This window comes from Sebastes umbrosus, chromosome 2 (genome assembly GCF_015220745.1).
Source record: "Sebastes umbrosus isolate fSebUmb1 chromosome 2, fSebUmb1.pri, whole genome shotgun sequence".
Classification (NCBI taxonomy): domain Eukaryota; kingdom Metazoa; phylum Chordata; class Actinopteri; order Perciformes; family Sebastidae; genus Sebastes; species Sebastes umbrosus.
Window position 1 is genome coordinate 22,373,083 of NC_051270.1, and position 130,925 is coordinate 22,504,007.

The following is a 130,925-nucleotide window of genomic DNA, read 5'->3' on the forward strand; positions in this document are numbered from 1 at the left end:
TGCTGACAGCCTTTCAGAATAGTCTCTTATACAAGCAGTATGTAGCTATTCACTGTCGGCACCACAAATCAGTTTGCTTCACATCAAAAGATTTCCTCCTTATCAGTGAATATTGATGATTTGTGCCTAACCTGTCGAGAAAACTTCAACTTCTGAAAATAGTTGTAAGTTAAGCAAAGCTAATGACACACACAGCTCTTGTTTAGCAGGAAGAGTATCCACATCTGGTCCTCAGCCGTCAATTTAACATAAGTTGAAGCCAGATCTGAGGCAGTGCGATGAAGTGCTCCCTAAGAACCTGCGTGAAGTGGCCACTTATAAACTCCCACTTAAGTCTGTTGCTAGAAATCCCTGTGGCTGCTCTGCTGCCCAAGTCACACAGTCCTTCAAGTTTATTCTTCAAGTTTGACTCGTATTCCTTTGGGAACTGAAGGTCGGAGGCGGCGGGGTGAGCATCCCCTCTGCTTTCCTTCTCTTCTGTCCCCTCCACCTCCTCTCCTCCTCCTCCTCCTGTCTCCTTACTTCACCCATGGGACGCAGGGAAGGTGAAAGAGGGTCACACAACTCTAACGCATGACCAGCTCTATGTCTATTGGCAAAGGCTGAAGGTGCGCTCATATCAAAATCTATACTCAGCCTAAACTCAACTTCTCTGAGCAGACAGGTATCTGCTGAATGATGAATGAAAGCAATAATTCTGTTGGAATTGGCCAAAATGAATCCCTTATCAAGAGAGGATTTTGTTTTGATGTTTTGGTTTATTTAATAACTCCTCACTACAGATATGTGCTTGCTTCTTTCAAAATGCAATATTGTGTAAAAATATGATTGTAGCGCTGAACTTAATTGCTTTTTTATGTAATTTTTATTGACTTTCATTACACTTAAACTAAAATGTATTACTGTATTCTGGAAAAAGACAGCTGGAAGTTAAGAAGTTCACAGTGGTGTCTTTATAACCTATAACATTAATCATGTTAAACTGATAATATTCATACAACTCCCATCCCAACCCTGCAGATTCCCCCAGATTCATCTCCTCAGATTCTGTCTGTATCTTATTAAAGGCCTAATGGATTGTGATTGATGACAAAATTCGCTGTGATTAAAAAGAGCTGTGACGGAGGTGGTTATGTTGCTGAGTGGAGAAATGTCACCATGATGCCTTTAATGGGTTATTTTCAAATCGCCTCTGTGATTTACAGGATTGCAAATAATTTAATATGCCAGGCCAGTAACATTGTTGTAATAAGCCATCTAAAACAATTTATTGGATGTTCTCTCACAATAATTCATGAGGGTCATGCATGTTTTATGAACAATCAATCAAACTCAAACACCAGCAGGCTGGATAATGAGGAACTATTGAGGGGAATGAGGCCTATTCAAGCTCAGAGATGGAGTAGGACAAACACCATTCTCTGAGGACTACCTTGACATTGTTATTGGCAGAGTTACTGTGAAGATGTGTGTTTGACTCCATCTGTCCCGTATGTGTATGTGTTACTGACAGAGAGTGTATTTGCATGAGTCCATTTCTTTGGCGGCATCTAGCGGTGTGGTTGCAGATTGCAACCAACTGAGTACCCCTCCTCCCTCTCCAAGACTGCGGTATAACGTGAGCCGCCAAGTGCAAAACCGTGGTAACGTTGTTCCCCTCGCTCAGAGGTCATCCTTACCATAACACTACTTTAGGAGCAACAGAAGTCAGACTGCAGCTGGTGGTACCATGTTTGTGCACTCGACTCACCTTACCGCAGTTTCACAAGTGTGTCGGAGAACTACGGTGGCCTTCAGGTAACGTAAAAACATGAAAGGCTCTCTCTAGAGCCAGTGTTTGTTTTTGTCCGTTCTGTGTTACTGTAGAAACATGGTGGAGCCATACTTGCTAACCTCGAGACCTCAAAAATAGGGAGGATTTCAAAAACCAAAGCAAGGGGTCTGGGGGTCCTCATGATTTTGTTATGAATATTATATTCCATTTCTGCTAATAGATCCATCTGGTTCCTTTAAAAACATGCAGTATATGCTGACATTTATGACATTTGTCCACTGTTGCATCCAAGACAGCTTTATTTATCCAGCTGGTAGGTCACAGTTCAATTCATCATGGATTACTTAACGGTAGAAGACTTAGACTAAGCAGCTCTGAATCTGTACTAAAGCAGTAAGTGATGCTTCGAGCTAATTGCTACCATCAGCATGCTAACTTGCAGATGTTTAGCAGGTGTAATTTTACCAGGTTTACCAGATTAGTTTAGCCTGTTAGCATGCTAAAATTCCTTATTTGTACAAAGTACTGATGGGAATGTCATTAGTTTTGTCATTCATGCATCAAGTGATGCATGAATTACAAACTTGACCTGATGGTGGCGCTTGATGAGAAGTCAGAGGATCACCAAAGTTGTTACTATTCATCCTGACGGGAATGTGAATGTGTGTACCAAATTTCACCCAATAGTTCTCAAGACATTTCACACAAAACCACAAAAGTCAACCTTGTAGTGGTGCTATAGAAAAATCGGGGATCACAAAAGTCAGTCAGTCATTCATCCTCTGAGCACCATGAATGTCTGTACTGAATTTAATGGCAATCCATCCAATATTTGTTGGGACATTTCACTAAAAATCCAAAATGTCAACTTCATGGTGGCAATAGAAGAAAAGTCTGGGGACCACCAAAGTCATTAGGCTTCATCCTCCAGGGACCATGAATGTCTGTTCAAAATGTAGTTGTTTTTCAATCATACAGTGCCTCCAAATTTCATTCACAGGATGTAGAGCTGCAACGATTAATCGATTGGTTGTCGACTATTAAATTAATCACCAACTATTCTGATAACCAAAGTCTCTGATTCCAGCCTCTTGACGTGTACTTTGACTTTTTTAGTTTGGCCCATGACCCATCCGCTAACATGGTTGAGGTGGGCTTTATGACCTATAGGCCTACTGGAGCCAGCCACCAGGGGGCGATAAAAATATTTTGGCTTCACTTTTTCTGTCATGTCGTCTATCTTTGTATACAGTCTAGGCCTCTATGACAGTAAACTGAATATCTTTAAGTTGTGGACAAAACAAGACCTTTGAGGACGTCATCTTGGGCTTTGGGAAACACTGATCGCCATTTTTCACCATTTTCGGACATTTTATAGACCAAACAACTAATCAATTAATCAAGAAAATAATCGACAATGAAAATAATCGCCCTAACAGGATGTTGGACTGATATCATACTCTGATGTACGTTATCTCATATTGTTTTACATGAATAATTATATGTAAAGACCAGGATTTGTATTTTTTTTCATCTAAACCAAGTACTTTTCCAGTCCTGTCATGTGTGTGAGTAATCCAACAAGACATGACTTATTTTTTACTGAATAGTATCTAAAAACGGTGGCAAATTCAACTGTAACAGAGTGAACTCTATTTCTGTTACCCGCCACCATTACTTCCTAGTCTTGTACTTAATATGGGACATGGAGCACTAATCTTCCCCAGGGACATGCAGTCACTTGCTCTATTACCTGCCCATTATTGGGCAAGCTTCCAGATGTATGTGACCATGCTGTAGGTAGAGCTAATCCTGTAATGACACAGACGGTCAATTGATTGCAGTCTGATCTCTATCCAAGGCTTTCCCCCAAAGGTGGAACTGGTGGCTTGTGAGAAGAGAATTTAACCTTCTCTCGGTGAATTGATTGAGAGAGGGGAAAGCAGAGCAGGAAATACTGTAAGTCCTTCCTCGCTGCGGAGCGGATAAGCGGCGGGAGACAATTACTGACTTGACATTTTGTCGCAGGCGTTGCACTGTTGTGCCGTCATTTCGTTTAGAGAACATGGAGCGAGGCAGAGATGTTCCAGGAAACACACTCGCTGTCACAGAACGATCGGACAGATCCTTTATGATTTCTGTGTTTTACATTCATTTTCAGTTCTGTGTGGCAACGCACATGATGCAAGATGGTGCAATGCTCTGCTTTGAAAGTAATAAACTTTATTCCACATCTTTAAAACCAAACCAATAGATTTCTTTGTTAATGTGAATCAATTCCCCAATGTTTCCCAGTGTTGTACAGTAAATGTGTTTCAGATGCTGTTAGATGGTCCGACAAGCACTTCTTTTGAAGCATACCGACGCCCTTCGAGTGATGGAGAACATGTTCAACATAGAGGAACAAGCTTTTTAACCCAAACATCATGAGTCGGATTCCCCAAACATCCTGGGATCTCTAGACTCAAAGACGTTTTCCTCCTCTCTACTTAGAAGTGCACACAAATCGAGGCCATCTGTACACTGTGAAGAAACATTTGTGTTATGTAATTCGTGTTATGACACGAAATGTATACACCTACAACTATGCCTTAAATAGGTGTGACCTTTAAGTATGGGGAAATGTGTTTTTATGCAAAGTCTTTCACACCACTTTAAAGGAAACTAATTCCACTGAATCATCTGAGAACAAGGCGACATTTCAATATTTTTTTTTAACCAAACACCCTTGCATATAAGATTTAAACTAATAAATGTATGTAAATATTTAGTCAATGCATCTCTAACTACAACCAGCTCCAACCTCATTTTTCCAAATGTTTTATCAGCCAATAGATGTTCCTCGAGCGGTGTGCTGTGATTAATAATGGCTCGGCGAAGGGTTACCTCAGGAATAACAGATAAGGGGATGTTGGTTTATTCCAATGTAAACGGTGAGGGTTCAATTAACACTGAACCGAGTGTCCCTATGTTGCTATGCTGCAATGAACATGATTGACGGATGGGTGTGCAGGAGAAAGGTTAGAGGGGCTTTGGAGGTAGCGGTGGAATTATGGGACGGGTGGGGGCGGCGAGTACAGATCACGCTCGAGATCACGCCATGCTATCCATACCAATAGGCTCATGCACAGATACCTCCGTACAAATCTTCAGTTCAGTGAATTCGGTGCACACATGGATGCATATGCACACAAAATCAACACAAGGAGGGGAATGTGTTGCTTTTTCCCCCCGCTTCCTTCCTGCACATAAAGAACGCATTTACACATACATTGAAATAGACATGCATGGGCACACATGCGTAGTTTAAAGGAGCCCAGTGTGTGCCAGGTTACACAGCAGCTGGACATGGTCATTATCATCTGAGAACTGTGACTCACGCTGACATTGTCTGGATGGTCAGCTATGATGGGGTGGCATCCTGCGACAAGCTCCAGGTGACTCGCGAAGAGAATGGTAGGGGACGTTAGTTTACGGGGAAAACGAAGACGAGAAAAAGACGAGGCACGGACAGAGCGAAAACAGGACGGTGTGAAGATTTATACAAAGGCATTTTTTTTACAAAGGGTGAGGAAAACAGATGCAAGAGTTACAAAAGGAAGAAAGGCAAGAAGAACAAGGAGTAACGGGAAGGATTTGATAATATGAGAAAAAAGCAGAAAAAAAGAGAAACCATGGCAGAGGAACAGAGAGAGGAAAAGAGACTAGGAGAGAAGAGAAAAGGGTAGAGGAACCTATTTTTCATTTGAACAAAAAGCCCGGCGTCAGGATGAGCAGAATAGTGAGCAGCAGTCTTGTCATCATGTCCCTTTTTCTTCCCAGAACAACCTGTTTGATGTGAACAGAGTAATATGGTGAACAGCGGGGGGTATCCACAGCATCAAAGAGAATTTAAACCACACACTGGCCCATTACAGTATGCTTATGTGTGTGTCTCTGTGCCTGCATAACAGCGACTGACTGCATCTGTGTCAGTATAGCACGTGGCACATAATGAAGTTTGATTGTATCCCTTCGCCGCGTTGTGACAATTATCAACCAGCAGGGGTTCTTAGCATGATGTGTCTTAACTACCGATCGCAACCAGTCCCCTGTCTTTTGTTCCAACATGTAGAGTGTAACAGTGGAAGTAACCATGACGAACTGCTTTTGATGATCCATGGCAGAGACGAGGTACCAGGGACGGCATTAGTTTTCTGCAGGGCTCCGTCGTGGCTACTGCGTTCATGCATCAGCAAACACGCTCCACTCTCTGGCGGAGGGAGGAGGTGTTGAACAGCGCGAGAAGACAAAGCGGAAGAAAGTCACTTCGAACCAGAGTGCATTGATGGATGGTCCACTCGGTTTGGCTCAGAGCTTACATGAATAAACATATAAAGGGCTGGTGTTTGCTGCAACTCCAAATGCAGAAACTCCAAATGAATAGAAAGTGCTTGAAGAATTGTTATCTGATTATGGCTAAAGATTGAAGGGGGTTTTAATTATAGCTGGATTGTTAATATGATATTTAAAGGGTACAGTTGTGAACCATGGATTTTCTTTCCCAACTGAAAACAAATTGAACGCCACAAGTGACTACAGCTTGTTCCCTTTCTCAAAGCCTCGTTTTTATTGTCAGCCTCATGCGTTGCACCTTATACAAGATAGAGTAGGTGTATCTATACATGTATGTAATCCCCCGATCAATACTTTTAATCGACATTGCTGCAGAACCTTCTCCGACCTTTTTCCAGCGTCTTGCAGCTCGGCTCAGTGAATTATGGACATTAATTTTCATTCATAATTATGAGAAATAGATTTTCTGGTTTAGCTTTTCTCCGTCTCCCCCAGGCAAGGCCCACACTGAAGCCCAATCTTGTTCCAGTATTGGCCGACAGTTCAAGACTGCCGTTGTACTGAACAGCTTGCGAGGATTAGTATTTGAATGTGAGGCATTGCTGAAAAATGAACAAGTATGCACGGTCATACTTCTGGATGAATAAACATTAGTGAAATCTTCTGAGACACCATATCACACATGGCTTTCCAAGTTGTTCTGTTTCCCAAAAACAAGTGCAAACTATTGCAAACTTTTTTTTCTGAATTTATCTTATTAGAATGAGGTGAAAGATGCTGAAATGATCCGTAGAGCCGAGGGGAACTGCAGTCTTGGGTGATAATTCTCAGCGGGTTCTTCACTACAAGCGACCCCTTTCATATACAAGAAGTCATGCGATCCATATTTAATAGAAAAATATTGATTATTAGAGATGTCCCGAGCCGATATTAAAGATCTGCCTTAGGGCCGATACAGGCACATTTGAATGGATTGGCTAAAATGAATCCAGTGAAAATCCCATCTTTCTTTATTGTACTCTACTGTGGTTTGTCCACATCAGCCTGCTAGTGTTGCAGCGCTGCTCTCCTTTACGAAAGAAAGACTCTACAGTGCAGCATTTCGCTCGCACGCCAGCGAAAATTTGAGTCCGTGAATGTAAAGGTATTCAACATAGTCTCACAGGAAGGCGTATAAATAGCATAACATTACACGGACATTCCGCGTCAGGAGGACATATTTTAGGCTTTTCGCGTGTCATTTGTACGCCACTACGCAACAAAACTACAGTAAGGTCCGCAGTTAGGTTTAGGCAACAAAAAACATCATGGTTTGGCTCAAAGTACATAAACTAAGTAAAATATGTACAGAAACAACGTAACATAAGTATGGAAAACACATCACAAATAACGTAACTTACAAAATAAAACACCTGGTCTCTTGGTTAAAGATCCGTTTTTTGTTGGATCCATCCACCTCCCTATCTGCCCACAATAAGCGGTCTTTCTTTTTTCATACTACGTCACTAACCGTACCATTACCGTTACCGTAGTATTTATACATAGATGTGTTTACATTGCAGTTAGTACAGGATACATGGTGCACAAATGACACTCTGAAATCAAGATAGCCGTTCTTATTGAACGCTAAATGCCTAGCGCATTATCGCGGCATTCATACGCCTTTTCAGGCGAATGGGCTGAGGTATTTGTGCGCACCAGCGTAAGTAACTGAGTTCTGACACGCGAATCGGCAAAATAACATAACACAAACTCTCTCTTTCTCATTGGCAAAGAGCAACGTACAAAACATTCAACTAGCAGCTCCAACTGCAAGTGGACTTTGTGTTTTTTTGTAATCCCAACAACTCCAACAAAGTTATGTGTGTTCTCTCCAGCTGATCGCGTTTCAGGAGCCGTATTGCACAGGTTTATTCAGGATAATGTCTCCACAGATATAGATCATATGGGTTGGTTGGACTCATTGCAGGTGTGTGTTGACAGAGAAATATTTGATAATTAATGCATGAATTATCTTCATTATGACCTCATTAGCACACCTGATTATGTTTAATATATCATGGTGATTATAGCAGGACATGTTGTTTTGCTTATCACGGCGGTGGGAGAGCGGAGTTTGGAGACAGGCAGCCGGGGAGACGGAGGACGTGGCTCTGCAGGGTTTACATCACAAGCCAGCAGGTTAACAGTGTGCAGTCTCTCAGCTGAGGGCAGCAGATACTTATTTGTGGTTAGTCTCTCTGAATATGAATCCATTGGCTTCAGTTAAATTACAAAATAACACATTTTCTCTTACCCCGTGCAGATAGTTTTGGTTTATTTGTCCAGGTTTTGTCTTTAAAATATCTGCATCCACCCCAATACTACTGAAGTGTCCCTGTTACTCTGGACAATCCACAGATCACACTGTCACGTTCTCATAGGGACTATTTGTTTGGTAAAAAGTTGCTCCAATTAAAACTGTTCACAGTAAGATAGTGAGGTCTGTGGATTATCCAGAGTAACAAGACTTCATTGCTGAAAACACATGTTGCTCTTGAGTTGTTGTTTTTTTTATGTAATTTTTTTTGTTGCTTAAACGACTGATACTGTTGTTTTTCCTTAGGAGGAATGTCTCTTTGTAACTTTACCATTTATGCATCCTGAAGGAAAAATAAAACTCGGTCAAAACCTGAACCGTATTTGGTAAGTCTATGAATTTGCGGCTAAATTGTTATACAAATAGTCAGTGGTCATGTCTATAATGTTATATCCAGCGGTAGTGGCCGTTCAAGTGGTGACGTACCATACCGTGGAATGCATCCGATTGGTCCTTGGTTTTCTGCTTGCCGTTTCAAACAGGAAAAAACATAGCGGCCTGCTCATAAACTTTCTGTTATTCCATCTAAACAATCCACCAAAAAATCTACTTCTGAAAACATTTTAAGTGAGAAATAAGCTATGCCACTGCTGAATTTTGTTTCATTTTAGAACTAGATCGCCTAGTTTGACAGCTTGGACCAAGTTTCGTGAGCCGGACACATTGCGCTGGACAGGCTCATTTGCATAAAGAACTCTTCCCCTCCTTTTCATTTTGAAAGAGCAACACTCGGCCGACCAATCATGTAACCCCACCACTCACTCAGTGACAGACTTTTGCATTTTTCAGGGCTGGCCCTCTGCGGTCCAGCCAAAAGAGGAAAAGGTAATCACAGAGTGATCGTCCTAAAATGTTATCCTTTGACAGGTAAACTCTCCACATCAGATCTGAAGAATAATCCATTTAACACTGCGCAGTGCTAATGCAATATTATACAGTGTTCACTCTGAAAGGCACAGCCCCACCCCTTAACTACATATTGATCTTATCTGTGCAATTTAGCGCTGCCTCTCTTCCCTCCAGCTCCCCTCCCTGGAGGAAAAAGCAATACAGCCTCATCATACACACAGACACCACAACAACATGTACATGTACACACACTGTGGGTGTGATAGAGGGAAGTGTGTGTGTGTGTGTGTGTGTGTGTGTGCGTGTGTGTGTGTGTGTGCGTGTGTGTGTGCAGGTGGGGGGGGGTCACACTCGAATACATGACTAATAGACTGTCGACATAGATAAATGACTTTTTAAGTAACAGAAAATTGCTCTGTATTCCATTCACTGAACAGTAGTTTCCTCTCTTCTCTCTATCTGTCTTCCGTCTTTCCTTCCCTTGTCCTCCGCTCATTCGTCCTCCATTTCTCTGCTCACCATATCTCCAACCTCACGCCCTCTTCATCTCTGAACTTTTGCACCACTGAGTCCTTTCTCCCTCGCCAGTTCTCTTATTCCCGCCCTACTGTACATCTCTTCGGGGGGGCTTTTCCACCCGAGTTTCCAAAGCAACAAGTAGCAACGGTTTGAGAGACTTCTTTTTTCTTCTTCTTCTTTTCATATGTGAAGGAGGACACAGAAAAAAGATCTGGGACTGCACAATGGTGGAATTATGCAAATTAATCCACCCAGTGACAATGGATTAGAGCGTGCTCTCTCACAGCTGACAGAAGGGGTTTAGAACGAGCTCTGAGAGTCACTTTAAATGATTCTTGTCTCACAAATCAGACTCACATTCACGCTAAGATTTCTGTGTCCACCTATTGCCTTTCTCCAGGCCGGTTGTTTGAATAGCTGCTGTATCTGTGCTCCGTGTAAACAGACCTGACATCTCAATACTTTGTAATAGATGCAACAGTTAAAAGAAAGCAGACAGAGTCTTTGCGCTGAATAACAAGACGTTATTATTGTCATCTTGACACCTCTGCGACAGAGAAATCTTCATATGCATGTTTACATGTGTGAAGGTGTGACAGATTACATTCTGATGAGTGGTGTAGTATCTTGCCTGCGACAGTGCTGTTGAAGTGATGAGAAAGGATGCTCCGCGGACACTGTTCTTGCTGGTATAATAGAGTTTATTACAAACAAGCAACAAATGTCATAACGAACGTCTAGAGCGTCCGGAGGTCTCAAGTCAAATCTGAAAGTCCTCCACTTCGGGGCTCTCGCACCTCCTTATAACGGGGTCATGTCATGCAGCATCTGCTCTGAGGATATGACCCGGTATGGCTCCTTTGTCCTAAATGTTTATCTTTCAGCCCCTGGACATATCCTGTGACCCTAGGTCTCCACGTATGCTTCTTACACATCTGTTTACAATTAGGGGCCCCACTATCCGGTGCAAGACCTGAAAATATACCACAGTGGATTCAACCGGTTTCTCACACATACCTGTGCACTCCTCCACACGTTACTACGATTATATATAAATATCTCATTTACAGCTTATATGTATGGCACCTAGATACTAATGATCCATATTTCTCTAACAACATGTACTGAAACTGCATTTTACCATGTGAAATCAGATTATCCTTTCCTTTCTTCCATACAAATAGATATAATTGCCTTCCTGATATCCTTTTTTAAAAGCTAATGCTAAAATGTTACTCTTTGTTGTGAACACTACAGGCTCTGCAGAGGCCATAACAATGCCAGCACTTAGTCTTTTATTTCAAAGTGTGTGTTTGTCAGCAACACACCGCAGGCCCAAGCTGCTCAATTTCAATCAGGTTACTAATCACACATGGATATTGTTGCCTATGTTTTACTACGATGTGGGCAAATACAGAAAAAAAATAACAGGTTGTTGTGTTGTTTCTGTGTATACATTGATTTCGCATTTACACTTTTACCCGTCCAAAGCATCTCTCACCTCTGGAGGTGGTTTGAGATCTTTACACAAAGGCTTTATGTACTGAAGTTCTTTATAGATTTAAACAAGACTAAGAAACTACAGCCGTGCTGGCAGCTCTGTGAGGTGGTCACAGCGGTGCTTTGAACTAAATGCAAACATAAGCATGCTAACGTGAGCCAACCCAATATCACGCAAAAGCATGTAATAGACCCACCTGTCCACCAAATGCTAGCGTGTCAGTGTCACGTTTTGCCTCACAGAGGCATGAATATTAAAAATGTGTATGAAGATAATCACTAGGAACTAACTAGTCGATTATTTAACTAGTACATTTTTTATAATTTAATGACTATTCGAAAAATCGAAAATCATGACCCATTCCTATTTGAGATAAGTGCGTAAATTAAGTAAAATACGTACAAAAACAATGTAACATAAGTACGGAAAACACCTGAACGTCACTACAAAACACGTGACAAACGTCACTAATGTAAAACACTGGTTTCTCTCCTTCCGCCCGCCATAAGCGGTCTTTCTACCTTTTTATTCTACGTCACTACTTCTGAGCGTGGCATATTCACACAGATGCATTTACATTGCAGTCAGTACAGACTACATGGCATACAAATGACACACCTAAAGCAAGAAAATGCTTTTACACACGCCTTTTCGTGGAACCGGGCTGCACTATCACAAAGGCAACATGCTGATGATTAGCAGGTACAATGATCACCATTTTACTTTAGCGTGTAATTGCTCATATTTGCTAATTAGCACCAAACACAAAATACAGCTGAGGCTGATGAGAAGAGAACGTCATTCATTTTGCAGATATTTGGTCATAAACCAAACTATTGGAGAAATTAACCTTTGGAACGGATGATGGTGCTACAGGAAAAGTTAAGGGATATTCAGAGTTAGTAGTTTATCCTGAGGAACATGAATGTCTGCACCAAATTTCAAGGAAATCCATTTGACAGTTGGTGGGACATTTCACTCAAAACCACAAATGTCAGGTGCCTGGGTTAGCTCAGTTGGTAGAGCGGGCGTCCATGTATTAAGGCTTGGTCCTGACCGCGGCGGCCCGGGTTCGAATCCGGCCTGTGGCCCTTTCCGCATCCACTTTCTCTCTCCCCCCTTTCAAGACTCTATCCACTGTCCTGTCATAAAAATGGAAAATGCCCCCAAAAAAATAACTTTAAAAAAAAAAAAAAAAAAAAAAAAAAAAACCCACAAATGTCAACGCCATGGTGGCGCTAGATGAAAAGTCAGGGGATCACCAAAGTCATTAAGATTCATCCTCAGGGGAACATGAATGTCTGTACAGAATTTCATGGCAGTGCATCCAGTAGTTGTTCATAGATCCCTACCACTAGCATGGCAAAATAAAAAAAAGCTCCAGAGATGCATGATAACGACCAGAGCAAAAAGGTACAATACAATACACAAAACACTCCTGTGTTGCTAAGTTAAACACCATCAAACAAAAGCATTCAGGCAAAAGTGAAATAGCCTGAATGTTGACTTTTGTTCCTCTGTGCTGTGGATGCACTCAAAAAGATCAATTTTCCCAACGTAACAGAGTTTTTGTGTTTGATCTTGCTAACTTGTTGGATAAACAAATGTGCATCATTTAATCTCAAGTGTCATGCACATGTCCATACTCTCCGGCTGCATTGTGTACAGTCAATGCGAGCGTGCACGTTCACTTTTTGTTGTGTATTTGTTTGTCCTAATGGCTGATACATTATTATGTTTTTACAGCAACTCTCTCACTGATGTGCCGGAGTGATCAGTGTGTGCTCGGGTATCTCGAAGCAACCTAACAGCAGGTTCTGGTGTCATGATGCAGTGCATGCTGCGTGCCTTGAGGTGTATATGTTCATGAAATATAAAACATAATGTGTGTGTTTGTTTGTGTGTGAGAGGAGGAGGTAGAGCGGTAGATAAGAGGAAGCTATAGGAGGAAGGGAGAGACTCAACACTTGTGCTTTGCACTGCATCTGGCTATACAGACCCCCCCTTTGCTCCAGTGAAGGTCTGATAGGCATCAGATTTCATAACAGCCTAATAACACCCTCCAAGGGGTCTCAACCTATTCTATCTCTGCAAGAGCTGCCATCATCTTTACCTCCCCGTCAACATCCATCAACCCTTCAACTGACTGATATTGACAATAAAACAGGAGGCAGGATCAGCGGGTTGGCGTGAATATGTGCACACATGCGTGTAAGGTTGCGTGTTGGTGAAAAAGGTCCAAGAGTGGGCACTCTATCTAGCACCACCTCCCAGAGAAGAGCTCGCTGTGCACCTGGTAGCTCTACTCTCACACATGGCGGGATAAAGACAGATTCCTTGGAAGCGTGGAGAGGAATACAAAGAGGCAGCCGCACAGAAAGAAAAATGTATAATGATCCCCGTTGTCACAGCCATGACTTTTGGACAGCTCTGGTTACTCGCAGCGTGCTGCAGAGGAGATGGAGAATTGTAAGCCTTGTCATGCATCATAAATGTAATACCATATGGGAATGTAGCTCTCACGCGCAGGAGAGAATAGGAAATTTGTGCGTCCCATAAAGAAGAATGTATTGCCTTTTACGAGGCAGCAAAGGACATATTGTGTGGCAGGCCTCATAAACATACCCATGTTTCTCTTATGAGTTTTTCGGAAGATTTGAGGGAAGGCTGTACAGAATGAGAGAGGAGGATTACGGGGCAGATAAGCATAGACACCACTCACATTGAGATGGCTTGAGAAAGGACAGGATGAGGAGGAGAAGAAGTCTAAATGGAAATAGATGAGAATGAGATGATGTGATCTGGGATCTGAATGTGAATGGAAAAAGGAGGTTGAAGGTGCAGGCAAAAATAATCATGTATAGGATGTTTGTGCTGATAGATACAAGATGAGCATGCATACCATTTCGCTCACCCCTGCCCCAGAAGGGCTCTTCGGTGGCAATCTCATCGCTGCCTTTTTTTTCCCCTCCTAATATTTGCAGCCGAGGTATCAAACAAAAAGTGGATCTTGTGAGCATGGAGGAGTTTTCATCTCGCTGTCTCTGGTGGGATTGTTAAAGCAGACAGTGTCTATAGATCTTTGGGGGGTCACAGCATTCAGAAACCTCCATTTGTTGGTGCCATCATCCCCTTGGTAACAATAAAGGACAATCGGTGTGTGTGAATCAGCTTGTGGCAAGGATCTGGACCCCTGCGCCTCGGGGTGAGGACCCTATCATCATCTTTGCTTGCTGCACAGCTCTGCCGAGGGAGCAGCAAAGCTTAAGACATCATGCCCAGATTTGGCAGTGCTTACTTTCAGTATCTCTGGCTTTTTCTCTGTCCTCTCCCTGTGACTTAGCAGCATCTGCAGTGAGGCTGATCAATAGATCACACCAACAAGAGGTCTTGAGGCCAATTAGGCCAGGCAAGCTGGTGTCAGGCCGCGTGTCAATACTGAGGCTTGTCCACCCTCAGGAACAATGGATAAGGAATAAAAACAGATAGATATTACCGTGTGTGTGTGTGTGTGTGTGTGTGTGTGTGTGTGTGTGTGTGTGTGTGGGTGTGAGTGTGGGTGTGAGTGCGTGTGCCTGGGTGTGTGTGTGTGCTCTGCAGTTACTGATTTACATTAAATGATCAGCAGCCCATCCAAGAGAAGTTTTAGCACATCTTAAGCTCTTGACCGCTCCCCGTTTTCAGTAAATGCCTCCTTCACTGTCGGGTCTGCTCCTACATACCAAATAGAGCAGAGGAGTTTGGTGAAGGGCGGCTGATCAAATGTCATTGTCCTGCTTTCATGCACAATACTTTAGCGCCCTCTGTTGGCGTGTTCAATCACAACATAATTTACAAAAAAAAAAAGAAAAATCACATAATTTGACTTCACAGTTGATGCAAATGATCCTAGTGGTCACATTTTCAACCAGCTCCTGACAGAAAACAATTGCCATCCCCTGAACCTAACATATTACAATATTAGTTTAATTTCCCCTCGCCTCTGGCAAAAAAAAAAGAAAAATCACTCCGGGTCTACCCAATTCTGAAATACAATTTATCTGTGTCGGATACCTATCTTGGTTTAATCACGGAGGTGAATTCATTAAGTTAACTGCAAGGTTTATGTGGTGAAAGGGCGAGGTGTGGTGAGGGTTCATAGAAGGAGAGATACAATCCAATTAATCCAGTATTGGTTTGCAAAAGACTTCTGGCCAAGCAATAACTGAGAACCTCTCACACACACACATATGCACATATACCCTCACTCTCTCTCTCTCTGACAATCAAGTTAATTAAAGTAGTTGAACAATCAGGTACCCGGAGTAAAGGCAGAATTAGTCACCCTCAGGCTTAGCACTTTAAATCTTAATCAGACGTACACTAATTAAACTTCATTTCATCAATATAGCCGAAAAATGGAGTATTTTGCTCTCTGATGGTTGTGTGTGAGGTTGTATACAGTGCCTGTGCTGCATGTATGTTTTAGTTTAGTTGTGTCATGCATATACAAGTGCCCAGCCCATGTTGACTCATAAGACACCGAAGATACTGTTGCAGCGGTGAAACATTTGTCCGACAAGAACATAACATTTTACTAGGGCTGTCAAAGTTAGTGCGATAATAACATGTTAACGCAAATTTGTTTTAACGCCACTAATTTCTTTAACGCATTAACGCAACTTGCGATTTTTAGGTTGTAGCAGGCTCAGTTTTAAAGCAAGAGTGAAGATACTGAATACCTGAGGAATCCATTGGTACCAACCATGTCAGACTAGTTTGTCACAAAGGAGGTTAAATAACGCTCCAAACTTATGCTAGATTTTGACAAGGAAAAACTGTCATGGCCATTTTCAAAGGGGTCCCTTGACCTCTGACCTCAAGATATGTGAATGAAAATGGGTTCTCTGGGTACCCACGAGGGTACTCCCCTTTACAGATATGTCCACTTTATGATAATCACATGCAGTTTGAGGCAAGTCATAGTCAAGTCAGCACACTGACACACTGACAGCTGTTGTTGGGCTTGAGTTTGCCATGTTATGCAGTACCTGCGAGGGTTTCTGGACAATATTTGTCATTGTTTTGTGTTGTCAATTGATTTCCAATAATAAATATATACAAACATTTGCATAAAACAAGTATATTTGCACACTCCGATGTTGATAAAAGTATCAAATACTTGACAAATCTGTACCCTTTAAGATACATTTTGAACAGATAAAAAAAAAAGATTAATTTGCAGTTAATCCCAAATAACTATGGACCATCATGAGATTAATCACGATTAATTATTGTAATTGATTGAGAGCCCCACATTTTACATAGCCTATTTCTGTGTGAATTAAATACTTGACAAATGAAAAGTACTGTGTATTTTCTCATTTAATTAATAACTTGCAAAATGAACATCACAGTTTCAAGTGAAATTATAGAGAAAAAAATGAATAAATATTTCCAGCTGTACACCGACTATGTTAACATGCATGCACAAATATACAGAGTAATCAGATTGAGACAATAGTTTGATTTAACTGAGTTCGATTTTCTGGGAAATTTGAGTAAGTATGTGCTTGTAATGATCAATTTAGACAACGTAATTGTGTATCACGATATCTCGATATATTATTTCATCACGATATGATTCCATTGAAAGATGATAAATTATCATATTGAATTATCGCCCAGACCTACATGTAACATTACAGTGCAAATACAGAATTTTGTCTTCTATGCCAAGCTCAAGGAATAAAATCTGTCACAAAAAAGGTTACCTTCCTAAAACAAATTAATCTCACCTACATCTATCCCACATCTATTTTAAAAAGTCGTTAAGATTAAACCTGCCTGCCTCTATAGCTAATAATTATGTTTCTGTATGTAACTGTGCACACAGAGCTCTGTGTTAGTATAAATCTACTGTATGTTTACACCAGTATACGCTTTTATAGATGGATTTTTATATGCAATTTGAGCCACAAGTCGTCATCTATCAACAAACGACAGGCTTAATGCAACATCTTTTCATTTCAACCGTGAAAAATGACCTGAATACATTATTTAAATGTAACACTGGGAATGTATGTATTAAAAAAATCCACCTTGACATGATTAACTTCAAAGTTTATTTGTAGTAGCTCTTGAAGGAGTTATGTTGAGGTACACTGCGACACCAGATGGTAAAAGTAGGCTAATGCAAAAAAAATAAAAAGTACATATGCCATGGGAAATTAGGCTTCTAGCTTGTTTGTCAAAGCTTGACTAACCAGTTATGTCACAACAAATCCTGCTCTGGGCAAAAACGGCTTTTGGTGCTGCTGCTTTGGCATCTTAACTGCTATGCATGTCAGTTCAGGCAGGGAAGAGCAATCCAGCCATTCCCAACCTGAGGGCCTCCAAACTAGGAATCCAGCTCATGCATCATGCAGACCCAAGGCTGCAGCATGAAAATCACTCATTTGTTCCATTTTTCCATGGACTGAAAAAAAGTTGGACAGTGAATGCCAGAAGCTATCGCAGGATTGGGGATTTTTCTACCCCTAAATGCTTTCAGGAACTACCCACTTCACTCCGATTCTATGAATAGAGAGGAGATTGGGAGCAGCAGGAGTGGTATGGTGTAACAGATTGGGAAAGGAGAATGAAAGAAATGTAACAGCTCCATCTCTCAGGCAAAAATTGTATCTTGCTTGTGACCTCACTTCCTGGAAAGTGTTCATCCTACAGACATTGCCTGCAGTTACCAGGTGCCTTTTTTTTCCCCTCTCTTATCAGTGTTGTAATGTTTTACAGCGTTGAAGATATCGGGGGTGTAAGGTTCACCAAACCTTAGCTGCAGGGTCCTTCCTCTTTTTTGGATACGTTAAAAGTAGTGATGAGTCGCACAAAAGATCAGCACTGACATTTGGATCTCAACCAGGTAAGCTCGTTTCATCAGTGTAACACACCAGACATTATCTTATGGGCACTTAGAGCGTAATTACAGTTTTATGGTTTACGATAATGTCGTATTCTTTTGTGCAAACTGTTCAAAGGTTGTACCATCAAAGTCAAACTTTATCAAAAGGAAAAGTCTGTCTGTAACTCTGTTTCTGTGTTGCTCTGTCAGACTCATTAGGCGTGTGCAGGCAGGAACATAAAGAGAAATATGTTGCCGGCAGGGAAAGGGACGAGGTAATGCAAGGCAATCATTGACACAGCAAAACCGTTGACATTTCCGTGTACATAAAAACAGAACAGCCTGCACTCTGGGAGGGTGCATACCCATGCATGAATGTCAGGATATCATCTTAAAACAAGTCACTTAAATGCCCGTCAATCAAAACTCAGAAGAAGAAGAAAAAAAGCAGTGAGTAGTGAATTTCTATTTTTTGCCATGTAAGCACTCTCAAGGTCGTTCATTCCACACGTGGTGCTGCTTTGCATTTAGCTGTAGAGGTGTTCAGTACATGAGCAAACAAACCAAATCTTCAAGTTAAACTAGTCAATCAACACTCTGAGTGTCCAAATCGGTGGGTTTTCGCATTTGAGCTCCCGTCGGTGGTGGCTGAGAACACCATTGTCTGCTCAGGCGTGATATACAGCAAGGAGGGACCTGTAGGCAACACAGAAAGCACACACACACACACAAACACACCTCCACTGCCTGCGCTAACTTCCCTGCTGTTTCTCATTCTTCGCAGGTCAAAGGGGTTTTCAGTGAAAGCTGCATGTCCCACCACGCAGTCATCATGTCTAAGCCAACAAAAGGTGAGTTATCCGCAGGTGGCTCGGCTTTCTTCCCTACTGCTCAGAAGGGCTCCATTTTCACTTTCAGTTTCACTTTTCTTGATGAATATTATCATGAACTGAGCGTCTGGATCAGGGACCTGCACACAGCGTCTCCAGCCTCTGTTCTCTGTTCCTTTGCTCTAAATTAATTAGAAATATTATCATCAGGTAATGTTGTCAATTTTCTAAAGTGAGAGGCCTACATAGTTTAAAGTTTAATGTAACCTCCATTATGGCCTTTATACACCATGTACTGTATGATAGAATATTCAATAAGAAGTGTGAAGGCTGTGAACATTTTCTACAAGCGTCTACAAGCGCCGTCATTTCAGTTTAGTTCAACTTTATTGAGCTGAAATAAGAAAAACCTGTTTGCTGTTAGTAATAATTAGTCCTTTGAGCGCTTCTACAGGAGATCCAGTTTTTTAAATGTGAGCAATTCTTTGATTAGGTGTGTCAAATAACCCTTCAACTTAAGGATAATTGGAAATGTTTGTGCTCAAAGAAGACTGTTGAAGTATCAGCTAAGTGTATTTGAATACAAAATGAAATGAAAATCTCCTTTCAGATGATATCTATGCGTATGCGCTCTCCAAGACCCTGACAAAAGTTTCATCACCTGCAACTGTAGGACTCTACTCGTCATGTGAGAATCGACTTAACATGATCCTAGGACAAATGGAAGGTATGGACACGCTGTCCCCCAGCATATCGTCTCTTTTGTCTGCTGGATGACTCTTGCTTTATTCAACCACTTAAAGCCCAGTGATCACTCCACAATGTTCCCTGTAAACCAGTGATTCTCAAAGTGGGGTCCGTGGCACTCTGCCAGGGGGTCCAGAAAATAATTTGCTTTAAATTATAAAATTGCCCTTAATAAATGCATATCTACAGATGGGGACCATTTGCACCAATAAAACAAGCCTGTGTCCATTACTCCTACTCACGTTAGCTTTGTGCCAATAGAAACTCTGATATGATTGTGACACATCACGTCAATCTGTCATGAATTACTTCACTCACTCTGATGCAAATATTCCAATCAACAGAAACTGCACATGCTACTAAAAAAGCTACAGCAGCACAATATTATTATATAACATAGTGAACATAATGTTTAATTCTTGCACTGACGTATCCACTGCAGTCAGAAAATCACTGAGCTCCTTCTTGGCATATGAATGAGCTGTGCTCCACCTCAGAGCTTGCTCACGCTTAATGATTTCTTCTCAACTGACTGACTGAGAAGTGGACGTTGTATTTCTGCTCCGCAGGCCTCTAGGGCATCTCTGTGTCCTTAAGTACACATACCATAATTCTCTGAAACACTGTGCACAGCATTCAGAAAGTATTACAACCCCTTCACTTTTTTTCACATTTTGTTATGTTGCAGCTTTATGCTAAAATCATTTCATTTATGAAATCACAAGTTGAGCATAAGGCTGCAACAAAACACAAAGTGAAGGGGTCTGAATACTTCCTGAATGCTCTGTATATGCCAGCTCAATCAAAGCACACAACTTATATATTTACCCTAACACATTTGTGTGATATTGGATGCGTAGCAAATAATGTAAAAACATTACAAATGGTTGCCTTAAAAAGACAGTGTGCCCCTTTCAGAGGGTGAACATAGTGTGTCAACACAATCCCCCTCAGTATCGACTGTAACTGAGCAAATCTTACAGCATTAAAAATTAAAATTAACACCAATGTCTGCAAATTTATAATCATATTCTCACCTCTCGAGTGACGGATGAACAGGTGCCGCCTTGAACTTTAAAGGTAAGAAGCACATTATTTAACAAGAAACACACGCACAAGAAAAATCACATAATACGAGACATCAGAATTCCACAAATGAGTAGTGACCTTGCACACAGGAAGTATGTTAAGAAAATACAGGTTTCCATTTTATAGAGAAGTGACATTGAACAGCCTGAATGGAGGATGTGCGGCTGAGGGCTCCAGCAGAAAAGATAAGTTTAAGGTTGTTGGTCTTTGTGTTACCCAGAAGGTTCTGTAGGGTTGTCGTGATGATTTTTTTTTTTTTTTTTTTTTTAACCTTAGCAGACAGTATTGCACAAGTTCAACCAGGCGTTCACATATAAATGTCCATACTATAATAAAGCTTTGAAATGTTACAATGTTATTCACCGGCTCTCCATTTGAATATTTATTGTGCTTCTTGCCTTGACTTGGACAATTGAAAAAGCACAACCTTTGCATATGAAATAAGTACCTATTACTGCAGAAAAGTCAGGCTGGAATAGGTTTTAGGTTTAGTACCAAGGCCTTTTATCAGAGTGTGTGAGAGCCAAATAAGTAAAAATCACCAACTTATTGCTAATATTAACATAACATTATAAAAAAAACTATGTATTATCCTCTTTATGTCCGAGCCAATTACCCAACATATTTTACCCGTCTTGATGTCACTCTGCCTTGATTTATAGGTTTATCCTACATGTAGCCTACCCCAACCGGCTAAATAATTTATCTTAAATGTAAATATTGCCATTGTTTTGTGTCTCTCCAGTAAACATGAAGCAGGAAGCTGCGAGGATTGAGCAGAAATACGAAGGAAGACACAGGCCTCGCTCAGATACACCTTCATTTAGTTGCTTCCTGGCGCTCGTTGGCCGGATGCTCTTCTACAGTCCCATTTGGACCGAGGACAACCAGCAGCACCACAACATCCGGTTCATTCATGTACATTTCAGTGCCTGGCACTTTGCAGGCAGCGACCTGCTTTGGGCCGGCATTGCCATGCGGCTGTTTCAGGCCATGCAGATCAAATTTGGGAAATTACAGATTGCACTCTACCGTGTGGCTCAATATGATGAAGAGGAAGAACTGAAGAAGAAGGTTTGTGAATTAACTTTTCTCAGTTATAAGCAACGAGTCTGCAGCCATGCTGGCAGCTCTGTGTGGCTGTACTCAGGTGCAGCTGTGCTTTGAGCTAAATCCATGTTAACACGCTCACAATGACAATGTTTACATGCTGGTGTTGGTTCTGGTGACAGTGAAGTCTGTTGTGTTTCTCCAAAGTGAAATCACTCGTCATTCATTGTAGCCTACTGGAATGGCAGCTCAAGTCTCAGTGGCGCAAACCAGAAAAGATATAATAAGAAGATATGCAGGGATGGAAAGAGTAGGCTAACTATAATATTTTACTCTCAATTAAAAGTACTGTTAAAAATTACAAATGGTTGCCTTAAAAGCCCCTTTCAGAGGGTGCATATACTACTGTGTCAAAACAATCCCCCTCGGTATCAACAAGCAAATCTTACAGCATCAAACTACAATTAACACCAATGTCTGCAAAATTATAATCATATTGTCACCTCACCAGTGATGGATGAACAGGTGCCACCTTGAACTTTAAAGATAAGAAGCACATTTTTCAACAAGAAACAAGAAAAATCACATCATAAGAGACATCAGAATTCCTCAAATGAGTAGTGACCTTGCACGGGAAATATGTGACATATGCGCAAACCAGAAAAGATATACTGTAATTAGAAGATATGCAGGATTGGAAAGAGTAGGCTACTATAATATTTTACTCAAGTTAAGTAAAATTACTTGTGTACAAATGTAATTAGATGAAAGTAAAAAGGAGGTCAGTTAAAATGTAGCCTACATATTTAAAAGGGAGGGGGGGTTAGAGGAAGGGTTAAGAAAACAATTTAGCCTATATGATGATGATATTATATGATAGACCTATTAAATTAAAGAAGAATTTTAGGTTACAAAAAGTGTGTTAACATGTCAGCATACACACATCTAACTTTAACCACACCACAAGAGCCCCTCTGTCCAAACCTACAAGCATATTATTCCTTTAAAGAGCACTTTGCAGCCTGTGCAACATCTGAAACATCATCATACACAACCGGAAAAGAGGAACATAAACATGACCAACAATAAATAAATAAATAGAGCTACCACTGGGGCAGGTGAAACAAGGAATATAAAGCAACATAGCTTGACTTTCTTTCAGATTCAACAACAAAATAAAACATCACCACGGAAGACAACACAGACGTATAAACAATAAAAAATAAAAACATACAGCAGCTGCAGCCACAAACACATATTAAAGCAGAGATAGTGCTGCACAGTTTACACACATCTCTGGAGAAAGAGTGAGCTGTTGTTGTACTCACCGGTCTGAAGGCTCAGTCTGAAGATAATCTGCTCCAGGTTCAACTTCTCTGCTCCTTCATTCTCAAAGCCTAATATATCCAGTCAACTCAGCTTCTCTGTCCCACTAGAACCAGTCCTAGTCTCTCTGTCCCACTAAAACCAGTCTCTCTGTCCCACTAAGCCCCTCAAAGTTGTCAAACATTTGGAGCTAAATGAGGCTCTGCAGTCACTGTGATGGAGATTTAGCCTGTAGCTGAAACAGCAGAAAGGCCTCAGACACCTCACTGGAGGTAAAAGTTCCTCTGTGGATGCAGAAGTCACCATGGAGAGCATCTTAGCATTTAGCATAGCCACACCCAGCATGCAATTTTTTTTTTTTTCAATAAACTTTATTTTAAATTTGCAAACAATACAAACAACAATTAAATCAACAGATAGGTAACCAATACATATAAAGGAAATAAAGGGATAAATAAAAACAAACAAACATAAAAAAGTAACAAAAAACGTAAACATGCCTGTGGTTAAAATAAATAAATAATAGGAACTTAAGTAAAAACATTAAAATGGGAGCAACTAACTCAGAGCCTTTCTGTTTTTTGCAGAAGATATTGTCTTAATATATAGTTCCATTTCTTTCTTAAAAACATTAAAGGGAGGTTTAACTCTCGCAAATTTGCATTTATGAATGTAAAACTTTGCGACAATGATAATGAGATTGATTAAAAATATTCTATCTCATATACTGCGTTGAACCTTAAAACATTTTCCAGTAGCAGTTCAAAGTCACGGACAATATTTTCCAAGATAAATCTACAAATATCGTGCCACAGTTTACGGGTGTGTGTGTACATTTACAGAACAGATGGACAATAGTTTCAGTATGGGAATCACACAAGGCACAGCTGCAGTGACGTCTAACCTGCTCCTCGTTTGTTCTGTTTTGTTTTGTTTCTATGAAAAAATTCAGAGAGTGGAGGTCAGTCTTAACCATTGGAGCTCCAAAAAGGTTTGCTGTTTCCCTCTGTGGTTCCTTGTCCTGTCCATTCTTATGGTACCAATTATCATCCTGGTATCCATGTTGGCTTTCGGACTTCCCGACCCTGAGGAGATATCAGGCGGGGCGGTGAATGGAACAACCAGCCAGGTGGGTGTGCTGGAGGGCCTGGTCATTGCTTCCATAGGAGTCCCTGCAGCCAGCGCACTGAGGTTTGCCTTCATGATGGGTAAGAACCTCCTCTTCAACCCGGATCTGAACATCAAGAGGGGGATGGATAATGAGCGGGTCAGCAGCCAGCTGGGCTTCATGAACGAAGTAAGGAAGGAAATGTGGTTTCTGTCTGAGTTCATCCAGTTCATGGAGGTGTTTGAGAGGAGGAGGATACGAGTGGTGCTGAAGATCACCAATCTGGACCGCTGCTCCCCCAAGAAGATCGTTGCAGTTCTGGAGGCCATCAACATTCTGCTTTCAAATGAGGAAAGTCCGTATATTTCCATCCTGGCCGTCAACCCAGATGTACTTGTGCAGAAAGTGAACTTTGCAGACGGCTGCTTCAGCAAAGAAGACCGAGCGTATGCGCTGTTGAACCGCATCGTGACTCTGGCCTTCACTGTCCCACCACTGTGTGATGATTCAAAGCACAGTTTATTTGACAGCCTCACTGGCAATCCAAAACAGACCTCTTCCTCAGATTTATTTTCTGTGGAGATTGCATTTGAAACGGAAGAGTCCTGTCCACTGGTGGATAAACCTAAAGCAGCACTGGATGTGAAGGAGGAGGAAGTAGAGACGTTGGTGAGGAGCATCCTGACCAGCGATGAAAGGAATCTAAACACGTACATGTTTGATGATGCCATGTCTATGAGGAGGGCGATCAACTCCGTTCGAGTGACTGTCATAATCATGAAGGCATTGAAGAGAGAGCTTCCTCGACCAGAATACGTGGCAGCGTGGGTGGTCCTGGCCAATCAGTGGCCTTGCCGCCTCAGCTGGATCATCCAGTGTGTGGAAGACGCTGAGCAGAGAGCAGATATTGATCGTAACTGTGTGGACAACACTGATGATTCCCCAGATGATTCAAGGAACTTGTGGCAAGTCTTCAGCGGGTCCAGGGCAGAGCTGTATGTGATGAGTGGACAGATTGAAGACCTCCTCGAGCAGGATGGAGATCCTGAGATGTTCGAAAGATTTCTCAAGGTAGATTTCCAATTCACCGTAAAGGACTTGAAGATATTTGAAGAGTCGACGGTGAACCTGGATCATTCAATCAGGAAGGAGCTGGCTCACATCAGAGGGACATCCAGGCTGAAGGATTCTGGTTGGATGAGGAATCTAGCTCCTCTGCCAATCACAACGATCATCAAGATGGACACAGAGGGTGTCTGTGAAGAGGTACGTAACTTCCTCAAAGTTGCGATCTTTAAGATTTCAATCCTGGTTGATTTGGAAACACTTGAGCAGCTACGTTATCAAAAGTACAACAGAGGAACAACTGGTGCATCTGTTAAGTGCAGCCAAACAAATTCATGTTGTTCAGCCAATAATTGGCCTTTATCCATCATGCCTTGAGCAACAACGATCTGATTTCCACATGGCACAAGGAGTTGGAGGTGCAGGCAGTCGCCAACAGCTCACGATGGCTGCTCCTTCTTGTTAGAGTTTGAGTTTATTTGCGTTCATGCTCACAGTTAACTGAATAGAAGCAGAATAGAAGCTGTCAGTGTGCTGACTTGACTATGACTTGCCCCAAACTGCATGTGATTATCATAAAGTGGGCATGTCTGTAAAGGGGAGAGTCGTGGGTACCCATAGAACCCATTTTCATTCACATATCTTGAGGTCAGAGGTCAAAAGACCCCTTTTTAAATGTCCATGCCTGTTTTCATCGCCAAAATTTAGCGTAAGTTTGGAGCGTTATTTAGCCTCCTTCGGGACAAGCTAGTACGACCAATGGATTCCTTAGGTTTTCAAGTTTCACATGATGCCAGTATCGTCACTCTAGCTTTAAAACGGAGCCCACTACAACCTAAAAATTGCAAGAAGCCTTGAAGAAATGAGTGGCGTTAAAACGAATTTGCGTTAACGCATTATTATCGCATTCACTGACAGCCCTACTTAATACCATGCAGAGTCAGGTGAGTAAGCAGTCAACAGCGAGGCTGTTAGCAATGAGATAAAATAACAAAAAGTAACACTGAATCATTTCCTGTGAATCCTGTGTGCATATGTTAGGTAATTTTAATCAAGCACGTGAATGGCGCATCCTGCCACTAACAATGAAAATGACTATATAGAGAGGTATATACTGAATGTAAATACAGTGAATAGCATTTTTAGAAAATTAAGACCATAAATAAATTAGTATCCCCAAAATAAGGTTTAATTTCATGTAAATTTTGAGGAATGTAACTTTAATGTCCCTTTGTTACAAAGCAGTATTATCTCAGTAAATCCTATTACTCCTCTGTGTTTATAATGCTTATCTTCTTTTTCCTAGTTGGAGAGGCTGGACTACCCCAGCAAGTATATCGATATTGTGAGAGACAATGACCTCAGCGGTTCGGCACTGGTCTTTGGTGATACAGATGACCTTAAAAATATCCTAGATATGACCTTTGGTGAATGGGCAAATTTCAGACTGCACTTCCTGGGTTTCCCATCACGTCTCCGACCACCATACAAGAACATGGCACTGACGCCTTCTCATCCCCAGAACCAGCTGTCGGGGTTCCCCTTCCATGTTGCCCATCGGTACTGGTCTAATCCCAATCTAGTTAACATTAAGTAAGTGTGATATCCCCAAAATGATGATCCGCATGTTGAATATTCATAATAATTACAGTAACAATGCAAAAACTTGCAGAGTTTGGGAGTTTATTTAAGCGTGAAGTAATTACATTCACTTTGTTAACCATAGGAGCTTGTAATAAACTCTTGATTCTGCTTAGAAAAATGTGTAATCTCCTCTTAACTATGTCAAATAATTATCACATACATGTTTGCTTACTTAAGATGGACAAGCAGTGATAGCTGTATGTTACCTAGATGTCCAATCATGTATACATCAACCTTAGTTGACGTGATTGTACACTTTCAGGGATCACTTATTCCTATAGTAGGTGTTTTTCACGGCATATGTTTCGAACTGTCACAGTATAGGAAAAGCACATTTATGATGGCTGCGTGTCATTTAGCTGCTGGTATTGTGTAGGTTGGCTCACTGTCACACGGTAACGGCTTATCACTGTGACACTTTCATAAAATGGAGCCATTGCTTATGTCACAAATGACGCCTGTACTTTTCCTGCTATGACAAGTCAGAGTGTGAAAAAGACCTGTTATGAGTTACTGTTGTTTTTTCTGTCAATGTATTATAGAAGGTGGCGAATAGAAAAGGAAGATAAAAAGCTGTGAAATGTTACCTAAACAAAACACACAAACTAAACTATTGTTCAAACGTTGCCTTTAAAGTCATTTTCAGAACTATTAAAATATAGAATTATGCTCAAGAGGCTCTACTTTCAGTCTTTCACTCTTCCTTTGCCACTCTAACGTGCAAAAGTGTGACATGCACATGAAGATTTGTATCTTACTGTAAATTGAGGGGTGTTTAAGCAACGATTCAGGCTTTAATTCACTGGGATGGTTATCAGGAGGCTTCCTCATGCACACATTTGCAACTTGATTGTAGGCTTTGTTGTTGTTGATGTTTTGGATTTATTTTCTGTTGTTTGTATTGTAACTTGTAAATTCTGTAAAAAGTGAATGATTATAATGAGGTGTGTGATGTGTCTGTCACACATCATGACTGCATGCTTCACAAACTTAACTCTTAACAAGCTGTGGAAATCCCTACACATTGCATCTATTTCAGGGCCATAACAGGCATTAGCAGGGTATATTTGGTATTTTATTGATTGAAATTCACTATGATGTGTTTGGGAATACTTTATTGATCCAGAAGAAGAACATATTGTACTTATTAATATGTGCTGCAGTAAACTGTACAACTCATATGCATATGCAAAAGTGTCCCATAATAAAAATGCTCATCCAAGCAAATATATTTTTCTGTTGATGTGTAGCACTTTGCATTTTTTTTCTTCTTCTAAATACATTTGTCAGTTTACAAACAGCCCAAGCAATATGCTGACTCATTAATGATATTTTTACATCAAAGCGTTCTCATGTTAAATAATCAGCTGAAGGTTCATTTCATCTGGATTCCTTTGAACTATTTCCCTCAGAAAGTTGCAAACATTCATTTGGCTAAAAATACGAGGCTAACAATCCCAAGGCATTTACAGTACAAGCAGCAACATTTCACTACCACACATACTGAAAGCATACAGTACTATACAGTCAGCATACAGGTTACTTTAAAAGATGATTCTGTATTCTTTCTAATCATGATAGCACCACCTGATATATTTTCTCCCAACTCACTGTGGATGTGGACAAATCAACAGTCATGGAAAAATTCTTTGGATAAAATATTTACCTATTGAGCCGGTTCATCACCATTTGATATTAACCATATCCAGTGGATTCATCAACACTTAATGGTTTGTATATGAGCCTTGCTCCCAGTAATGGCTCATTTCTAAGTTTTTCTTGAAACATGTTATCTATTTTTTCATGTTATCAAGAGGAGACATCATTACAATATCCTAAAGACCACAGCGGTTGCATTGTAATTATTCCTACTGAGGTATAAAAGCTGTAAGGTGAACAGGCTGGTAAATTCTGCTTTCAGTCTATACTCTGTCTAATTAAGATGCATATATATAATAAGGCATAACTTACGACTTACTGCATGTAAGTCACATTTTAACCATTATTTGCATTTTAAGACACATAGTTCATATATTCAAGGCACATGTGTAATTCCATATAACGTCAAACAACAATCTATTCAAATTCAAGACAATTTTAGACATAGCAGTTGTCAATCATGCTCATGGTAAAGTTATAATAGACTGGGACACCACGTCTTTTCTACGAGAGAAAAACTAATTTGGACAATTTAGGAATGTTTAAAAAAAAATTACATTTGCATATAAAAGAATATTAAAAAAAAAGACAAACAGGCACCTTTATGACAACACCACACTGATATATATTTATATTTTTAAATGGATCCCAGATTTAAATTACTAATATTTGTAGTACTGTTATAACGCCAGGTCCTCATGTTGTTATGGAGCAGCTCTCCTGGATATTTTACCATCACAGACATAGCAGGAACTCTTCCAGGTTGTTTGGCCGGAAGCAGCTCACTTGTGTCCCAACGACTCCGCCAGCTTCTTGAGCCTTTTCTTGAGCTCCAGAGGAAACTTCTCGTAACACTTTTTACAAACAGGCTTCATGTCAAACTCAACAAACTTGTTCCTGCAAGGAAGGAAAGAAAGACCACGTCAATACTAAATATAATGACTTGTCTCTAGCTCACATTAACCTTTCAGATTTCCCTCCCAACTGCATCATTTCTTATCTAAATACTATCATCGCTGCAGGTTAACATTTATTTGAAATTATATTAGCATTAGGAACAGACTTTTAGGAGTAACACCCATCTTCTGATCTGGAGTCTTGGAAACCATTGAATTTATCATGCAGCTTTGTCTTTAAGTGCAAGCTCAAGTGCTACTAAAACAATTACTTGTCTCATTCAAAAGAACAAAAATAAAGCTTGAGGGAAGCTTATGTTTATCATAAGTAGATCGACAAACAGTTTAATCATTGAAGTCAATTTTAATAACAAAAATACGGCGGCACACTGCAACATAAAAAAACACATGCAAATAGCCAAAACACAGGCAAATGGAGAAAACCTCTTCACCAGACAAAATATGCACAGAATTCGGTTCCAGATTGTTGATTGAACAAAACCAGACATTTAAAGACGTCACCATGGACTCTAGGAAATGTGATTTTTTTTCTATTTTATGACATTTTATAAAGCATCAACTAATCCATTAATTGAACAGAGTAATCGATAACAAAAATAATTGTTAGCCTACTCATAGGCATCAATTGAGACAAACTTATGTTTGATATAAATGTATACTAAGGTTTTGCACAAACACCATTAAAGGGGACCTATTACGCTTTTGTGCTTTTTCCCTTTCCTTTATGTGTTATATAGTATTTTGTGCGTGTAAAAGGTCTGCAAAGTTACAAAGCCCAAAGTCCACGCCAAAGGGAGTTACTCTCCTCCACAGAAACACTGCTCCTGAACTACCTGAAACACCTTGAATGAAGTCCTGTCTTTTCTTCCACAACTTGGGGATGTCACCAAGTACCACATTTGCATAACGGCTAGTTTAGGACACCCTCAAACAAAGCTAGTTAGAGCGGAGCTGGGGCAGAGTCCAATTTGGTTCGGTTGACCAATCACAACTGTACGCCAGCTGACAAATCAGAGCAGACTGGGCCTTCTTTTGGGAGCTCAAACAGAGGGTGAAAAGAGATGCTGCAGCACAGCCGGTAAGAGAAAAGTAAAGCCTTTTTTGAACATTAAAGCATGTAAACATGTTCTAGTAGAAACCTAAAATACAAGTATGCACCTGACAATAAGCATAATAGGTCCTCTTTAACATAAAACAATTGCAAGGTGTTGGTTTTACTTAAATGACAAATAATGACATCATGCCATACCGTCAAACAAGGAAGACCACAGAAAAAGAGGAAGGCAGAGAGATCACCAACCAACAGATGGAGTGGTGAGTTGTAAAGAATAACTCTATGGACAGACGGCAGGTTTTTTCTTGCGGTCTTTGGCATCCCGCTCACGCCGAGCCAGGCGACGTTTCAGCTCCTCGGGCATGCGCTCATAGCAGTGCTTGCACACCGGCTTCAGGTCAATTTCAACAAACTTATCTCTGAGTAACCATAGAAGTGACGTGAAGCATGTAAGAGGTGAAATTGGAGGAAAGGGGCAAAAAGGGCCAAAGAGGGAAGAGTAGTGTAGCAGGAGAGTGAAATACAAAGACAAGAGTTAAGACTGACACCAAAGTAGGGGTTCAGTAGGAGTGTTATAGAAAATTGAGAGCAAAACAACAATCAGCTGGTAGTATTTTACAGGATTAGTTGGCAAAAAGAAACTATTATGAACATCATCACTTACTTGAGAGTGAGTTTTGTGTTGCAGGTGGAGCATGAGAAGCAACCGACACACCAGGCCTTGTTGAGAGCAGACACCACTGAGGGAGTCACGGGAGAAAAAAAGGAAATAATGAACATTCAATTGTTCTGTGACATTTTATGCAAATTACTTAAAACACTGTACTGAATATGAGCTTTATTATATCGATACTCACCATCACCTTCAATCACACGGTTGCAGTGGTAGCACACATCGCCGAAGAGCTTGATAATAGAGAAATACGGAGATTGGGTTTTTGTACAGCAAGCATTTCTAATATTATGACGTCTATCATGTCCTCCAAAGCCTTTATTTGACTTGGCTCTTTTGTTCCTTACCTGGTTATAATGAGTCTCACAGTAAGCCAACCCCTTCCTCTCATAATGCCGATGACCGAGGAAAGGCTTCTCACACTTGGCACACACGAAATGCTGTAAACAAAAACAAATGTTGCTGAGGGAGAGGGGGGAAAACTCCTAACGAAGGCATGTGAAACTGACTAGAGAAGCAGGTGCCAACACAATATGAATATTACATGAATGTTTATTTAGTTGGAAATGTTTTTAAAAGTTATAGACTTGACCTATGGAGAAATACTACTGTTGTAATCCTTTAGCCCACCAGTGTAGTGTGGTGTCCCAGAGTGTTTTTAAAATAGTTCTACTTCTCTGGTGCCTGCCAGATAGAAGTTCCTGAAGTGGGTAGATACTAAATTAATTTCAGCTAATGACTTGTCTTTACCATTAAATTGACTGCTATACACTGTTGATAGTCTTTTTGAACAGTATAAAACTCAGTAGCCTCCAGACAGATGAACACACAACTTGATCTGCTGCGCTCTGCCTCAGGAGAAATAATCTTTTTAAAAGTGCTCACATTTCTCCTACTGCCTCAAATTAGCTCATTAACAGTGTTTTGGTACTAAAGTGGTTTATTTAATTAATTACATTTCCCTGTGCATAAGTACTGGTAACGAAAAGTGAAATTCATTAAAGAGTTTTATTCTGCTTCTATGTGAAGGCACTACATATATTATCAACACCATCAAGGTGGCAACTCAATGGAGAGATAATGACCGAATCACTTTGCACTTACACTTGCCTGTCCGTACTTCTTTCCAAATGAATACCAAATCATGAACACGGTAAACATGAGTCCTAAAGTAACTCCTGAAGGCCTAGCTTTCTTATGGTGGAGCAAACTCCTAAAGTATACTGGCCTCAAAACAACAAACAGCAACATATTAGGCTTGCCGCGGTAGTTGGTGTTAAATGGTGTTCAGGCATGATTACATTACTTGCCCACCGACCCCACCATCGTTTCGCTTCTTTTGTAGAAATAAAATCCATTTAGTTAATTTTTGCGTATCAGAATTGTGTTATCAATACAAAGTCAGACGACGGACGCTACAAACTGAAAGTGAAAGTGTCTGCTCCGTCTCCGCACAGAGTAGCAGAAGTCAGATTTCTTGTCGATCGACAAGACGATGGTGGAGGATTTTGTGTCAAAGCGAAACCAAAAGCACCTACATGGCAATATTTCGGATTTAAACCCAATGCTATAAGGGAACCATAACGTTAATGAGGTAATCGGCGCGTGGAGGACAGAGCGGTCACAGTCGGTGTGCACAGCGCAGCGGCGCCAAGTAGAAACCTGCGACCCCGTAGCAAAAGCGCGACTGGCAAGACCAGACACACAGCTATCCAACGTTAAAGATCAAAGTAAGCGCTCCACATATATTGACGTCATCTTTTCTTGTAAAATGTCCGGTGTAATCGGTAACACTGGTGTTGTCACAAATGTATTAACCAGTGGAGAAATCTCCTCACCGTCACATCCCTACATGCTACACATTACTTTGAAAAGACATGAATGTAACATTGTATCTAGTGTATTACATTCCTGTTGACAAACCTCCACATGCCACTGCTTGCCCATGGCATTGACAACACGCCCCTCAATGGGTCTCCTACAGGCACCACAGATTGGTACACCCATCTTATCGTGGCAGGGCAAACAGTAGAGCTCTCCCTTCAGCTCCCTGGCTTCAGCTGTCAATTCCTTCCTGTTGACAGAGAAACATTCAAACACATTAAAGATAACTTTTCTTACATATACTCTGAAGAGTGTGCCGTTTTCTGTGTTAAACAGTGGGGTGGAGTGGTAACACTGACCCACAGTTGTTGCAGTTGAAGTGGTCTGGATGATAGGGGTCATTCTTAAAGATCAGCGGCTGCTCTTCAATGATGGAATGGCACTTCTGGCAGATATATTTGCCCAGGCCACGAGCTTTCTCGCGGTTATGGCACGGCCGACACAGGTGCCTGAGGTTAATGGAGGAGAACACAATTTAGGGTTGTCAAGAAAGTATAATATAATGTTTTGACATACTCTGTCACAGCTGCTCAAAATTCCATTATTTGTTAGAACGCAAAAGTAAGAGAGTCAGTAGCTTGACGTGTGTGTAACCACCTGTTTTACAGGCTGTCACGGTGTTATATTAAGACTGTAATAAGATGGGATACTCACCTGCCGGCATTTTTGACAAACCCCACGTCTGCAAGCACAGCCTGGCAAATGTCACAGCAGAAGCAGTCAGGGTGCCAACTATTGTTCATGGCCTTAATGACACGACCAATGATGAACTCCCCTGAGGGAAACCCACAAGTGAGGGATCAGTTTGAGGCACGTTTGACTTTTCCAATATTTATTTGGGACTGGAAGCTATTATTTGATTTGATTTATTTGACATATCAAAAGACAGACAGACAGATAGACAGATAATACCCAAATACATATTCATATATCATAGATCCTAATGAGCACTCCATTATGGAGTCCTGGTGTTACTACAGTGCACTACAGTGCTTCCTATAGTGTTCTCAAAGTGACACTTTAATGTTAAATGCATTTTCATTGTCCATTTAATTTAATTAGAGCGTGTCTGTTTCTCCCTGGACACACAAGCGGTATTTACATTAAGCTTACGTAGCACTAAATTGCATCTTGGGTGATCTAAACACAAGTGGGAAGTTCTAAATAAAAGTATGAATAGACTTAAAGAGCAGTGAGGACACACTGGGATCTCTCAAACAACATATGGAGGTCAGAGATGCTAATGTAATTGATATTCTGGAGGTTGTACCGGGCTTAGTTTTAAAGCTAGAGTGAAGATACTGGCATCATATGAAACTAGAAAACCTAAGGAAGCCATTGGTACTAACCAGAAGAAGGGTGTTAAATAACACTCCAAACTTGCGCTAAATTTTGGCGAGGCAAAACTGTCATGACACTTTTCAAAGACCTCCCACCTCAAGATATGTGAATGTAAATGGGTTCTATGGGTACCCACGAGTCTCGCCTTTACAGACATGCCCACTTTATAATAATCACATGCAGTTTGGGGCAAGTCAAGTCAGCACACTGACACACTGACAGCTGTTGTTGCCTGTTGGGCTGCAGTTTGCCATGTTATGATTATGAACAATATTTGTCATTGTTTTGTGTTGTTAATTGATTTCCAATCCAGTATTAAATACTTGACAACTCTCCCTTTAAGGTACATTTTGAACAGATAAAAAAATGGACAATTCCTTTGCGATTAATTGCAATTAATCACGGACAATCACGCGATTCATCTATATTAAATATTTTAATTGATTAACAGCCCTAATCTGAATACAAGATACTATATTCTTTACATAAAGTGGTCGCTAGTTTTTCTAGGGTCCACACAATCCCACAATACTAGATCTGGACCGGCCTTAAATGAATGAGGGTCTATAACACTCACCACACTGATGACAGCAAGGGGCAAAGAGCATCTGGAAGTCATGTTCACAATATTTTCTTCCTTCAAACTGTGTAGAGAAGAAGATTGAGATTCCTTCACTCAAGAGAAACATTCAAAACATTCTCCATATAAAAAGAGTACCTGGTGTTGATTTGTGAAATGATTTACAGTGATTATTCGAGTGCACTACCTCATAGAAGAGTCCCTCGGGAAACTGCTGGAAACACTGGGCACACACAAAGCAGTGCTCGTGGTACAGCTCTCCATTACTGTTGACAATCTTCTCAGTCGGAGCAAAACCACTCTTGCATCGCTCACATGCCGCACTGGCCAGGGCATTAGCAATGCTGTTGACAAGTAAATACACATCAGTCAGTACAGTCGTCCCCCAAGAGTCCCTGTGAAATGTTAGGCTGACAAATAGGCTAACTGGGAAGTTGGACCAATGTTTATCATTACTCACATTACACCTACATTAACTGCTGTGTTTGTTTCAGCAGCTGTCACCATGGAGAGTGGATAATAATATGTGAATCAGTTGGGGAACTCACTAACACTGTTACTCACTGCACAGACATCTCCTAATTTGGTAAAGGAGTAGAGTCACTGAAACCTAGCTGAGAGATGATGTGCAGCTTTTCCTCCACGCACACACACAATTACTATATTGACTAATAATAACCAGACCAATATATATACCACACCTTACTGTCAGTGGTTCAGTAAAGGCCAATACTGACTGAAGCTGAATGATGATGTTAAAATTAAGTTGCAAACTAAAACAACAGTAGCTAACCTAAACCAAACTTTATTTAGTCAAGTCAAGTCAAGTCAAATTTATCTCTATAGCACATTTAAAACAACATGAGCTGACCAAAGTGCTTTACAGACATAGGCAGAATAAAAACAGGTCAACAGAGCAGACAACACAATCACCCACATCCACAGACAAATAAGACATCCATGAGTAAAAGACTGTTATAATGAGCATTATAAAAGGCCAATTAGTAATCACAATTTAAGTACATTCAAAAGCCAAAGAAAAGAGGTGGGTCTTGAGCTGTGCTTTGAAAGACTCCTTTAGATTTAATGTTAGTTTATCATTTTGCAACAGTTATGACAACATACCATACATTAACCTAGTTGCTGTCTTCTAAGTAACTTCAAATCAACCATGGTCATATACCTGAATGCTCATCATAACCTTTATGATGAGTTCAGGGGCTGTGAGTGCTAATAATAATTCACATTAATGTTATGTTGAGAACAAGGCCTATAGAAGGAGGCTTGGTCATGGGTCTTTGCAGAGGTATGACGCATGCGCAGTGTAACTCAAGCTGCGGGCAGATTCTACTGCGCATGCGCAATGCCCCTAATGGTGTGACACGTTGATGACGTTTTGTCCTAACTTTCTTTCCATAAGCCTTGGTTGAGAATTAGCTAAAAGCTAACTGCTAACTAGCATGCTAATATTAGCCCCAATGTGGGGAAGAAACCACAGTCTATGGGAAGAACACTATATAATGTTATTTAACTACAATCAACAGTGAACCAGCCTTTAAACCCTGGACCTACATATGAATTGATAATGTAATGTTTACTGGTGCATCTCTTCTAGTGTAGCAGTTAGCTAACTTTGGCTAGGTGGGGAAGCTAATATGACGTAGCTGAAGTTAGCGGTTGTCTAGTAACCGTTAACTAGCAACCGCCAGCTAGTTAAACAGCTTACCTGCCCGTCATTTCAGCCACCGCCAGCATCCCCCTCTTTGTAGAAACGCAGCTAACAGACTGGTATTGGTGTAGTAAGTCCTGTCAGTGAGTTGCCAAAGTTGTCAGGGGGGAAGCAGACTCGTCTTAGCCCCGTGTGGTCCCCTCCTCCCTCCCAGCAGAGCAGAGGCTCCAGGACACCCACTCTGGGAGTGTCTGTGGAGGTTTAACATCATCAGCTGTCTACACTGGGTGAGTAGCAACAGCCTCATCACACTGGAGTACAAGAAGATATGTCAAATGCATAGATAGTGCATACATTTAACTTTTTAACTTTCATACCAATAAAGCCACTTGTATAAATTAAGATAAGATAAGATGAACCTTTATTAATCCCTGGAGGGAAATTCAGGTGTCAAAGCAGCAACATCAGCAAACAGTGAAACACAGGAGAGGTAAAGGTATACAACAATTATAAAAACAATAATAGAGATGGAAAGGATACAGAGTGAATGGGTGAACATATTGTGTACAGTCTGTCAATAAATAAATGTAGTATGTACATAATGTGCAGTCTATAAAGTGGTATATAAGATGTATAGTGTAAAGTAAGTGTTAAGTGTGCCAGTGGTTAGAGTCCAAGATGGTTGCAGATAGTGCAGCATGTTTAAAGGTTGGTTGTGGAGCCTGATGGCTACCAGCATGAAGGACTGACCCAGGCGCTTTGTGTTGTGTGTTGTTAAATACCAATATCCCAGTCAAATGTCTATGGAGAACGAAGAGAGTCATGTAAATAAAATAAAACATTTATTCAATTAATAACTTATTGTACAATCAAAAATAGCTATTAATAAATTTGTGTACAAATTGATTTATTAGAGGTCCCATATTATAAAAAAGTGAGATTTTCATGTTTTTTTTATTATAAAGCAGGCTTAAGTTCTATATAAATACTGTGAAAGTATCGAAACTCTCAATCCACAGGGAAATACACACAGCCCGTATTCAGAAACTCTGCATTTGAAACAAGCTGTCACAAAATACAAGTCTGAACGAACCTGAAAATGAGCATTATATGGGACCTTTAATCTATGAATAAATGGACTACATTACAAAGTGATTCATTATTTGACATTTTAATGGGCAATAAAAAGAAGAATTATAAAAAAGTCAATTTGTAAACAAATTTATTATATGGCTATTTTTATTGTACAATTAGTCAATCAATTAAATGCTTTTATAACGATTTACGTGACTTTTATGGTCATCATTGTGTGTGTTAAATTGATTAATAGATGTCTTTATGTTACTTTAGAGGCCTCTGATGGGGGTTTGCTGAGGTCACCAAACTCCATGCACTTAAAACAATCAAAAAGTTATAACTTGTCAAAGTAAAAGTTGTAAAAACACCCACGGCCCTGAGAAGCTTAATTTAATGAATCACCTGGCTTACTGCGTCAAATAGATGGAACTAACATTGATATATCAAGCACAGCGAGATGTCAGTCGAGCATGGACTGCTCAGTATATGCCATCACAGTCAAGAGGTTTAATTTTTCAAAACAAGTAAAAACACTCCTGTGTGTGTGGGTGTGTAGGCGATATAAATGAAAACGTGTTACTGCTCAGTATACAGTACAAAAGAGCTGCAAGCCTCTTTTCCACGTAGCATCTCAACCACTAACCTTCGCTGACAAAGCTACCTAATTCACACTATCACTTCCAAAGTGCCCACGATTTATTTCTCGCCCTTTGGACGGCACACGATTCCGGTGCTGTTTGACGAGTTTTTAGAACAACTGAATGCATATTTTGACAAACAAGAAAGACAAGAATGTTCCTGTGAGTGTTTCTGTACATACAAAGCTGTGAAATCTGGATAGCTGATAATATTCATAAAACTTACAAAACTGTTTGGAATAATGAGAAATAATGTGGATTTGATTAACACCAGCCATCTGACTTCATCAGCTCTTAGTCCATACCTGAAATGTTTACCATCATGTGAAATATCGCTTCTTGTCCTTTTAAATCCTAAGACTTAAAAATGTAATTAGCCGTGGGTGGAGCAGATACAGCACTCAAGGTCTTGTATCTGATTTCACTTAATGGAGCTATTATTTGAATGTGTCCTTTCTTGCTTGTGCTTATTTTTATGTCCTCATGTTTACTGTTGTTTATACACCCTCTTGGAAAGCACTCTGCTTGGAGCTAAGTGCAGTATAAATAACATTTACTTGTATTGTATTACACTCTATTTCTTTTCTCTGTAATGATCCAATTTCCTCACGGGTCCTCTTCGACCTGTATAAAGTTAAAAGGAGTTGACTCACAGTTCATCCTGTGCATACGTGTATTGTTCTACTTAATTATATGAGTTATATTTTGCCTACTTTTCACTGGAAACACATTGCATTTGTAGGCTTTTAGACACAAGATATTTAGCAGTGTTTGACTAATAAAATGTGATCTATTAAGGACAGAGGATAAGAGCTCTGCAGGAGGCACACAGAAGAGTTATACGTGACTATAAACGCATTATAGGGAATAATAAAGAATCTGAAGAAAAACATTACATTTCTGCTATTTTTGCTGGATCCACCGAAAGCAAACTCATGCCCAAAATGTCTTTGGAAAAATAATTGATTGTGAGTAGGTTTTACATCCTGTCATAAAACAATCTCAAACAAAACTGCACTTTGAACCACATTTTTTAATTTTCTTTCTTTATTTATTTTATTTTTCTTCATTTTTTAAAATATTTTTTTAATTATTCATTCACTTCATTATATTTTCATTGTAACTATATATCCTTTTTAACTTTATGTTAAGCTATTAACTACTTTTTAATTTAAGTCATTTTTATCATTATTAGTATTTTATTCACTGCCATATGTTCAATTTGGGGAAAGGTTCTGTGTTGTATGTATAATCTGTTAAATGCATAAAATCAATAAATATATGTTTAAAAAAAACTGAACTTTGACAGTATTTCAAACAAACATATGAAAATAATTTAATTTTCAAGGTTTTATAGGTTTGTAATTTTACAATGGAATGATTTGAAGGTAAATAGTCAAACACTGAGTCATCATCACCACATAAGACAGAATTCATTAAGGTTTACTGTGGGCCAAAATACCAAGGGTGTGTAAACATAATTAATTTCTGATGACTAATTTGATGTTTTCTACACCCCACAATAGTTTGTGACTGTTTAAGTAAATGCTATAAATAGTACTAAACTTTGTGGAGCATGTTAGAACAGACATGTCAAACTCAGCTCAGCTCTCTTCAGAGAGGGGCTGCACAATTAATCAAAATATTATCGAAATCGCAATAAGGCCTACTGCAATTTTCAATACGCAGGAGGTGCAATATTTGGTAAAATATGTGTCAAAATGCCATTTAAATTAAATATTGTGCTGCAAAGATGCCCTAGCCTACAAATCATATTCTACAGACATAAGAAAAACCCTTTGTTTGGTGCAGATCCCCACAAAAATCACATCATAATCATTTAAATATGTTATTCAATGAAAATGAGAATAATGATATAAAAATTATCATTTCCTCTTATATCACAAATCATATCGCAATATCGGTGAAAATAATCGCAATTAGATATTTTTTCAAAATTGTGCAGCCGTACTTCAGACCTGTATCGTCTTGAAAAAAACAAACAAAAAAAACAACAACAACAACAACTCTACAAGCAACTCTTAAAGCCTCCGGTTTCTTTTAATAGTTCAGACATGGAATATGTATTTAAACAGGCATTTTTAGTGTGGCTATGACAAATATTACATGTCTTTGGGGAAGAGTACAAGAGGTTACCTTCCAATAAATTGTCTCAGTTCTTGTTTAGCTAAAATAAAAACAACACACTGTCACTGTACATTATAAAAAACTTCAGCCCTTACTTGGCCTATCCTTGAATATTACAATAATTATCTATAAGCACTGAATACAAATGCAGTTAATATCAACGAGCATGGCTTTATAAATACACAACAAAATGTACTGTATGTCCGTAAAGGATAAAGTCTGTTGTCAGGCCTTGCTGACCTTCAGAGACATCAAATTAAGACATGAAGGGTCCCACTTAAAGGGAAACAACTGAAGAAATATTAATGTGAAGAAGTGATTTATTTTTTTTCCATTGACATTTACAAACAAAATACACAAAAAAGGATGAATATCAACCCTGTAAAACATTTTTAACTGAACATAATGATTTACAGGTTTCTTTCATTGCACAGTCCACTGGTGTCCACAGACAACAACATCCTTAATGAGTCCACCTTAAGACATCCAACTATTATTCTTTCACTCTATTGCATCAAAACACTAGACGAGACATAAATATTTCATTCTTACACATTCAGGCCAACATTCAGTTACATCAACATTCAGCTGTCACCCTGTCCTGTCTTCAGGGCTGCACAATTACCTCATTAAGATCATGGTTTTAATATCAATTATACATAACCACTGGTGTCTGGATGATGTGGCACTTGTTTTTAATGCAACAGATAAATATGACTTAGCTCAACATATAAAGGATCATCAATTTAAGCTGTAAAAACTGTCCTTGTTGTAGACCAGACAATGTTTTTTCTGATAGAAACTTGTTTTCTTAACTACCACATTGCCTGGTCTCAAACACATTTTGCTTTCAGTGTGGTGATGAAGATCTGTTGAGCGAATCTCTATGTAAAGTTACTTTACTGAAATAAAACATACAATTTTTGATTTCTATTAGAATGATTTGTACTTACGGCCACCTATGATATGACAAAATGTTTATGTATCTGCCTGCATATAGTGCAGTAAAGACTGTGTACATAAAATAACCCACACAAACTCCCATTCATTCCCAGTAAATCCCAGACATTCCTGTTAATTACCATGGAAAGCCAATCACACCGTGTTAGCCTTTAAGAAAGGGCTCAGAGAATAAGGTGCCAGATGCTATGAGTGACAACAAGACAAATACATTTAGATATATAAATAAACATATAAATAAAAACTGTATAATAGAGCGGCATGGCAGAGTTGAATCCAATATTATATGTTTCATCACATCAAAATTGAAAGTGATGCAATTTCTTCATGTATTCAGGGAGAAAAACACAGACACATACATACGGTCCCTGGGAAAGGGCCTTTCTCAAAAACAGGAGAAAGACGAGGGGCGTCTTCAAAAAACATAGTTCCTCAAGCGACACACACACACACTCACAAAACTACCAGGTAGGCATCATGTCTGGGAACCAGACGCGACCCAAATGCTTTGACACCTCCCAGTGGATATCATCCAGCCCATAGCGGTGATCTGGAACCAGTACGTCCTCCATGATGGATAGCTCTGTCAGTCTGTCTCCACACATCTTGACAAACTCCACAAAGGCGCTGCAGGACACTTCGCACTCTCCCAAGCCGATGGCCGACAGCTGCGTGCAGCGTTGGGCGATTCGGATCAGCTCCTCATCCAGCGGCCGCAGCCCGTTGGCGCACACCACCAGCTCCACCAGACGCGGGCAGGTGAGCCCGACGCGGCCCAGCACGTCTTTACTGACGGAGCGGCCGAAGTACAGATGCGTAGCAGGAATTTCATCGCGGAAGAACGGGCCAAACTCATCCTCATAGAGGAAGAAGTACATGACCAGATTAAATTTAGGGGAGTGGCGCACCATGGCGTCCCAGCTGCTCTTCTTGATGGTGTGGAACTGTTGGCCTGGATTCTCACTAACCACGTCGATGCGAAGGTGCTCGAGGTGAACGTGCTTCTCCGAGGAGAGAGAAATCAGAAGTTCATCACTCAGCAAATGGTAGTTGAGTGCCAGTTCTCTCAGGCCGTGACACTGGTCAGCCACACACAGGATGCCTGGGATGGAGAGAGAAGTGTTAATTAGGATACTATAAATCTGCACAGCCTGTTTAAGGCTTATAAAGCAATGTTGGCCAACACCGTTCTCCACGTAGCTTTTAGACTTAGTTGTTTTTTGTTTATAATGTATCATCTAATCTCAATATAAATGACCCCTCTCATCTACATTTATGTCTTCCAAGTCGCTTCTGCCCAATTAACACCTTGACTGCTAATAAATGTGCTTTTATAACCTTTTACTTCCTCCATTCCCTCTCAAATTTCTCAAATTTCCTGCTGCTAAAAACATCCCAGGGGAGCTGATGTTCCAGAGATGTACGAAAGTGTTCCACCGATGTCACAATGTCAGCTATAATTGTCTTTGATTAATCAAATTCTTAACAATAATTAGTCAATCATTATTAATCATTAACATCATTAATAGCTATCATTCCTACTATTTGTCAGTACCTGCAGGTGAAACATGAGGGCAGCTGCTCATTTTCAGCAGTTTGAGGGTGTCGCTGTTATTGGCCACCAGGACTTTGAGTGAGGGGTCATCTACAGGTGTGTCATCGATCTTCAGGGAGGACAAGGACTTGGAGTTGACAAAAACCACCGTCAGCGCTGAGAGGAAGTGAGACTGTTGAACAGAGCGAAAGAGAGAAATATTTAGTCATCCCCCTTTCTTTTGTGAACATGGTAGCTCTAAATGCTAGTTTTATTTACCAAGACATCAAGCAATTTGACATACAGATGTAGCCAGCTACTGCCATCTAGTTCCACTATATATTTGCATTATCGCCCTCTGCAGTTGGCAGAAATGTCTCATATCACCCCTGTCTGCATGTATGTGCATCCTTGTGCACGTGCTTATATAAAACACAAGATACAAATGAAACAGAAAACCACTCATCAAAACATTATTCTACAGCACCACTAGTGATCAAAAACTAATAAATAACAAACTAAAAAACAAACATGCAAATGTGCAGCCAAACCACTTTGTTTACGATTTGTCTTCCAAGATTAACTGTCCAAGAAAATAGGGTGAGTGCAATTTTTTAGCTGACAAAGATATCCCTAGAATATGTTACAGTTCAGAGAAGCTCATGTCTGAGTACTTCAACCACCTTGATAAAGAAAATGTAGTAATACTACAATTATAACAGTAATTTAAACTTGTGGCACCAGGTGACTGTCAAGACAACAGTGTGTCTCAGCTTTGCCTGCAGATAAAGATAATAACAGAAATAATTGTGTTGCTGAGGCGTACCTTGGGCAGCTCCATGAAGCTGGGCCTGGCTGTGGAGATGAGCCCCAATGTTTTCAAAGAACAATGCACGAGCTGTGAGAGGATGTCGCACGCTGCCTCTGCAGACTCTCTGCTGCTGTCCACCTGAGCAGCACGGAGAGACAAAATGAAAACCCAGAGACACTTAAGAACATAAGAATTCACTCAACTACACACTTTCACTTTCTCTTCATCACTTTAACCACCCTAACCGCAAACACCTCCTCGCCATCAGTTCATACCTTGAAGCTGACATACTGCAGGTGGTTGGAGTGCCTTTTGATGATCTGTTTGATGAGTTCTGGGTGCGTTGCCTTCAGGTAGGAGCTGGCTGGCTGGTTCAACTCGAACTCAAAGCATCGCCACAGCTCTGGCATGTGAAAGGCCTGGTTCCAGCCCCGACACACCTGAAGTGACGGCAATAAAATTAAAATGTGATTCAAGTCACACATTTCGCCCCCCCCCCCCCCCACACACACACACACACACACACACATACACGAGCACCGCCTCATCGTAACTACTTCACAGACACAGAGCGGAGAGAGGACCTCAACTCAACAACGCTACCTCATGACAAGTAACCACGGCAGTGCTACTTTTGGCTGAGTTTTCTCTTCCATTCTCCAGTAAACGTGCGGCGCCGACGCGCTTTGAGTTCAGGATGGTGCACGCCAAGGGTAGAGTACGGGCAGGGAGGCAGGGAGGCATCTGATTGGTTCTTTCCAAGCGGACCGCGAGGCAGTGATTGGTAGACGTTTTTACAGGATTACAGCAGCTACAGATGACGGCTCTTTTCCAGTCCTTTTTCAGAACTCATAAGTAATGGATCGCTGTCGGGGTGTGAAGACCATTTCAACCAATATAACAAATAGTCTATACTGGATAACATTGTCAACCCTGCCTTTAAGGCATTCTTAAGTTATTCAAAACTGACTTGACAAAAGACAATTCAAGTTTTTTTTAACCTCTATAATAAGCAAAGTGAATACTTTGAGGACACACTGCTTAGCAAAGTCATTTACACTGAATCTTGAGCTTATCTTATAATCATTATTTTCCAGAATAGGGCTTGTGGACAAAAAATGCTTTTTGAATTCCTACCCAAGCCGATAAAATGTGACTCACAGGAGAGAACAGAAACCATTAATTGACTCTGAGGCAAGTGGCACAAGTGTTAAGATAACAAGACTTGTTGGAACAGAAAAACACCAGGTACAGTATGCTTGTGTGTCTTCTGGTTCGTTAAGAGTCCAATTGATTATTTTTTTGGGTCCACCTGAGGGCAGCAGAAACAAGCTGCAGTTTGGTGCTGAGCAGGTAGTTTACAGAGTTTTTTTTGTTGTTGCTAAAAACAGCTCTCTCTTGCATCTGAAAAAGACTTTATGAGAGCGATGAGATGAACCAAACGGTAAAGTTGGGGGCCGGACAGTTAAAACAGTTAAACAATGAGGTGAATATTGCTATAAAGCTCCGTAAAGCTGAGGGGAGCTGTAGATTCAGGTGATAATTCTCAGTATGTTCATCACTGTTGTCACAGTTTTCATGTTTGTCATTTGATACGTTGATTACAGCCGCTTTAGCAATAATTGAAAGCATAAATAACACAATTATTAAGTGAGAATTACAGTATTAATGATAATCAAATGATGAATAATACACACATTACTATGTGTTCTGAAAATCTTGTATGTTTTATACTTTGTGGGTTTATGTATCTGTTAAATTTGGTAAAGTCACTTATACTCAGCGTTTGATATTAATAATCCAGTACAAAGTACTGACACTAACTAAAGCAGACGGATGAATTAACAAAGCATGTGTTACATCTGACTCTCCACACAAACATTACACACATGCTTCATTGCAAAGTTTTCTGAGTCAACTGAGAGGAGATCATGAAATGACGTAAAGAGAAAACATCATTAAACAACAACAGAACCAGTACTGCTTCCTGTGTAGTGACTGATGGCTCATTATTACATGGGTACCTGAGAAGCGTACGCCCGATCCAGCAGAGGCAGGTACTGGAAGATGTGAAGCAGGATCTCCTGAGGCAGACACCCCCAACGGGCTCCCTCCTCCTCCAAATCTTTCTCCCTCCTCTGCTTGCGGGATCGTTTAAGAGTCTCCCGAGATCCACTGCTGGTGCCACCTCCGTCCTCCTGTTCATTGCCTGGTAGACCTCGTTTCATCCTGAGTAAACAGAAGAGGAGCTAACAAAATCCACATGGTTGGGCTGGGTTAATGTTTAGAAACTCCTGACTAGCAGGGCTTCTTAAATCAACTGACATGCTTGGCAGACTAAATTGTATCCCATTTATTCTGTTATTAACAAGCTTGCAGTCCACGTCTGGTGGGTTGATCCATGCTTGCACATATTGAATATATATTTTTGAAATGATAAATGGATGTAGAGCTGCAACTCTGTTCATTATCAGTCAGTTAATCTATTAATTATGTATAAATTCATTTCTTAGCTTGTGAAATAGTCAGAATTATAAATTAAATTCACAATTATGTCAAAGAGAGTAAAGCGGCAAATCCTCACATTTGTGACGCTGTAACCAAGAAATGGTTTTATTTGATAAACGACGTCATGACAAATTAACAGATTTTTTAGATTGCTACTCGTTCATTTTCTTAAGATAATCAATGAATCGTTATAGGACTACACCGTTGTCACATGAAAACCTACTCTCTACATCGACTCGGGGTACTTGTCAGTCTGTATTCATATAAAGCACTCATCAATCATATAATATTTTTGTACAACGCACAATTTATAAAATAACACACCAAGAAAGGAGTCAGATTTCTCCCACAATGGTGGCTGAAATGGGGATTGGGATGCACAAATATGCCAATACCAATAACTTATATCTTCCCATCCGATACAGGTCAACGCTGACTCTGAGACCCAGTGTAGTAGCACTCGAGATCGGTCTTGGTCTTGAGACACTTTTTGAAGGTCCCGTCTTGGAAATTAATGCATATTTTTTTTATTTTTCTATGAGACTGTGGATCTTTCAAATCCATTCAAGGAGTGCCTAATGGTTTGCATGTTCCACATTTTATCGTAAGTGTGTGGGACTCGCACTGGTCTTGACTCGGTCTCACCCTGCTTTGGTCTTGGTCATGACTTGGTCTCTGTTTAGGTGGTCTCACTACAACACTGCTCTGACCCAACAGCACAGACAAGCCTATCTTGAGGCAACAAAGAGGTTCGAAAAAAACTGAATGTGCTGCTTTGTGCTGTATATACAATTGTTGTATACAACGATCATATACACAACATAGCAGCACTGCTGATATTTGGCCAAATATAGATTTATATACTGTATATCGAGGTATCTATTCTTTTTTTAATCTCTGGTTGTATTAGGCCATTGTTATTTAATTCACTAGATAAGCCAGAAACAGACATTCCTGCCAATTTATTTTTCATCAACAGTTTTTCAATTGATTTTCTAGAAAATTTGCAAGGCCTATATTACAATCTATATTAACATCACAATATAACGTTACATATACCATAATAAATGACTTAAATCATATCACCCACTCCAATGTTTAAAGCTATATCCGTATTGATTCAGCATGCCTGATAATATTTTAGATTTGCTAGGTAATTTGGTATCTTTATAGTGTATTAATATACACACCAAAATCTGACAATAACCTGATATTTTCAGGTGGAATTTCATTTCATTCTCACTGTGCAATATCATTTTCCACTTGTGCAATTTTGTTAATAGTCTGTTTATTGTCAAAACTGTATACACTGCTCCTATTTTTATTCTTCCTTCTATTTAAATGGTTCATATTTTGTTACACTTTGTTTAGCTCTTTTTTTTTTACTGTGTTAGCTGATGCTTCTTGTTTTTTGCACTAACCCCTTTGCTGCTGTACACTGCAAATTTCCCCACTAATAAAGGAATATCATATCTTATCTTATACTGTGGTATTACTGTAACATAGAAACCTTTGAAAATGAAATGACAGGAGGTATTAGAAGAGCAGTGTTAATTGTTATACCTAAAAGTAAAGGAAAATCAGAGAGGAAAGCAGGGGAGAAGTATATAAGTTTGTAGGGAAATAAACCAGGACCATCTTATCTTATATTCTTTATATTGAGTATTAGATATCTGTAGTGTTGAAATGAACATTTGATTTACTGTTCATGTGCATTGCCTGGATAACCTGCTGCTGTAATACAATAATTAACCAATTTGTGATCAATAAAGTACATCTATCTATCTATCTATCTAGCATTTTAACTTTTCCTTAAAAAATAAAATCAGTATTGGTAAACAACACTGATAAGATGATGTTACCAGTTGCAAATAAAGGGTTGATTTCCCATTACCATGCATGCAATGCAAGAATGATACTGTGATATATTTCTGGAAGATGTTCTTTGATTATTGTGTTGTTTATTCTATGTATAATGCCCAGACCTACCTGGCACACTAGTGATTAACCTGCAAAGCTGTTGCAAAAGTAAAACCTTTCCTGTCTAAAGTGTCAACAACCAGATGTGTTGTGGGTGTTGCTAACCTGAGAATAATGACATGCATGAAGTTAATATAAAGTTACATAGTCTAGTTTTAAACTCATAGGCTCATAGCTTCTCATCCCTGTCCTCCTCTTACCTGGTGTTTCTGCTGTTGGTCAGTAAAAGGAGACAACTCAACGTCAACCAGGACCGACACCAGAGGACTATGTTGGAGCTAGAGGACAGGTCAGACTCATTGGACCACAGAGGACAGCACTGAGGGGGGCTTATGAAGCCATTTCTTTTAAAAGTGGTTTCCTTTTCCGGCTTCAGTATTATTGTGCCTGTCAACTAAAGATGGCGTTGTGTTGCTGGTTGGTAGTCGGTGAAACTGTCTGGTCTGCAGGTACAGTGAAGCGACAGCAGGTGGAGGTGTTACACCCAGCTGGAGCTGTTCTTCTTCTTCTACTGAGGCTTTTACTGCAGCCATCATCCTTTATGGTGCAATGCTGCTGCCCTCTGGAAGGAGTCCCTTACTGTTTGTTTAACCCAGGCAAAATAAATAAATAAGAAATCTGTCTGGAGCAGCAAAACATTTGAGCATTGTGATGAAGGTAACACAGTTTATAGTCTAAGTATATACTATATAAGTCTAATGCAGTGAGGGCCAAAGAGCAAATGTACTACAGAGTATAGGGCCACATTGAGGGAAAAAACATCTGAGATTTACAGAATAAAGTCATAATATTACGAGAATAAAGTCGTCACAACTCTACAAAAAAAAGAAAATAACACGTTAAATTACTACTTTATAATATTATGACTTTATTCTTGAAATCTCTGATTTTTTTTTTTTTCCTCAATGTGGCCCTAATACTCCGTTGTACTGTCGTACCATAGACCTACAACAATGATAAATAAAAATGAAAATATAAACATTTTTTTTTAATAAATCCACGGGGAGCCACTGGAGAGGGGCTGAAGAGCCAGGTTGCAGACCCCTGGTATAACCACTGTTGCCACACCTGGTTTATTTCCCCCCAAACAATACTTTTCCCTGCTTTCCTCTCTGATTTTCCTTTACTTTTAGGTATGACAACTAACACTGCTCTTCTAATATATAAAAGGTTTCTATGTTACAGTAATACCACAGTATAAGATAAGATAAGATATTCCTTTATTAATCCCGCAGTGGGGAAATTTGCAGTGTACAGCAGCAAAGGGGATAGGGCAAAAACAGGATTCATCAGCTAACACAGTAAAAAAAGAGGTAAACAAAGTGAAACAAAATATGAACCATTTAAATAGAAGGAAGTATAAAAATAGGAGCAGTATATACAGTATTGACAATAAACAGACTGGGAGCAGTGTTGGTTGTGGTCCACTGGGAGCAGTGCTGGTTGTGGTCTAATGGGAGCAGTGTTGGTTGTGGTCTAATGGGAGCAGTGCTGGTTGTGGTCTAATGGGAGCAGTGCTGGTTATGGTCTAATGGGAGCAGTGCTGGTTGTGGTCTAATGGGAGCAGTGCTGGTTGTGGTCTAATGGGAGCAGTGCTGGTTGTGGTCCAATGGGAGCAGTGCTGGTTATGGTCTAATGGGAGCAGTGCTGGTTATGGTCTAATGGGAGCAGTGCTGGTTGTGGTCTAATGGGAGCAGTGCTGGTTGTGGTCCAATGGGAGCAGTGCTGGTTGTGGTCCACTGGGAGCAGTGCTGGTTGTGGTCTAATGGGAGCAGTGCTGGTTGTGGTCCAATGGGAGCAGTGCTGGTTATGGTCTAATGGGAGCAGTGCTGGTTGTGGTCTAATGGGAGCAGTGCTGGTTGTGGTCCACTGGGAGCAGTGCTGGTTGTGGTCCACTGGGAGCAGTGCTGGTTGTGGTTGTCAAATCTGATACGAGTGGGGCGATTATTTTATCGCCCCAAGCGAGCTACTGTTAAAGTCGGGACTGCAATGAATTTTAACAAATCCTCCTCCTATCACATCTCATCTCCCACGACTTTTAGTTGGTGGCTGTGACTTCAGTGAAATCAAAATCCCAAACAAAACAATTAGAAATATGTTTAATCACATCTCATACCCTATAGTATCTTACAGAAACTTAATTTCACAAATCTATCAGAAAGAAACTATTCTCATGTTACGAACTAAATATATAAAATCCCCCATAACTCCCAAAGCAAAAGAAATCCATTTTAAAATATTAAATGGAGTGTATCACCATCCATCCAGTGATTTGTTGCGACAACAATTTGGAATTGAAACCAATAACTGTGTATTTTGTGATGCTACTGAAACTACTGATCATTTATTTTTGTCATTGTATATATTCTGGAGCTTTATGGCTTTATGATATACATGACTGGCTTTTCCCAAAAGTTTCTCATCTGGGAAACTTCTCTCAAAAGGACATTGTTTATGGACTTATCATGGACAATAACAAAGATGACTTTCTGGTGAATAACATTCTCATTCTTGGAAAATTTTATTTGCACAAATCCAAGTATATGAAAGTGAAACCTAGGTTTAATGTGTTTCATTCCGAGTTTCTTTCTTACATAAAAGCCCTTAAAGTCATGAAAAACAAAAATGCATTGAAACTTCTTAGTATAATAGAAGAATATGAATTACATGTACAGCCCTATAGCTCTTAATTTAATTTATTATTATTTTTATGTATAATTTTACATATTTTATTTGTTCTTGTTCTGTATGCCCCACATCTTTTTACTTGAATGCAATGATCTATGAGCCATGTTTTTAGTAAATTTGAATTTGTTTAATAAAATAATTATTTTTTTTTAAAAAAAAAGTCAGGACAGCTCTCTGCGGGTTGAGAGAAGAACTTTGTCGGACAAACTCCAGGTGAAGGAGCCGGGCCCAGATCAACCCGACCTGGTAATAAAACAGCAGGCTGGTGAAAAAGGGAAGAGGTATCTGCGAGGCTTCCGTCGTAGCTGCTACACCAGAAAGACCTGGCTACCTGGATGCGGGCATGCTAATGCCTTATTCTGCTTTCCGTGCTTGCTATTTAAAATCAGTTGGCCGATTTGAGTGATCTTGGTGTCAAATTATATGTTTTCTAGCATGCTGGATATCATTTTGATAGTTTCAAAACTGCAATATGGCGGACAGGGAATCAAGCATCAAGACCCAGCTGTTTAATTTTCCCGCAAAGAAAGTGTGTGTGAAGCTGAAATATCTTGCGCAGTCATTGCGACACAAGGAGACAAAGCCATCAGCACCAATAGGAAGTCCCTGGATGCCTCTGACCCCATGCTCTCATGAGGAAGCAGACACTAAACAGACACAAAATGGCCGCCTTATTGCAGTTTAAAATTATTATTATTATTAAAACTATCAAAATTAGATCCAACATGCTAGAAAACATATAATTTGACACCAAGATCACACAAATCGAACAAGTAGATGCATTTCTATGAGAGAAACCATTAGGTCAATTTTCATTTGTGTCACTAATCGTTTGTGTGAAGTTTTGTGGTGCTTTTGAGTTGGCCTTGCGCGGACATGACGAGACCGATTCCTCGGTCAACCCTGGCGGTTTCAGGGGGTTGGTGGATTTTGTTGCCTCGCTGGACACCGAGCTGGAGGAGCACCTTCTGACCGCCACCGTTTTTAAAGGTCCCATATTGTAAAAAGTGACATTTTCATGGCTTTTATTTTATAAAACAGGTTTAAGTTGTATACAAATACTGTGAAAGTATTGAAAAAACTCAATCCACAGAGAAATATACACAACCCGTATTCAGAAACTGAGCTTTTGAAACAAGCCGTCAGGATTTCTGTCCTTTTGTGATGTCACAAATCTACAATATTTAGACCATTTCAAAGTTTTAAACGTAAACATTCTAAATGTGTCACAGTTTATTTCCTGATGCAGTGTATGTGAATAACATCAGCTGACAGGAATTAAACATGGACCCAAGCTGTTGCCTAGCAATCTGTTGCCATTCCGTTGCAATCCATTGAAATGTACTAAAACGGAGCGTTTCAGACAGAGGGTAAATATAGGTGTATTCAAGCAGACAGTATGAGGAAAATAAAGTTTTTTTAAAACATTAAAGTATGTAAACATGTTCTAGTAGAAACCCAAAATACAAGTATGAACCTGAAAATGAGCATGATATGTCCCCTTTAAAGGCACGTCAAAGACGGTGCAGAACGAGCTGTTGGACTGCATGCTGTCAGTGCTTAGGGATCACATCCTGGAGGAGGTTAAGAGCTGATTTTATCACAATTCAAGCAGACGAGACGACGGACATTTCCACCCACTGCCAGCTGGTACTTGTGCTCTGCTATATAGATGCCAAAAGTAACATCCAGGAGCGGTTTTTCGACTCATTTGCTTAAATTGGTCATGGGGGCATCACAATTTAATTTGAGACAGGTGAATTAGTTGTATTGTTCTTGTTAACTGTATTTTATGTAGTATTAATATGTGTGGATGTGTTGTGGTTGTGCCTTTTGAGTAAGGTGAGAGAGTTTTGAAGCAGAAGTGTTGCTGGAGTTTATTCAGTAGAGTACACAGAGCACTTGAGTCCCGTGCTTATGTACATTCAGGTGTCTGAATAGCTTCAGGACTTAACAGCAGTTTTCATAATTACACTTCATGTTTACTTGCCCTGATCTTTGCCTCACTATTGGTTTACCAAACAAAGCAATGTCAATCGGGGCATCACATTAAGTAAACATTTCTATTACATGTTATATTGTTATATTATATTAGTATTGTATTACATGTTTATTGTATTATAGTACATGCAGTGGTGGAAGAAGTACTCAGATTTTGTACTTCAGTAAAAGTAGTAATACTACCATGTAGAAATACTCTGTTACAAGTAAGGGTCCTGCATTCAAAAGTAAAAGTGCGAAGATATTAACATCTGAATACTTAAAGTACCAAACATAAAAGTACTCATTATGCAGAATAATGTATATTATTATTATTATATATTGTATTCTAATTATTGATGCATTAATGTGTTCATCACTTTAATGTTGCAGCTGGTTGAGGTGGAGCTCATTTTAATGACTTTATACTGCTGGGTAGTTTAATCTATAATATTACATTATTTATTAGTTGATTATATTTTGTATTAATAATCTGAATCTGTAAAGTAACTAAAGTTGTCAGATAAATGTAGTGGAGTAAAATGTCTAATATTTCCCTCTGAGATGTAGTGGAGTAGAAGTAGAAAGTAGCAGAACATGGAAATGCTCAAGTAAAGTAGAAGTACCTCAAAATTGTATTTAAGTACTTAGTTACATTCCACCACTGTGTACATTTTATACTGTTGTGTTTTTCAAAGCATTATTTACTCTTCCTGTTGGAATAAAGTAATTGTTAATTATTTAACTGCAAAGTAGTAATGTGTTTCTGATACCTTCACTTTTTTTTTGCATTAAATCATACCGGGATGTTTGCTGAAATTGATTGGACGTGGTACAGCCCCACCAAGAAAAAATTCCACCAGCCGCCACTGCAGCTTAGCCATCATCCTCCTCTCTCCCACCACCTCCACTGTGTCGAGGGGGCATCCCAGGACAGAGCTTATAACGTGGAAAACTGAAAGCCCATGGGGCAGAGGCTAACCTGGCAGCGTGACAGGACTTTGGCTCTTTATAAACTTTTAGAATTAATTTCCTACCTCATAAATCATATGTTAAGCCTTTTAAAATTATTTTAAAACTTGCACTGTTAATCCGCTTACAGTTTTCTTCCCGTTTTATTGGCACATTGCTACTCTTTATGGTATATTACCTTAAGCAAATATCCGTATGTAAAAATGCATGAAAATGAGGGACATCAGGTGTTCTCCTTCCTTTCATACATAAGAGAAAGGTGTTTTTATTTACCAACATGTAGGCCTGGTAAGCAACTGATAAGATGTTACCTGTCCTAAAAACATACACATTTGCATTACTTCCATTTGCATCATGTCACTCCATGACATGTGTTAATGGGCCTCCTGTGTTGAGTGATTGGTAGAGCCATACAGTCTATGGGTACAATACGTGATAGAAACTGTTCAGGATGCTGCTCATGAAAAGGACTGCTGTACAGCACCACAAGTGATCAATAACTACACAGGGTTCAATATCCAAAGTTATGTTTTTTTATTTTGTGTTCTTTTCTTATCTCTCTCTCTCTCTCTCTCTCTCTCTCTCTCTCTCCCCCTATGCCACACACTCAAACACAGACACACACACACACACGCGCACACACTGACTTAACCAGATTAACTCTTTGGTCTTATGTTGTCACAGCTGATTCAACACAAGCCGTGCCATTCACTTTGAATTCTATTTAAAAATTAACCAGAAATACTGAGTATATAGTAGGACAGAAAGAGTTTGATGAACCTCTTTGGCTGGTCCAGTAATGTAACACACAGTCTTGTGCAAGAGACAGAGCAGTGTAAAGGTACAGCTGTGTGGACACTTCACAGAAATGCCTACGTATACCACTTGTTCAAATATTGCAGCATAAATATCAAAGTATATGAGCCTCCTGACATCTACCCTTTAAAAGGAAGTTGCCAGGGACAAGCTGGTGAGTTTGCTGTATCCTCCTGGTGTTTTATGGGGACTTATCTGTCTCCATCTCCTCCAACATGCTGCTGTCGCTGCACTGGTTTTGGCTGGTCCTATTGCTATATCTGACGAGCCTCAGAGAGGTGAAGGCTCAGTTTCCTCGTCCCTGTACAACACCAGAGGCTCTGCAGAGCCGGACGTGTTGCCCCCTCTGGAACGGCTCTCCTTGTGGGTTTAGCTCCGGGAGAGGAGTCTGTGCACCACATCCTGCAAGAGACCTCCCAAAGCCAGTGGACTACAGGGTGAGCTGGCCTCGCGCCTTCTATGATTCAGTGTGTACATGCTGGGGGAACTATGATGGATTTGACTGTGATCAGTGCCTCCCAGGCTGGATAGGACCCCGATGTCTGCAACGGCACCACGTGGAGAGGAAGGAGATAACAGACCTGACTGATTCTGAGAGGGAGACCTTCCTCTCAAGCCTGCACCAGGCCAAACAGAGCCCCAGCAGCCGGTATGTGATCCTTACAAGCAATGACACAACAGTGGATGGGAACTACGCATTTCACAACACAAGTGTCTATGACCTGTATGTATGGATGCACTACTACTCAGCTAAGACCTACGCTGGTTCTGAAAATAATTCTGCACACCGGGGCCCTGCTTTTATCTTCTGGCACCGAGTGTTTCTACTCTTTATTGAGAGAGAGATCAGGGAGCTCACTGGGAACCAAGATTTCTACATCCCATATTGGGACTGGACCAGAACCGACCACTGCAACATCTGCACCAACCAGTACATTGGGGGAGTTGGCCAAGATGGTCGCATAGACGGTGCTTCCCTGTTCTCAAAGTGGAAGGTGAGACATCGTTCTCATTCTTCTCCAAATGGTTTCTCTCCTTCTAACTCCTCTTTTTTTTGTTTTCTCCTCAGACCATATGTCCGTTTCAGGAAAGTCTCGGTGTAATCTGCATCCACTCTGATGCATCTGATGCACATCTGATCCGCAATCCTGGAAAGGATCCAATGTACAAAACACTGCCAACCACTGAAGATGTTGAAGACACAATGGCAACACCACTTTTTGACACCCCTCCATTTGACAGAACATCTAAGAAAAGCTTCAGGAACAAGCTAGAAGGTAGATTAAATATATTTCTAATTATGAACAAGTGACTTTTACTTCAAATCTCTGCCACCAGAATTTCAACTATCTGCAATTTGTGCAAGTAAGAACTCTAAAACATAAAGCAACAAAAGGTAAGATGTAAAATAAGTGAAAATAGGGTGAGGAAACTCTAAATCTAGTTAAAATGTGTTACTCTGTCCTCCCAGGTTTTGAGATTCGCGACGATTTCCGACACCTGAACGCCTCTATGCACAACCTGATCCACAGATACATCAACGGCACCATGTCTCTGGTGCCCACTGCAGCCAATGACCCCATCTTCATGCTGCATCACAGTTTCATTGACAAGTAGGTCAAATTCTTGATCAAATTACATGATCAAATTCTCATTAAAGCATAGGTTCACCTTTTTAAAGTATATTTGAAAACAGTACTGGCATGCCTGTGTGTACATTAAAAGGAAAACTGGCTGCTGTAATTGTTTCTCCTGTCCATACCGGCCACAAAGAAATCCTTTCACAGCAGTTTCAATGAGTCAAAAGTGACCGGGGTCAAATTCCTTGTACTATAAAGTTCAGCTGAAGGTAAAATGAGTCTGTGTTAGACAAATAATGTGGGTATCTTCCAAAGTTACAATGTCAAAGCGTGAATTTGGTAATAAAATTACTGTAACTTTGGAAGAAAGCCACTTGATGTGTCTTCCTCAGACTGCTAAAGCCTCATATTAGCTTTGGTTGAAATTTGGAACGCATTTTTACACAAAACGAGGACTGTTTTGCTTTCATTGAAATCTCTTTAGGGAAAAATCATAAATCAGAAACAGTTTTATTGCCAAGTAGGTTTGCACATACAAGGAATTTGTCTTGGTGTTTTGGTGCATAACAATAAATACAGTGCAAAAGTCAAGAGACATAATATAAAATAGAAAAATGTACAATAGAAAATATAAAAAAAATATATAAGAAATATGTTAAAATACATATGTTATTAAAGTGGAAGAGCTGTACAGTTTTCTCTTCACAGCCAGCATGGAAAGGAGGAATGATAACGAGACCAAAAACTGTTTCAATGTATGTTTGTTTTAGGACTAAGTTTTTACAAATGTGAACCTATACAACTGATACAATTCCGGCTGTCCACCTTGGCGCATTTTAGTTCAGGGGATTGAGAGATTTTTATACTATTTTTGCGTGCTGTGTAAATGGTTGTCAGGCTTCTCGACGGGTGGCTGCAGCAGGACTCCAGTAAAGCGACCTACCCTGACAGTGACCAGGTCCATCCAGCCCAGAGAGCGCAGGCCTTCATGGCCCCCTTCTTCCCTCTACGCACCAACAACTACTACTGGGGCAGGGACACCCAGAGCCTGGGTTACAGCTACAGGGAACACAGCCTCCATCGCTCTGGAGACGCTGGGGACAGCGTTGCGAGACAGGCTGCAGGTAGAGATGATTGTAAAAAACAATGTAAGAGCAATTGATACCTCATGTCTGTATGTACCATGGTGCTGGACATGAAAATCACATCCCTCATTATTAGGGTCCCTAAAGGAATCTACAGCCAGCGGGGTCCAGTGGCAGTGGCCTGTTCTGGGTGTATTCAGTGTGGTATTGATCTGTGTTAGTGTTGGAGCTGCTGTTAAATGCAAAGGTAAGAGGTGTTATCAATTAGGAGTTAATAGATTTAAAGTAATTTGTATCCATATTTGTCTAATCACATCATCTCTATTTAGACAAAATACGGCAAACACAAGACGTTGAGACAGAGGAGATACAGACAGAGGTGAGCCACCACTTTTTAACATTATACCTTACTCACAGAGGTGAAGATAAACCAAATGTATATATTTGACTTACTCCTATGCTTTTGTCTTTGAATGCAGTCTGATTACAGATTCAACTCTCTTTATGCTATCTGGACTAAAGAGAGGAACGGGACAGCAGCTGATGTTGCCTCTTGTGGGGCTCATTCACAAGATGTAGCGCCTGGGCCTCCATCAGAGGGGAGAGGAGGAAACAGCGTCGAGTCAGCTGCAAACGTGGAAATTCACCTTTAGTTTCAAAGGGATGGAGAGTGAATCAGCTGCAGAGCACAGATGAAGCTAAGCCTGGAGAGAGCATGGGCCACCAACCAATGATCACCATTTTATATTAGCACAGGGTCAAATTTAGTAGGGGTTGGTGTTATATAATCTAGGACTTAGTTCACCATTAGTTATTGATTATTTAGTCAATTCTTCAGGAATTACACTCAGTTGCCAGTTTATTAGGTACACCTAGCTAAAACTGTAACCGTCTAACACAACAGTCCTGCAATAAATCCTCCTTCCATGAAAGTTGTAATGTTCAGTGTTTGTATAAAACAGTTCAGAGAGGTGATGACTCAATTGTGTTGAACCAAGAAGTGTTTCTACTATTTAGTCTTAGTAAGATTCAATGATTTTTCACATTGCTGCAAAAAAACATAAATAGAGGCTACAGGAAGATGGGGGGGAGGGGGGGGGGAATGAATGGTGCAAGATGAAATATAAAAGTTTATTATAAAAACTGAGCTGTACATTGGATGAATTAAAAGCATCTCTCTGCTGATATACAGCTCTTTTCCATGGGAAACATTGAGATGAGTGCATTTTCACAACAAAATAAATGAAATCAGTGATACTGTGAGATAGAATGTGACGGACAGAAAAACTAAGGAAATATCAAATTATTTTTCATTGATAAAAATGTCCTGCTGTTAATACATTTGACTATGGGAACTCTAACAAAGCCTATTACACTGTGAGTTCTTGTCATATCTTAAAGTTTAAGCCTAAAATATGTATACGTTTCAGTTTTTCCAAACTGTCAAACTAGTATTGATAGTTATTGTGTTTCCAGGCGGTCCAGTGTTCTTGTACAAATTTACTTTAAAAAGGTGCCCTGTGGAGTTTCTGTGTAAACAAAAGGTGTCTGTTAAGTGTATGTAAATCTGCAAGACAAACTGTTTATATCTTGAGGTCTAACAGCTGTGTTTAATCAAACCTGCTTTGTTTACATCCATGTTTACTAGCTTGCAGTCTTATTTACTGCCCCAGAGTGCCTTCACATTAGAGTAAATGTTATCTGTTGATCAGTACAATAGTGTGAAACCATTGGCAGGAATGTGTACTGTGACGCGTCCACAAGAGCTAACAAAACTGGGACCCACGCATAAAAACACTGCTCCATAGCGTTAATAGTGGTCAAAAACTCCACAGGGAACCTTTTAACATAGCAAGAAGAGGCAGGGCAATGCATTTCGTCATTTGCCTTCTATATGAAAATGAACATGAGACGCTTTAATATCAAAACTTCCTCAGACGGTTGCTTTAAAGTCAGAGCTTTTTTTCAGTTAATCAACCGGACGTGGTTGATGCCACTCAGCAGAAATGATTATGATCATAAGGCCACATAGTGAAGGTGTTGCTTTTAAATCCCATGGTAGAGGAGATCATATTTAGGAATATTTTGAGGATCTATGGGACTCTGGACAATCATCTTCCCACGCATGGCTCCTCTGTATATGACCTCAATCAGATCCTTGAAATCTTGTTTGGTCTTGAAGCTGCCGACAAACTTGGTGTGATCTGGGGAGCTGAGAGAGAAAATAAAGTCAATTAGACGCTTTTTTTTTAACACAGTGTGTATATGTGTGGTAACTGTGGTGAATATGCAAAAGCCAACTTCTCAAATGAAAATATTTGCAGCTTTTCAAAGCTTTGGGGGTATGGACTGCTGGCTTTAGGGAATTGTGATGGCCATTTTATGGACAACATAGTTAGTTAATTAATTGTAAAGCTGTAACGAATAACGATGGGGGACACCATTTGTTATGCCCCACCCTTGGGCAGCCCTATTGGGGCGAACAACACTCCAACACTGACCCAAACCAACCACAAAAGACACCTTTAAAACTCTCAAAATCCATAGGATTTATTAACAAGAAAATATGATATGTACGCAGAGCAAACGGCATCATACTCCACTCATCCCTCACATGGCATGTTCGCACTCCTGCAGTCCGGGAGAAGAAACAGAAGTATCAAATCAAGAACTACTCGGCTGCTAAACAGCTTCTTTCTCACAGCAATCAGACTGCTCAATCAGAGTATGTGAACTGCACTAAAGAGACTGTTCCTTTAATAATATTTTTAATTTTTAAATTAACTATTTATTCTATTTTTAGCATACATTTAGCTTATTTATTAAAGCTCTTAATTATTAGTTAATTACTTTATAGTTTTCACCAATTGTTTTGCACTGAATTTCTGAGTGGTGGATGTAAGAAACACAAATAAAGGAATCTTGAATCTTGAATGAAAAAGACAATATATTAAGTCCTAAGCTGAGAGGCAGCAGAACCAGCAGTCCCCCACACCAGAAGCCTCTCTCTTCTGCTGCTGGCACAGGGGCTTTTAAGCACTTCCTTCCCAACCTCGTTGAGCAAATGCAGCACACCTGGGCACCTCATTGAGGAGTGCAGCACACCTGGGCACCTCATTGAGGAGTGCAGCACACCTGGGCAGAGCTACTGGAGAGGGAAAGGGGAGAGCAGCACAGAAAACACATACAGCCGTAACATACATATAGTTATAAGACAGTAATCTTTTGTTCACTCACCCATAATCCACTTTCATGTGCTGCCCGTTGAAGAAGAAGACAGTAGAGGGGATGTAGCTGATGTCAAAGTATCTGGTGTAGATGGGAGCTTTATCCACATCAACAATGTAGATGGACGACATGTTACTCAAGTCATGGGCAGTTTTGGACAGCTAGGATGGACAGAAATGGACAAATTAGCAACAAAAAAACACCATAAAGTGGTGACACAACTATAACTGAGCAGCTGTTTTATCTTTCTTACAATCTCATCCAGCTGCAGACAAACTGAGTCTTCATCTCTCCCAAACCTCAAAACTACCACTTTCTCTGCTACGCCTTTGATCACTTCATCTATGTCTTTTTTGCAAGTTAATTTAGACAAAAACAAACTCATTTTAGAGGCTTAAAAACGAGGTTTAGCTTCACTTTGTTGTTGTTTCTCACAGGAGGAAATGACGTCATACGTGCTCGTACGTGTGACACTGTGGAAATATCCGACCGGAAACAACAAGAAATTAACGTTAGTGTAAAAAAACAAAAATGATTATTCTAATTTATATCAATCTGTTATAGAGAATTAAAGCTAAAGTATTGGGTTGGAACATCGTGTTTATGGTCCGCTAACGTTTGAAGATTTAAGACTAGACAAGCTGTGTCATGAACTGGTGTTTCACTACGTCACATTATGGTGTGACACCGTGTTAACAACGTGATAGTGATGGGAAGTTCGGCTCTTTTTAGTGATCCAGATCATTTGGCTCAGCTCACCAAGAAGAGTCGGCTCTTTCGGCTCCCAAACGGCTCTTTGTTTTACCACTTCTGCCTTTTTATAGTTCAGCCAAATTTAGCGCTGTTTTGACCTATGATTAGTATGTGTGCACATATATCACTTAAATTATTCAATTTAATTATACAAAACCTTATAATTTCCAGAATATCATAATTTTACATGCTGCTTAATTTCCGTCACTCATGTTGTCTGCTATTCGCGCACCGCACTCCTCTCTCTCTTTCTCTCCTCCTCTCCCTCCTGCTCTGTACCTGTAGACCGTCAGCGCACCTGCAGGATGGTATGATCCTTGTCTGTCATCACCTGATTGGTCGCACGTATGTCATTAAAACAACATACAGTCACAGTCAGTCCATGGAGTGCCCGTGGCGCGGAGAAGATTGTCATATCATTCTGCCTTGAATTAATTAAAGAAACGGGAGCCGGCTCTTATCGTTCACTTAAAATACTGCTGCTGGTTTACAAAGCACTAAACGGTTTAGGGCCAAAATACATTTCTGATCTTCTGCTATGTTATGAACCATCCAGACCTCTCAGGTCATCTGGATCAGGTCTGCTTAGTGTCCCCAGACTCACAACTAAACATGCAGAAGAAGCAGCGTTCAGCTTTTATGCACCAAATATCTGGAACAAGCTCCCAGAAACCTGCAGGACCACTACAACTCTGAGTTCTTTTAAATCAAAGCTTAAAACTTTCCTGTTTGCTGCTGCCTTTTATTAAACCAGATAATGATTTTATACTACACTAGAGCTTTTACTCTGTGTGTTATATTCTATTTTAGCTTCTATCCCAGCTTTTATTTTTAGCTTGTTTTTATTTTCTAATCTTTAATGTTTTTATAAAGATAATATTAAATTATTTTAAATGTGTCTCAATGTTCTTTTGCACTTTGTCACAATGTTCTTGAATGTTTATGTAAAAGCACTTTGAATTGCCCTGTTGCTGAAATGTGCTCTACAAATAAAGCTGCCTTGCCTTGCCTTGCCTTGCCTTTCACTGCATTGCAATCATTTAATACATCCATGATTGCAATAGCCGACAATTTATCAAAGTAGTAGCAGGTAGAAAACAGGCACACACTTTTACGTTACAAATATAAAACAGACGCCTCTTCTTGTTTGCCATCTGAAGACTAGCTTTTATTTTTTGCTTGTTTTTATTTTCTAATCTTTAATGTTTTTTTTTATGTTTTTATAACTGTTAATTATGTCTCAATGTTCTTTTGCACTTTGTCGCAATTTTCTTGAATGTTTATGTAAAGCACTGTTGCTGAAATGTGCTCCACAAATAAAGCTGCCTTGCCTTAAAAGAGCCGGCTCTTTGAACCGACTCGTTCGCGACCGACACGTGACCTTCTCCTCATATCTGACAGACACGGCGCTGCAGCAGCATGTAGACACAACCATCAGGACACGAGATGCTACAAGATGTTACATTTTCATGACGGTAGAAAACGGAGAGAACTGCGTCGATAACAATTTTTTTGTTCCGTTTAAATTCTTAAAGATAAAAAGACAGTTTAGTCCTACTTTTTAGTCCTTTTCTGCAGTTTAATCTACTTTATCACTATGTTAAGGCTCTGCACTAACCAGGGTTTTTATGAACTCTGGAAAGGAAGTCATTTTGTGGCATCCTGTGTTACTAAGAGGCATATCATGACAAGTTTTCTCCCAGTCAGAAGGGCCGTTCATCACCGACTACACATCCCTGCTCGGCTCTTCAGTACTGGGACCTCAGTGTGGAAAGATGATGCTCTCCATCCACACAGAGATAACACCCATGATGCTCTCCATCCACACAGAGATAACACCCATGATGCTCTCCATCCTCAAAGAGAGGACACTGATGAAATACAGACACTAGATCTGGACAAGTGGAAATCTGTGATGAGAGCCCAAGCAGCATCAGAAGAGAAGCAACAAGTGAATGATGAAGAGGAAGCAAGTGATGGAGATGATGATGATGACCTTAAAGAACCAGATGGTGCATTAAAGGAGAGCTCTTCACTGGAGGCGACTCGGGATCTGGTTGCAATGTGGCGGCAAGCTGGGAAGCTCGTACCCGAAGAGATGACCGACGAAGACGTTCAGACGCTGGCAGGGCTCACCACCAAGTCCGCCAGGAAGAAGTACCTGAAGTACCTGGCCGTCAAGGAGGGACACAAAAAGGCCCGTAAGGAGAAGCAGCAGCAGAGGAAGGCGGTGAGGGAAGAGAGAAGAGCACGGGACAGCGATGCAGAGGAAGAGACGGGACCTGAGATTAAAAACACATTGTTTCTCCAGTTCTGGGGGCGCTCCCTGGACAAGCTCCTGGCCTGGAGGAGCGCCAATGCCATGCAGTTCGGTCAACCGCTGGTGTTCGACATGAGCTATGAGTCCAACATGGCCAGGCGGGAGTTGGAGAACACGGTGTCCCAGCTGATGGAGGTGGAAGCGTGGAACCGGCGTGCCACTGAGCCCTTCCACCTCCACTTTTGCAACCTGCAGGCAGACGGGGGCTACCAGAAGCAGCTGGTCAAACGATACGGTGCAGAGGCCTGGGACCGCCTGTTGATCACCAGCACTGACCAACAGCATGTGGATCGGTTCCCCCGCGAACAACTCGTATACCTCACCGCAGACTCTCCCAACGTTCTTCGCAAGTTTGACCACTCCAAGGTCTACATCGTTGGAGCTCTAGTGGACCGGTCCATCCAGTCAGGCTTGTCGTTGGCCAACGCCAAGCGTCTGAATCTGGCCACAGCCCGTTTACCGCTGGATGAGTTCCTCCACTGGGAGATGGGAGCCAAAAATCTGACTCTGGATCAGATGATCCGCATCCTGCTCACTATGAAGGACACGGGGAAATGGCAGGAGGCGTTGAAGTTTGTGCCCAAGAGGAAGTACGATGGCTTTCACGAAGAACGGACACAGAAAGAGATTACCGGTAACAGAGTCAGGGGAGACACAAATCATGGACCAAGACAGGATGGTGACAGGCTGTTAAGATCTGGAGAAAGAAATAGTGAGAGGACATTTAAAAATGAGGGCCAGAGTGTTTACAGGTCCCATAAGGAGTCTGGGTTCAGTGGTAGAGACAGAACGGCTGGACCGCCCAGTGACAGAGCAAACAAACCAGCTGCATTCAGAATACGGACATCACTAAACAGCAACATGGAGAGCAGAAAAGCTGCAGGCAAAGGCAAGACATGGTGGGAGGACGAGTGAAGTCAACAGAAATTGTAACTCGGGATAATAAGGACGTGTGTGTTTACAAGCGGCGTCTGAGGAAATGTCAAAAACATGAGACAAGTGGTGAATAAAGTGTTGTGGTGAATAAAGTGTTGTAGTCACTGGTGCTTACTGACTGCTTTTTGACTGAGAGTTCCAATGCAGGATTATAAAGAAGACATTTTATAAAAAGTAGAAACTACTTTGGTCTTTATTTTGGTCTGACATGGAAAACAAAAGATGTATAAATATTCTGATGATGCTTGCACTGTAAATGTTACCGTCATCAACATCGATGCAAACCTTTCCATACAGATGAAATAAACCAAAATATTATACAGCTTGGTTTTAGAAAATTGCAAAGAGGCATGTGCAATAGGTATATTACTCGTCATTTCATAGTAGTGTATTCTGAGGCAACAACTTTTTTTAAATAATGATTTGCAAAAAAACATCACCCAATATTATTGACATGATTCAAAGAAAACAAATCAAACTAAATAATTTCAAATGTTAGATTTTCTGCGTCATTCTTTGTAACACCCACAAAAGTCGTTGCAAATAACTGTGAGTGTACGATAACAGTCTATTGTAGTACCGTTAAACCACTTCCAAAGAATTGAATGAATATTAGGGCTGACCCGAATGCTTCGAAGCCTCGACCATTGCCATGGTATTCAACCTGCAAATCACTATTCGAATGCTTTGTTTTTTGATTTAAAAAAAAAAAAAAAATTATATATAAGCATGTAATAATGATGTTTAAATTCCCAAATAGCACATGACATAAGGAACAATCCCACAACATTATTAATTATTAGTAGTTATTCTCAGACGGATATCGCTGTTTGTTGTGTGGAGGCGTGCGTGTGTGTACAGTAGTGTGGCAGCAGCACTGAAACGGGGGAGATGGAGACAGTCAGCCTGCTGCGCCGCAAAGCTTTGACTACCTTCAAAACATTTTAACCAAAGCTTCGAAGCCCAAAAAAAATTGTATTCGGGACAGCTCTATTGTATATTATAATGCCTTTGCAGCATGCATTATAGACAATATATTAATACAATTTTATTTTAAATATGATAGCACCATCATACTGAGAAGTTAGGGAGACCCCCGCAGTATAAGAGGCATCATCACTTGTTTTTGTTATTGTACAGGCACAGTGCATGTGTGACTGTGCAATAAGCTCATAATCTGTTGTTTGTTAACTTCCTGGATGGTGTTTCCATTATATGATTATGTAAATACAACTTAAAACACACTAGCCTAATATTCAAGTTTGAATAAGCAAACACCCCAACTGTCCGTTCACTATGTAACACTGACTCATCATCTTGACCTCACAGCCCAACAATAAATAGCACTTTCCATAGTTTAAACCAGGCTGCAGTGGCTCTGAAATGCATTCTGTTTTCATCACTTTCACATCACGATCCCTGAACAAACAACTCCCATTTTCTCATTTAGCTTTTTTTCAAGTAAAGACAGCAAAACAAACAGCAGGTTGATACAATTTAAAAACATCTGAAATTGTGGAGATCCGCACTAAAAATGGGCAGCGAAGGACTCGTACTGATACAGAAAAGGTAGCTAACTTTAGGTGTAAAGAAAGTCACTTAACAGAGCAGCAACATCCTCCAGAGTACACTCATGTACAGATATGTCATTTGAAAATAAGCTTTGATGCTGCTTCGGCGCCAGATGGGGACGTTTCGCCGCTCTTCGTCCCCCCTTACAGCACCAGGATGTCTCCAGTGCAGCGCTCGCAGCAGTTAAAAGTAATGTTTTCATAGCGGGTGTATGGATGAAACCTGCCGATGCTCTTCTTACTGCTGAGAAAGCTTGACGGGGTGGAGTCACCGAGCGGAGGGTCCGCTTTGTTTTCCGAACAGGAAATTGGATCTAAACTCTTCAGCACCTAAGATAGAAGACCAAGAAAACATTTAGTGAAGCTCTGGATTTTAGATCAAATATTAGGAAATGATCAGATTTGTACAAGAATGTGGAGTTTGTACCTTCTCAGCCATCTTCTCAGCTGGCGTGCTGCAGAGCTGCTCGGCCGTTGTACTGCTGCTCTTCACCATGTTGCTGCTGCTGCTGCTGGTGTTTCCCAGCAGATGGGAGTTGATGGCATCTGCTAGTTTGTGATTAGATGCTACCAGCTCTCCTGTGCTGAGGGGCTGTGCGCTGGGGTAGTATGTCTGCTGTCTGCCCCACTGCAGAGACACCAGGAGCTGCTCCAGAGATCTGCAACGTCAGCACATAGACTCTGTTATTATCATCTATGCTTATAAAATATTGCAGAGGTGCACAAACTCCTGAAGGCTCTTTATCTTTGGCCTGCAATTGTACCTGATTGGCAGCCAACGACCACTGGCATACACACTTTAGTATCAGCTGTGAACTTTGAACTTTACAGTTTATGTTCACCTGGCTAAGATTCATACAGCTCTCTCTGAATGTTGTGTACTATAGTTCATCTATTGTTATGCAGTGGGATAAGTTCTCCCTGCGGCATCCTTGTTGCTGCGCAGATTCTTTGACAGTTCCGTCAAAAAGCAGACTCTATGTATAAATTTGCTATAATTGGTTCATTTCTGGTGTGAACTATAATGTATTAAAGTGCAAAACTGGGTCCTAGTTCTCTTCATTTCTAATATTAAATGCAACTTTGTGCAAATTTTTTTGAACAACTTCTTTTTAATTCAGTAAAATGAAATCATTACATGTCACACATGTTTCAAAATTAAAGTAAATGTAGCCTACATGGATAAACACTATACCCATGTTCCGTCTGCAATTTTGTAAAAGCAGAAGAATAATAAGAAGCTGATAGAATACAAATGACTGAGAGCATTTACCAAGCTCAACAACTGATAAGAAGTACAAATATATTTCATTCCACATGAATATTAAAGTGTTGGTCAAGTGTTCCCACTACAAAGCTATGCCAGTGTGAGTCTACTTGTTTGCCCTTTTTACAGCAGTCATTTCAGCATGTCGTTGCAGGGTAGACAGGTGTAGTTATGGCCCTGATCCATTGAGGTGTGCCAGGGCCCTGGTATTGTGCATGCTGGCTCACTGTAATGGCTGTGACACACTTAACAGAACGGGACCATCGTTAATTTGATCAATTACACCCGCGTACACACACCGCTATGACACGTCAGAAACGCTGCTGTGAAAAGGGCCTATTGACAGGAATCCGTTAGAAATAAAAGGTCTATATACAGCTAGTAGAGATACCTCTTGTATGTATTTTACAGGTGTTTCAATAGCCTTTTTTTAACAAATGCACCGGACAGCACCTATAGTAGAGTGCTTACTTTCTTAAAATATACCAATATAAGCCATTAAGTGGCGCTATAACTTACACTTACAGAGTTTGTGTGTCCTCTCTTTTCCTCATCTTCAGGACTTTTAAGTTGTAAGCTATTATAATGAACAATTTACTTAATTATGGATAAACTGCAAGTTACCTGTGAGTGAGCACCATGTCGCTGGAGAACTCTTCTCTCTCTAACAGCAGGTCTTGAATTGCTCCTTGTGCCTCTCTGGTCTGTCTCTGCAGAGCTGCTCTGGCATTCGTCAGCTCCTCTGCCATGACTCTGAACAGACAACATTGATGCAAGGGTTTAATCGGCATGATGACATTAATTATGTTGTCTCTTATTGATCCTTGTAGAAGAATTATCTTTTTTTTTTTAAATTGTATTTGTATTCATAAGGCTTGCAGGATGAAAGGAAATAAAAACATCCCATCCCTTTCCATCACTTGCTTATATTGTCCAAACATTTCTAGCTGTCACACAATTTTGTTTTTTTCTATTTCATACCTGCTGGCCAGGAACTTGCTCCTCCAAACGTCACACTGGATACTCATTCGCTCCAGCTGCTCCGCGGTGTGTGACAGACACCGACCAAGAGCCTCGTTCTCCAGAATCAGCTGGTTCTTCTCCCGTGACATACGCTCAAAGTGGAACTGAAGGTCATCGCCCAACGACGCCACCAGCAGTTTCTTTAGCTCGCGGTTCACCTGGCACACGGAATGAAATTAAGTTACCAAATTCCTTTTACAGCATGAGGAAATCAACTTTTTTTCCCTTTATATTCACTTAAAAGCACATCATCATACATGAAACAACATGCACAGTTAATAAACCTGACTGTGGAGAAGCTAGTATGTCTAATAGCTAAATAAAGTGGATCTGCCTTACCTCTATCTGCACACGGAGCTGATTGGAAAGGCCTTCCTTGTCCTGCAGCAGCCTGCGTTCAGAGTTCTGCAGCTTCTCCAGCTCTCCTCTCCAGTCCTCCACCAGAGGCAGCGGGTGAGAGCCCTGCTCCTCGGCCTGCTGCCCAGCATCCCCTTTGGCCTCAGCAGGCCCTTTACGGGTGTGCCGGCTAATAGCAGCACGAGGGACGATGATCCTCACAGCCTCCACCTCTGTGCAGAGCTCCCGACTCACCTTGCCCAGGTGGAGCACCCCGAGAGGCTGGGGGGCCGCAGGATGGCTAGATTTGGGGCTGTGTTTTGGGCTAGCCACCTTCAGGAGGGGAACTACACACGGACTTGGTGGCAGTGCATCTGTGATTACCTCCAGGACGGCGGGCGGTTTTTCAGTTTCCATGCCATCGCCAGCACCTCGGACAGGCACACCGGCAGGGCCTGGAACAAAGAAATGAAGACAAGTTTACACTTAGCACTTAAATGTGTCCTGAGTGATCCAATCAGAAGTGGACCGCTCTAAATTCCTATAACACATTGTTTGCATTGCACAACAAAACAGTTGTTTTGCCAATGCCAAGCAACCAGTGGTGGAAAGTAACTAAGTACATTTACTCAAGTACAAGTTTGAGGTAGTTGTACTTAATTTGAGTATTACCATTTTATGCTACTTTATATTTCTACTCCACTACATCTCAGAGGCAAATATTGTACTTTTTACTCCACATATTTATTTTCTTTGTGGATTTTGATCATCAATCATCATATCAATACAAAATATAAATCATCTAATAAATTATTGTATACTATTATGGATTAAGCTACCCAGCAGTATATAAAGTAATACTTATAGCTCCACCTTTATCAGCTGCGACATTAAAGTGATGAACACATTAATGCATCAACACTTATAATCCAATAATATAATACAGATCATTCTGAAATGAGCCATTCAACATAATGAGTACTTTTGGTACTTTAAGTATATTTTGATGCCAATACTTTTGTAGTTTTACTTAAGAAAGAATTTGAATGCAGGACTTTTACTTGTAACAGAGTATTTTTACGCTGTGGTATTGCTACTTTTAATTAGTAAGTTAAAGATCTGAGTACTAAAAAACGGTCAGACTCGTAATCTTGAGTACCTTTTGATCTCATCAGATGGTTCCTGTTTTAACTCAAATGTTTCCAGGTTTACACTATCTAATCACGGAAACTTCTTGTAAAACGGATGTGTTTAGACAACAATAAACATTGGAGACATCTGGCTTTATATTTTAAACAGGGGTTGTAGAAAAAAAATTATTATATTCCTTAAAGTAAGGTGCGGACAAGAGTGTGGTTTTGGTATCGGCACAGAAACTCAGGTATGGAGTTGGCACAAGTATCAAAACATTTCAACTCTAACCACTGGCACACTTTACACTTACTTTACACTATACATCCTATATACCACTTTATAGACTGCACATACATACATATTACATCTATTTATTGTACATACTACATTTATTTATTGACGCCGGACTGCACACACTATGTTCACCCATTCACTCCGTATCTTTTATATCTTTATTATTGTTTTTATGATTTTTGTATACCTTTACCTCTCCTGTGTTTCACTCTGTTTGCTGATGTTGCTGCTTTGACACCTGAATTTCCCTCCAGGGATTAATAAAGGTTCATCTTATTTTATCTTATCTTATCTTAAATAACACCTGGCCACAGCTGTATGGATGAGTGCAGTTATTTTTCTGTGTTTAGCAGCAGTCACAACATCTGAGAATCAAGTGATCACTTGAGAAGCTTTATGTTAAAGGTTTGATTTTGCAGTTGTAATGAAACACAATCTGGATCAGTCCAAACAAGCCAACCATGATAAAAAGACATCAGTTTCCTGCGTATTAACCTTAATATAAATCAAATTCTGTGTGATGTGGCTACTAAACAGTAGATTATGTGATGTTATGTGATGTTACAGTATGTGATGTGGCTACTAAACAGTGGATTATGTGATGTTATGTGGTGTTACAGTATGTGATGTGGCTACTAAACAGTAGATTATGTGATGTTATGTGGTGTTACAGTATGTGATGTGGCTACTAAACAGTGGATTATGTGATGTTATGTGATGTTACAGTATGTGATGTGGCTACTAAACAGTGGATTATGTGATGTTATGTGATGTTACAGTATGTGATGTGGCTACTAAACAGTGGATTATGTGATGTTATGTGATGTTACAGTATGTGATGTGGCTACTAAACAGTAGATTATGTGATGTGGCTACTAAACAGTGGATTATGTGATGTTATGTGATGTTACAGTATGTGATGTGGCTACTAAACAGTAGATTATGTGATGTTATGTGATGTTACAGTATGTGATGTGGCTACTAAACAGTGGATTATGTGATGTTATGTGGTGTTACAGTATGTGATGTGGCTACTAAACAGTAGATTATGTGATGTTACAGTATGTGATGTGGCTACTAAACAGTAGATTATGTGATGTTACAGTATGTGATGTGGCTACTAAACAGTAGATTATGTGATGTTTTGTGATGTGGCTACTAAACAGTAGATTATGTGATGTTACAGTATGTTATGTGGCTACTAAACAGTAGATTATGTGATGTGGCTACTAAACAGTAGATTATGTGATGTTACAGTATGTGATGTGGCTACTAAACAGTAGATTATGTGATGTTACAGTATGTGATGTGGCTACTAAACAGTAGATTATGTGATGTTACAGTATGTTATGTGGCTACTAAACAGTAGATTATGTGATGTGGCTACTAAACAGTAGATTATGTGATGTTACAGTATGTGATGTGGCTACTAAACAGTAGATTATGTGATGTTACAGTATGTTATGTGGCTACTAAACAGTAGATTATGTGATGTTACAGTATGTGATGTGGCTACTAAACAGTAGATTATGTGATGTTACAGTATGTGATGTGGCTACTAAACAGTAGATTATGTGATGTTACAGTATGTGATGTGGCTACTAAACAGTAGATTATGTGATGTTTTGTGATGTGGCTACTAAACAGTAGATTATGTGATGTTACAGTATGTTATGTGGCTACTAAACAGTAGATTATGTGATGTGGCTACTAAACAGTAGATTATGTGATGTTACAGTATGTGATGTGGCTACTAAACAGTAGATTATGTGATGTTACAGTATGTGATGTGGCTACTAAACAGTAGATTATGTGATGTTTTGTGATGTGGCTACTAAACAGTAGATTATGTGATGTTACAGTATGTGATGTGGCTACTAAACAGTAGATTATGTGATGTTATGTGATGTTACAGTATGTGATGTGGCTACTAAACAGTAGATTATGTGATGTGGCTACTAAACAGTAGATTATGTGATGTTATGTGATGTGGCTACTAAACAGTAGATTATGTGGTGTTATGTGATGTGGCTACTAAACAGTAGATTATGTGGTGTGGCTACTAAACAGTAGATTATGTGATGTGGCTACTAAACAGTAGATTATGTGATGTGGCTACTAAACAGTAGACAGAATGAAAACAAGGATAAGGACAAGGTAATGTAAATACTGTAGATTTAATTAAAACACATACCTCTCACAGCAGCAGTCGTCATGGTGGAGCTGGTGGAGCTGGTGGAGAAGAGGAGGTCTGTAGTTCAGGTGAAACCAGCTGACTCGTCGTCCTGTCACCATCAACAATGGAGAAAACACTTTGTTATTAGCATCTAACTACAGCATTCAATGTTTGTGACGGTTTTATCAACGGAGGCAGCTGGTTAAAGGTCAGGGTTAACAACTGAGCTACTGATAACGTTTCACGAATTCACAATAGTTGATAACAAACCAGATAACAGAGAGTCCAACTCCTCCTCGGTTAATCCGCTGCTAGCATCAGGCTGTTGATTCTGCCACCGGACACTGTTGGCCTCTGCAATCTGATGATGTGTAATTTAGCCCTGGGTAAGGTATCTCAGGCCACACTTCCTGCCAGGATACACCTCCTCTTTTGCAAACTAAAGCCATAAGGAGTTCAATATCGGTACAGTGCACAGATCAATACTCAAAGTCATTAGTCTAACCGTTACTCTTACAAAAATATACAACCTGGACGTTTTTATCGAAGCAGCAGCATTACACAGGAAAGCCTGCCAGGCTAAATCCAGGAGAAAACACCCTTTTCTAACAAAGTGGTGTAGCAGCTAAATATGACCGGATGTGAATAACGCGGAACCTTCATGCGGTAGTCAATTATTGCTCTACGGACAGAAATAGTGTAACAACAAATGTTGTAAAGAGGCTTCTTCTTTTTCCCACTTCAGGAGAGGAGCTGATGACAGAAAATGTTCAGATTAGTCCAACACAGTTGATTTGTTGTTGATATTCACAGTACTTCCGGTGAGTTTTGGGCCGTGGTGATCATGGGAGTGCATGGACTGTGGAGGCTGCTGGAGAGCACAGGCAAACCCATCAACCCTGAGACTCTGGAGGGGAAGATCCTTGCTGTTGGTATCCTGACTTGTTTTTATTTATTTGTTTATTTGTTTTGCACAATTTAAGACTATACAACATAACATAAAAATAAATTAATAATATAAAGTGCAGGAAGAGGCAAAAGACCCACTGGGCTTATCTGAAGCCTCCACCTAGAGACAAGATCAATATAAAGACATAATATGACTACATAATAGTGATAACAAACAAATAGGACAAGATATATATAATAACAACAATAACAATACAGTAAATATATCATATTCATGGGTTGATTCATAAAGGCATGAGTTATTTAGGCTTTTTTTATATCACTTAATAATAAATTAAGTGACACCTGGCTGACAAGCTTAAATACTGGTAAACTATTTCCTTTATAAATTATTCCCTTATCATTCTTTGCTTATGAAAACTCCCAATTTAGTTTAATTGAACTGTCAAATAAGAGATTAGGAGTTTTAATTATTTGTATTATTTTTATTTAATAACACTTACATATGTAGGCCTATTAATTATAGTTTAGTTATATTGATGAAGTAAATCTGAAAACAAAACCTCACTTCAGAACAGAAATCTTTTTTTCCTTAAAATTAGCTTAATAAGGCTTAGTATTGTGGATTTTTATGGTAATTTATTTTTTCTTTTGTTTATTTGTTTTGCACAATTTAAGACTATACAACATAACAAAAAAATAAATGAATAATATAAAGTGCAGGAAGAGGCAAAAACAAAACACTGGGCTTTTCTGAAGCCTCCACCTAGAGACAAGATTAATATAAAGACATAATATGACTACATAATAGTGATAACAAACAATAGGACAAGATATATATATAATAACAACAATAACAATACAGTAAATATACATTTATATACATTACATTTACATTTATATTTAGTATTTTCAAGCCAATAAAGCCACTTTGTACTGAATTGAATTGTATACATTAATTACCAATATCCCAGTCAAATGTCTATGGAGAACGAAGAGAGTCATGTAAATAGAAATAAAACACTTAATCAATTAATAACTAATTGTACAATAAAAAATAGACATTAATAAATTCGTTTACAAATTGATTTATTAGAGGTCCCATATTATAAAAAAAAGTGAGATTTTCATGTTTTTTTTTATTATAAAGCAGGCTTAAGTCCTATATAAATACTGTGAAAGTATAGAAACACTCAATCCACAGGGAAATACACACAGCCCGTATTCAGAAACTCTGCATTTGAAACAAGCTGTCAGGATTTCTGTCCATTCGTGATGTCACGAATAGTGTGTGTGTGTGTGTGTGTTGCGTGGAAGTGTATGGTTAGTGTTTCTGAAGAGGATATTGATTTAAATATCTATAAAGACTTCTGGGCAATCGTAACCAAACAACATTGTGAGTGGGAAAAAATAAAAAACATAAAAACAGATACATGGACAACATGGGGGAAAAACAATTACAAGACAGCAATTAAATGACCCTTTAAGCGACTTTTGAAACATTTGACAGATGAACAGTTTGACTTGGTGGTGATCTATACATCTATGTTTTCTATCTGTCTGTCATTGTTTGAGCATTGGGTCCCATCACCTCTCCATCATTTCTCTGTCAGATGTATTGATGTAACTGACTGTGTTGTGTTCAGCCATAGCATTAACCTTAACCAGACACCTCCAGACATCAGCATCTGGCTGAACCAGGCAGTGAAGGGGGTGAGGGACCGTGAAGGCAACAGTGTCCAGAACGCCCACCTCCTCACTCTCTTCAACCGCATCTGTAAGCTGCTCTTCTTCCACATCAAGCCAGTCTTTGTTTTTGATGGGGACGCACCGCTGCTGAAGAAACAGACTCTGGTACGTCCACTGACTCCAGTGCTTCCTGAAGAATAAGCAGTCTGTGTAACTTGCATATTCTGTAATTTAACACATGCACGGCTGTGGCTCTCCTTGCAGGCTGTGAGGAGGCAGAGGAAAGAGGAGCTGAGCCGGGAGTCCAAACAGACCAATGAGAAACTCCTCAAGACATTCCTGAAGAGACAAGCTATCAAAGCTGCACTTGGAGACCGCAGGTAAGGGACGGGGGCAGTGTGCAAAGAAAACACTCCCATGTTTCTCCTCTCTCTCACTCTCTACTTACATAACGTCTAAAAACTACAAGATGAACTGTCTGCTCTCTTAGTCTGAAGTATCCCTCTTTTTTTCCTTTCACAGTACGGATCCTCTACCCAGCCTCTCCACTGTGAGGAGAGATGAGGTGGACGACATGTACGTCCTACCAGCCCTGCCAGCTGCAGAGGAGAAGGACAAAAGCAGGTCAGAGGTTACTATTCGCTAGTCATTGTTGTAATGCAGTCAGAATATCTGCAGTCCACACCAGTGTTTCAATCCATCCACAGTTGAAGAGGCTGGAAAGCTTCTCATCTTCACATGTGTTGGATAGGAGAGTCAGGTTTATCAATAACAAGTTAACATTAACTGTGCCCGAAGGAGCACTCAGCAAAATGTATTGTTTTCTACAGTTATTTCTCATATGATATTGGTACTTTAATCATTTTAATATTTTATTCTTGCAGTTCAGAAGAGGAGGAGGAGGAAGAGAGAGAGTCGGAGGAGGAGGAGGCGGAGGACGGTTATCACATGTATCAGGTAAAGTTAAGTTCACATGCACAAGAGCATAATATTCAATGTGTTTGATAATTGACATTTGAAGCCAGATTGCTCTCTGTGTCTCAGGGAGAATCTCATGGAAACCCCAACTCAGTGGACATCAACTCAGAGGAGTTTGTCAGCCTTCCTCCGGAAATGAAACACGAGATACTCAAAGATATGAAAGAGTTTGCCAAAAGACGTCGGACCATGTACCACAAACCCCCAGAGGTACTGTTCACTCTCATTCACACACATGTACTCACCCATCTCCTGCTCTTCAACACAGACTCCTCCTCACTTTCTCTTTAGGCTTCAGGAGACTTCTCCCAGTACCAGTTGGCCGGCCTGCTGCAGAGGAACCATCTGAATCAGCGTCTGCAGGGTGTGGAGAAGGAGATGAACCAGCGGAGCGCCGGCAGCATTCCACAGCAATACCAACAGGACGGGGAGCAGCAGAGTCACAGCGTGGAGTCCCATCGACTGGTTTCAGAGGACAATTCCCACTATATCCTTATTAAAGGTGAGGGCAGCTACTGTATGATGATGTGTTTACTCAAAGGACCATAACAGGTTTTCAAAGTGTCAGTTACCAGTTGGCAGATTTCTTGAACGCATCAAAGAAGAGAGAATATCTACTGTTCATAACTGTATTATTACAGTGCCACTTTGATATAAAATGCACTAATTGTTCCGTGTGATAGATCACTCATCTCAATCTTATTTTAAATCTCTGCAAGAAGATTTGGTGCCATATTTAAATCTATGGTTGAACCTAAGAAATGCATCTATAACCTTCTGATGTGTTTGACAGTGGTTGTTGTTAAGTAAAGGTTGCATGATTTCAGAATCAGAAATCAAAATACTTTATTGATCCCTGGGGCATTACAGTTGCTCTTATATAAATCATAAAGAAATGTAAGAAAATTAAAATAAAGGAGTATGTAATATGTGAATTATGTACATAATACTACAATATATAACACATTATATCTAGAGAAATATAAGTAAATAATAAAAATAAGAAATGAGAATATAATAAATATGTACAAATATTTGCATTAAGACACGCAATATATAACATGTAACCACAGTTTGTGCAATGGTGTTAGAGAGAGACTGTATCATTTAGATACATATCTAAAAATGCAAACTTGTCTCTGTTTTCATATTTAAAACACAAGCCGCTTTTCCTACACAGGCTCCAAAAAGAGCGCAGCTGCCCCTGAGAGCCAATCTGCAGTCTCAGCCTGGTCTGGCAGCTCCCTGACAGGCAGCAAAAGACGAGCTGCAGACAGACCTGAGCCCCTGTGGCGTCCTGCTTGTGAGGAAGAAGCAGAAGTGCGTGGTCGCTCCTCAGAAGACTCCAAGCCCTCTGTCTCAAAGGAGACTCGGGGAGACGCATCACCGCCCTCGCCTCGCACACTCAAGGCGATCCAGGCCGCAATGAGCGACAGCTCGGACGAGGAGAAGGTGGACGACCAGGTAAAGAAGGATGGAAGTGTGTCCCCACGGACCCTCCTGGCAATCCAACAAGCTCTAGCTGAGGAGGAAGACGGCGCTGCTGGACATAGGACTCTAACCAGCAACTCATCCACCAAACTGCAGGCGAATATTCATCATCCTGTGCGACGAGTGATCATCAGCAGCTCAGAGGAAGAGACAGAACCTGATGATGTGAACTCTTTGTCTAATGAAAAATCTGCTATTAAGGGGAACACACCTGGCCAAAGTTTACAGGTGACAGATGGTTTGCTTGTTGATAGTTCTGATGATGAGATGGAGGACGTGATCGGTCACCGAAATAAAGCACTTGGCTTTGTGGCGCTGCAGCAACCTCACGAGAGAGAGATGAGGTCAGAAGAGGAGACAAAGAAAAGACAGTTGACGGAGGATATAAGGACGGGAAGCAGAGGACAGATGGAGAAACAAGAAGAGCTGGAGGGAAGAGAGTCATTGATCACAAAGCCACAGGGTGCTGCTGCTTCCAATCTCAACACATTATCCACCAATCCCTCTGTTCAGCTATGTGGAAAACCTCTCAGTGCAGAGACTGAAATGCTGTTAAAGCAGAGGAGCAACCAGGTGACTGAAGCTGTAGAGGACAGGCGCAGAGATGATATGAAGTCGGAGGGCAGTGAGGAGAGCGAGTCAGAAGGTACAGTAATAGTAATGGGTTAAGATCACATCTCATTCATAACTTCTTAAACCAGCAGATATTAACAAAAGTTCTTTTTTTGGTGTTTTCCCAGAGAGCTTCATCGAGGTGTCAGACGAAGAATTTAAAGAGGAAGATGCAGATGATTCACTTGTAATGATTGGAGAGAAAGAGGTCCGTAAAGATGAGACAGAGCGGGAAGAAAAACCAGAGGAAGGTTTGACAGAGGCTCCAGCTGCTGCTTTGAAAGTAGAGGAAGAAGAAGAAGACAAAGAGAGACGGACTGAAGAGAAAGAGTTAAAGGACGGAACAGAGACAGAAGCTCCAGCCATCAATGAATGGGAACACTTCGATGTGGTAAGCATTCCTGTCGGTACTGTTTAGACACGCAAACTTCAATGCTAATAACTAATACAGACGCAACCCTCAGCATTTAAAACAGAAAAATAACACAACTGTGTGTGTGTGTTGTGCTGCAGGACGAGCTGGAGGCTCTGGAGAGCTCTCTGCAGGTGGAGCAGAGCAGCCTGAGGGAGCTGAAGCAGCAGCAGGAGAGGATGGCGAACACAGTCACTGGACAGATGCAACTGGAGAGCCAGGTGAACGGAAGACACCGTGAAATCACATCGGCACATAGAGACACATTTAAACCACACAGACACTCCACCCTCAACACATAACCTTGAGAAACGTACGAGCTTCTATCAAAGACTTAGGATTATTAATTGAATAAAAAATGTAAATACACATGCATGAGGCCGACTGAGGGATACATTTCTTTGTGGTGCCTCTGCCAAACGTTCCCATGAGAGCGATGCAGCCAGCATTACTTCACAATCACAGGGATATAAGTAGGTGCTAGGAATCTGGTGTTAATTCATTTATTTATTTGTATTTATTTATTTATTTATTTATTTTTATTTTCCCCTCCCTTGTTTTTGAATACTTTGTTTTCCAATTACAGTTACTATCTGTTATTATATGTACATATTACTTTATTTGTTATGGTTTAGGTTTTTTGTTTAGATTTTTCTTAAGGGAACAGTAAAAAGCATGATTCAAAATTCATAGGGATATAAGTAGGTGCTAGGAATCTGGTATGTGAATTTATTTAATTTATTCATACATTCATTTATTTATTTATATTTATTTATTAGTATTTTTATTTAAAATCTTAGATTTTTTTATTCATACTTTTTAATTTTCGTTTTTTTTATATTTCTTATTTATTTATTTTTTTAATTATTATGATTATTTTTTTCTCCTCCCTTGTTTTTGAATACTTTGTTTTTCAAATTAAAGCTACTATCTGTTATTATATGTACATATTGTATTTGTTATGGTTTAGGTTTTGTTGTTTATATTTTTCTCAAGGGAACAGTAAAAAGCATGATTAAAAAGTATTATCTCACAATCTTCGCTGCAAATTTGTGTGTTAGCGTGTGCATGTGCCAACTCACTCACACTATTAAATGTCACAGGCTGTCAGCATTTCATCCTTCATAAAATCACCACGTAATGTAAAACTGATCTTTATTAATCCCCTTGGCTGTTTTGTAAATGCTGCTAAGAGCGACAGTATTTCTCAGATGACTACAGAAACATGCACGTACTAAAAGATCACAGTGCAAAACATATTTAAAATCCTGACAAATAGTGTCTGTGTTGTCAATACATCAGTATAACCTTGATGTGTGCAGGTCAATAGGATATTGTGTCTTGGTATGTTTGTTTTTGTGTGAGTAATGACTGATCTTTGATACCAGGAGCTGCTGCGGCTGTTTGGCGTGCCGTTCGTGGTGGCGCCGATGGAGGCCGAGGCTCAGTGTGCAGCACTCGACCGCGCCGACCACACAAATGGTACCATCACGGACGACTCAGACGTGTGGCTGTTTGGAGGGAGACACGTCTACAAGAACTTCTTCAGCCAGAACAAACATGTTGAACACTACCAGTTCAGTGACCTGCAGAACCAGCTGGGTCAGTGCTCCCTGTCATCTTATCAAGTATTTAAACATGTTTAACAATTAATTTCCTCTTGTGCTGTTTTTTATTTTAATTGTTAAATTGGTGTTAGTTTTAATTCTAGACTCTAAAAGATCACGTGAAAGCAAAAATGCTGTTTCCATATTCATTCAAGATGCTAAATACATGCAGAAAATATATGTTTTTATACCGAATTTGACATTTTCTCTAAAATGACTTCAGTATCCTGTTAAATGGAGAAACAAACCAGACACATATCACATTTATGATGCCGCTTCATTGGATTATTGTCTGTATATGTATATGGTTTATTCACTCTTATCATATTTATTCAGTTCTCATTGTCATTGTTATGGAAATGCAACGGCAGATGGTGTTATTTTGCTGTTTTGTGGACTGCTGAAATGGAAGAGTAACGTGATGAAATGGTGCTCGGATAACAAATCACCACACTAATCCGATGAGTTTATATCCCACGTGTCAGAGGCAGGTGTTTATGTTATGATGGGCTGTCAGCACACTGACCAGAGAGCACAGGGCTCTTCTTTTTTCACCTTCTCCTCTCTGTCCCTCTCTAATCTAACCTCTCTGTATGTGTGTCTCAGGTCTGGACAGGACTAAACTGATAAACCTGGCTTACCTGCTGGGAAGTGACTACACGGAGGGCGTGCCGGGGGTCGGACATGTGACCGGCATGGAGATACTGAATGAGTTCCCAGGGCCGGGCTTGGAGCCGCTCACACAGTTCAGGTGTGTGTGTGTGTGTGTGTGTTTCAGGGTTAATTAGTCCAGGATATTCAAATGTTAGCGGATTTTCAAAGTAAGTGTTAATAAAGGTCCTTGATTATCATTTTTATTGGATGAGTGTCACTACTACATACTGTACATGTGTGGTTTATTTTTTCTGACTACGTATTCATCATACAGTTTGCAGTCGCAACCACCTTTTTTCTCTTTTTCACTAATTTTTAAAACTTTTATGTCTTCAGTCTCTCTCTACTGTGACCAATTTATTCATAATTCTGACATTTTTTAAAGTTTTATATTTAATTAAGGGTTTATATTTGCCTGTGTGTTTTAACAGAACAGAATAAATGTCAACTCAGTATACAACTTAGGCGGTATTAAATGTTATAAAGTAACTATCTTGGCCAAAATCCTTATTTAATACAATATTATCTTGATTATTTCCTTACTTTTTAGAAATATACTGTATTTCTGTGGCTTTAACATTTCCAATAAATGTATTATATCCATAAAAAAACATGTATTTTGGACATTACAAGAACTAGAAAATATTGCCCTTTTTAACGTTGATTTGCCTGGTTGTTGTTTCTCTCCTCTAGTGAATGGTGGTCAGAGGCTCAGGAGAAAAAGCGCCTGGTGGCCAATCCTCGGGACACGAAGGTTAAGAAGAAACTAAGGGACCTAAAACTGCATCCTGGGTTCCCTAACCCGGCGGTGGCTCAGGCTTACCTGCAACCTGCAGTGGACCAGTCAGACAGCTTCTTCAGCTGGGGACGGCCACAACTCGACATGATCAAAGAATATCCTTTCTCTCTCTCTCTCTCTCTTTCTCTGTGTGAGTGTGTGTAGGCATCATATTCATGACTGTATGAAGTTTCTTTAACCAGTTTTTTACATTCTGCCTGAGTCGCTTTGGTTGGAGCAGTCGGAGGACGGAGGAGACTATGCAGCCCGTGATCAAGCAGCTCAACACCCAGCAGGTAACCACGCGTACTTGTACCCCAAGGGATACCTTTGGGGTTATTTGCAAAGGGGTATGTGGAAAACTCAACTAATTAACTCAACTTAACTAAAACTAATAAATAGAAATTAAAATGTAAAATATACAGCAGGCCCACTTTTTTTAAGAAGGTCATATTTGAAAAACAGTGAAGTGTCAAGGGGCCGGACATTTACATTTCCTACCTGATCTACAAAGCAAGGAATTTAAATGTGAAAACAATAAACCTTTTTAATCTTAGTAGGCTTAAATAAACACAATGTTGCATTTACATCTTTTATTATCAGTTTGACTCACTAAATTCTTTCTGCTTAAACAGCCTGGGTTAAAACTTTTTAGCAAAATAAGTATTTCTGTTCTTAACAAGACATAACTAATGAATGGGCTAATTAGCCTATTAATAAAATGATGATATTCTAATAACTCTCTTATAACTAACTAACTAACTAACTAACTAACTAACTAACTCTCTAACTCTCTTATTGGAAGAAATTATTATTATCTTTTAAATACTTTTTTCATATTTATAAATTATCAAAGGGACAGTTTGAGGTTTTTAAAGGCCCATGGGCCGCCTATTGAATATGCCTGATATACAGTATATATCCACATATTTGTGAAGATAAACAAATGGGATTACAAATTGGTGTGATGCTGATCCTTATTATATTTACAATGATGAGTAAGCTGCCCAGCAACACAACACCACGTGTTGCAATAGAGTTAGCAAGTGAGCAGAGAAGTCGCAATAGTTAGTTTAAAGTATGAATAAACAGTTGAAGGAGTTAGTGGTAGCTGAAAGTAATGGATAAGCAATTTATATCGTTAACTAATAGTAATAGATAAAACATCCATCTTCTTGTAAGTGTTGGTGGTAGTGCAAACCCAAAACCTTTAGCAAAGCAACTTAAACATTGACAAGATATTGTAACAATATCAACTTTTATATACTGTAGATAATAATGTTACACTTTAACAATTTATAATCCATTCATAAGAACATATTTGGAGCATGACGTACACTAAGAAGTTACAGTAGACGGCTGCAACATCTTCAGTCCAGTGAGCAGCATCCCTGTCACATTCTCCTGAATGTCTCCAGTTTGGTTGTGTAAATTTGGAAAAAGTCACTTATAGATGGAATAAAACCACTTTGTAATCTTACATTTATACATAATCTACATTTTTACTTCATACTCTCACTGTTTTGGTTTAGACTCAGCTGCGGATCGACTCGTTCTTCCGCATGGAGCAACAGGAGAAGCAGGCGATCCGCAGCCAGCGACTCCGCAGAGCCGTCACCTGCATGAAGAGAAAGGAGAGAGGAGGAGGAGGAGAGGAAGAGGAGGACAGCGAGGAGGAAGGGCCATCCCCATCCAAATCTAAGAAAGGGAAGGCAACAAGCAAGAGTCCCAAGAAAGGAGGAGAGAGAGAAGAGGAGAGGTCTGTGTCAGGAGGAGGAGGAGGAGGTTTTATGGGGTCAAAGGTGATTGTTGAACCTCCTCGTACATCTCTGAAGGATGTGAGCAGCAGCAGCCAGGAGTCTCTCTCTGTGAAGGCCGTCCCTCAGTCTACTAAGACTCTACCTCAGAGGGCCGGAAGCACCAGCAGCAGCAGCCAGGAGTCCCTCTCTGTGAAGGCCGTCCCTCACTCTACTAAGACTCTACCTCAGAGGGCCGGGAGCACTAGCAGCAGCCAGGAGTCTCTCTCTGTGAAGGTCGTCCCTCAGTCTACTAAGACTCTACCTCAGAGGGCCGGGAGCACCAGCAGCTCCGGTGAGGACAGCGATGGTGGCGATGATGTTGCTATGGTTACAGCCCGGTCTGTGTTCGAAGGCAGCCGACGAGGCCGCGGAGCGAAAAGCACAAGAGGGAGAGGAAGCACGAGAGGAAAGGCGAGGGGGAAGAAAAACTGAAATTTAAACAGAAAATGAACATAAACTCTCCAAGCAGTTGTGATATTAAGTGTGAAACATGTCACACATGAATAATGATAAGTCATATTATATACATATAGACATAAATGTGTAAATGAATCATGAACAGTGATGAATTGAGCTTTTTCTGCATTATGGAATATGTATTTTGTAAACTATTAACGTGAATGAAAATATTTTTTCACCTGAATATGAATATTTTGCATTAAATCTTTGAGGTAAATATTTTTGGTAGTTGAAGTATTTCCACAGTAGATGTGAGTTTGGCTCATTTGTCAACCGTGAGGCGGAGACAGGTGCAAGTATTCAGCTGCACACATCCCTCAAATTTCTTTCAGGCAGTATTTTAGTCGCCTTCTGTTTCTGCATGCACTCCCCCACCTCCTCCTCCTCCTCCTCCTCCTCCCTCTGCCTCGGACACTCACAAACATTGAGGCTTTTTGCACAAGTGAAAAATATTCCAGTGTTTCTGACATTTCTATTACTTGCACCAAGCTCTATTCTAACTTGTTAAATTGTGTATTTTTTGGGGGGGTCTTTAATTAAAACATTCATTCTCACTCCCTTGCTCCAGCTGAACAGTGGGACAGAGCAGCTGTCGCAGTCCGTCAGTCACACTGCATTAGAGAGGGCTTTAAGCATGCCCAGAGAGAGCTAGAAATGTGGGGTGGAGTTGAAGTGGTTGGACAAGAAGTTGGGAAACGCTGTATTTGTGTGTAACTTAAAACCACAGAAGGTGACAGCAGCTATCAGCCTGCTAGAGATCCAGATTGACCCAAATCCAAAAGGATCCAGGACCACAGACAGAGACCGGCAGCTTTAGATTTCCTGTTTGGGGCGCTCTGGCCCTCCTACTTGGACTCCTTCAAACATGGAGACTCAACAGTGCAGGAAGGAGGACTCTAACACCAAAGAAGAAGGTGAGGATTTGGAGTAATACAGAAGAAAAAAAATAAAGATATTTTTCTTCTAATTTCAGTGGCAATAATTATAGAAAGTTTTTACATTTTTTGGAAGAAGGTCACAATTTTTCTTTTTGAAACACTTAAATATTTCAGAGGCATTCATGTTTAAACTTAAATGTCATAAACCAGCTGAGTATGACTCTAATGTCAGAGCTTGTAAGATGTGGCTGTGTTGAAATATTTATTCCATTCATTAATAACAAATCCAACATGTGCTGTATTTATGCACGCAACAGCTATAAATGGAGCTCCTGCACTCCCCCGACCTTTGCATTGTCACTCTGTGGGCTCCCCTGACCTTTTCTCTAAACCGGCGTTACATAACTGAAGTTGTGTGTCGGATGAGTAACCGTTAGCACTGACACATAGCTGGAGGCTGATGTTACAAACAAACAGAGCAGGATCAGAGGGGCATTATGAGCCTAAATCTGATTCATTTATAGAGCAGATGGGACCTGTAATGTGATATGACAGGAAAGCAACATGATTACTCATCTGCTTGATCTAAGGTCACTTTTAGGTGATGTGCAGTGGTGGATAAAATAAAAGAAACACCTACCAATCCTGCACAGCAGCCCTGTGATCATATGTTGTTTTGGGATTGTTTCAACCACATTACTTACTTTCTTACACGGTGGTAACTAGCTATTCAGATAGTTTGGGTTTTATTTGGCTAGGTTTTATAATATCTGTCTATGAGATATACAGTCCTCTACAAAAAAGGAGATTTTGTGCTCATCTTGAACAAAATTGCATTAAAATGTCTTTCCAGGTTTAATGTCCACGTTAATCTGGATAATCCTCAACCCTCACTGTGAACAAATTTCATAGGAACTATTGTCGTTTCTGATAAAAGATTCCTATGCAAATTACGCTATTAGGTGTCTTTCAGTCAGTTGGTCTTTCCATCGCCATGTCACACAATTGTGATGCACCAAAATTCAGTCAGCAACTTCTGTAAATCACAAGGGTATCATTGGATAATCTGTAATTAATTTGTAATTAAAAAAAAACAAAAAAACAGTAAATCTGTTATTTGTTTCAAAAACCAATTCTGGTGTCAGAATTAAAAACAAATCAAAAAGGGTCCATTTTAGGTCATTCCTTTAATAATTGTAATTTTTGATTGAAGAATGAAGCAAAAAAGGAAGTTGCGTGTTTTTTTTTTGTCATTTTAATTTTAAACCAACACAAGCACCAATGCAGGTGCACAGGTGACTCACATTTAGCACCAAACCTAATTAACAATGTGTTTCAACTGTTGCTGCTTGAGTTGTTGGAGCATCAAACACCTCAAAATGATAAAATGTGGTGAGAAATCGTACATACCAAACAGGAATGCAGCCCTGGCAACGAAGAACAGACTGTCATCAACAGATGGCGAGAGGCTTGAATCAACACCTCTGACAATACTGGCAAAAAAAACATTATGACCTTTAACAAAACTAGTATTTGCTGGAAGCTACTGAACTGTATTATAAGGCGGTTATTTAGCCTCAGTAGCAGCGTATAGTTTGAATACTGTTTATTCTAATGACCTTTTTCACAGCAGGAAAAGCACAGGTGCAACTAATAACACTGATTAAAGCTCCATACCATCTGGTGGGATTAATTACACCTGTGCATCTCCTGCTATGACATCACACTGCCTGCTGTGAAAAAGGTCTATTTGTGTATCTTGTGTCATTCTAGGTATTCTGCATTTTCCTCAATCACTATCAGATTTTGTAAGCACTATGTTATTTTCTTTACCTGGATGCCAAAGCAGGTGCTGCTGCTGTGAAAAAGGTCTATTGGTCTATATCTTGTGTTATTTCGCAGGTGCTGCTGTGGATGCAGAGCTATCTAAAGCCATAATGGCTCGGTGTTTCCACCCCTCTGTGATGGGCCCGGAGGCCTGGGAGGGATACGTCTTTTCTGACCTGGAGATCCGAATCAAAGAGTCCACAGACCTGTATGGAGCCGTACTCTGGCCCTCGGTACACAGCCCCATCTGATACATTATCCCAAATATTTAGCTGCTGTAACTGTCCTCTATATTTTGAGCCCTGCCAGTCAACTATAACCTCGTGTCCCCCCAACAGGCGATGGTGTTGTGTCATTTCTTAGAGACCAATCGAGACGAATACAACCTGTTGGACAAAAATGTGATTGAACTGGGTGCTGGAACTGGACTCGTCTCCATCGTGTCCAGCCTGTTAGGTATACGGAAACAAAACAATCCAGTTTTTGATCAAATTTTTCTCTCTCTGTTGCTATTTTTTCTCTCATTTCCTGTAACACTCAGCTGCACCGTCTCTCTCCAGGTGCTAAGGTGACCTCCACTGACCTGCCGGCTGTGTTGGGGAACCTCCAGTACAATGTTATGCGCAACACTAAGGGCCTATGCAAGTACATCCCTCTGGTAGGTTTTTCAGATTTCATACTGTCAGGTTGATAACATGAAAAATATTTTAAAAAATCCAGCCAAGATGCTGTTGACAAAACAACCACCAGCAATATAGGCTATGTTGCATTGTGTGTTTCTTGGTTTGGGTCATGGACCAAATGTAGAATCTACTGTGTCATTCCATGATATTTCCAGTGCAGCCAACACCAAAGATTGATGATATAAAACACCTGAAGAGTATGCAAAAGTGGACTTTACCTTTTAAAAAACAAAGGGATATAATATATAAGTTTAATACTGTATAGATCAACCCTAAATCATCTCTGCTTGTAGGTCACAGAGCTCTTTTGGGGTCCGGAGGTGGTGCAGCGTTTCCCGCATGCCTCCCATCATTTCGACTACATCCTGGCAGCTGACGTGGTGTACTCCCATCCTTACCTTGAGGAGCTGATGGACACCTTTGACCACCTATGCCAGGACAACACACAGATCCTGTGGGCCATGCGCTTTCGTCTGGACCCAGAGAACAGCTTCGTTGACCGCTTCCGGCAGCGCTTCCACCTGGAGGAGCTGTACGACCTCCCCAGTCTTAGCATTAAACTGTACCGAGCCTGGAGGAAGGTCAAGAGGACCAAGGGCCAGGGAGAGGCGGCTGCCTGAACTGTGTATATTCAGTGTTTGTATGTGTGTGTGTGTGTGTGTGTGTGTGTGTGACTGCCGAATTATGTATGTACGAAATGTGTATGTTTTATTTATTCAAGTGTTTTCATGGATATCGTGTGTAAATGTCTCTTCGTCAATAAGGCTTTATGATGTTTGTAGTTTGATTCTATGCCAGAATATCACAATATCAAGTTGTGATCCATGTTTTATTATATTTTTTACAGTATTTACTGGTGTATCTATCAACTGGAAACATTTAAATATAATGCAATACTATTTGACAACACCACAACTTCCAAAATGACCATTGAATTCACTCTGACACACGTCGTATTTATTGCTGATCTGATTATTTAGGTGAACTTTTTTTTAAAGCTGGTTGCATCCATCAGCAGCACGATCTCAAACGTCTGGCTGACGATGTTGTTTTGTTCCAGTCGGTTTACAGCTCGGATGATGTACATGCCTCTGGATTTTTCCAGTGGATTTCTGGTGACCTTGTGGATTTTATTTAGGAGCTCTGCTGCTGGGTGACTTCTCATGGACAACATTTCCAGGTTTTATCACCTTTAGAAGTACCAGTTTCAACAAGGACAGGAGAAGCATGTGTGTTTATTTCAGTATCTCAATAACTATTGACTGGATAATGTTGGAAGAGTCACTGATATTTCCCTTAAGATGAATCCTCTGGGGACCATGAATGAAAGGAGCATTGACCTGATAACGTCAATAACAGTCAGCAGAAAGCAAAGCTAAGCTTTAAAGTACAACTGAGGCTGGTGAAAGTTTAGCAGTTCTCACAAGCAATGTAGAGCTGAACCTGACAAGACGGACACCGTTGTGACTAATTGGCCCAATACCGACCTTAGTTTATCTTTGGTTGCTTGCTTCCTCCGTCTTGCTGTGGTTGTTGATTGCAGACTGTGGTTTCTATAGCTTTGTTAGTACTGTGGCGTATTGTTTTGTGACGCTTAATTGTGTTAGTTTTTGGAGAAAGAACCATTTCATCTCCAGCGCTCCAAACACACTGAGACTACCCATCTGTGTCTACTTATTACCTGATTGTGAGGCGTGACCCATCACCAACATGTTCACTGCCCCCCTGTGGCGTGGCATACTAATACCCACAAAATGTAAACTAGTCTTTCAAAACCAAAAAAACAGCCATTTTGGCTCCAACGACACTGTACAGAGGATAAGCCCCTAGGATTTAGGTGACAATACAACCTTTTCTCTGGCACCACCCTCAGGCCAAACATTACATTTTTTCTGAGAATTATCACCTGAATCTATAGCTACCTTCAGCTTTTAGGAGCTTCATAGCGACTTTCAGCTCATTGTTTAGCGGTCCGAGTGCAACTTTAATGTTTTGAATCACTTTCACCGCTCTCATAGCCTCTTTTTCAGCTAAAAAGCTTTAAAAACGCACTGTAGACTACTTGCCCAGCACAAAACAGCAGACAGACAGTTAGCAACAAGCTGGTGAACATATCGGAGCATTTAGCAACTAAAGCGGCAGATATTTCCCTGTTGGTGGAGACCAAAAACGGAGCTAAAAGAGCATGAGTATTGGACTCACATTCACCAGGTGGACGCAAACACGACTCCAAATAAATGATAATGTTGCTCCGTAACTAATAAGCAACTGTTTGCTACCAAGTTTTCCAAATCCACTTAAAAGATGATAATATATCGATGTTGTGTTCCCAGCTTGAGCCCCCCAAAAATCAGTTATTATTTACAGCCTTTACAGGTCTGATGTTTAATTTGTACTTCCTGGTAATCACATTTTTGGGACAGTAACGTATATAAAAGCACAACATTGTTATTGCTAAACGTTTTAAAAATATGTTGTTATTATTTTAGACTTTTATGTTTTTCACTTCTGCATGACGTCACATGCATGAAAAGCCCACAAATAATAATGAGGTTTTCCCTCATAATATAATAATATATACTACAGTACAGCAGGAAATGAATAGTATTTTAGATAATTATTAGTTGCGATAGTTTTTTATTAACCAAATGCACTTAGCAAATCCAACAAATTCAATAATTATTTGCAACATTTATGTTAACCCTTAGATGAGACTTCTTTGGGTAACATTTCACTAGTGAAACGCTTCAACAAGGTCTAACTAAAGATCACATCCATATTGGGCAGTATAGTGCTGCTTTAGTAAGATGAGTCGTGTCTGTTATTTTGGAGACTCACCAGTTAGCTTGATTATCTTGGAAAGAGCGAGTTAAAGTCATCTGTTATCAATGTGACCTATTAAATATGATATCTAATTCATGATTCCAAATCCTCCTGACTTTTTTCTGTCCTGTGACTCCTGCTAAATCCTTGTCTTTTTGCCCGTGAGATGGATATGTGTGGTCTGGCTGCAGAAACGTCAGTTGGATTAAAGAGTGACAAGAGAGGCTTTCCGTATGCAAGTCGGTGGCAGTGAAACACAAACAAATACTCAACAGCTGAAGACCGTCTGCAGCCTTGAAGAGGTATCGGTTAACTTTAACACCCTTTCAACAGGCTCTTGATAATAAACAACCCTCTTTCATTTCAGAGTCAGAGCTGAGATGCTGCCTGTCATTGAGCTTAAAACACTCTTATCTTTTATCCACATAAGACTGCTACACATCAACACAGTCGAGCAATGACCTAACCACCATCAGCTTGTCAACTGGAAGGATTTCAGGTTTTGGGATGTGAGTGGATTTAGGTTGATGATACCTGAAACTGGGAGGTGATACTTCATGGGCAAAGGCTGATAAATTGTAACCGAGGGAGGTTCTAATTAGGGTTTATATTACAGGAGCCCCCTTCCTTTTTTTGACGACGGCTGGGGGGGTGTTGTTGCATGCCAGCCTGATCCTGTTACCTCCCATCTCTGGTGAAGTAATTATTGAGGTCGTTGCAGGGAAAGAGAGCAAGCAAGGACAGCATGCACATGCTCTAGACTTTGTCTGTCATCTTTACATAGACCTTTGCATGATAAGACCCCATTTCATCTTTGATTATCTTTACTGTCTGATAAAAGTGTTGCAGAAGAAGTGACACCAGCTCAACAGCAGCTTATGAGGCTTTAGGGTTTTAAATGTTTGGGTGACAACACACACATTTGAGGGCTTTCTGCCAAGATGCTCTCAAGCCGAACACAAATCATGTTTTGTTCTGGTGTTCTGGTTTTCCATATCATTATAATCTTTAAGTAGAAGTAATACAGGAGCCAGTTTTTACAGGTTTAGTATTTCTTCATATAAATGATATCCGGTAAGAGGTTACGGACCGCGGAGGCTTCCAGAAAGCACCAGCAGAGGAGTCCATATGCGACACTGGAAGCAAAGATACGTGGTTGTTGCTATCATGACGTAGTGCGTGTCTCTACGTGCGCTCTGATCTTGTATCTTGCTTGTTTTCATTTCTCCTTAGCATGGCTCTAAAAATACCCTCGTGCCCTTGTGATGGTGATGGGTGTAACCAACAGGATGCTATAACCTCAGAGTCAGAGGTCTCCAGATGCAGTCCGATTGCTCCTGAGATCCTTCACTGGGAAATAAAGCAGCTGCAGGTAGGTCAAAGGTCACAGGCAGGGTGTTTGTGTGTGAGGTTTTCACTTTATTTACAAAAGCTATGTGGGAAGAACTTGCAGAGACAACTTTTTTAAACAAGAATTTGGATGTAGTGTGTTTATTGTAAGCTGTTTATGGTCACATTGGAGGACTTATTTTGCTTATTTAGCTGGCTAGACTGTAGGACTGCAGAAAATATATAATTATATAAACACAGCAACATTGCGTAGAAAAAGGCTGAAATTATAGTAGCAAATAAGTCAAGAAAATATCGAAAATATATGAATAGAAAATATAATATGTTCCTTTATTCTTGTTTTAATGATAGCTATTTCACTATTGTATCAAGAGAAATGAAAGAACTAAGTTAAGAGAAAAAAACAGGATGTTGTTACATCTTTTAAATATCTGATATCTGTCTGTCCAAGTCCAGCTGCATACAGGATTTCACATGGATACTTTGCCGCCATACTTTGTGGGGGGAACCAATTATATGACAAGCGGAGAGGAATTCGTGGAGAAGGAGGAGGAGGAAGAGGAGGAAGAGCAGGAGGAGGAGGAGGAAGATGGAGATAAAGAAAATAAAGAGGAGGAAAAAGGTAAGATGAACTATGCAATAAAAAGCAGGAAGTGAAACATTTCAAAACTAACACAATGAGCAGAGACCACAGAGATGTGATCGTGTGACCCTTTGCATCGTTCAGATGAGTCGGCCGTCCAGAAGCAAAAAAGACCAGCCTGGACTCCGTGTTTCTACGTCAGAACAGATAAAGAGGCGTACTATTACGTCGGCCAGGAGATCCTCATCGAAGGGGCTCTTGACTCCTATGCAGGCACCGTGTGGCCGGCAGTGAGTGGCACCTTTTAGATTTGCATCCTCATTCACCACAATATGACAGACAGTACCAGTGTGCACCATTACACTTGTCACTTACTTAAACGATCCCAAGTGTCAGTTCTGGATTATGGGGATGTCATTTATTGATATGCTGCTGCCTCCACTCTGAGGGCCCTCGACGACATAATAACCTGCAACTTAAGACCTTGTTGGTAAAGTGACATTTTATATCTCATCTTTGCTCCTCTGATCCTCTGGCCCACACTTAACCAGCTACAGTGATGCTTCAGGAGCCCCAAACCCTGAAACATGTCTCATACCTGCCCTCAGGCTCTGGCTCTCTGTCACTACCTGGACACTCATCGCCAACAGTTGAATCTTATGGACAAGGCGGTCCTGGAGATCGGGGCAGGAACCGGCCTCCTGTCTATTGTCGCAGCGCTCCTCGGTAAGAAGATCGAATTCACGTTGCCATTTGCACACAAAACAAGAAACATCAGATGAGGAATGGGACATGTTTCTTTCTAGGGTTCATTCCTCTTCTATATGCTCAAGACATGCCTTATTAATACATTTCAAAGGGCTTTATGTAATTCATACGTAGTTCTTTCCAGTGTGGGCTTGGAGTATCTTTCTCCAGCCTGAAAGAGGAGAAACCATGAACTTCTGCCTGTCCTCAGGTGCCTGGGTGACCTCTACAGACCTTCCAGAGGTCCTCAACAAGCTGAGATCCAACCTGTCCAAGAACACCAGGGAGCGCTGTAGATACAAGCCCCAGGCGGCAGCTCTGTCCTGGGGCTACGACCTGGAGCGAACCTTCCCTAAATCGGTCTACAGGTACGACTACGTGCTGGCAGCTGATGTGTCCTACCATCATGACTTCCTGGACGAGCTCCTAGCCACCATGAAGCATTTCTGCAGACCTGGAACGACGGTGATCTGGGCCAACAAGGTGAGGTTTGAGAATGATCTGACTTTCACTGAGAACTTTAAAAAGGCTTTTCAGACCAGTCTGCTGGCTGAAGACGGAGAGGTGAAGATCTTCATGGCAACCTGTAGAGAGGACGAGGGAGGAGGTGATCTGGAAATCCAAGATCTGCTGAGAGAGGAGGAGAAGGAGGAGGAGGAGAAGGAGGAGGAGGAGGAGGAGGAGGAGAAGGAGGAGAAGGAGAAGGAGAAGGAGAAGGAGAAAGAGGAAGAAAAGGATGAGGAGGACGAGGAGGAGGAGGAGGAGGAGGAGGAGAAGGAGAAGGAGAAGGAGAAAGAGGAAGAAAAGGATGAGGAGGATGAGGAAGAGGAGGAGGAGGAGAAGGAGAAGGAGAAGGAGAAGGAGAAGGAGAAGGAGAAGGAGAAAGAGGAAGAAAAGGATGAGGAGAAGGAGGAGGAGGAGGAGAAGGAGAAGGAGAAGGAGAAAAAGAAGGAGAAGGAGAAGGAGAAAGAGGAAGAAAAGGATGAGGAGGACGAGGAGGAGAAGGAGAAGGAGGAGGAGAAGGAGGAGGAGAAGGAGAAGGAGAAGGAGAAAAAGAAGGAGAAGGAGAAAGAGGAAGGAAAGGATGAGGAGGACGAAGAGAGCAACGAAAAGCTTGAGGAGGAAAAACACAATGACGTTGAGCTTCACTATGTCAATATGGAAAAAAGTAAAGCAAAAGAAAACGATGTGACAGAAGAACCTCGTGCGTCAGAGCCTGAAAGAGCAAATGAGGAGGAAGATAACAAGCATGAGTCTGACGGAGAGGAAGAGTTGGATGAGATAATGGTCCTCAAAGACGACGACGATAAAGAGGATGAGAAGACAGACAGTGAGGAAGACGTCACAGGTGAATACATGATCTGTGAAAATGCACATTTGTGTATTTAGTCATGTATCAAAAGTAACTCGTCTCCAGCCATGAAGACATGAAGAGATAATTTGAATCAGGAAAAAGATAGAGATGTTGTGTTTTCACCCATGCTAGTGGCCTGACTCTCTGGATGGCGATGTCAGTCAGTCAGTCGATTGATGCTGTGACGAAGCCTCACAGAGCTGTTAGCGTGGCTGCACACTCTTATTATATGACCTTTTCACAGCGGCTATCTTGACATGTCCTTTCAGGGTAAACACAGGTGTAAATAATAACAATAATTATGGGCTTATTCCGTTTGGGTGGGCCAGGGCCCAGGTATTGTGCATCCCAGTGTTACACCAAAATCTGTGAAGGCAGAGGAGCCAGCAACATGAGGTCACCATTTCTGACGGCTGTCATCAGAAAATGTGTACCTTTAAATGTAATTCATGTTTTGACCACCACAAACAAAATCCCACTCCATTGAAGTGACGCAGCAAATATGTAAAATGCAGATACCTCAAAACCTGTGAAAATAAACCCAAAACTATCTGCATATTACTAAGTTACCACAGTAACTGAGGAAGTACAGGTTTTTTTTTTATAGCTCATGATAGTAGTGCTGTCTTGAGGTTTGGCAGCGTACTCTAGTGAACTCACTGCTTTGGGATTTTATGTCTGCAAGATTAGTGGCTATAATAACTTCTGCGATGTGAGATGTGAGACGTGGGAAAACCAAAAGGTGGTTAAGCCAAATTGTGGTGAGGTCAAAACTATTACCAACCGTCGCCAGTGAAACCAGAGGGCTGACGTACGCCGTGCACCGGTGCAGAGTGTCTGAACATATAAGGAAGAGAAGCAGGAACTCTATTTTGCATCATATCGAGCTGCTGACTCGTCAGCTTTTCTTTCTAACTAATGTCTGACGTGTACGTTGTGGTATTGTGTGTTCACAGTGTATTTATATTTTTGTCTTCATTTCTTTTGCTTCTGACTGGAAACTGTTAAAGTTTTGATCCATCGTCTCTTCACAGAACCAGTGAACATCGAACCAGCTGACAAGCCGGAGAGAACACAAGCCTGGGTTCCCAGTACCTTCGGCTGCTTTGGTAGAGACGTTTACCATTACGCAGGACAGGATATACTCATTCGCGAGTCCATAGACTCCTATGGAGCAGTGATGTGGCCAGCAGTGAGTATACCTCTGAAATACAGCGTTACACTTTTCTACTGTTTTCTGAACAAGCGTGAGAGATGTGTGTCTCTTTGCCCTGCAGGCGTTGGCTCTGTGCTCCTTCCTGGACAACAACAGGCAGACGGTGAACCTGCAGGGAAAGGAGGTGCTTGAGCTGGGAGCAGGGACTGGACTGGTAACCATTGTGGCCAGTCTGCTGGGTGAGCGGTCACCAGGTCAACTCACACAACAACATATACATGAGCACTAACACAAAATAATCACAAGCAGTCAAATTTGGGAAAAGTCCCCATCATATGAAATGAGACACAAAACGCGAAGACGTGTAGACCTCTATATATTGCCATTCTGTTGCTAGGGCAACAGCTTTGGTCCAAGTTTACTTCCTGTCAGCTACTGCATTAACAAACATTGCAACAGGAAATACAAAGGGTCCATTTAGACTGTTTATGTTGTCAAATTTGAAAGAAACAACAGAACCAAAACTAGTGATATTTTGGGGGGATGTACGCACACACGCACACACGCACACACGCACACACACACACACACACACTGTAAAGAAGCTGTATTGATCTGGTATTATTGGACATAATATGACTTTGGCAAACAATTTGTAAATAGAATATTTTTCGAAGGACTACACAATTTATTAGGCTATATATATTTATACAAATGAGTTTATTGAAATGACAGGTGGAGATGGGAAGAGTTGAATGAGGTTTGAATATGAGGTGATGAATGGAGGCTCGAATGGGGATCGATAATGAGCCTGGAGGAAGGAACATTAATTAGGGCGATGCCTGGTCTTGTGCCTGAACTTAAGTTATAATAACTTAATTATAATAATTTTAAACAATGAAATCAATCTAGCAAACATGAAACGTAAGAACAGTAATCTTTTAGTTTGTCAATGTCACTTTTGTGTGGTAATGTGCATTGAAAGGCGAGACTTTTGAAGTTAAAAAATCTAGGATTTCACAATCGATTACCAAAAAACATTTAATCTGTCGTCTGAAACTCAATAAGTGAAAATAAAAGAGTGAAAAGAGTTGCTGTTCAGCAGCCAACTTAGGATGTCTTTGGATGATTTTCCCACCAGAGCTTAAACAAAACAAGAACCGTCTGTGCTTAAAACTGCATTTCCATACTACAAACTCCTTAACAAAGGTTAAAAGAGCGGTCTTTTTACTTTTATTGTTGCTATGGTGGTGACAGATGTCCCGTTTCTGCATCCTCAGGAGCTTCAGTCACAGCGACAGACCTACCTGATGTGTTGGGTAACCTCCTGGCCAATGTGATGAGGAACACCAGGCAGCGCTGCAGACACACGCCCAAGGTGGCAGCTCTATCCTGGGGCCACGACCTGGAGCGCACCTTCCCTACATCCGTCCACCGGTACGACTACGTGCTGGCAGCTGACGTGGTCTACCATCACGACTTCCTGGAAGAGCTCCTGGTCACAATGAAGCATTTCTGCATACCAGGAACGACAGTGATCTGGGCTAACAAGGTGAGGTTTGAGACTGATCTGACTTTCACTGAGAACTTTAAAAAGGCTTTTCACACCAGACTGCTGGCTGAAGATGGAGAGATGAAGATCTTCATGGCAACGTGTAGAGACTGAGAGACAGAAAGGATATGGATGGATCACTCAATGACCCCCTTGCATCACATGTTTCTTTTGATGGTTTCTTAGAAGAGTTTGTATATTAAAGGGACTATTTGTAACTTTGTAAGCGTATAAATGTAGCGGGTCGGCACACATGCACGCTCGCATATGCGCGTTCGCGTGTAGCCGCTGTACCCTCCTCCTCCTCTGCCTGCTCGCCTTCACTCAGACAGCTTAGCTCGCTCCACCTCTAGACGTGAACGCGCGCTCACTACACACTGCAGAAGAGTTAGTTTAGCTCTGAGAATATCTAGTGAATGCACAGGGGACGTTTGTGCAGAAATAAATGCTGCAGCTCCTCCAGACCAACAGAGGTTTTCCGTGTCTTGTGAAGTGACGGAGCTCTACAGAGATTTACGTTGTCTTCTCGTTACCGACCGGGTGCCGGTGTCTCCTCTGCGCTCTCCGGCTGCAGGCGGAGCGAGCAGGGAGACACGCTGCAGAGCCCCGCTGCCTCAGCCTGCACTTAGGCAGGAAAAGCCAACACTAGGATCAGATCTAAATCATGTTCATGGAGAGACCTTCGTCTGGTCAGCTAACATTACTGCCAAGCAGCTGAAATATAGAGTGATACTGTGATTTTAGCTGACGTGTGTAGACTCACTGTTTTGAGCAATGCTCGTTCAGGTATATTTAGAGCGAGCAAGCGTGAGCCCGACGCTGACTTTCGTTGATTTCTCGGCCACAGGTGTCGCTGTTAAGAAGCATTTCTGAAAGTTACAAATAGTCCCTTTAATTTGTAAAATATCAGTGAAGAGTGTCAGTTTGTGTTTGAAGTAGCAGGGAGGTGTGATAAGGGTTTATACAGCCTCTCTTCATCTCCAGCATGAACAAAATACTGAATTTCAGGTGCAATTTTCAAGTTTTCAACCATCATCAGCTATATAAGGTTCAAGAATAGTTTGCTAAAATCAATTATATCTCAGTGTTGACATGAAGCAATTAGTTGATTAACTGATTGAACTCACAGGACATCTTCTCAGTCAGTTTTTAAAAAACAAATGCCAAATGTTTGATGGTTCCAGCTTCTCAAATGTGCAGATGTATTGCTTTTTTTATTTCCTCCTACATGATAGTATCCTAAATATCTTTTGGTTTTGGACTGCTATGGGACAAAACAGTCAATCTGAATGTGTCATGTTGGGCTGTGGGGCATTTTAAAGACAATTAAATTGAGAAAATAATCTGTAGATTAATTGATAAAGAAAATAATTGTTAGTCGCAGCCCGTTCTCTGTGCGTCTGCATCAGTTATGAAATGTCCTGTTTTTGTTGGCATGTGGATTGTACTTTTTTAACATTTCTATTGTTTAATACAGTAAAAAAAAGAAAGAAGAAACCCCTTTTTATCTGCTAAATGTCTTCTTGCACTTCACTTTGTCATTTCTGGACAAACTTTTGCCCGGCTATTTCAAATGTAGAGGGCATAAACGTTCATTTACAAAACACAACAAAGAAAACAACCAATTTGCTCCATATTCCTTTACATACAAGTGATGACCAGAGCACACTCTAATTCTTCCAAATCATTTTTATTCAGTGTTGTTTTCCTTGTTTGTGACTTCATTCCATGTGACCACAAAATCGTGTGACAGTAGCTCGGGTCGTTTCCACGTCATCGAGGAAGAATGGGTATAAAATAATACTAAGAGCATACAACCTTATCTCATAATATTCTGTAAAATATTGGCATTTACTAGATTTTATGACTACAAATATAAACACTCAACATCCAGAAGAAGCATTTCTGAGGTCTTTCCTGACACCAGCAGAGTGGGAGACGTCTGTTTGGTGCCAGAAAGGGACGGTACGGTCTTGTGGTGAACGTTAAGGCCATTTTCGGAGAGACTGTTATTGGCAAACGCTTACTGTAGACAGCTGAGCCCTGAACACAACATCTGCCTGAACCAAACCCCGAACACAGTAGACAGGAGAAAAAAGGACGAAGATATAAAAGTAAAGACGATGATGTCAAATGAACCCAACTGACTTCAGTAAAGCCCTGTGCACTTGGAGACGCCTGTGCTGAGTGCATACAAGTCACAGCTAAAAACAGAAACACAAGGCATCCTCAGCTGTGGGTCGACACGGGTTGTGACCACTGATTCGCTGTGTATGTACATTAACAGTCACCCCAGAAAAGATTGTTTACTCCCATGAGGACGAAAGGCCTCGTCTTGAAAGCAGCTGCTTTTACATTCTGAAACATGCACCTTCCACTTGTGAGGACTTGAAACGTAATTTAGAGCCGGTATTTGTAGAAGACCAGAGGTTCTCAAACTCTATTTCCTTCCTCTATTCAATATTATGTCAAATATGATCTTTTTTTTAGCATTCTTTAAACTGCTTCTTTAAACCAACGTGGGACAATCGTTCTTTGGTCACACTGTTTTTTATGGATCTACAAGTGATAAAGGTTGAGAATCATAAATATAACAGATAAAAGGTGAATATGTGACTTGTATCTTTAGCATGGTCCTCTTTTGCACTGTGAAAACATCCAGCCGCGTGTCCTCTTTTTACATGATTCAGGTGAGACATTTTAAAGGACCATGCCAGTGTTTATGCAAGTTTTAGCTCAACGAAAAATCACATAAACCTGACAAATTACAAATGCATGCAGTATTGTTTTATATTTGACAAATGGATGCATCTTCCTACCCTTCTGTACTGTTTCCCATTAATTTTCATATGCATGAAAAACAAATGGTCGATTCTTCAAACTTGCTGCACCAAGTCTGATAAATTGTCTTCATGACTAAACAAGCACCGATCAAAGTTTAAGTTTGGGAAAACACTGTTCGTTATCATTTATTAAGAGTTTAACATTAAAAAAAATCAGCTACCCTGCTTCATCGGGACTGTTGGGGTGTGGTTTAGTTAGATTTTAATGGACAGAGGCAACATAACAATATATAATCCCAAAACTGCCAACCCAAACTATTGTTAAATCCTGATTGGTGATCAGAAATACACTCGTACCACCTCAACCCAGTGAGACGGCACAAACAGAAATCTCTCGTGAAATAATGAAAACTGTTCTGACTTAGCCAAATTGTGCGTTATTGTAAAATCCCATCGCTCATAGTAAAAAGGTGGAGAAATTTGGTTTTTAAGGGCCTTTTAATGCAGACTTGGTGTTCACTATGGAGGTTACAAAAGTCACCTAATATTATTATATTGAAAAGAAACGGTTGCCTGGAAAAATCCATTAAAGGGATAGTTCGGGTGTTTTGAAGTGGGGTTGTATGAGGTACTTTAACAGAGTAGGTGAATTACCTACAGTAGATGACTGTCAGACAGCAGACAGGAGCACCGGCACCGGAGCAAAGCAATACAGTGCTGTGGACAGGGATTGCAGAAAAACATATCTTAGCCACCTAGGAGAAAGGCTCACCTAAAAAAAAATGCTGTATTTAATATATTTTCCAACGGCGAACTGAGCTGAAAGTGAAACGGATCTATACTGTTTGTGTCATCTGAGCCTGCTGGCTTTGGAGAGAGCATAGATAAGTGTCACTTAAACTTCAGTTACCCGTCGGAAAGGAGAAGGAAAGGGCTGTCTGACGGCAAGGTAAAGCGGTGAAAACATTCTACATATAGAGTACACTTAAATGATATGGATTTTTTCAGGTGAGCCTTTCTTTTATGTGGCTAAAATATATTTTTCTGCTGGACCTGTCCACAGCACTATATTGCTTTACTCCGGTTCTCCAAACTGGGGGCGTGCCGACCATCATCTACTGTAGGTAATACACTGACTACGTATAAGTACCTCATACAACCCCACTTCATAAACACCCGAACTATCCCTTTAAAAAATATCTAAAATAGCATAATATGGTTAGTTGTGATGTAAAGTATATGTGATTTGTAGTAAATCAGATAAAACATACAAAACCACTGGCATGGTCTTTTGAAGTAAAGAAGGTATCTGAAGAAAACAAACTAAGATACAAATGCATGCTTAACCCCCTCTAGTTGGCTGTCATTTCATTTCTGCAGGGAGAAAATGTTCATGTTCACAAAATATGCTCTCACAAACACGTAAAATCGTTCACAAACACACTCATGAAAATAACAACAGTGGATTATCGTCAGAATCTCGTTTGGGATTAAAAATCTTTCAAATTGAAACAACCTAAAATCTGCTTCCAAATAAAACTATTGTTTTTCCTTACACCCTAGAAGACATGCATATATGCAAAATACATCAATTAGAATAATATTTGTATTATATACCTATTGCATCTTAATATTTTTATGTTATGTGTGTATGTACATTATTTTATGACACTGTGTACAAATGCAACATTCTGAATGCTGCAGAGAAACGTCTAATACTGTGTGAACATTTTACATTGAAACATCCTTCGTCTGCCCAAAACTGCATCTGTTATGTTAGTGAGGTCTGTGAAGATGGCCCGCCAGATGTGCCGCTCAGGTCACTGCAGTATGAAGTGGGTGGCCAACACCTCTGGAGGTAAGCAGAAGCCGAGAAAGCGTGTTTGTGGCTTCCTGTTACCTGACAAGTCACTGACGGCCTGCATACAGTGCACAGACACGTCATACTGCAGGTACGAGCTTTAAAGCCACATCTGACACCAAAGGTGACGGGTCAAAGTGTTGACTGACGCGACTGATTCTGCAGCCTCGCACCGTTTTTCACCCCATCAGAAAAAAGGTAAGGTACATGTAGAAAGGCACCTCAACACTGTTTTGTGTTCTGTGTACACGAGTCAGAGCCTAAAAAGACAGTCGGGACTAAGTGTTAACTTTTATCAACCCGGCCTGGCTGGAACAATCAAAAAACAAAGAAAAAAAGATATCAAGTTGTGTCTCCCTTTTAACTCAGGGATCAGGTAGACTCTGTGTGCCCCCGTACGTCCAAACATCGTGCAGCAGCAACGTCCTCCTGTTGTCTCACTGAAGTGTTATGAGTTTTTCTGCAGTCGATTTTTTTTCAAAAGTAGTATATGGGATCACAGTTGTTTAATTTTTTTTGATTTGGGATGCATCCCTGGAGTCCACACTGGCCATTTTACTGTATTTACACAAGAAAATTAGGTTATAGTGAATTGGAGTCCGGACTGCTGAGGATAAGTGGGGATGTGAAAGCCTCCAACTGTGTAGATGACACCAAAATAAAGGACACCACCCAGCTAAGAAAGCACTGAGCTACAGTATCAACAAGCCTTGGGCAAAAGTTTGGAGCATTTTAAAAATTTAAACTGAATTATTTGTTGTTTTTCTGCCGTTGGCATTCACATGAACTGTTGTGCCATATGGTCTGCAGAACTGTGATTTAAATAAGATATTTAAAGACGGGACGAACACGATCCCCTCTCGCCTTGTATGGTGTCCAGTGCCTCAAAACACGTACACTCAGCGGTATCCTTCATTTTGGTGTCCACCTACAGTACATCTAAATTTGAAAAACCCAGATGCATAGACCATGTGACCCTGAGGGACATGGTATCGAAGTTACCACGTAACGGACCGCGTATGGCCATGCTGCTCATGCATGCATGTGCGTCTGTGTCTAGAATGGGGTGTATTCTGCGGGGTACATGACAGGGAGCCAGTTCTCACTGAAGTTGGCGCAGTGTGTCCATCGGAGGTGTCGCATCAGCTGGAAAACAAAAACAAACAGGAAGTGATTCAAAGGGAACAAAGCTGACATTTAGCTAACAGTTGTTCAATCACAAATGTGTTTTTTTTTTTTTTTTATCCTTCTCCTGAGCCTTTGGAGAGTATGCTGCCAGAAATATCTAGTATAGTCATCGCTCTCGTACCTGGATGCAGTTCTTCATGTTGTCTTTGCTGGGCTTCTCCTCCACCATCTTTGAGGCGTATTTTAAGGCTCGGCCGTACATCTTGTTCACGAGAGCGTGTTTGTATGAAAACATCAACACCTGAGCAGCGGAAAAAACAGAAGACAAAGAAACATACATTATTGGATTTAGGGCTGCAACGATTCCTCAAGTAACTTGAGTAATGTAATTACTAAAAATCCTGCATGCAAATTCTTTGCATCGAGACTACATTTTTAAAGTAATTTAATTAAGAGACCCATCTTATTTTCTCTTTTATATATTTACTATTGCTCCTTAATAAAGCAAAAGTACTTTATATCCGATTAATCAATGGAATAATCGGTAGAATACTCGATTACTAAAATAAATTGATAGCTGTAGCCCTAATTGAATTTATACAAAGTAGCTGGCTTTATGGCGACATACAGTACATCCATCAGGAGACAAACCAGAGGAAAGCACATTGTTTTAGTTACAAACTTTAGAAGTGTGGTCCTTATGACTGATTAATACAAAGTTATAAAATTGAGAAAAAGATTACAGGTAAGGGGATGACAACAAATACAAAATTACAAGTTTTGTAATTCAGGAAATCCCACGAAAAGACCAAAACCAACAATGCATTGATCCTACTAACAAGCCACACTGTTGCACTGGGCGACATGTTCCTTCATTCCTATGAACATGGGCACTGTAGTTTATTTTGAGTCAGTCCCACACACACCGTCCGGCTGCTGTAAATACTCACTACTGCAACAAGTATGAATCAGCCGGTGAAAAGGGTTCCAAACAAATGTATTATTTACTCCTGCTTAAGTAACGTTTCCTTAAAACTACAGTGCCGATCTGTTTTAACAAATTATTCAGCCGTGAAAATTAAATTATATATTTATACAGATATATAATATATGTTTTATAAAGATTTGTCTCTTCAGAAGATACCAGTGGGCTTGATGCCACAGACAGAGTAGAAAGTCAGAAAGTACTGAGAGACGCCTTGTTGGTTTTGGTCTTTGTGGACAAAAAGATCATAGAATATCGCCAGCCTTATGCTTTAATCTCACATGGCAGATAAAATCACATCAGAATACTTAGTAACTAAATACAATCCTTCATTTCAATGGAACGACTTTGGCCTTTGCTTCATTTTCTAAAAACATTTTGCTCACCTTGGAGTCAGTTAGCTCCGCCCACTTCTGCACATCCCAAAACGTCTCCGTCAGCGCTTTAACCACGCTGTGCACGGTGTCGTCAGAACTGCTGGCCACCTGCTCCACAACCTCCTCTTCTGCTGCAGCTGCTTCTCCAGAGGAGACGGCAGCGGCGCCGTCCTGCGGCGCGGGGGGCAGCAGGAGCTGGTCGGCCAGACCGCAGCCCTTCCTACACAGAGCGTCCAGCAGCGACGACTTCTGCTTCTCCATGTCACTGAAACACACACGTTACACACACGTTACACACACAGGTCAGAATTAAGGCCTCAAGGTTCAGTAATTTTTGTTGGGGTGATCTACTCCGGGTTTTCATCAGTGTTTTATTACGGAGGTGGGCCACTTCCACTGACACCTTAAAATGATCAATTCACTTTTATGAAATTAAAAGTGAAGCTTTAGGAGGAAAGGAGCAGAGGCACTATTTCACACAACAAATGCCATATATTTAAAGTGAGACTATGTAACTTCTGCTGAACAGTGGCCACAAGTGACCAATACTGGATGTGGTAAATGCTAAAATGTTGTGTAACAGTAAACTAACTCACTAATGTCAGTTACACAGCAATATCTATCATACGTTTTTTGCTCCGCCATATTTCTACAGTAGCCGCAAACGAACAAACCAAACACTGCCTCTAGAGAGAGCCTTTCATGTTTTTACATTACCTAAAGGCCACTGTAGTTCTCTGACACGTTTGCGAAACTGCAGTAACGTGAGCCGCAGAGTGCAAAACCGTGGTACCGCCAGCCGCCGTCTGACTTCCGTTGCTCCTAAAGTAGTGTTATTAGGGTAAGGAGGGCATCTGAGCGAGGCGAACGTCGTTACCATGGTTTTGCACTCGGCGGCTCACGTTACCGCAGTCTTGGAGAGGTAGGAGTGAGTGGAGGGGTACTCAGTACTCACACTACTAGATGCCACCAAATCCTACACACTGTACCTTTAATGAGTGTAGTTCATTTATAGGCTGTCAAATACCAACTAACTTGATCAAACGGTGAGATGTGTCAGGATCTGGATGGCTTACCACCTCGGTAAGGGGAAACCCTGCTACAGTATCTAGGAGTTCATGTTTTATGCTTGATAACTTTTAAGAAAAATGTAACCGTATAAATTGTTAAATATCACAAGTCTGTAATGGTCAATGCATTTAAAGACTTTTACTATAATTTACTTTTTGTGTGGTTAACCCAATTTGTCTCCTGCTCTGTTTGCCTCTTTACCATCAATGGAGTGTGACTTGATGAATGATTCTAATATACTATATTCATATTTCTAGTATTAATACTATTGTGTGTGTGTGTGTGTGTGCGTGTGTGTGTGAGACATACGTCTTGATAGAGGCGGCATCAGGCCGAGGGTCTGTCTTCATGGTCAGGTAAACAGCCAGTGCTGTCGGGTCGATGTGGGAGATGACGATGTCGGCTGCTGATATCACCTCACTCAGACGTTTGACACGCTCCTGAACACAAACAGAAGGAGGAGAAATAACTGTGAGCAGAGATAGTTGCATAGTTTAGACTCCAACTTCCTCCATGTCCCCTTTTCTCTTGCTGATGTGCACCGTTACCTTCTCAGAGTCCAGCTGGTGCAGTCTTTGCACATGCAACGGCAGGTAATCTAGGTAGTTCTCCCTCAGTTCATCATAGATGGAGCTGGAGTCCAACCTGAGCAGCAAAGAGAGAACAGGAACAGACGGTTAAGTGAGAATTAAAAGAATAAGGAGAAGCAAGCAATGTGTTGCTGAGCGAAAAAGAAGAGTACGCACTTTGTCATCCACTGGATCTTCATGTCTCTCATTGCTTCTGCAAACTCCTCCTTCACATCTTTCTCTTTGTCTCCCTCCTTGTCCTTCTCCTTGCCTCCGTTCTTTGCTTTGTTGGGAGCAGGAATTAAGTGGTAGACAACTGGAACGATATCCTGCATGAACACACAGAAAAATAGTTTAGTCAAAAAGTAATAACCGATACATTCAGTAAAATCCATGACCAAATTCTCACCCTCTTCCTACCAATGTCATGTCTATGACAGGCTATGACTCCAAACTCATTCCGGCTATCCCGCTTTTAAATCAGTTAAGAAAAATGCTTTTAATACCCAGTTATACAAGCTAAAAAAAATTAGTGTTCATTATGATGTTAATATTTATAGATATATTGGTAATTTGTACTGACCACCAGAAAACTTAAAAATAAAAACCTCTTATGGCTAGCCTGTTGCATTGTTCAGAACAGCAATAATGACATGCTTTGACATAATGAAGGTATAACAGATCCCATTTTAAGGTAAGGAATAAGCCATTTCCTGATGGTAGGAGAGCAGTGGACGCTCTGTTGTACAGTGTTTCTAGCTCACCCAGTACCTTTTTAAACTTTCCTTGTCGTTTTGCAGAGGCCTGCCCCTGGTGGTCAGAATAACACAGAGTGAGGAAGAGACAACACAAACACACCAAAAAGGATTCTCTCTTTCTTCATGTTTTTATCTGTCATCCTCACTCAGAGTCTAATCCACCTACCTTGTCACACTTTAATAAATGCTACAGTGGTAAACAGTGGTGTAAACCCTTGTTGCTGACAAGCTCAGATTTCTATCTTGTGCTCACATTTAACAAATCTATCTGATCGACTTGTTTTTCCTACGTCTGCTCTGCCACAAGGGTTAAACTCTGCATCTTCACGCAGAACTGAAAACTACAGTAAAATACGATGTGGGTTCACAGTGAATCTTTGACTTGAAGATAGTAAAATTCTTCTTGTGCGAGACTCAAACAATAAAACAGATCTTCAGCAATGCAATGTGAAGCAATATGAAAAACATTAAAAAAATATGAAATGGGTGCTGAAGTTTGACAGGAAGACCTTTACATTTGAGCTACTGAGTCAGGCAAATTCAGCCGAAGACACACGAAAGCTGTTAAAACAAAAGTATTGATGATGAAAACACCCTTTAGCGATGTAAAGAGGAGCACCTGCAGCCCATAGAGATAGAGCCAATAAGCTCCAGAAATAAAACATTTGCCATTGTATTGCAAAAATCACAGTGAATGTTACTTTTGTTATTCCCTTAAAATAAATATTTCACTCAAATCAATTTCTGTATTTTTTTTGCACACACACCTCTGAGTCAGCTCAATAGAAAGTAGTATTTAGCACATACTAGCTGTGCTACTTACAGGACGATGTAAATTTTTTCGTGCTATTTACTGCCCTCTGAAGTCAAAATGTGATCATTAGGTCTGGGTTTCAAACTTAAATACTTTTTTGGTACCGACCAAAATGTGTCTGTAGCACAAAGTAGAGCTGGGTGATATGGCCAAAATCTTCTATTCCAATATAGGTCATTACATATCTTGATAATGATATATATACAGTATATATCACAATACAGCCTGTTTTCTGCTAATTAAATAAATAAATAAATAGTCTACAATAGCCCATCTTTGTATACTCCTGTGTGAATTAAACACTTGACAAATGAAAAGTACTGAGTATTTTCTCAGTTTAGGAATTTCAAAAAAGAAATTTCTCAAATTTCTCATAATAAAGTTTAAAAGTAGTATCATATTTGTATTGTTGCCGAAACCAAGGCATAATATTTGTACTTCTATTGAAAAATGCCAGTTAATACTAATAATAGTGAAACTGAAGCAAAGTCATTTAAGACAGATTTTTTGTTTTCTTTATCATTCCCAACTAATATTTTTCCCATTTTCAAATTGTAAAAATAAGGTCCAGAAGTCGCTGACTGGCTGACAGATTTAAGAGTTATATTGTTTTGATGATGTTGGCAACTAAAACTATTCTTACTAATCTGCAGTCTAATTAAATGAGCCAATAAACAGACACATCCAGTGTGTCGAGATCTGACAGAGGTGATAGCATCAGCAACATCAAATGGTGTTCTTGGACTGACAGCAGAAGCATGGACAAGGGCAAACAAGAAAAAGTATATATTAAAAAAAAAAAAAAAAGGCATGCATTAACTAAAAGGAAAGAAACCAATTTAAGAAGCAACACACCAGACTCAGATCAGGTCTGAAGGTAATGACAGACAGAAACTATAAAACCTTTATAAAGGAGAAGCAACAAGCATTGGAGCACTGGTCTTCACCCCTGATCCTCAGGATAACAAGTACATCGCATATTTAATGAGTAAATAACCAGATATATTCTGCCGTGTAGTTTATTATGTGTTCACACAGCGATGTGCAACAGTCCCGAATTAGAGACTGAAAATTACCATGACTTTAGATCCCGAGGAGCAGGATTGACTATTGCTCTAGAGGATAGAGGGTAACAACAAATAAGGCCACTCACTGCTTTCTTGCCATACTCGCTCTTCGGGACGACCAGAGAGCCTGAAAGGTAGCAACCCGGACTCGTCCCCTTTGGGATCCTGAAAAAAGGTAGAAAAACACAAGGGAGAAAGTCAGCGATAAAGGGAATGAAGACGGCAACAAAACTAAATTTGACAACAATAACTGTGTGACTTTGGTTAGTTCGGATTCACCAAAGTCACACAATAGCACAAACTAACTAACCGATCGAGGCAGCGGTAGGCAAGCAACCCCTGTATTCTGCGAGGTGAAATTACATTTTTTTTCCCCAATGGAGTCTGGTGGCATTGGCAAAGAGCATAGATAACAGCTTCCATTCTCCGTCAGAAACAGACTGCATAGCTGTCTCACGGCAAGGTAAAGCAGTGAAATATTCTAAATATAGCATACACTCAAACTGATGTTGATTTTTTTTAGGTGGGTTCTTTTAGGTGGTTAAAATGTGTTTTGTCACAGCACTGTATTGCTTTGCTCCCATGCAGTAAGTCCCGTCTGTTCCTCCAAATTGGGGGTATGCTGACCGTCATCTACTGTAGGCAATACACTGACTATAGATAAGTACATCATACAATCACGCTTCAGAACACCCGAACTAGCCCTTTAAACAGAGGATATTGAAACTGGACTAAACTTTGCCTGCTAAGAAACATTTCAAGTTGAACTTCCAGCTATAAACTTGATTCTACAACATTAAAGATACAATAGCATCGCCTCATATTTGATCAATGATACAATTATATTCTGTTAACACAGGACACAGTCTTCATCTCAAAGCAGATGTAATGTGTCTCCTTCAGATTGTGAGAGTCTGAAAGGATCAACAGTTGTCACAACTGCTTCTTCCTCAGTGCCATTGTGGCATGGAGGACTGTAAATATGTACTGGGAAATTAAAAGGGATCATTTTATTTTTGTAAGGTCTCTGCTGTTCTGTGATCAGGCGCCTATCGTACCAATCAAGTTCAGTTGACTCACTTGTCGTCTGGCAGGGCTGTGATGTAGAAGGGCTGTGTGGCACCCGGGCACAAGGTGAGAGAGTTTGCCTTCTTCTTGGCCATGAGGGCAGCCCGGTGGGACTCGTAGATGTCTAGACTGAGCGTGGTGGACAGACGGTGAGAAACCACAAACGGCAGGTCCTTAAGGCGCTCCAGCTCGCTGGACAGCTCGTGGCGGACCTGCAGACGCACAGTGTAGTCCCCCTTTTCCAGCTTCAGAGAATACTGGAGAAGTAAAACACACAGAGGGGAGATGTGTTAGCTCATGATCCTACAATCCTACCTTCTGAGAAATCTACCAACTAGAGATATGAAGGAACATCTGGCAAAGAAAAAGCATGTAATGTTAATGTGGCTAAGCGTACCTGGTGTGGATAGGCGTCCCCTGATCCCAGTAGTCTCTTGTTCTGATCAAACAGCATCCAGAGCTGACTGTCAAACTCAGACTCATACAGCAGCTCACACAGCATGGGACAGCTGGGGGTGACCTCTCCACTCTTAGGCTGAGGACAGAGCAAAAGAAGATTATACACAGAGAAAAATCAGCATTTTCCTCTCATAGAAAGTGGTGATGGTGTTGGCAGTACCTGGTGAAAGCTGTAAGTGAGGGCAATCTCGTAGAGTTGTCTGTTGTTAGGAAGAACGTCCCTCAATCCCAGGGCTTTTATCTTTGAATTTAAGGGCCTAGAACAACAACAAGGATGAATCAATGAACTATACTAATGTGGAACAACAAAATCTACGTGTGTGTGTGTGTGTGTGTGTGTGTGTGTGTGTGTGCGCAGTTACCTAAGAGGCTGAACCCAAGACTTGAGGGTGATAGTGGGGGACACCTCCTCGTACCTCAGAGGCGACGACACATCAAAACTCGTCACTCCCTCTGAGGCATGCTGAGCAGAGACAAATGAGAGTTACAAACAGAGGATTAATACCGACTGGTTTGAAGTTTACTTGTCAGTGTTGCTCATCTGTAAGTCGGTTCTCTTCTTACTATGTGCATGGGTGAGGGGGAAGTGTTGAGTCCGTGGAAGGAGATGCTGTAGTCCACTGTGACGTCACCCAGGCTCGCCCACCAGCGTGCAATGCACAACTCTACTATCCTTCCTGACTGGAGAGGAGAGAAAAAAACATGCAGAAAATTAGTCCACTGTTATGTCATTTTCATATGTATGCATTTATGAAATGAAGTGACTTCCACTCCAGGCACTTGTGCAGCTTTTATTAGCCGACTCTGGTATGTGAACAGAATTACTTATGTGCAAGATCCCAGTCAAATAAACGTATATTATAAATGAAATATACATACCAGCACAGGGAAAGCCTCCGTTAGTGAGCCTCTTTCCAACAGTGAGGAGAACTTGTAGAATTCATTAGCTCTGTACGCTCTCTGTTTAACCAGGTGAACCGCATGGAGGACAAACTTTGACGACACGTCTCCTGAATGAGAGGTCAGTGTGATTTCTGCAGGAGCAAGACGGGGACAGAGAGGTGAGAAACAGCAGAACAAGGAGAAGAGAGAATGTAGATGAAGACAAGAAGAGGAAAAGGGTTAAAGATTAAAAAGCCACATTTTGATTATGCACATATATCTATACTTAGAAAACACATTTAAGTAATTTCAAGTTACATCTCTCTTACTACTGACTTGTGGGTTATTCGATAATTCTGATGGATTTAAATGTTTTTCCTCATGCTATATTGCATTTTTTATCAACAATAAATCAATTTGACAGCGGCACTCTCAGTCACCAAGGCAAGAGGAGCGTAGGAGGAACAGCCTACACTGACACCGAGGGACACAGCATATACATTTTTTTAAAATGCAGGAAATTTGGTTTCCAACAAGGGAAACCAAAATGCAAAAATGGTTCTGAACAACTGGTAAGAATTAGCGTTGAGACCTGCTGAAAATCCATTTAATAAGGCCAAACTTGAAATCTAAAAACAATATACTTCACTAAAGCGGAATGTTTGAGCAAATATAAATAGGAATGTAAGGTACTTCCTCAAGCAAACACTGTACTGACCTGCCCAGGAGGCTCCCTGAGGAACAGTGATGAAGTGGCGTCTGATCTGGCCTGGTCTGAAGTGCACGTCTGTGAAACACAACTCCTGATTACGACTATCTGTCACTCTGTAAGATGAAAGAGAGAGCGATGTCAAACTCACAAACCTCTTGCTGGAAGAGCGACGGGAAAAAAAAAAAAATCCGATATGATTTAAGAACTTACTTGGCGGGGATAACGACTGTGATTGGGACTCTGAATAGGGGGCCACAGCTAGGTGCTGCTGTATCATACCCACACACCTAAAAACAAAAAGCACACATACAAAGTGATCAGATTAACATGAATAGACTCAGAAACATCTTTTCGTCCTACTCTCTTTCTTGACCCTACCTCTGTGTAGTGCACTCCCTCTCTCAGTCCCACAGGATCGATGCGGACGTTCACGTGACGACACTGGTTCATCAGCTCTAGATGGGAGGGGCACTGGACCCATGGGGAGGCACATGTGAGCGCCAAGTGTAGCTGCAAGGAGATTCGCTCGGAGTTTCCTGTGGTGGGCGATAGAAGAAGGCAGATGGTGTAAAAGATGAAAACACTCAATTAAAATGCTGTAAATGTGATGAGTGTGCTACCAAGTATGAAGAGTACCTGTGTTCTCCGGGAAGATGGGTTCAATTCCTACTCCGTGATCGGAGGGTGTAAGAATATGGGCTGGGTCCCTGAGGTAGATGCCTCTCTGTGATCCCACAGTTACTGAGAAGCCTAGCTGGCTTGTGGGTAAAGAGGCGTGTTGAGTGAGGTAGTCTAATGCCTTATCCACCTGAGAGGAAGAAAGGGAACCGATTACTGGATGGCACACAGAGACATGGACAGAAATAAAGCAAAACACTTACGACACAAAGGAAAAGAGACAAACTAAGACTGTTACGAGACAGAAGAGGTACCTGGATTATTCCATGGCCCTGTGCAAACACCTCGATGTCATCAACCTTCAGAGCCGTGTGCTCCAGCGCTCTCCTCACCGCAGGAACAGAGGGACGGATCCCGCTCTGCTTTAGTCCTTTAATCACACATTAGCATCAGATTTGCATTCACGCACACTTCCATACCTGCAATATATCCCCACATCTAGTATTGTATGGTGAACCTGGACGCACCTGAGAGGATTAGTGCGATGCCGCCACAGGCATTAGGGGATGACATGGATGTGCCGTTCATCAGCTGGGTACCACGAAGAGTCCAATTGGGTACAGATGCAATGGCCCCGCCAGGCGCACTGATGCTGACGCCCAGGGCCCCGTCTGTACTGGGGCCCCTGGACGACCAGGTGTACTGGTTGGCAGGCAGCTTCTCCCGCAGGGAATACTCGGCCACCATCATGTCTGGAGTCACATATGCTCCAACTCCTACGAAGAGAAGGGAGCAGTAATTAAGGAGACATGTAAAGAAAATTCATATTAACAGCCAACCGAGTACATTTGGCGACCCATTAATTAGCATTTTTTTTAGTGCCAATTACTTCATAACAATGACTACCAAAGATTCCTAAAGCTAATGTGTTTCTATATTTCCTGCAGTGAATAATAAAAACTATACAGACATTTTTTGACTTACACAAGTAGTTATTCATTATTAACCGATAGGCTACGGTATGTATTAACTGAAGCCAGTGTGATCATGGCTACATATATCTACATATATATAACATATAAATAACAGTCTTAGAACATTGTATACACTGAATTTTTTTGTTGTTTTGCTTTTTTCACTCTTCAGGTTACATTTTGTCGGAAGGTGTAGACTTGAATAATAAACACTTGATTAGAGGTTTAATAAAACCCTCATGTCATCAGCGTATGTACCTATGACACTGCTGGTGGTTCCCCCCGGGCAGCCGACTGTTGAGAGGCACGGGCCGTTGTTTCCTGCACTTGAAACAAATATAACATTGTGCTTCTGCACAGCCTCTGTGATCACCTCACAAATCCTCCTGAAAAAACAAATTGACATAAATTAGCGACAGAAAACAAAACCATACAATCACACCCCCGCTGCAATACTTACCCCGTATTGGGCCAGTGGGTGGCTTCCCCATAGCTATAGTTAACCAGGTCACACTTGTAGTTGATGACTTCAATCATCTTTGAGTGACAAGAGAGAGAAAAAATTAAAAGGGAGGAAAAAAAAAAGGAAGGCAAACTGCTGATCTATATTTGTCTGAGCAATATACCGCGCGGATGAGTCCTGTGCCTGTTTCCATGGTGCTGAGGCGGGTGTCTCCGATCTTCAGAGCCAGGATTTGGGCACCGGGGGCCACACCATTGCGCTCAGGTTCCTCTGGGAAGTAACCTGCTGCAATGCTTGCCACGTGTGTCCCATGAGCCCCTTTGAAAAGCACACAAACAAGTTAGACTGGAGAATACGCCGTGGACTTCTACACATTATGCAGCCATAACTGACGAACCTGCCATAACCTATGGATAACCTATGGAGATGGATTATGTGCTTTGGGATACCTCACCTCCACTGGTGACGATGCAGAGGGTGTTTCCCTCATCATAAATATTAACAGAGTAGTTCAGCATCTCAGCGTTTCCTAACGTGGCATACTCTTGTGTCTCTTTGTAGGAGCTCAGCACAGTGCACTGGGACAGCTCTCCACTCTCTAAAGTGTCGATAACAGCCCTAAAGAGAACAAACAGCAACAGACAATGTGAAGGATAAATATAGTATCCGTAAAACAATAGTAGATAGAGAAGAAGAAAGGTATATGAAGAGGAAAACCGTTGGTATGACTTGCCTCCATGTGACGCCGTCATGCCAAAGCACACAGTCATATACAGGACCAGGATCACTGTACTTCTTTTCTAGTGATGCCAGCAGCTCTGACTGACTCTGAAGCTCTTCCTTCTGCAACTTCTCCATCTGGAGAGAGGAAGCAGGGAATGAGTGGAAATCACATTAGGAAACACCACATTACTGTGACTAGCAACAGCACGCAAACACTGACGAGTTCACAGAACTCAAGTTTGTAGGTCTGACCTGTGAGGGTGTTGGGTGAGCGAGGTCAAACTCTTCTGTCTTGCGAGAGACCTCAGCTAGTGCTGCTCGGTGTGGTGGGTCCCACATCTTCTCCTTTCGCTCTTTCTAGTAGATGAAAGAACAACAAAAGTACCATAAAACATCCACAGTGGATGGCAAGCCAATAGATGTTCCGACAATATACATTCTTGTTTTACCACTCTGGAACAAATACAAGGTAGTTACTAGGGATGTCACGAGAACCGATACTTCGGTACCAACTCGGTACCAAAATTCTGAAAATGTGATGGTACTCGTTTCCTTCAGTACCAAAGGTACAGAACGATGCCTGTAATGGTCATTTGGTACGGGAGCGGAGGTACTGGAGATGCAATTCTTCCGGATCGAATGGGGACAGTATACGCTTACAAGTGTTCTCATCTGCCGTGAAATGAAGGAAGAAGAAGAACTCCGTAACAGCATGGAAGAAAACAACAACACGAGACGTGAAAGACGGCAGCTGCTGCAGCGCTACCTCCGCCTCAACTCGTTGAGAAAACAAATAGCAAGAGTCGGGTATGGAAGTACTTTGCGTTCGAGGCGGATTTACAAGGAGTAATAATAGATTCGCAAAAACCAGTATGTGGTGCAGTAACGGTGCCGTCGTACTTTTCCTTCCAAAAGGAGGAAATACTTCCAATTTAGCAAAGCACCTCAAAGACAGACATCCAGACACTATTGTTTGTTTTAAATACTTGAAGGCTTACATGCCACTGTTCTGTTTTGCCATGTTAATAGATGTTTCTTTTTATTTATTACTTAAAGGCTACATGCCTCTGTTTTTTTAAATGTTCAAATGTTTTAATAAAGGAGTGCGTGTTGAATTACATGGGATTTATTGTTTTTTGGTTGTTTTTTTACCGTGGTATCGAATTGATATCGAGAATCATGTAAATTCACTGGTATTGGTATCGACTACTAGATTTCTGGTACCGTGACATACCTAGTAGTTACACTGCAATCAAGAGAGGCCATCTGTGCAAAACCATGACAGACCTAGTACAGTAACAATGTCATGTCTTCCTACCTGTATTCTTTCTTTGAGAGCCTTAGGGAAGAACTCATAGCCATTTTTAACTCCAATGCGATACTTCCCTGATGGATTGACCCAGGCAGGAGGGATCTGGAGGACATAAAAAGACAGAGACAAAATGAAGAAAAATATACAGTATAAAGTGCAAGTGTCATGACGTAGTCAAGTATAATTAGATTCTAATATGGGCCATACAGAATCGATGTAAAATTATTTCAGATGTAGGGCAATACCTGTGATGGATTGTTTCCTATTTGACAGCTGTTATTAATATTTTTTTGTATTAGTATACTGACCTTAAGTGTTCTACCAGAGAGGCCAGCGATTGTCCCATCTTTAGGTTCTGCCACCATGGTCATGTTCACGTCACCGCTGCCTGTTGTGTCGATGATGTCGACGATCTTTGGCTTCCCCTCAGGTGTGACCTACAGAAGCAGTGATGAAGGAAGAAATCAGTAATCAATTAGGAAATTCAGGCTGAACAGTGATGCATAGTACATAGTCAGGACTTTTTCACTGGGGGGCTGATACATGGGGATCAGTGGATCTACCCATCTTTGGAAAGGCCTTTATACGACCATTTAGAGAGCACCACATCAACCCCACAGCCATTACCCGTCACAACTTCATTGCGACCAATGGTGACAACTGCATGCTGACCCTAATCCCTCTAGCCAACATGGCCTTCAGCTTCCTCACCCTCTCCCCCGCGGAGATTTACCATATCAATGTGCAATATGTTAAATTGGGACAGTGCAATATGTTGCATCTGTGTAATATTGGGCTATTGTCTGTGCAATACGGGCAAGACGGTAGATGGTGCAGAGTGTCTGTGCAATATATCCTTGATGCAATATACACCTCAAGTGCAACTACCTTTGTTTACATTTTATTTATTACATCTACCCTACCTATTTTACAAGTGCAATTACCTCTGTTAACACTACATCTATTTTTATATTTTACACCTATAGTGTAACACTTCTGTTTATATTTATGTATTGCATCTACTTTACCTGTTTTATTTGCTTTATAACTGTGTGTGTTTTACCTGTTTTATCTGCCTCGTTTAGTCTTGTCAAGTATTTGTTTTAAAGCACTGACCAGAAGTGGTAACTGTGAATCTCGTTGTATTAAATACGATGACAATAAAGCTTTCTATTGTATTCTATTCTATTCTGTGATGGTATGTGCCATTATGTACGCGGACTGTGTTTGTGTTGAAACATCTGTTTCTGTGAAACTGTTTCCCTGTCTTGTGTGGAATCGTTTATTATTGTTGTTGATGCTGTTTTAATTTAGTGTTTGTAACTGCAGTTGGACGGAGTCCAGAATAAAAGTATATCTTATCTTATCTTATCTTATTCAGTGACTTATCCTGATCAGGGAGGACTGGAGATTTATAACTTGACTGTAAGTAATGTACAAACCATCCTGGACATTGAATAAACCTCCAGTGCATTGCCCCCTCATATACATACTGTGTGTGTTTACAGGCTCTGAAGAGTCAGATTTAGATCCTGCCCTTTAAGGCACCACTGAAGGAAGGTGGCATTAAAGAAAGAGATGGTTGACCTTAAGTTTGTGTAATGATGTGCACACATAACCTAGCAACACATACACAGCTGTATGGACATTAACAGGTTCTGATCTATTTAGGTTAACTCAGGTTAATACTGTTTAGTTAGATAGTTAAGCTAGATTTCTAGTGTGACTTGGCAGTAACGTAAATATGAAACGTTAACTAGCTAGTTACCACGGCAACTAACCGGCAACTAACCGGCAACTAAGCATAGGTTATTGTTACTAACGTTACCGTTACTACTAATCTGGCAACAACCACTAAACTGTATTTAACCAACTGACAAGGACAACATGTGACTACTGAGGAGGAGAAATGAAGAGGACACGTTCAGCTGTTAGCTGTCAGGCTAGCAGTCTAGCAGGTATGCTAACTAACTAGCAGGTATGCTAACATGCTAACGTTATTTACATGTAAGTGAATCTAGCACCGAAACACAATTTTGTCAGCAGGATAAAATACTTGCCGTCACTTATGTTGTGTTTCATTGGTTGTCACAGCAGCTAAGAAGCTAATTGTCACAGTTGTTGTTGTGTGTGGGTATCAATGCTAGCAGGTTAGCTTGGTGTGCTAATGAATGTGAATGAGTCGGGCCTTTAGCTTAGCTAGCTTTGCACCGAGGCCTGTAGAAGAAGGTTAGGACACGAGTCTTTGAGTATGGAGTACAACGCATGCGCAGTGTAACTCAAGCTATGTTACGATTGGCTCGATTTCGACGTGTAGACCAGATTCTACTGCGCATGTGCAATACCCCCGGGGATATGACGCGTGACGCAGCCTCCTTTCCATAGGCCTTGTCTTTGCAGCAGCTAGCTCCGTAGCTAACTAACGTGAGTGAGAGGCAGCCCGGTCATTTATTTACCTGCATGCCGGGGGCCCCGGGGTCCACGCCGGTGTCCAGGATAGCGATGAGCACTCCTCGGCCATCGTACTCCGGGAACCGGGTGAGGTAGGACGCGGCTCCGGTCTCTTTCTTGGGCAGCAGCCCGTGGAAGGGGAACGGTTCCTCGGTAGAGTGAGTAGCCATGATTACAGAGAGAGACTATGACAACAAAGCGGCGAGAGGAGGAGGAGAGAGAGAGAGAGAGCGAGAGAGATGAGGGGAGGAGAGCTGGGTTAAAGGGACAGTGACAACCACATCTCTCTCTCTGTGTGACCTTTAACTCATGGGTCAGCAACCTGCACTATCTAAAGAGACATTTTAGACAAAATAAATCTGTCTGGAGATGAAGATAACACAGTTTATAGTCTAAATATATAGTATATAAGTCTAATGCAATGAGGGCCAAAGAGACAATGTACTACAGAGTATTAGGTTCCTCGGTCATTGAGGGGGAAAAAATCAGAGATTTCCAGAATAAAGTCATAACTTTACGACAAAAAAGTCGTAATATTGCGAGAATAGAGTCATAACTTTATGAGAAAAAAAGGTTGTAATATTACGAAAATAAAGTCATAACTGTACGAGAAAAAAGTCGTAATATTACGAGAAAAAGTTGTAATGTTACAAGAATAAAGTCATAACTTTACAAGAAAAAAGTCGTAATATTACGAGAATAAAGTCAGAACTTCACGAGAATAAAGTCAGAACTTCACAAGAAAAAAGTCGTAATATTACAAGAATAAAGTCATAACTTTACGAGAAAAAAAGTCGTAATATTATGAGAAAAAAAGGTTGTAATATTACGAGGATAAAGTCAGAACTTCACGAGAAAAAAAATTGTAATATTACGAGAATATATAGATATAATGCACATGAAAAGCCATGCATGTAGCAGCACACCCATGGTATGCACACCTGACTGATTAGGTGTCCTCTCAGCAGTGTGTCAGCCTGGACAAATCAGTGGGGCAAGAAGAATTCAGATCAGAAGTAGAAATACTAGAGTATAAAAATACTCTGATACAAGTAACAGTCCTGCATTCAAAATGTTACTTAAGTAAACGTACAAAAGTACTTAAAGTTCCAAAGGTAAAAGTACTCATAATGCAAAAATAAAGTCTCTGAATATATCATATTACTGGAAGACAATGGAGTAGAAGCGCTGCTGGGTCTCTGTGGTAATCACTGTAAACAATTGCTGTTAATTTACAGCAGGATTTCAACAGTATTAACCTGTTATTGCTAAAAACAGTGCTTTACTACAAAAGAAAAGCTGTTAAATTACGCTCATAGGCCGTTTTTTAACTGAACTATAATGCATTCTTAAAAAACAGCACTTTACTGCTGATCAACTGTCTAAAGTATCATCAGTAACAGTTTCATGCAGTATTTTTTTAATTCTGGGACCTGATCTGCTCATGTGAGGCTTGTACATTGTACATGATTGTAAAATCAGTGAATTGGCTTTATTGTTCTTCACTCACATGTTGTTATGGTTTACATTCTGTGCTTGTAGCCAGCTGTAGACAGACATTATGGGAAAAGTGTCAACAAGTCTATTAAAGCCTTTTTCCTAACAAGTGCCTTTAACTGTATTTAGTGTGACTATTCCTATGTCTGTAACCAGCTAAGTCTATTCATCTAGGCAAAAAATAATGTTTATTAAAATGTATGTAAAAAATACAACCTAAATAGTGCATTAAAACAAATCAGTAAGATTATGTAAAAGAAAGGTGAAAAACAGCTATATAATGTATCTTTAAACAGTAAATTAACTGTAAAAAACTGTGAAATTATTAAAAAAACAACCAGTTCAAACTGTATTTTTGATTAATAGTACAAAGCTGTAAATTTCAGCTACAGTTTAATCATGTTAATTTTACAGTAACATAAAGGCAACCCTGCGGCCAGTTCTTTACTGTTCTTTTATGGGGAAATTCTTAACAGTGTATGTTATCCATACTCCTGATAGGAAAAGAAAAACTTGAGTATGTCACATTAACTCAGTCACTTATTCACTCACTCACGTCGGCCGACCAGTACTGTGTCTAACCAGGCTGTCTCCATAGGAGATCTGAAGCTGGTATATATATATATATGTATATAAATATATATGTGTGTGTGTGACGTCACCGGCCTCCCAGAACAGGCAGCACAAGAGCACAGAAATAAATAATGTTTATGCTGACGTTGAATAAACTATCGCATTTAGCTCACTGATTGGTTGATCGGAGATCATCGGCTTTGATGTTATGACTGACTTTATGACAACACATACGTCATGACTGACGTCACAGTCCTCGCTCGAAAAGTTTACTTATAGCACCCGCGCTGCGATCAGGTTCAAGTTTCCATACTAGGAGATTGCTGGAAAGCCAGGTTGTCCGGAGCAGATCCGGTCGGAAACTCTGCTGTAGGCTGACTGAAAGGTCACTGACTGAAAGGTCACTGACTGGAAGGTCACTGACTGGAAGGTCAGCCTAGAGGACAGCTCCTTTCTGACAACGGGGTCAGTTCGGAGTAGAGGCTCGGACCGGCTCTCCTCTGAGCTACATGAGGACTATCAGCTTTTTCTAGAGGAACCCGTGAAGGGGATTGGCTGGAAAGCTAGGTTGTTCGGAGCAGATCCGGCCGGAACCTCTCCTCTAGGCTGACTGAAGGTCACTGAAGTCAGCCTAGAGGACAGCTCCTTTCTGACAATGCGTCAGTCTGGAGTAGAGGCTAGGACCGGCTCTCCTCTGAGCTACATGAGGACTATCAGCCCTTCTCGCAACAGGAGCCGCGGGGACCAGGTTCAGACCTCCTCTGGAGAGAGAGCCTGGTTAGTCTCGACTAGTCGGCCGGATTGAGTGAGTGAATGATGAAGTCACAGTTCTGGTCAATGATCAATGATCATGACTCATTGTTGCTCTTTCACAATGAAAAGCTGGAGAACACTTTTCTGTTTACGTTTTCTTTCTTAACTTACCATGTAAAGCCCAAATGCGTTGTCCTTTCCCTCAAACCAACATTCGCACACGCACAAGCCGATCCGGTTACCTGAGGTAATACAGCAGGTAAACAGGAGCAGACAACAAACTTTACGCACACGCGCATCAAATCCTATAAATGTATTTAGTGTGCCTATTCCTATGTCTGTAACCTGCTAAGTCTATTCATCTAGGCAAAAAATAATGTTTATTAAAATGTATGTAAAAAATACAACCTAAATAGTGCATTAAAACAAATCTGTAAGATTATGTAAAAGGAAGGTGAAAAACAGCTATATAATGTATCTTTAAACAGTAAATTAAGTGTAAAATACTGTGAAATTAATTTAAAAAAAAAAACAGTTCAAACTGTATTTTTCATTAACAGTACAAAGCTGTAAATTTCAGCGAAAGTATAATAATGTTAATTTTACAGTAACATAAAGGCAACCCTGCTGCCAGTTCTTTACTGTTATTTTATTGGGAAATTCTTAACAGTGCAGGTGCTCTTTGGATCCTCAAGGTGTATTGGGCTCATTCAGTCTTGTGAAGGGCTCATTGCATGGGTGGAATATGGTCTCAAAAAAGTACAAAATGCAAGTCTCCCTCAAAAATAATCAAAGGCACACTGTAGTGTTTGAACAAAATTAAAATGCCTTTATTTTACATGGCAATAATTGTTTAAAATGACCAACGCGTTGCGACCAACATAGGTCTTCATCAGGGTCCCTGTGAGCATTCAGCAGTAGCTTGCACACCTATATTGTGTTATACTAATCACTAATTAATAATACTAATAGTAGTAGTAATGCTAATCATATTACTGGATTATAATTATTGATGAATTAATATGTTACAGCTGGTAAAGGTGGAGCTTAAGTACTTTAGCCCATACACTGCCCGGTAGTGTAACCTATAATAAGAATATATCATCATTTATTCATTATTATATTTTGTATTATTTATCTAAATCTGCCAAGTAACAAGTAGCTTTAGTGGTCAGATAGATGTAGTGAAGTACAAAGTACAACATTTCCCTCTGAGATGTAGTGGAGTAGAAGTAGAAAGTAGCATGAAATGGAAATATTCAAGTAAAGTACTCAAATTTGTGTTTAAGTACAGTACTTGAGTAAATGTACTTACTACTATAGTACAAATAGTAGATAATTGACATCTCGCTCACTCTACCATACCGGGCTCTAACCGCTAGAGTGAAGAAAAGTACACTTTTATAATTTTTGTAATCACCTTTATTTTCAGCAGAGCTGCACCCAATCTCAAAGTGAGCAGAAGTCTAATATAAGTAGAGACTAATTTGCTATGATTGCTCCAGCAGCCCTCTGGAAGAATGCACCAACTACAAGGACATTTTACTGTGAACATTTAGCCAAGAGTGTAACAATAAAAAACATCCAGTAACACAGTGCAGAGCTGAGATGTTAACTTAAAGTTAGAACTGAGAGCCTTGTTTCCATGGTAACAATCAGTGACATTGCTGACCAGTGGCACCAAATAACAAAAAAAAGAGGAAAGCGTGACTGGTAATATGAAATATAATAATAATTATACAGCAAAAGTATTGAGCCCTGCTACATTAACTTAATTATGTGAAACTGTCTAGCTTGCATTAGACCAGTCTAATGGCAAATAAAAGAAAAACTGCAGGCCAGTCTAAAATATCTTTATGACTTTTGCCTCCATCCTGTAAATCTTGCATTTAGGGCCACCCCATAAGTGACCACTAGGTGGTGCTATAATACTGATAGTTGTGTCATTGCTGCAGTCACACTTTGTTCTCCTTGCTCTTTAAGGGCTTAAACTGAAGTCATTCCTTGCACATTATGGCTGTGTTGCTACTGCAAGTCAAAATATGGATTTTGAACCATATTTAGGGAAAACAATAACTGGCATATATGTCTAAAGATTTGCCTTTCAAACAAATTTATCAAAACAAGTCTTCATACAAATATCCATCACTTGAAGAGTAGATGCTTGCACTAATCACAAAATGCTGTTTATAGTTGCACTGTACCTCACGCTTGATTCCGTTGAGTAAAATCTTGTCTGCTCATTATGGGGGGTTTTGCATGCATTTAATTGCAGGATTACATATCATCCTCCATGAAATTAGTATATTTTCCCCCTAATTTACAATCAGAGACTGTGGCAGATTAACAAAAGGTTGTGTTTGTATAAATGTTTGAATTTCTGGTTTAACTGAAAGGATGGAGAAAGGACTATCTGCATATCCGCATGTGTTTCTCATTAGATTTTCAGTAACCCCACTACTAGCTAGCCTACAGCATGATTTCTGCTTTCTGTGTTTTTATTTTCTCCAGATGCTGTTTTGAGGATGGAGCAGGATGGAATTAAACAATCAACTCAAAAATAAACAAATCTGATCAACATGAAGGTTCTGCTTATGTGAGTTATTAAAGATAAAGTTGCGTTGATGTGATGTATGTTCCACATACTAAATCACATGCATTCTTCTAAGATTTGATTCATATACTATTCATAGAGATTTTATTTGATTGTTTTCCCCCCATAATACCAGGATTAACTTTGCACATGTCAATTGCCATCTGTTCAACTCAGTACTCTCTGTCTCTTTTACATATACCATATCCATACACATAGGATGTTACAGTGTGTGCTTGTTTCACAAAAAAAAAGAACAAGCCACGGTAGGGAGGGTTAGTTGAAAGTGTGCAGTTATTTTAAGTGTGCCAACGCCCTCAGAAGCTTCTCCAGTGGCTTGTGCATTATACAACAACAGTGAGCATCCTTTCACTAATCAGCTTAGAGTCAGCATCTGCCTTCTCTTCCTCTTTCTATCAATGGCGCTGCATTGTCACACATACAAACATATGCAAACACTTGCACAGACACTCTTTGATGCCACGCTTACACTTGAATACATATTTTGACACCCTTATTCACTTTTTTTGTTCAATAAGTTAGTCCTCCAAAATGTGAGGGGCTTTTTCTGTTTCATACCATTAACATTCACACACACATAAACACTTACACACACACAGGCTTGTGGTGGTTTACCACAGGGCGTAGCCACTTTAGCTAAACTGAAATAAATGCACGTCATAAACGTCTTTAAAGCATTATTTCCCTGTGTGCTGCCGTGCACACAGCAACAAAAAACTGTATTCCCCTCCTCCCTTTTTTGCTTGCTGATATGATACTACTTTGGTTGGTATGTCATGATAGTGGCAACCCTTGACTCTTGCATTGTAGTCTTATATGGTGATTTGACTGGTGTTACATCTGTGCATGCAAATGTATAGTCAAGAGGAGAGTTCCCGGCTCACCTGCTGTGCTAAATCTAATTTAAATGGTGCTAGAGCCAAAATCGCTCTCCCATTTTGCTGCACATCTTGCTGCACAAACATGCAGCTGACAGGATGTGGCCAACATAAAGGACCTTCATTACTGCTGTTTTTTTACCCGGTGCTAAGTTTTTCTTCAAAAGAAACTGGTCTTAAAAGGCTATTTATGCAACATGGGTAATACCATGGTTACTATCTATGGAAGTAGTCCGGTTTTAGATGAGATAGTCAAAGGCAAACAGACTGTGTCACTGATATGCACGCACAGGCACAATATTCACATTCAGTCAGTGGTGGAAAAACTCAGATACTTTACTTAAGTAAAAGTTAAATACAAGTGAAATTAAAATATATTTACATTACCAAAAGTAAAAGTGCTATTCGATTATACTGTTATTATTGATGCATCAATGTTTGTAATGTTGCAGCTGGTGAAGGCAGGGCTAATTTGAACTACTTTAGATACTGTTGGGTAGTTTGTTCTGTAATAGTGCATCATAACGTATTTGTTAATTGTGTTTTGTATTAATCATCTGCACTTGTGGAAAAAGTATTCAGTTCCTTGACTTAAGTAAAAGTACCAATGAAAAAAAAACTGTTGCAAGAATTCAAATTCCCACCTTAGTATAGAAGTATTATCAAAAGTTAAAGTACTCATTATGCAGGGAAATCAAGAGTGTTATGACAGTTAGTTTATACCATAGACTGTATATAATGATGGATGACACGACAGCTCCCCAAAAGTGAAGCTAAAACATCTCGATCGCCGCCTGGTGGCTGGTTGCATTATAGGTCATAAAGCCCGTCCTCTCCATGTTAGCGGATGGGAACAAGTTAGATAAAAGTCAGAAAAAGAAATCTGAAAAATGTTCGAAAAAAAGTTCTGAAAAGAATTTCAGAAAAAAGGTCTGAAAAAAGGTCTGAAAAATGTTCGAAAAAAATAATCTGAAAAATGTCCGAAAAAAAAAGTCTTCCAAATGTTAGAAATACGTCTGTAAATGTCAGAAAAATGTCAAAAAAAGGTCTGGAAAAAAGGTTGAAAAAAAAGTCTGAAAAAAAATCTGAAAAAATGTCGGAAAATAAAGTCTGAGAAATGTTCGAAAAAAAAAATCTGAAAAATGTGTGAAAAAATATCCCCCCCAAAAAAAGTCTGTAAGATGTCTGAAAAATATTCAAATAAAAAAGTCTAACAAATTTCCCAAAACATAAGTCTGCATAATGTCCGAAAACTAAAGTCTAAAAAATGTCCAAAATCTTTTTTTCGTAAAATGTCTAAAATAATAGTCTAAAAAATGTCCAAACAAAAGTCTGAAAATTGTCTGAAAAAAAAGTCTGAAAAAATTTCCATCAAAAATTCAGTAAAAAGTTCTGAAAAAGAAGTCTGAAAGAATTTCTGAAAAATTATCAAAAAAAGTCCAAAAAATTACAAAAAAATCTCCCAGAAAAAATCTGTAAAAAGTCTGAAAAATGTCAAAAAAAGAAGTCTGAAAAAATGTCCGAAAAATGTCCCCAAAAGAAGTTTGAAAAATTTTCTAAAGAAAAGTCTGAAAAATGTTGAAAATATAAAATCTGAAAAAAGTCTGAAAAATGACACGAAGAAAAAGTCTGGAAAAATATTTGAAAAAAGGTCTGAAAAACATTCTGAAAAAATGTCAGATAAAAAATTCTGAAAAATGTCCGAAAAGAAATTTAAAAAATGTCCGAAAAAAATGTCCGAAAAAAAGTCTGAAAAATGATCAAGAAAAAGTCTGAAAAATTACAAGAAAATATCTGAAAATATCATATATATATATATATATATATGTCAGAAACATATCTGAAAATAACTGTAAAATATCTGGAAAAAAAATCCAAAAAACTAAAGTCTAAAAAATGGCCAAAAACCGAAGTCTGAAAAATGTCAGAAAACAGAAAAATTTGAACATTAAAATTTGTCCGAAAGAATATTCTGTAAAATTTCCGATAAATGACCAACAACAAAAGTCTCAATAATGTCTGAAACCAGAAGTCTGAAAAATGTCCGAAAACCAAAGTCTGAAAAATGTCAGGAAAAAAAAGGTTTGAAAACATTTCCATAATCCAAAGTCTGAAGAATGTCCGAAAAAAAGTCAAAAATGTTCGAAAAAAACTTCTGTATTATGTCTGAAAAATGTCCGAAAACCAAAGTTTGAAAAATTTCTGAAATAATGTAAGGAAAAAAGAGTCTGTAAGATGTCTGAAAATCTTCGAAAAAAAAGACTGCAAAAATGTCTGAAAAATGTTTGAAAAAAGTTTAGTTTTATTTTTTTATCACGCTGATATATGTTCAAGTGTTAATTTTTCTGGTTTTAATTAGTTATTTGATGCTATAAAAGGGGGGTGAGACCTCATGATTGACAGCTGTCAAAAAAAAAAACAAAGCTACACAAATATGTGATCTTGTACATTTCTGTAATCTTTGCTGTTTTTTGTGAAATATTCAATAATGTCACCTCTTTTGGGTTTAAACATAATTAAATCATGTGAGAAGTTTAGTGAGGAAATGTATCTTTGGTGGAACCGCAAACAACTCATAGACATCTGAAATGTGACAAGAGGCCCCAACTGGACACTGCTTTTCAGTAAGTGGTCACAAACAAGATTGGGAAAAACTGGACTGAACTAAAGTACAAATACCTCAAAATTGTACAGTATTAGCAGCAGTAAATGTATTTAGTTACTTTCCACCACTGATGATCTGAATCTGCAAAGTAACTAGAAACTGAAGCTGTCAAATAATGTAGTGGAGTAAAAAGTACAATATTTCCCTCCGAAATGTAGTGGAGTAGAAGTAGAAGTAGCATAAAATGGAAATGTACTTGAGTAAATGTATTAGTTTTAGTGCATGGCATGGGTTGCTCATTTCTCTCCTTGAGGAGGGTCTAACTGGCCGACGGTAGCGACGAGACATATAGTCTAATTAGATTTAGAGCTGTTCTAAAGGAGTCCCAGCTAATCCCAACACTTTAGCTGGCAGCAGAAGCACTGCAGCTAACCGTCGTTCCTGGTAAAGAGACTGTCTGACTGTTCGTTGAGTCCCACATCTCCGCTGGGTTGGGCTCAGCCAGCTGGGTTTGTAGAGCGCTCCAGACCAGAGTCAGGCTATTTTGAGGAATGTGGTCATGGTGATCTCAGAGGCGTGGCCCAATAGGCTCAAGTGTAGGCTGATGATGATGATCCCGTGTCTTCCACCTGAATGGATGTTAAACCCTGTGCAGACCAGACATCCCTCCCGCAGAGCAAGCCAGCACCTTGACCATTCTTCCATCTGTTAAACTTGGCCCAAGATCAGCGTCAACAGGAAAACAGGGACAAAATAATTGTTTCCAGGTTATTATTGTCTTGTTTTGTGACTGCCTTTAAAAACATTTCTCTTTTGACCCTATAATTACAGTGTTTCCATTAGCTCATTTTGTCCGTCACCAGGATATTTTGATACGAGTTTGATGGTAATTCTGATAAATTTAATAGCATTTTAATTAAATCAGTATATTTTCATTATATCTCTGAGAGACACAGTTCCAATCTTCTAATCCTGAGGGTATTTGACCATTCAAGAAGTATATACTGACCATAAAATTTAGATGATCTTGCTCTCAGAACACCTGTGTTTGAGGATGATTCCTCCCTTGAGTTAGTGGAGATTTGCACACTTAACGTACCCTCTTGAACAGAATCAATCAAGTATTGTTGATGTGCATTATCTGTTTATAGAGGAAATTTAGATTGTTTGAAAAATAAGACATACCAATAAACACTGAATAATGGCAGGTTGATGTTTGAGTTTAAGTTGTAAGGGACTATATAGAAAACAAAAAAAAAACCTACCCACCACAGATCAACATTTTGCGGCATGAAATTTAGTGATCAATACACTCCCAGAGGCCAAAGCTGATGTCTATTGACTCTCCCTGTGAAAGCCTAAAATGTCACTGTACTGCCCTTTTTAAAGTATAGTATTATTGTACACATGTCCTGAGTTTGGCAGTGTCCGTACTGTAAGGTGGTTGAAATGGAAGTGAGGCTAATCCTTAGTCATTGACAGCCTGTAAAGCTCAGATCATAGGAACAGCAATAGATCATTTGCTCCACAGAAATACCAGTTTAAAGTTGTTTTGTTGCTTTTTGCATCTGCAGACTATTTGATGTAGGAAACAATCTGGAGAGATCCAGTGGAGTCAGGCCCAATGCTGCTGCATGTGGGGCCCATAAAGGGGCAGTAACACCAGTCACAGAAGATGCATTGCCAGTTCTCAGAGAGGGAAGATAGTAACATAATTTCTGATGTATACGAGTATGGTGACCTAGCTTTGCCAGCCCCAACAATTATATATTTTTTAAATCATTCAACATTATGAGCTAGTTCTTGTCAATTCAGAGTCTAGCCATCCTCATGACGTTGTAGCCAGTATGAGGGGTAATGACAAAGAGGAGCAACAACATTGAAGCCAAGTATGAGGGGTGATTAATGCCAAACAGCAGCACGAAGATTAGAGGAATACACAGTAAACATATAGAGAAGAAGCAGTGTCATCCACAGCGCTATTTCTGCTATTTCTAATGGGATTTGGTAGATCAAATATGTCAACATGACAACAAAGAGACATGTCTTTTGGTCACTGGGTTTGGCAGTGGATAGGACTTTGTGGTCGATTTTCCTAACCAATCACTAGAGACCAACATATCTGCCTGAATCTAACAGCATTCTGATGCGTAGCCACTGGTTTTGCTGGGGTTTTTAGAGTGGCTAATCTTCAGTCCCCCAGTGGCGCTCATCGGTCGATTGCTTTTTAACCGAGAAACTGCTGTTTCATGTCACGATGCCAGACGAATCAGTTAACTCGAAGCCAGTGAAGTGGGCGGATTCAAAGGTCTGGACCATAGACTGTACATAAAGATGGACAACATGACAGCTCGCCAAAAGTGAAGCCAAAACATCTTGATCGCCCCCTGGTGACTGGCTGCAGTATAGGTCATAAATCCTCTTCCATGTTACCGAATGAGACATGGGCCAAACTAAAAAGTCAAAGTACACGTCAAATTATTTTTTCCCAAAGATGGTTTCTGTCATTTTAGGTTGTTCCTAACGCTGATTTATGTTCAAATGTTTTATTTAGTTATTTGATGCTGTAAAAAGGGGTTGAGACGTTATGATTGGCAGCTGTGATTCTCTCTCGCTGACAAGCTTCAGCTTAGAGTGCAATGCATTCTGGTAGCGTGGCATTGCGATTTGCGAAACGGAGCTTCCCGACACCCGCTCCTCATTTGCATCAAGTTGAGGGCTAGTCTACTTTATGCAAATCACGAGCGTCCGACGCGACTAGCCGCTTCTCGAAACTCCCGAGAATCTTTTAAAATAAACGTTGTTGATCTAAAATTAAGACAGATTTAGCAACTGCATTGTTTATTTCTCGCCTCAAATGTTTTCAGAAACACATTTCCATGAACTATTTTCGTGAAATAAGAATAGAAGGTTTCCAAACGAGCCTCCATGCTGGTTCCGGTTTGAAAGCTGGGAGCAGCAGCCCACGGCGGGAAACCATTCATCCAATCAGGTGGGGAAAGCCTTGTGTCTAGTGGCTGCCCACCAAGCGTCCAATGTTGGGAAGCGTCGCGTTCCCTCGTGATAAAAAGTGAATGGGGAGCTTTCCACGCTCCCCATTCATTGTGTATGTAAACAGCCGCGCAATGCATTCTGGTAGCGTGGTGTCGCGATCCGAGAAACTAGGCGTCACGACGCCCGCTCCTTATTTGCATAAAGTTGAGGGCTCGTCTACTTTATGCAAATCACGGGCGTCCGACGCGACTCGCCGCCTCTCGAAACTCCCGATAATCTTTTAAAATAAACATTGTCAATCCAAAGTAAAGACAGATTCAGCAACTGCGTGGCTTATTTCTCGCCTCAAGTGTTTTCAGAAACAAATTTCAGTGAACTATTTTCGTGAAATAAGAGAAGAAAGTTTCCAAATGAGCCTCCATACTGGTTCCGGTTTGAAAGCTGGGAGCAGCAGCCAACGGCAGGAAAGCGTTCGTCCAATCAGGAGCCGAGTTCCTTGTTATAGGGACAGCACACCAAGCGTCCAATGTTGGGAAGCGTCCCATCCCATCGCGATAAAAGACGCCCTTGTCCCCTGTGGACACGTACCATTATGGCACTCGGCTCCTGATTGGACGAATGCTTTCCCGCCGTTGGCTGCTGCTCCCAGCTTTCAAACCGGAACCAGTATGGAGACTCGTTTGGAAACTTTCTTCTCTTATTTCACGAAAATAGTTCACTGAAATGTGTTTCTGAAAACATTTGAGGCAAGAAATAAGCCACGCAGTTGCTGAATCTGTCTTTACTTTGGATTGACAATGTTTATTTTAAAAGATTATCGGGAGTTTCGTCGGACGCCCGTGATTTGCATAAAGTAGACGAGCCCTCAACTTTATGCAAATAATGAGCGGGCGTCGTGACGCCTAGTCTCTCGGATCCGACGCCACGCTA

At 40.4% G+C, this 130,925-nt stretch overlaps 11 protein-coding genes and 1 long non-coding RNA gene across 24 annotated transcripts; 6 read left to right on the top strand and 6 right to left on the bottom strand.

Moving 5' to 3' along the window:
* The first annotated feature begins 18,548 nt into the window (after positions 1-18,548).
* On the top strand, positions 18,549-28,562 carry nkpd1 (NTPase, KAP family P-loop domain containing 1). Its single transcript, XM_037796080.1, has 6 exons — positions 18,549-18,664; positions 18,999-19,065; positions 19,655-19,771; positions 21,626-21,954; positions 24,209-25,630; positions 26,736-28,562. Exons 1-6 carry the CDS (start codon positions 18,590-18,592, stop codon positions 27,024-27,026), a joined length of 2,301 nt encoding a protein of 766 aa, XP_037652008.1. The 5' UTR covers positions 18,549-18,589; the 3' UTR covers positions 27,027-28,562.
* Positions 28,174-37,086, bottom strand: LOC119504027 (LIM and senescent cell antigen-like-containing domain protein 1). Of its 2 annotated transcripts, XM_037796114.1 has the most exons (11): positions 36,908-37,086; positions 35,369-35,525; positions 35,179-35,245; positions 33,915-34,035; positions 33,560-33,709; positions 33,300-33,450; positions 31,724-31,816; positions 31,561-31,609; positions 31,368-31,443; positions 30,950-31,122; positions 29,503-29,629 (listed from the first exon to the last, which is right to left on the bottom strand). In XM_037796114.1, the coding sequence occupies exons 1-10, from the start codon at positions 36,934-36,936 to the stop codon at positions 30,984-30,986; spliced, it is 1,032 nt and encodes a 343-aa protein (XP_037652042.1). In that variant the 5' UTR covers positions 36,937-37,086; the 3' UTR covers positions 29,503-29,629; positions 30,950-30,983. The 2 variants fall into 2 exon arrangements, with proteins under 2 accessions (XP_037652043.1, XP_037652042.1); XM_037796115.1 differs by lacking the exon at positions 30,950-31,122 and having other exon boundaries at positions 28,174-29,629.
* On the top strand, positions 37,029-58,902 carry LOC119503991 (tyrosinase-like). 2 transcript variants are annotated; one of them, XM_037796089.1, is made up of 9 exons: positions 37,029-37,137; positions 55,237-55,399; positions 55,494-55,957; positions 56,032-56,239; positions 56,434-56,575; positions 57,440-57,666; positions 57,764-57,874; positions 57,957-58,006; positions 58,107-58,902. In XM_037796089.1, exons 3-9 carry the CDS (start codon positions 55,697-55,699, stop codon positions 58,278-58,280), a joined length of 1,173 nt encoding a protein of 390 aa, XP_037652017.1. In that variant the 5' UTR covers positions 37,029-37,137; positions 55,237-55,399; positions 55,494-55,696; the 3' UTR covers positions 58,281-58,902. The 2 variants fall into 2 exon arrangements, with proteins under 2 accessions (XP_037652017.1, XP_037652016.1); XM_037796088.1 differs by lacking the exon at positions 37,029-37,137 and having other exon boundaries at positions 54,812-55,957.
* On the bottom strand, positions 40,608-48,876 carry LOC119504013 (F-box/LRR-repeat protein 3-like). 2 transcript variants are annotated; one of them, XM_037796098.1, is made up of 6 exons: positions 48,707-48,876; positions 46,043-46,247; positions 44,294-44,458; positions 44,034-44,156; positions 43,229-43,400; positions 40,608-42,775 (listed from the first exon to the last, which is right to left on the bottom strand). In XM_037796098.1, the coding sequence occupies exons 2-6, from the start codon at positions 46,244-46,246 to the stop codon at positions 42,135-42,137; spliced, it is 1,305 nt and encodes a 434-aa protein (XP_037652026.1). In that variant the 5' UTR covers position 46,247; positions 48,707-48,876; the 3' UTR covers positions 40,608-42,134. The 2 variants fall into 2 exon arrangements, with proteins under 2 accessions (XP_037652026.1, XP_037652034.1); XM_037796106.1 differs by having other exon boundaries at positions 46,043-46,267.
* Positions 58,745-61,457, bottom strand: txnl4b (thioredoxin-like 4B). The gene is made up of 3 exons (XM_037796116.1): positions 61,109-61,457; positions 60,865-61,016; positions 58,745-59,839 (listed from the first exon to the last, which is right to left on the bottom strand). Exons 1-3 carry the CDS (start codon positions 61,238-61,240, stop codon positions 59,674-59,676), a joined length of 450 nt encoding a protein of 149 aa, XP_037652044.1. The 5' UTR covers positions 61,241-61,457; the 3' UTR covers positions 58,745-59,673.
* Positions 61,458-62,968: 1,511 nt separating this feature from the next.
* On the top strand, positions 62,969-64,945 carry trmt10c (tRNA methyltransferase 10C, mitochondrial RNase P subunit). Its single transcript, XM_037794089.1, has 2 exons — positions 62,969-63,433; positions 63,467-64,945. Exons 1-2 carry the CDS (start codon positions 63,206-63,208, stop codon positions 64,841-64,843), a joined length of 1,605 nt encoding a protein of 534 aa, XP_037650017.1. The 5' UTR covers positions 62,969-63,205; the 3' UTR covers positions 64,844-64,945.
* Positions 64,946-65,039: 94 nt separating this feature from the next.
* blzf1 (basic leucine zipper nuclear factor 1) lies at positions 65,040-73,282 on the bottom strand. The gene is made up of 8 exons (XM_037794103.1): positions 73,196-73,282; positions 72,936-73,104; positions 72,684-72,774; positions 69,065-69,516; positions 68,684-68,883; positions 68,327-68,455; positions 66,863-67,094; positions 65,040-66,765 (listed from the first exon to the last, which is right to left on the bottom strand). The coding sequence occupies exons 3-8, from the start codon at positions 72,703-72,705 to the stop codon at positions 66,580-66,582; spliced, it is 1,221 nt and encodes a 406-aa protein (XP_037650031.1). The 5' UTR covers positions 72,706-72,774; positions 72,936-73,104; positions 73,196-73,282; the 3' UTR covers positions 65,040-66,579.
* An 85-nt stretch (positions 73,283-73,367) lies between these two features.
* ercc5 (excision repair cross-complementation group 5) lies at positions 73,368-84,153 on the top strand. The gene is made up of 15 exons (XM_037794075.1): positions 73,368-73,597; positions 75,253-75,428; positions 75,528-75,643; positions 75,786-75,887; positions 76,148-76,220; positions 76,308-76,451; positions 76,533-76,743; positions 77,422-78,378; positions 78,473-78,735; positions 78,858-78,977; positions 80,145-80,358; positions 80,970-81,114; positions 81,711-81,911; positions 82,007-82,091; positions 83,328-84,153. Exons 1-15 carry the CDS (start codon positions 73,510-73,512, stop codon positions 84,024-84,026), a joined length of 3,594 nt encoding a protein of 1,197 aa, XP_037650003.1. The 5' UTR covers positions 73,368-73,509; the 3' UTR covers positions 84,027-84,153.
* On the bottom strand, positions 83,350-86,497 carry LOC119502906. Its single transcript, XR_005210205.1, has 4 exons — positions 86,342-86,497; positions 83,857-83,934; positions 83,621-83,778; positions 83,350-83,493 (listed from the first exon to the last, which is right to left on the bottom strand). It is a non-coding gene; the product is annotated as an uncharacterized LOC119502906 (long non-coding RNA).
* Positions 84,360-90,363, top strand: mettl21e (methyltransferase like 21e). 5 transcript variants are annotated; one of them, XM_037794159.1, is made up of 5 exons: positions 84,360-84,967; positions 86,834-86,991; positions 87,097-87,214; positions 87,319-87,416; positions 87,735-90,363. In XM_037794159.1, the coding sequence occupies exons 1-5, from the start codon at positions 84,919-84,921 to the stop codon at positions 88,059-88,061; spliced, it is 750 nt and encodes a 249-aa protein (XP_037650087.1). In that variant the 5' UTR covers positions 84,360-84,918; the 3' UTR covers positions 88,062-90,363. The 5 variants fall into 5 exon arrangements, with proteins under 5 accessions (XP_037650087.1, XP_037650080.1, XP_037650103.1 ...); XM_037794152.1 differs by lacking the exon at positions 84,360-84,967 and adding an exon at positions 86,296-86,323; XM_037794175.1 differs by lacking the exon at positions 84,360-84,967 and adding an exon at positions 86,597-86,704.
* Positions 90,364-90,427: 64 nt separating this feature from the next.
* On the top strand, positions 90,428-97,258 carry LOC119502859 (protein-lysine methyltransferase METTL21C-like). Of its 4 annotated transcripts, none has more exons than XM_037794131.1 (7): positions 90,447-90,566; positions 91,498-91,636; positions 92,071-92,236; positions 92,342-92,487; positions 92,806-92,923; positions 93,156-93,508; positions 97,088-97,258. In XM_037794131.1, exons 2-7 carry the CDS (start codon positions 91,499-91,501, stop codon positions 97,118-97,120), a joined length of 954 nt encoding a protein of 317 aa, XP_037650059.1. In that variant the 5' UTR covers positions 90,447-90,566; position 91,498; the 3' UTR covers positions 97,121-97,258. The 4 variants fall into 4 exon arrangements, with proteins under 4 accessions (XP_037650051.1, XP_037650059.1, XP_037650068.1 ...); XM_037794140.1 differs by lacking the exon at positions 97,088-97,258 and adding an exon at positions 95,333-95,472 and having other exon boundaries at positions 93,156-93,427; XM_037794123.1 differs by lacking the exons at positions 92,342-92,487; positions 92,806-92,923; positions 93,156-93,508 and adding exons at positions 95,333-95,490; positions 95,576-95,693 and having other exon boundaries at positions 90,428-90,566; positions 96,735-97,258.
* Positions 97,259-98,680: 1,422 nt separating this feature from the next.
* On the bottom strand, positions 98,681-118,251 carry tpp2 (tripeptidyl peptidase 2). Of its 3 annotated transcripts, none has more exons than XM_037795548.1 (29): positions 118,087-118,251; positions 115,939-116,067; positions 115,637-115,732; positions 114,571-114,675; positions 114,329-114,453; positions 114,050-114,213; positions 113,759-113,913; positions 113,593-113,669; positions 113,391-113,518; positions 112,686-112,934; positions 112,473-112,588; positions 112,177-112,348; positions 111,919-112,076; positions 111,751-111,827; positions 111,547-111,653; positions 110,826-110,980; positions 110,511-110,627; positions 110,309-110,409; positions 110,107-110,203; positions 109,885-110,022; positions 109,500-109,744; positions 108,506-108,584; positions 106,552-106,590; positions 105,958-106,109; positions 105,760-105,856; positions 105,521-105,651; positions 104,150-104,405; positions 102,960-103,079; positions 98,681-102,796 (listed from the first exon to the last, which is right to left on the bottom strand). In XM_037795548.1, exons 1-29 carry the CDS (start codon positions 118,249-118,251, stop codon positions 102,707-102,709), a joined length of 3,840 nt encoding a protein of 1,279 aa, XP_037651476.1. In that variant the 3' UTR covers positions 98,681-102,706. The 3 variants fall into 3 exon arrangements, with proteins under 3 accessions (XP_037651476.1, XP_037651493.1, XP_037651486.1); XM_037795565.1 differs by lacking the exon at positions 118,087-118,251 and adding an exon at positions 117,701-117,836 and having other exon boundaries at positions 102,609-102,796; XM_037795558.1 differs by lacking the exon at positions 106,552-106,590 and having other exon boundaries at positions 102,609-102,796.
* Positions 118,252-130,925: the final 12,674 nt, after the last annotated feature.

Bases quoted from the DNA above. Each gene is read 5' to 3' on its own strand.
- txnl4b (XM_037796116.1), bottom strand. From the start codon at position 61,240: ATGAGTTTGTTTTTGTCTAAATTAACTTGCAAAAAAGACATAGATGAA. The intron at 61,017-61,108 runs GTAAGAAAGATA...TGTCCATCCTAG, and splicing joins GTCTGCAGCTGGATGAGATT to CTGTCCAAAACTGCCCATGA. The intron at 59,840-60,864 runs GTGAGTGAACAA...TTTCTCTCTCAG, and splicing joins CACATGAAAGTGGATTATGG to CTCCCCAGATCACACCAAGT.
- tpp2 (XM_037795548.1), bottom strand. From the start codon at position 118,251: ATGGCTACTCACTCTACCGAGGAACCGTTCCCCTTCCACGGGCTGCTG. The intron at 110,628-110,825 runs GTATGTATATTT...TCTCCTCTCCAG, and splicing joins CGGAGGCTTTCCCTGTGCTG to TCAGGAAGGATAGTAGAGTT. The intron at 110,410-110,510 runs GTAAGAAGAGAA...GTCTCTGCTCAG, and splicing joins CCCCCTCACCCATGCACATA to CATGCCTCAGAGGGAGTGAC.
- LOC119504013 (XM_037796098.1), bottom strand. From the start codon at position 46,246: ATGAAACGAGGTCTACCAGGCAATGAACAGGAGGACGGAGGTGGCACC. The intron at 44,459-46,042 runs GTACCCATGTAA...CCGTCACTTCAG, and splicing joins ATCGGGCGTACGCTTCTCAG to GTGTGTCGGGGCTGGAACCA. The intron at 43,401-44,033 runs GTACGCCTCAGC...TCTGTTCAACAG, and splicing joins GCTTCATGGAGCTGCCCAAG to TCTCACTTCCTCTCAGCGCT.
- trmt10c (XM_037794089.1), top strand. From the start codon at position 63,206: ATGTTAAGGCTCTGCACTAACCAGGGTTTTTATGAACTCTGGAAAGGA. The intron at 63,434-63,466 runs CACAGAGATAAC...GCTCTCCATCCT, and splicing joins CCCATGATGCTCTCCATCCA to CAAAGAGAGGACACTGATGA.
- mettl21e (XM_037794159.1), top strand. From the start codon at position 84,919: ATGGAGACTCAACAGTGCAGGAAGGAGGACTCTAACACCAAAGAAGAA. The intron at 84,968-86,833 runs GTGAGGATTTGG...GTTATTTCGCAG, and splicing joins CTCTAACACCAAAGAAGAAG to GTGCTGCTGTGGATGCAGAG. The intron at 86,992-87,096 runs GTACACAGCCCC...TCCCCCCAACAG, and splicing joins GAGCCGTACTCTGGCCCTCG to GCGATGGTGTTGTGTCATTT.
- LOC119504027 (XM_037796114.1), bottom strand. From the start codon at position 36,936: ATGCTGGCGGTGGCTGAAATGACGGGCAG. The intron at 33,451-33,559 runs GTCAGTGTTACC...CTCTGTCAACAG, and splicing joins TTCAACTGCAACAACTGTGG to GAAGGAATTGACAGCTGAAG. The intron at 31,817-33,299 runs GTTTGTCAACAG...TTTTGTTTACAG, and splicing joins GCAAGCAGTGGCATGTGGAG to CATTTCGTGTGTGCCAAGTG.
- LOC119502859 (XM_037794118.1), top strand. From the start codon at position 91,499: ATGGCTCTAAAAATACCCTCGTGCCCTTGTGATGGTGATGGGTGTAAC. The intron at 91,637-92,070 runs GTAGGTCAAAGG...GTCCAAGTCCAG, and splicing joins GGGAAATAAAGCAGCTGCAG to CTGCATACAGGATTTCACAT. The intron at 95,709-96,734 runs GTCAACTCACAC...CTGCATCCTCAG, and splicing joins GCTGGGTGAGCGGTCACCAG to GAGCTTCAGTCACAGCGACA.
- nkpd1 (XM_037796080.1), top strand. From the start codon at position 18,590: ATGTCAGGATATCATCTTAAAACAAGTCACTTAAATGCCCGTCAATCA. The intron at 21,955-24,208 runs GTTTGTGAATTA...GAAAAAATTCAG, and splicing joins AGGAAGAACTGAAGAAGAAG to AGAGTGGAGGTCAGTCTTAA. The intron at 25,631-26,735 runs GTACGTAACTTC...TCTTTTTCCTAG, and splicing joins CAGAGGGTGTCTGTGAAGAG to TTGGAGAGGCTGGACTACCC.
- LOC119503991 (XM_037796088.1), top strand. From the start codon at position 55,178: ATGCTGCTGTCGCTGCACTGGTTTTGGCTGGTCCTATTGCTATATCTG. The intron at 56,240-56,433 runs GTAGATTAAATA...CTGTCCTCCCAG, and splicing joins CTTCAGGAACAAGCTAGAAG to GTTTTGAGATTCGCGACGAT. The intron at 57,875-57,956 runs GTAAGAGGTGTT...ATCTCTATTTAG, and splicing joins AGCTGCTGTTAAATGCAAAG to ACAAAATACGGCAAACACAA.
- ercc5 (XM_037794075.1), top strand. From the start codon at position 73,510: ATGGGAGTGCATGGACTGTGGAGGCTGCTGGAGAGCACAGGCAAACCC. The intron at 76,221-76,307 runs GTAAAGTTAAGT...TCTGTGTCTCAG, and splicing joins ACGGTTATCACATGTATCAG to GGAGAATCTCATGGAAACCC. The intron at 78,736-78,857 runs GTAAGCATTCCT...GTTGTGCTGCAG, and splicing joins AATGGGAACACTTCGATGTG to GACGAGCTGGAGGCTCTGGA.
- blzf1 (XM_037794103.1), bottom strand. From the start codon at position 72,705: ATGACGACTGCTGCTGTGAGAG. The intron at 69,517-72,683 runs GTATGTGTTTTA...TCTTTGTTCCAG, and splicing joins GACGACTGCTGCTGTGAGAG to GCCCTGCCGGTGTGCCTGTC. The intron at 66,766-66,862 runs GTACAAACTCCA...CTTCTATCTTAG, and splicing joins CTGAGAAGATGGCTGAGAAG to GTGCTGAAGAGTTTAGATCC.